Source organism: Trifolium pratense, linkage group LG2, assembly GCF_020283565.1.
Source record: "Trifolium pratense cultivar HEN17-A07 linkage group LG2, ARS_RC_1.1, whole genome shotgun sequence".
Classification (NCBI taxonomy): Eukaryota; Viridiplantae; Streptophyta; class Magnoliopsida; order Fabales; family Fabaceae; genus Trifolium; species Trifolium pratense.
Genome location: NC_060060.1, coordinates 32,584,454 through 32,708,796, shown reverse-complemented (window position 1 = coordinate 32,708,796; position 124,343 = coordinate 32,584,454). Strand labels below are relative to the sequence as shown.

At 33.1% G+C, this 124,343-nt stretch overlaps 14 protein-coding genes and 1 long non-coding RNA gene across 27 annotated transcripts; 6 read left to right on the top strand and 9 right to left on the bottom strand.

Annotated features, from left to right (window-relative positions):
- Positions 1 to 6,354: 6,354 nt before the first annotated feature.
- On the bottom strand, positions 6,355 to 6,964 carry LOC123910571 (protein PELPK1-like). The gene has a single exon (XM_045961730.1). It carries the CDS (start codon positions 6,887 to 6,889, stop codon positions 6,578 to 6,580), a length of 312 nt encoding a protein of 103 aa, XP_045817686.1. The 5' UTR covers positions 6,890 to 6,964; the 3' UTR covers positions 6,355 to 6,577.
- Positions 6,965 to 13,404: 6,440 nt separating this feature from the next.
- LOC123910569 (beta carbonic anhydrase 5, chloroplastic-like) lies at positions 13,405 to 16,944 on the bottom strand. Its single transcript, XM_045961729.1, has 9 exons — positions 16,436 to 16,944; positions 16,300 to 16,346; positions 15,213 to 15,377; positions 15,070 to 15,118; positions 14,816 to 14,929; positions 14,370 to 14,423; positions 14,151 to 14,233; positions 13,956 to 14,058; positions 13,405 to 13,787 (listed from the first exon to the last, which is right to left on the bottom strand). The coding sequence occupies exons 1-9, from the start codon at positions 16,529 to 16,531 to the stop codon at positions 13,587 to 13,589; spliced, it is 912 nt and encodes a 303-aa protein (XP_045817685.1). The 5' UTR covers positions 16,532 to 16,944; the 3' UTR covers positions 13,405 to 13,586.
- Positions 16,945 to 25,004: 8,060 nt separating this feature from the next.
- Positions 25,005 to 26,997, bottom strand: LOC123910568. Its single transcript, XM_045961728.1, has one exon. It carries the CDS (start codon positions 26,787 to 26,789, stop codon positions 25,188 to 25,190), a length of 1,602 nt encoding a protein of 533 aa, XP_045817684.1. The 5' UTR covers positions 26,790 to 26,997; the 3' UTR covers positions 25,005 to 25,187.
- A 3,042-nt stretch (positions 26,998 to 30,039) lies between these two features.
- Positions 30,040 to 40,310, top strand: LOC123910567 (probable ubiquitin-like-specific protease 2B). Of its 4 annotated transcripts, none has more exons than XM_045961724.1 (17): positions 30,040 to 30,342; positions 30,439 to 30,510; positions 30,618 to 30,820; positions 30,928 to 31,033; positions 31,166 to 31,215; positions 32,045 to 32,242; positions 32,312 to 32,387; positions 32,908 to 33,016; positions 34,348 to 34,425; positions 35,100 to 35,231; positions 35,544 to 35,744; positions 35,828 to 35,883; positions 35,959 to 36,052; positions 37,211 to 37,301; positions 37,381 to 37,500; positions 38,310 to 38,708; positions 39,531 to 40,310. In XM_045961724.1, exons 1-17 carry the CDS (start codon positions 30,177 to 30,179, stop codon positions 40,116 to 40,118), a joined length of 2,739 nt encoding a protein of 912 aa, XP_045817680.1. In that variant the 5' UTR covers positions 30,040 to 30,176; the 3' UTR covers positions 40,119 to 40,310. The 4 variants fall into 4 exon arrangements, with proteins under 4 accessions (XP_045817680.1, XP_045817682.1, XP_045817681.1 ...); XM_045961726.1 differs by having other exon boundaries at positions 30,077 to 30,342; positions 30,624 to 30,820; XM_045961725.1 differs by having other exon boundaries at positions 30,077 to 30,342; positions 30,934 to 31,033.
- A 3,853-nt stretch (positions 40,311 to 44,163) lies between these two features.
- LOC123910566 (magnesium-dependent phosphatase 1-like) lies at positions 44,164 to 45,943 on the top strand. The gene is made up of 3 exons (XM_045961723.1): positions 44,164 to 44,545; positions 44,639 to 44,755; positions 45,563 to 45,943. The coding sequence occupies exons 1-3, from the start codon at positions 44,255 to 44,257 to the stop codon at positions 45,749 to 45,751; spliced, it is 597 nt and encodes a 198-aa protein (XP_045817679.1). The 5' UTR covers positions 44,164 to 44,254; the 3' UTR covers positions 45,752 to 45,943.
- Positions 45,944 to 47,358: 1,415 nt separating this feature from the next.
- On the bottom strand, positions 47,359 to 51,547 carry LOC123910564 (uncharacterized protein At4g38062-like). 2 transcript variants are annotated; one of them, XM_045961719.1, is made up of 3 exons: positions 51,364 to 51,547; positions 48,172 to 50,983; positions 47,359 to 47,662 (listed from the first exon to the last, which is right to left on the bottom strand). In XM_045961719.1, exon 2 carries the CDS (start codon positions 50,967 to 50,969, stop codon positions 48,216 to 48,218), a length of 2,754 nt encoding a protein of 917 aa, XP_045817675.1. In that variant the 5' UTR covers positions 50,970 to 50,983; positions 51,364 to 51,547; the 3' UTR covers positions 47,359 to 47,662; positions 48,172 to 48,215. The 2 variants fall into 2 exon arrangements, 1 of the variants encoding a protein (XP_045817675.1); XR_006810234.1 differs by having other exon boundaries at positions 47,403 to 47,662; positions 48,164 to 50,983; positions 51,364 to 51,528.
- Positions 51,548 to 54,466: 2,919 nt separating this feature from the next.
- Positions 54,467 to 60,245, bottom strand: LOC123910565. The gene is made up of 6 exons (XM_045961722.1): positions 59,939 to 60,245; positions 59,727 to 59,822; positions 59,585 to 59,625; positions 55,780 to 55,897; positions 55,289 to 55,369; positions 54,467 to 54,758 (listed from the first exon to the last, which is right to left on the bottom strand). The coding sequence occupies exons 1-6, from the start codon at positions 60,146 to 60,148 to the stop codon at positions 54,702 to 54,704; spliced, it is 603 nt and encodes a 200-aa protein (XP_045817678.1). The 5' UTR covers positions 60,149 to 60,245; the 3' UTR covers positions 54,467 to 54,701.
- A 10,216-nt stretch (positions 60,246 to 70,461) lies between these two features.
- Positions 70,462 to 76,603, top strand: LOC123910562 (KH domain-containing protein HEN4-like). Of its 3 annotated transcripts, XM_045961717.1 has the most exons (8): positions 70,464 to 71,264; positions 72,507 to 73,049; positions 73,183 to 73,458; positions 74,194 to 74,548; positions 74,612 to 74,733; positions 74,828 to 74,910; positions 75,641 to 75,752; positions 76,250 to 76,603. In XM_045961717.1, exons 1-8 carry the CDS (start codon positions 70,644 to 70,646, stop codon positions 76,385 to 76,387), a joined length of 2,250 nt encoding a protein of 749 aa, XP_045817673.1. In that variant the 5' UTR covers positions 70,464 to 70,643; the 3' UTR covers positions 76,388 to 76,603. The 3 variants fall into 3 exon arrangements, with proteins under 3 accessions (XP_045817671.1, XP_045817672.1, XP_045817673.1); XM_045961715.1 differs by having other exon boundaries at positions 70,462 to 71,264; positions 74,194 to 74,733; XM_045961716.1 differs by having other exon boundaries at positions 70,463 to 71,264; positions 74,194 to 74,733; positions 76,257 to 76,603.
- A 903-nt stretch (positions 76,604 to 77,506) lies between these two features.
- On the bottom strand, positions 77,507 to 78,812 carry LOC123910563 (costars family protein-like). The gene is made up of 2 exons (XM_045961718.1): positions 78,623 to 78,812; positions 77,507 to 77,791 (listed from the first exon to the last, which is right to left on the bottom strand). Exons 1-2 carry the CDS (start codon positions 78,701 to 78,703, stop codon positions 77,606 to 77,608), a joined length of 267 nt encoding a protein of 88 aa, XP_045817674.1. The 5' UTR covers positions 78,704 to 78,812; the 3' UTR covers positions 77,507 to 77,605.
- Positions 78,813 to 79,525: 713 nt separating this feature from the next.
- On the top strand, positions 79,526 to 94,195 carry LOC123910561. Of its 3 annotated transcripts, XR_006810233.1 has the most exons (6): positions 79,526 to 79,707; positions 83,327 to 85,001; positions 88,137 to 88,940; positions 92,126 to 92,197; positions 92,285 to 92,344; positions 93,212 to 94,195. It is a non-coding gene; the product is annotated as an uncharacterized LOC123910561 (long non-coding RNA). The 3 variants fall into 3 exon arrangements; XR_006810232.1 differs by lacking the exon at positions 92,126 to 92,197; XR_006810231.1 differs by lacking the exons at positions 92,126 to 92,197; positions 92,285 to 92,344 and having other exon boundaries at positions 83,327 to 84,130; positions 84,929 to 88,940.
- Positions 80,214 to 84,166, bottom strand: LOC123910559 (wall-associated receptor kinase 3-like). Its single transcript, XM_045961712.1, has 3 exons — positions 83,217 to 84,166; positions 81,913 to 82,095; positions 80,214 to 81,611 (listed from the first exon to the last, which is right to left on the bottom strand). Exons 1-3 carry the CDS (start codon positions 84,109 to 84,111, stop codon positions 80,407 to 80,409), a joined length of 2,283 nt encoding a protein of 760 aa, XP_045817668.1. The 5' UTR covers positions 84,112 to 84,166; the 3' UTR covers positions 80,214 to 80,406.
- LOC123910560 (putative wall-associated receptor kinase-like 16) lies at positions 89,477 to 93,990 on the bottom strand. Its single transcript, XM_045961713.1, has 3 exons — positions 93,102 to 93,990; positions 91,283 to 91,465; positions 89,477 to 91,039 (listed from the first exon to the last, which is right to left on the bottom strand). Exons 1-3 carry the CDS (start codon positions 93,979 to 93,981, stop codon positions 89,889 to 89,891), a joined length of 2,214 nt encoding a protein of 737 aa, XP_045817669.1. The 5' UTR covers positions 93,982 to 93,990; the 3' UTR covers positions 89,477 to 89,888.
- Positions 94,196 to 97,510: 3,315 nt separating the features above from the next.
- LOC123910557 (dynamin-related protein 3A-like) lies at positions 97,511 to 107,635 on the top strand. Of its 5 annotated transcripts, XM_045961710.1 has the most exons (21): positions 97,606 to 98,156; positions 99,533 to 99,815; positions 99,903 to 99,931; positions 100,041 to 100,142; positions 100,364 to 100,432; positions 100,518 to 100,577; positions 101,344 to 101,457; positions 101,631 to 101,679; positions 101,818 to 101,927; positions 102,731 to 102,823; positions 102,983 to 103,075; positions 103,157 to 103,300; positions 104,323 to 104,436; positions 104,543 to 104,638; positions 104,762 to 104,804; positions 104,982 to 105,133; positions 105,210 to 105,362; positions 106,087 to 106,139; positions 106,241 to 106,340; positions 106,981 to 107,245; positions 107,442 to 107,635. In XM_045961710.1, exons 1-20 carry the CDS (start codon positions 97,794 to 97,796, stop codon positions 107,242 to 107,244), a joined length of 2,484 nt encoding a protein of 827 aa, XP_045817666.1. In that variant the 5' UTR covers positions 97,606 to 97,793; the 3' UTR covers position 107,245; positions 107,442 to 107,635. The 5 variants fall into 5 exon arrangements, with proteins under 5 accessions (XP_045817667.1, XP_045817666.1, XP_045817665.1 ...); XM_045961711.1 differs by having other exon boundaries at positions 97,511 to 98,156; positions 106,981 to 107,635; XM_045961709.1 differs by having other exon boundaries at positions 97,613 to 98,156; positions 102,983 to 103,300.
- Positions 107,636 to 110,066: 2,431 nt separating this feature from the next.
- Positions 110,067 to 113,659, bottom strand: LOC123910556 (gamma-glutamyl peptidase 5-like). Its single transcript, XM_045961706.1, has 4 exons — positions 113,064 to 113,659; positions 111,256 to 111,414; positions 110,976 to 111,143; positions 110,067 to 110,282 (listed from the first exon to the last, which is right to left on the bottom strand). The coding sequence occupies exons 1-4, from the start codon at positions 113,382 to 113,384 to the stop codon at positions 110,181 to 110,183; spliced, it is 750 nt and encodes a 249-aa protein (XP_045817662.1). The 5' UTR covers positions 113,385 to 113,659; the 3' UTR covers positions 110,067 to 110,180.
- A 2,210-nt stretch (positions 113,660 to 115,869) lies between these two features.
- On the top strand, positions 115,870 to 116,563 carry LOC123904574. Its single transcript, XM_045954221.1, has one exon. It carries the CDS (start codon positions 116,135 to 116,137, stop codon positions 116,561 to 116,563), a length of 429 nt encoding a protein of 142 aa, XP_045810177.1. The 5' UTR covers positions 115,870 to 116,134.
- Positions 116,564 to 124,343: the final 7,780 nt, after the last annotated feature.

Below are 124,343 nucleotides of genomic sequence, written 5' to 3'. Positions count from 1 at the left end.
AGCTCAGTTTGTATTTGCTATTTAGAAAGCATACTTTTTTTTTCATGATTTTTTTCATTGATGGGGGGCGCTGACGTTGAGTTTGGGTAATATTGTCACTCGCTATGTAGTGTGCGAACTGAAACTCATTTCGCTATTTTGAGTGCGAACTCAGTTTACACTTTTAGACTTTAACTAGTGTACCGTATAAAAAATGTGGCCACTATCTTATATCATATTTTAATTTGCCACTGGAGCAGTTGTGACATTATCGACCAATCACACACACCGTAAATATAGCTATACTAAATTGTTACTTTATTTGATATGATCAAGTTTACATTTATACTTGCAATAGACATGTATCAAAGCTACAAGAGTTGATAAGTTTGACAGAAAAATATTGAAAATTAGGTGAATGAATGATTCACACTTTAATTTGCGAATTGTATTTCAGTCAAGGTTATTTCATGGGAGATGAGAGAATGGTGAAGAGGACAAAATATTTTGATTTTTATAAGGTTCGCATCTTAAAATACGAATTCAGTTTGATGTTTGTTATCTAGAAAGCGAATTCAGTTTGCAGACTGTCTAGAAAGCAAACTATTTTTTTTTTCTCAATTTTTAATATTTACAAACTCGCTTTCAAAGTAACGAGAAAATAAATTCAAAATATCAGGAAGTACGCATGTAAACCAGGGATGCGAAAAGTAAAACTCCTAGTCTAATAATTCACCCTTCTAGCATGGGTTGTTTGGGTCCCAAGACTAGACAAGTCCAAAATCAACCTCTTGTTGATTTAAAATGGATTATTGAAGGAAATTATACTTTCTTATGCTGGATTTTCTTCGATAAAAAGGTTTTGATATAGTCCCGATAGAAATATCATATTATATATTATATACATAAAGAGTAATGAGTTTGAAACTAATATTTATTCATGAATTTTTTTATATAAAATAAGCGATGTTAATTCATTCAAATTGATAAAGTACATCGATGTAATACAAATTAAAAGTCGATAAAAACAAAAAGATAAATCTGCGAACAAACTCACAATATCAATGTTAATAGCATAAAACGGCAAATTGCATATGCTTACAAAATTAAATTTGACTAAGGTTTCGAGAAGGTGAGACGGCTAAGAAGGAAATGAAGAAAAGGACTTATTCATGAAATTTTAATCATTAAAAAATAATAGCATGGAGGAAATTACTGGGAAAAAAAGACTTTGATATAATTCATATTAAAATCATTTAACCAAACCACCGCCTTTCAATCCACAACTGATTAGGAATCTTATTGTCTACATGACAATATTTTAAGGGATCGAATATTTTCTAACAACAACTTGAAAATAATTCAAGTAAGAATTATAAAAAATAATAATGATTTCATTGATCAAATTATATTTAAAAATCCTTAAATTAGCTGGAATATTTTTTTGTCACAAAATATTTTCTTTTATGCCAATTATTTAATAAAAAATCATTAAGTTAAATAACGTGTAACTTTTTTTGTTCCTAAGTGAAAGGATCGCCGTTAATTTAGAGCTTGTCCGCGAGGTAAGTAAACTTTGGCCAAAAATCAAACTTAGTTCCTCTCGAACAATTTATCAGAGAAATTTATTAACCACTTGAGTCCAATATTTTTGCTTAATTATGTGTTTGGTTTCATGTTTTCGAGAGACAAAAATAATTTTGATTGTGTTCTTATGTATTTGAGAAGAATTGATTTTCTCTACAAAATATTCTAATTCAAAATTGATATTTGATTTTTTTTTCTTCAAACGTGATTTTAAGTTAATGTTTGTAATTCAACTCAGTTTTATATGGGTATAAGGATCAAATTAATAATCTAATGAATTCAAAAATCTAACTGTAATTATTCATTTAATTTTTTTTTCTTTTATTTTATAATACGTAATTGACAGTGTTTCGATTATAAAATAAAAAATTGATTGTGTTTCGTGCTTGGACTCTACAACAAAAGTGTATGGTAAAGTGCTGCACTCTTTTTTAAAGATCATTAAAATTAGTAATTGCTTGTAAATTAGTGTTAGTATTTTTTTTAATAAAGAGGGCAAAGCCCAAAAGAAAAAGAAAAACTACATGACTATTCTAATACTCCTAGGCATGCAAGCCTATGATATATCATTAAAGAAGAGTTGTTGGAGTTTCCTTGGAGGATCTCCAAAATTCTCACATCATATTATAAACTTTGATTGAGACTAAAACTAGTTAGCCAATCCGCACATCTATTTTCTTCACATCATGTGTGCTTAAAAATAACATGTCACTGTAGGTTTGAGAGGTCTTGGATATAATTAACCAAGATAGGAGTGTTTTCCATTGAGCTTACACACCTTCCTGTTAGCATATCAATCAGAAGCTTGAAGTCACTTTCCACGACAAGATGTGTATACCTTTGTCTTCTCGCATCTCCATTCCCGTATTCCTTACATTTCAGCATGAAGAGCATCACAATCTTCGATCCTTTGAGTATACCCTTTTAGCCACCGACAATCTAAGTCCCGAAAAAGACCGCCACAGCCTGCAATGTTCATTGAATCCTTGTATGACCCGTCACAGTTAAGCTTTGATCCAATCTCCATAGGATTTTTCCAGCCGATGTAAATTGTTTCATGTTGTGTCTATGTATTCCCGTCATGAGAGTATGCTCATAGTGCTCAATATCCTTGGTCATCCTAAATATCACTTGTGATGACTCATTAGGTCGTTAAAAGTCTTCTTCAAAAACAAGTGTTGGTTAGTATTTTTTAAACTTCCCTAAAACTTGAATCCGAAACTTTAATTCTTTAACTCATTTAATTTTTAGCTCAAATCAATTGAGCTATTCACCATCTCGAAACAAATCCGCTTAGCACATCATCTCCAAACGAAGATAAAAATATAAATAATTGATGTACATGTTACCCCAATAATCCTTCTTATTATGATTGATACAGTGAAATTAATATATAAGTTGGTGGTATGTCAAATGATACATTTCAATGAACCTGTTGTAAATAAAGACTAGTATCTTATATTCTTCTTATTATTCAAAAAGAGAAGGAGAGATTTGTATCTAGTGTTTGTCCAACTATAAAGGAACCAAGCCACGGACAGGTAACAAAAAATAGTCTATATACCAAAGTCGACACCAGACACCATGTTGAGTATATTTTAATTTTTATAGGATGTGACATCAGAGTTGTGTACAGAAATTTTGAATCTAGACTGAAAATCATGGAAAAATGAGTTCCTGTTGTTAGCAGTCTGCTATTTAAAAAATGAACTCTGTTTGTATTATGATATCTAGAAAGTGAACTTAGTTTACATTTGCTATTTAGAAAGCAATTTTTTTTTTATGATTTTTTTCAATGATGGGGTGCTGACATTGAGTTTGGGTATAAAATATTGTCACTCGTTATGTAGAGTGCGAATTGAAACTCATTTCGCTATTTTGAGTGCAAACTCCGTGGTGACATTATCGACCAATCACAGACACCGTAAATATAGCTATACTAAATTGTTACTTTATTTGATATGATCAAGTTTATATTTATACTTGCAACAGACATGTATCAAAGCTACAAGAGTTGATAAGTTTGACAGAAAAATATAGAAAATTAGGTGAATGAATGGTTCACACTTTAATTTGTGAATTGTAAGTCATTCAAAATTATTTCATGGGAGATGAGAGAAGGGCGAAGAGGAAAAAAGATTTTGATTTTTATAAGGTTCGCATCTTAGAAAGCGAACTCGGTTTGCTATCTAGAAAGCGAATTCAGTTTGTAGTTTATTGTCTAGAAAGCGAACTCTTTTTTTATTTTTCTTCTCAATTTCTAAAATTTACAAACTCGCTTTCAAATTAACAAGAGGATAAATTCGAAATATCAGGAAGTGTGCATGTAAGGCGAGGATATGAAAGGTAAAACTCCTAGTCTAATATTCACCCTTCTATAGCATGGTTGGTTTGGGTCCCAAGACTAGACAATACAACAAGCTACAACATGTTGGATATTTTCGAAAATATATTTGAAAGGTTGCAATGGTTAATTTGAAATTCAAATTTACATTTTTTAAATCCTTTCAAAGGTTGTGTCCCTTCATCATTTGACATAAGTTTCTCTATAAATAGAGACACTTAGGAGGCAGAAAACATACAGCAGAAATTATGTTTTCATGAGTCAGGATTCTGTCTAAAAAAATATTTCTAAATATTTCTTTATTTCTCTAGTGCACGAGAGGAATTGTAAGGAACTTTATTTTGTAAAATATCATTGATCGATATGCTTGATATGTGTATGCAATCCATGTCAAGGTTTCCAAAGTATCCTGAAGGGAATTCGCCAGTTAACCCTTTTGCATCCAGTTTATGGTGGGGGCGAATCGAACCTAAGGTTTAGTGTGTTCACACACGCTTTGGAATTTATGTACAATGTTCATCATGTTCTTCATCTTCATCTTCTTGTTCGAGTATTTGCAGCAATCCCCCAACACAAAATGTTTTAACACAACATAACCTCTTGTTGATTTAAAATGGATTATCGAAGAAAAATATACTTTCATAAAGCGACTATAATTATGGTGGATTGCCATCAATAAAAAGGTTTTGATATAGTCCCAACAAACTTAGTTCAATTGGTAGAAATATCGTATTATATATGTAAAGAATAATTAGTTTGAACCTAATATTTATTAATGATTTTTTTAAAATTTAAAATAAACGATATTCATTCATTTAAATTGATAGAGTGCATTAATGCATTACAAATTCAAAGTCATAAAAATAATAAAATAGGGTTTATAGAAGGGGGAGGCGGCTAAGAAGGAGTTGAAGAAAAGGACTTATATTTTTTTTTTCAAAGACTTATTCATGAAATTTTAATCATTAAATTACTTGGGAAAAAAAGACTTTGATATAATTCATATTAAAATCATTTAACCAAACCACCGCTTTCAATCTATGGACATTTTCCTTTTGTAGTAGCATGGAGCAAAGATGAATCCACAACTGATTAGGATTCTTATTGTCTACATGACAATATTTTAAGGGATCGAATATTTTCTAACAACAACTTGAAAATAATTCATGTAAGAATTATAAAAAATAATAATGATTTCATTGATCAAATTATATTTAAAAATCCATAAATTAGCTGGAATATTTTTTTGTCACAAAATATTTTCTTTTATGCCAATTATTTAATAAAAAATCATTAAGTTAAATAACGTGTAACTTTTTTTGTTCCTAAGTGAAAGGATCGCCGTTAATTTAGAGCTTGTCCGCGAGGTAAGTAAACTTTGGCCAAAAATCAAACTTAGTTCCTCTCGAACAATTTATCAGAGAAATTTATTAACCACTTGAGTCCAATATTTTTGCTTAATTATGTGTTTGGTTTCATGTTTTCGAGAGACAAAAAAAATTTTGATTGTGTTCTTATGTATTTGAGAAGAATTGATTTTCTCTAGAAAATATTCTAATTCTAATTCAAATTTGAAATTTGAATTTTTTTTTCTCTCCAAACGTGATTTTTTTGAGTTAATGTTTGTAATTCAACTCAGTTTTATAAGGACCAAATTAATAATCTAATTGTAATTTCGTAAAAAAAAATCTACAACAAAAGTGTATGGTAAAGTGCTACGTTCTTTTTTTAAAATCATTAAAATTAGTAATTGGTTGTAACCCCTACGGATTCTAATCATATATTGAATCATTCATTAAAAAAAAATCATATATTGAATCATTGATTGAAGTTTATGGGTCCAACTAGTTTTTTTTTTCTTCTCAAGCTGAATTAAGAGATAAAACATTTTGTCTCTTTTTTTTTTTGACTAAAAAACATTTTGTCTCTCATTGAAGATTGAATCTACATCCACAGAAAGATATTGGTATAGAATAATGTAATCACGTGAACATGAAAATATAATGTTGCCCTATGGACAATTACAAAATTTATGTGGCTTTTTGTAGGGGTTGGCCATGTGACTAATATTTTGTGGGCATGTAGGTTAAATACGTTAATCAGATAGATTTTCTCTAAATTACTTTTTCAATTATTTATTCAGTATTGTTACTGGTTATTAGATTGATCTATACAATATACATATGATAAAAAATTGAGTGAAGAAGCAATTTTATTGTTGAGAATACACTACAAGAAATTTGATTTTTGGCAACAACTTTTAACGAAAAAAAGATGCTGCCAAAATATTAAATTTCTTGTAGAAAGTCCTGAGATCGAGTTCTGCTAGTGTATTTGACGGGAGGTAAACGTAAATATTGATTGACAAATTAATACAAACCATGATGACAATCTCTAATATTACATAATTTCTGCATGGCTTTTAAATGATAAGAAAAATGATATATGAAATTAAATATATATAATATATAAACAATAGCTAAATAGGCCACATTAATCAGATGGTACAATCACAGTCAACAATATGTAGTAGTAATCAATAAAACATACCCAAATATATCATAAATTACAAATGAAACCCCAACAGAAACACCCTTAAATAACATAAACAAATTTTAACAAACACATAAATAGTACAAAGTACTAGAATTCATCAACATTAAGTACTTATGGTATAGGCACACCAGGGACACCAGGAATCTGAGGAATTTGAGGCACAGTTGGTATAATAGGAACAGTTGGAATTTGAGGAATTGTTGGCACAGTTGGTATACCAGGAACATTAGGGACTAATGGAACACCTAAGTTTGGAATAGTTGGTAATGTTGGCAATGTTGGTAGAGTAGGTAGTGTTGGCAAATCAACTTTGGAAACTTCATGTATTTTTTGAATGTTACGTGCCCCTTCAACATTTGTCATTGATGAAAATGCTATAAGTACAAGTGCTAAAATCAATGACCAAAAATTCATGGAAGCCATTTTTTTTAGCTTAATACTATTAGACTATGATAATAGTTTTGGTATGCTTGAGGTGATGATTATATTTATGTGTTTTGTGGGCTTTATATAGACAAAGTTGTGTACTATCATGCATGTGATTGTTTGTGAGGATTAGTTTTGTATGGTTTGAGAATTTTTTATGGTAAAATTAAACATATACCTTGAATATGAATATAGTTTAATTTTTTAGATATATACATCATGTGATTCATATCAATGTAGTAATAATTGATTTTTGTTCTCTTCTAGTTGAATGGCTGCAAATAAATTTTGAGGAATGTTATTCCAAAATTAAAGTCGACTGCATGTCGACTAGGGTCGTGGATTATGTAAGGCCAATATGATTATCGTCTTTATGCCTCCAATTCTTTTTAGTACGTATATATTACTCTCTCCGGTCTCATATATAAGAAATATTTCACTGGTTAGATACATTAATTTTATAATGAATCTAAAAAATCAACTTATTCTTATATATAGTACTGAAGGGAGTAGTATATTATTGTATAAAAAACAATTAAAGTTGACTAATTAGTAAATTGGTGCACAATTTTCATACTAATTAGGGGGAATTTGGCAAATATAAAAGTGAAGTCATATGGTTATCAACTTATGAGTTTGAAAATTTTGAATTTTTATTATGAATAAATATTTGGTATAATGTTTTATTTGCTGTCAATTCTATTAATTAAGATATGCATATGAATTTTACTATAGATAATCTAAGAGATTTTATCACTTATTTTTTCAAAAATGTTGTGACCTGACCGCAACTGCATGCCGATTTAAAGATTCCTTCTTTTCGTGTCCCTTAAGTCTCACACACGACCTCCGACCTTCCAATCCTACCCTCTTGCAACGTGTGTAAATAGTAATAAATGGAGAAAAAATAGTTTGCATCATAGAATGCGAACCATATAAAATAAAGGGCGAAGGAAGGGTGAGAGATACAAAGATATTAGATTTTATAAGGTTCGCATTCTATGATGCGATTTTTTTTTGTTTCAAATTTTGCGCCACTTGAATTTGCTACTTAAATAGCAAGAGAGATATTTTTAAAATTTCCGAAAGCGAACGAAGACTTCCAAGAAGCGCGAAAAGAAAAATTCCGACTTAAAACCTAGTATAACACACTTGGTCTAATTCACACTTTTAGCATGGTTGGCTTGGGTCCCAAAACTAGACAAGTCCAAAATCAACTACAGCTACAGGCCTACAACGTATGCACTTGTTGATAATTAAAATGGATCATTGAAGAAAAAAATACTTTCATAATAGCCTATAATTATTGTGGATTGTCATCAATAATTAAAAGGCTTTGATCCAGTAAATTAATTGAATCGGCAGGGACATCGCATTATATATCTAGAGAGCAAGAGTTCGAAATCAAACATTCTATTTATTCATAAAATTTTAGTTACTAACTTGACAACAACAACAAAAAAAATACTTTGACATAGTTCATACTTGATATTAAAATCAGCATGAATTTCACTTGAAGAAACCACAACTGATTAGGATTCTTTTTATTGTCTACGTGACAATATTTTAAGGGATCGAATATCTTCTTACAACAACTTGTAAATAATTCATGCAAGAATTATAAAAAATAATATTGATTTCAATGATCAAATTATATTTAAAATTCCTCAAATTAGCTGGAATATATATTTTTTGTTACAAAATATTTTCTTTCATACCATTTATTTATTTTCTAAAAAATCATCATTAAGTTAAATAACCGTGTATTTTATTTTTTTGGTTCCCAAGGGACCCTTTACATCCTACGATTTTATATAATGTACCTAAAAATAAATTAGTTTGCAATTATTCACTTTTAATTTAATGAAACTTAACATTTGTCGTGATGGAACCACATCCAACATTCCAACCTACCTAAGGATTTCATTCATGTGATTCATGCAAGTGGCCCCCATCTTACAATTATTATTATTTGTTTTTACTAAATAGTTTACATTGAAGTGTAAGCTTTTGAGTAGTGGAGAAGAACAATGCAATTTTAAGCCTTAAAATCTTAGGCCAGTAGGTAGCAATAAGCCAATAAAGATAAGAAGTAGTACCTCTTTTACATGTTCAGAACGTGAAATCTTTTGTCATATTAGAGGCAAGGATAACAGAATTATGCCAGTATGTAATAAACCACAAGATCAAGGTAAGATGAGTTGTCTTGTTTTGGACAAATTCACTATGTGACTTGTGTGTACAAATTATTATCATGATAATGATAATTATTGTAAACTCATGTAGAACCACATATAACCAGCCTATTAGGGCCTGTTTGGTGCACAGGATAGGATAACTGTATCATATCCTGCCGCAATCCAGTGTTTGGTGATACAGCAGGATATGATAAGTTAATCCTGAAGCTTATCCTATCCTGTCTCTCTAGTTATAATTCTTATCCTGAATTTGAGCTGGGTTACCAGCAGGATAGGAAAAGAAAAAAAATACTAATTTATTTTATAAAATATATTTTAAAATACATAAAATAAAATTACTAAAATATAAATAATAAAACAATTAATTTTTAAATATATATGTGATTTTCTCACAGGGGTAATTTTGTAATTTATATATTCTAAAAAATCAAAATTTTACTAAAATTACAATATTTTAAAGTAAAACGATTATTAAAAAATTGACAAATAGGGATATTAATTTAAATTTTATAAAAAATTAAATATAATTCTTTTGCAATAGTAGTTTTATTATTTACGTATGAGATATGTCATATATTTATTTGGCTTATCTAACATATATATATTATTGAGTTATTTATTTGATCATGATTCATATAAAAAATTAAACTTGATTATTTTCTCATGATTTTTATTTTAAATTATATAAAGTTATTTGTTTACTTATTTATATTTTTTATTTATAAAATTCAAAGTATTACAAAATAATTTTAAAAAAATAAAAAAAAAATTTACAAGAGTAATTTTGTCAATTAAATATGTTATATATGTTATCATATTATTATGAGCAAGTATGTATTAAAAACAAAATATAATAGTTATCATGTTTGTTATCTTGTGTGCACCAAACACAGAATATGATAACTGAGTATAACTGTTATCCTGCTGTTATCATATCCTATCTTTATCCTGTTTTATATCCTATCCTGTCACTATGCTATCCTGCGCACCAAACGAGCACTGTTCTTCTCTGCTGTACAAGAGCTTAGAGCTACATTTATTGACCAGATTCATATAGTTAATTAAGAAGTATCGGATTCACGAGATGGTATGACTATATATGTTTATAAGTGAGGGTAATTCTCAGTTTATAAGTCGGTTTTATAGGGTTGAGTTAGGTCAAACCGATTTGTAGAGTTGAGTTAGATCTAACTCTCAATTCTAAGATTGTATTAGAGTTTCTTCACAATCCGATAGGCCCCCTACTATTAGATTTATGGTCAGACCTTCTACCATTTATTTGCGCCTCAAGCCCAATAGTGTTGGACGCGAGGGAGTTTATTAAGAAGTTTCGCATCAGTTGCGAGATGACATGAATATATGTTTAAAGATAATTTTTACCTTATAAGCCGCTTGTATAGGATAGAGTTAGCCTCAACGTTCAATTTTAAGACATATTATATGAAACCTATTCAATTTAATTACTATGTGATAAAAAGATCTATTGGTAGGCCAATTCTAAAGAGTGAATGAAAGTGGTGCATGGCACAAGTCTCGAATATGTTTCCTTAAAATAATTGGTATTGATAGTTGAGTATATTTAAGAAACTTAATACTCTGTGAAAACATTTTTTGTTTTTATATTTGAAAATATTTCATTTTAAGTTACTATTATGAAGATGTGAAACTCTTGAAATCAATGGAGAGATGTGTTTCATTTCATTAATAGTATGATATCATATGATATTAGTTCAAACAAATGTCATTCCTACAAATTAATTATAATACTATTGCAATTTACCATGAGGCAAATATTTGGTTTAGTTTCCATCACCAACGGTTTTCGAGTGAATATAGCATTCCATTAATAGCCCTCAAAGACCTTGTGGTACTGTACTGGTGAAACTTTTTGGTGAAACGGCACACTTGTTTACGTATGGCTGGTTCTTAAACACCAACACAGACACCGACATCTGTAAAAATTTGAGAAAATGAATTAATTGAATATAATCACATGTGTCCGCGTTGTTTTGGTGTAGAACACTGACATGTGTCAGATACCAAACCCTTCTTTGATCAGAGGTGTCGATGCTACAAAGATCATGGTAAATAGGTGACCTCCAATTAGGATGATGAAATTACATGAAAGTTTTAATGGAAACACAATGTTTTTCAATGTACTTCAGATGGTGAAAAAAAAAAAATCATATTGATTCTAGCCAAACAGAAAGAAGGGTGAGATAGAGACAAATAGAAATTATTTATTTTCATTCAACTATTTGTGCAAGTCATCCACCACTCAGAGAAAATAAATAGTGATTACTATATAAACAGAAGTTATTGAAAATCGGAACCTATATCGAAATGCAAAAAATCAATCCATATGTAGAAGCATTATTGCTGCTAACAATGAATGACCATTTCCTTTTGTTGAGCAAAATAGAAAATGTCAAACTACAGAATTAGGAACAGGTGTATATATGAGTATTGAGTATTCAAGAGTCATGGAACTATGAGGAGATGTCCTTAACGTAGATGCCGCTTAGAATTAGGGCACGTGTCGGAGCTTCAGATGTATGCTGAGGTGTATGTATGATTGGTGAACTGCAAGATAGTACATGCATTAGCCAAACCAATCATCTGTAGGTGCCTCTGCTCCTAGATAGTATATAACAATCAGAACTAAAAATTAGCACGCAGTTTAACTTGTAATGTATCAATCCTCATTTTTGAAGTGAACCAAACCATGCAAGACATAATCAAGTGAGTTACCTGGTGGCCATTATCATGATTCCATGAAAGTAGAGTTGTGACTGTAAGGCTAGCTGTGTGAATTCACTGATGCATGATGAGTAGTGTTTTTAATTCTTCCCAGATGGTTTTGAACTCTTTAAATTATTCAATAACAGCGAATCACCTTGTTTGAACACACAAATCTTGCTGCAACTCAACCATGCAAATTAGATCTCTATAGGCAAACATCTTCTTTGAGATCATCCCGAATATCAGTTGCATTATCTCAATGTACACTTTGAGCCATAACCGAAAACACTCAGTAGAGAATCCATTAGCAGATTAGCTTGTTACAGCATTGCCACACAATCGTTCTTTCAACAAACTTGAGTTTGTTATTGGAGATCAACACTCTTCGCAATTTTCATTGTTCACACCTATATGTGACAATTCACTCCCACAAGTAGTAATGTCACAAGGATGGCAAAACAGGATAGCTGGTTTGCTTCGGGCTGGCCCATACAGGTCACAGGCTATATGATACGGGACCAAAAAGTCCGGATTTAATTTGGTCTCTCAAAATGTTGTCCAAGCCAACATTATGCAGGTTGCGGGCTTGTTGAACCGGGCAGGCATATAAAGTTTTAAATTTAAAAAATTAACTACTCAAAAACTGCCTTATTGTAATTTTTGTCATACAACATTTCTGCCATATTTAAATTGAGTACATGTTGCTGTCATAAAACTAACCAGGATGTTGCTATAATATTTTGAGAAGGTTTCTGTTCCTATAATTGAGGAAGTTGTTCTGAGAAAGGGGAGAATATGGTTACGACTTCCGAGTCTGTTATATAGAGAGGTGGAGGGTTGAGTCTGTTGCTTTGTGCAGACTACCTTAAACCCACCTGGACTAGCCTTATCGAGCTTCACCGGGCAGGAAAAGTCCGGGAGTAATTTGGACTCATTTTTTTTAGCCTAAACCCGACATTTTATCGAAGTTATTTCGGCTGGCCTATTTTGCCAGCTCGCAACAACTATAGCTGGACTGCGGACTCTCATTTGGATGCACTGTATGGGCTTGCAAGATTTAAGGTTAGATCCTTGCACTATTCTGAACTCAAAACTTCCACCAGAAATTTGAGTTTCTCACCAGAGATAAGACCGGTGCAAAGCAGAGCTCTAGTACCATCTAAGGAAACAAAGAATGAGCTCATAGAGATGAAAAGAAATTTCATTCATTCCTCTATCATGTGCAAGGTAAAGTCATGTATATATACAAGGTGATAAAAACACATAAATGGTGACATAACTGCTAACCGTTCCTTAACTAACATTGTTAAGCTAACCGGCACTGTTGAGATCCCTTGAGTGTGCAGCTGATTTCATGCTCTCATCTCCGCATGCAGTGTCATGTGTCAGAACGTTGAGCAAGCTCGAGCTCATGGTCACAAGTTGATAATGATGAGTGAAAAAAATTGCCAGAAAGGAATCATATAACAGATAGATATATAGCAAAATCCTACCTGTTGGAACCAATGGAATATGAACTAGAAAAATTTCATCACTGGTTAAAATACCCTGGTACATTATAACTTGAAATGATTCAGAAAGTACAAATAAACATACACATGAAATTGTTGTTGTTTGCTCAAACAACTTAAGTTACAAAAAATTTATGGATATTGTACAAAAGTACATTATTTAATCTATACTTTTAAAGTCCTAAAAGTAAGAATTTTAGACACGCAAATTGGCACATCAATCAGTAAAACAGAAATAAAAACTCAGTACCAAAATACTTTATTTTTTATAGCAATTCTTCCATTTTCCTCTAGTTTGGTTCCCCGGTAGTCCAATGTCCATTTCTCAAATGAACAATTAACAAAGTCATAGTAACCACCATGAATAGAGAGTTCTTCCTTCTCCACCTTTTCTTTGATCCAGGGATACGTAAGTAGGTTTACTAAGGAATGATTAATTGATACCTGTAAAATAAAAACAACTTAAAGCATTAAAACATGAAAGTATTATTCAACCTAATCAACTTCTTAGTGGATTAACATTTGCATGACTCCTACAAGTTCATGTTATTGAACTTTTTGAAACTTCAACAGAAAAATTACACATTCAAATCTGAAAACCGAATATATCACCTTCTCACAATGTGAGCATTGGCCATCAAAATCGAGGTTGGAAGCAGCAGCCTTGGTTTTTACTCTTGCATTCTTCGCATTAGTAACCCAACTTTTTATAAAGCTGCATGAAAAAAAAAAATATTCAAAGTGAGAAGTGTATAGAACAATTTTACCAAAGAAAGAAAAGGAAAACCATAAACTAGAATTAAGCACCTTGTATTGCCATCATCTTCCATACCCATAAGGGCGCGTATACCACCACAGCAGCTGTGGCCAATGACCAAGATGTTCTCAACCTACAAATATCATAGTTTTCTGATCACTATTAAGAAAGCTAGTAGAATATTTTACACTAAAATGTTCTACAAAATTCTTGCGAGCACTAACTATTAGTAGTTATGTTGTGACTTTGCAGGTAAAACAAATGCTTACCTGAAGAGTGTTTACGGAGAATTCTAATGCAGCGTTTACTTCCGAGGGTCCACTCTGTATCAGGAAAAGGGAATTAGAAGAAGCAAGTAGTGCGTCTTTTCACACCGTAGCAATGATAATAAATTAGTGAACATAAACAGCTAAGTAAATCAGTATAAATGAGATTTTGGACCTGTTTGGAACGACTTATTTAAGTTTATCTATTGGCATAAGCACTCGTGAAATTGTTTGTGCGAGCTTATGACATGTCCATAAGCTATTCTGAACTTATTTTGATAAGTTTCTCAGAATAGCTTATGAAAACAACATATAGCTTATATGAAAAAAGATTGACTTTATTTTATCTTTTGTTATACAAATAGCTTATAATATAAGCACTTATATATATGATATACGCTAATGATATAAGTATTTAATTAAGCTGTTTATTTAAATAGTGCCTATACCTCAAAGGTCGGAACCAAATTAGCAATATTGCGAATTGTGAATGCTTCTCCTGGTTGAAATCCCAAAATACTTGAAGGACATACCCTAGAATCTGCACAGGCAATAACCATGAACTGTTCTAGAAATAGTTAGCAAAGAATACTTATTTCCGTTATATTTTAGTATCAAATTGAAGAATGAACTTGGAATAAGCAACAAACAACCGAAGGATTAGCCGGAAGGTGGATAATAGAAAGAAAGACAAAACAATTACCTTTGGCACTTGAACCTTGGCAAGATTTTCAAACTGTTCAGGGTTTGCCCTGACAATAAAATAGAACCAACATTAATTAAGTTGCTTCTTTAATTTAGACATGAGAAGAGAACTTTTCTGACCATAGATTTTCTGAAGCTTACATGTATACATTCTTCTTAAAACTTAAGAATCTATCCTTTAGATCATTAAATATATCACCACGGTCGTCTTTAACATCGGCTAAAGTCTCTAACTTGTTGTTGTTAAGTTGCTGGGTGAATCCTGGAGACCCCATTGAAGCCTTTAAAGTAGAACAATGACTTCTCCTGCAAACAATAGAACTATGTATATAAGGAAGAAGCCGCAGAAGAAGAAAAAGAAGAAAAAAATAAAGATTTCAATGTATTATTTCCTTCAAAGAATAGCATCAAAAAATGGAAATTGATCAAATATTAAAATCAGTGCCAACATATTTAGATCACAATGAATGAAAGTCACAGCTGCAACCTCTATTTGATCACAAAAATATTCATCACTCTCATTTATAGAATAGTACTTAAAAGATTTGGAGTTATCAAAGTATAATTAAATTACAGGCTAATTTTATGGTAAACGAATAAGATAGTGTGTGTTTGGGACCGTACATAACAACTTCAGCTGTACTGTTCTGTCCGGTACTTACATTTTGTTGTAGTGTTATACCACGTGCAAATTTGTTTTCCACCATTGGATCAATAAATGTTATCATATCTCACTTGATTCAATAGTGACACTTATTGATCCATCGATGAAAATTTAAATTTGTGCATGCTACAAATTTATCGAAAAATGTTATTTAAACACAAATTTTTAACAAAAATACAACAAAACTACACTTTTTGCTTTTTTTTAATATTTGTTGCACGTCTCGATATTCCTGTTGTGAATAGAGAAAAGATATGTTGTATTTTTGTCCAACTTTTTTGTGTTTATATGACATACCTCAAATTTATCAATGTGCAATTACTCAAAATCTCATTTGTGCACCACAGAATTGGCCTAAATAAAAATACTAGTATGCAATTACTCAAAATCTCAAATGTTTCCTCAAGATTCAAACTTAATAACATAAAAACAAGATTAACATGAAACATAAAAACAAGTAAAAACTACTAATTGGAGTCCATCACTAAAAACACTTAAATTTTACATAAAGTAACCAAATTCAACACCATTGAAGCATAAAAGAACAACAAATTGAACACTCACCTTAATGTTGTCAATTGGGTTTGCTCAATTTTCACAGGAACAGAGATCTGTCACAACAGAGTCACTTTAATTAGCTCATTAACAAAATCAATAACAAAAAATTAACACATAAATAAGAAAACAGAAGAATGAATACCCTTGATGGTTGATAACTGGAAGCAAAGGGATCAGAGATTGAAGAAGGTAGAAACTTGGAAGCAAAGGGATCAGAGATTGAAGAAGGAATGGCCATTGAAGAGCTCAAAAAACTCAAATGAAAATGAGGAATTGAATGAAAGGGTTATAAACATAGTTGGTAATTGTAATCAATTGATGATTAATTAATTAATCAGATTCAAATAATAAAAATAATAATAATAAAACTAAAAAAGAGTGTGGTGGATAAAGTCTGTTATGTTGGTAAACAACATGTATTGAGGTTTCTCCAAGAAAGACGGAGAAACCAAGGTTTTATAAAAGTAAAAAACTTTTTTTTTTTTTTTGAGAAAAAATATACTATAATATTGTTTTGTTTTGTAGCAGAATTTTAAATTTTGAATAACATTATTCTGTCAAGGTTTTTTGACTTGATGAGTTGTCGTTTTTGTGATTGTTGGGTTTTGTTTTTCGAATTTGTTTATGCCTTTTCCTTTAGTGGAAATTTGTGGAATAGTGTGGTGAATGGTGAGAGTGGAAAGTACATAAAGGGAGTGAAAATAGTGGTTGATAAATAAAGGAATAAAGAAGAGGGATAGGTCATAGATGTTATCACATCAAGCAACCTTTTATGCTATTATTTGTTTTTTATTTTGAATGATAAGAGTTTGTTTTCATTTATCAGGGGATTTGATATAGTGGAAGATAGCAATGATTAACTAATTTAATTGGTAAGAGTTTTGAGTTGTTTAAGTATGCAGTTAGAATTTCAATTTTTGATTTGTGTGCATGAAAAAATTTGATTAGAATAGAAGAATTCATCTTGTGTGTTTCACAAATTTCTTGAAGAAAATTAATTATTGCTAACGACGATAAAAATTTAGTATCTATAATTTTATAACTCAAATATGTGTTTTAAGAGCATCCACAATGGAGCACTCTATTTTTTAGTACTTAAATGGTCCCACATAGACACATCATCAATTTATTATTTTTTTAATAATAGTACCTAATAGGTACTCAACCCCTCCAATGAAGCATTTCTTAAAAAGTTCTAAAATGGGTCTCATACATCATTAAAATTTGAAATTTAATTTAAAATAATATTGCCAAATTAAATTTTTTTGAATATATTAAATAAAGTGGGTCCCATAAAAAGAAGAGAGAGAGAGTTCTTATATTAGAAGTGGTACCTATTAGGTACTACAATGTGTTGTGCTCCAATGGTAGTACCTAATAAGTACCATGAGTACCTAATAGGTACTACACCATTGGAGATGGTCTAAGACCATCCACAATGGAGCACTCCAACTTTGAGTACTTAAATGGGTCCCACATTGACACATCACTAATTTATTTATTTTAATAATAGTACATAATAGGTACTCAACCCCTCCAATGGAGCACTTCTTAAAAAGTTCTAAAATGGGTCCTATCAATAATTCCACATCATTACAATAACTTATTATTTAATTATATATTTTATAATATAAATTGATTGAATGATAAAATTACAAAATTAGTATGTACTATTTTTTTTTATAATTCGAAAAATAATTTAAATTCAAAATTTAATTTAAAATAATATTGCCAAATTTTAAGAATTAGATAATTAAAAAATAATTTAAAATAACATTACATAATTTTAAAAACAATTAATTTTGTTGATCATCATGCCCAAAACGTTGCCAAATATGCTCGACAAGATCATGTTGAAGTTGAAGATGAGTTCGCCTATCTTGAATTTGTGCTCTTCTTGACAAGTGTAGCCCATTATGGATAAATATCATCGGCTAAATAATACCCCATATTATATTAGGTTCTATTTACCGAATATTGCACCAACGTCTATATGGTTGGCATTAAATTTTTTTAGAGGCATGCCAATTCAAAAATTATGCGCTTGTGATGTACAAAAATAAAATTGTATTTTTGTACCATTAATTCAAATTGAATATAGAAAATAAAGTGGGCTCATGAAAATAATATTTTAATGAAAAATAAGGTGGGTCCAAGAGGAGAGAGAGGGTTCTTATTTTAGAAGTAGTACCTAATAGGTACTCAAATGGGTGGTACTCCAATGGTAGTACCAAATAAGTACCATAAGTACCTAATAGGTACTATACCATTGGAGATGGTCTAAGTTTACTTTTTAACATGCTTAATATAAAATTACTTTAATAGATAAATCCACAGAGGAAAAAAAAAAAACTTGTTTAATCAACACAATTCATATCAACAAGGGGAGGTGTCTTGTAGATGTTGTTGAGCTCGATGAAGGGGGGAAATACTTTCTTTCATTCAACAAAGATCGTATCAGCAAAGGGAAGTGTGTTGCCTTCAAAAGAAAGATTTTTGCTCTTTATTTATTCTAAGTTGCTTCTAGCCCCCTCAAAATCTAATTTTGCCCTTAAACCTCCATATGGAAGTTATGTTCCAAACTTGATATTGTTTCGGAACGTAACTTCCAAAATAATTTCACATTGACATAATTTGAAATCTATTTTCTGAACTGATCTTAACTATTGATCAGAACAGGTAGATGGTCAGCTAGCAGTTCGTTGAGCAGGTGGTTGACGGCGAGTCGAGCAGCTGATCCACGGAGGGGGGTTGTACCTGCAGGTGCTCCGATGCCAAAGTCAGACAAGGAAAGAGAGTAATAGAGATACTAGAGAGAGAAAGTAATTGAGAGAATGAATAGTATTACCTAGCTCTCTTGTATAGGAGAGCTTATATAGCCCCCAGCTCTGGGTCAAAGGTCCTCTTATTGGGTTAGACCTGTCAAGGCCCAATAAGATGGATTGCCAAGATATCACCCTTAGATAGTGGGTAGAACAGTAATTTGCTCCTATCTTGGAGAGGTTCCACCATGTTCTGCTGACATGGATATGATGAGGCAAGCCATATGGACTTTAGAGGGTATGAAGTGGACTAGTTCTAGTCTAGTCCAGAACATGAACCATATGCTTTTATTAGGATAGTTTGAACTCAACTATTACACATATATGCTCTAATGGCCTCATAGGATTGTTATGTTCAATTTCATCGATGAATATCTCACATGCCTAATAATCTAGTTCTTCATTCCCTTTTTCTTCTTATGAACAGAGTTTTAGAATTGAATCTCATAAATGTGTTATTCATTCCCTTTTTTATAAAATTTGAAAAATAAAAAAGGAAACAAATTGATGAAGTGAAAAATTGAAGGTGGAGTTGGAGAAGATTTGATGAGATTGAATTTCAACCTCATTGGTTTGTAACACAGTTAAGATAGCAAATTGCAATAGTCTCACATTGTGTATTAATGACATGTACACTTTCACGTTCATTTTAATAACAAAACAACGGTTTAGAAGATAAAATTTGAATTAGATATGAATTTAAATGGTTCAGATTATAATTTCCGAACTAGGTTTAAGGACAAAATTGGACTTTAAGACGGCCTGAGAGCAACCTAGGGGCCTAAAGAGCAAAATTTTAAAAGTGAGGTGTCTTATAAACCTTGTTGGGCTCAACAAGAGAAAGGCCCAAAAACAAATGGGCTGTAAGATTCACTTATCTACTCACATGTACAAATATAAGAGGAGAACCCTAAGGTAATGCTCCACTATCAACCTCATGTAAGATCTAGGGCAAAATTGTGAGACATGCGCCGCCACCATCGATGGCGGATCGAACTCGTAGATCACATTCTTAAACATGTGATCTTAGTTAAACTTTATCTCGAGTTTTAGATCCATCGCCTCAATCATGTTAGCATCCTCAAAACCTAACATTTGTCATGTCGTTGGTCGTTGTTGTCTACCTTTGGTCGTCTCAAATCATCGCACCAAAGCCTTGTCTTTCTCCGCCAAAAATCAAAATGGTAACATCAACATTAATTTTGATAGAGGACGTCGCTTAACTTAAATGTCAATTAACACAGTTTCTCTCTTTTACAGATCTAATACTTTGATACATGTTAAAGATCTCGATCGATATGGAAACAATGCTTGTAAGAGGTATCTCAATCCTTTCAAAACATTTATTATGAGCATTGCTAGAAGCCATAAAATAATTTCATGTATCATTTTCTTCATTAATTGAATCTCTAAGATAGTTGAAAAGTCATTGATTAAGCGGCTCCTCATTTTGATCGACGAATTGAACTCGAAGATCACATTCTTAAACATGTGATCTTGATCAAACTTTATCTTGAGCTTCAGATCCGTCTCCTCAGTCATGTTAGCATCGTCAAATATTGGCATCTCTCATGCAGTTGGTCGCTACTATTCACCCTAAGTCATCTCGAATCATCGCACCAAAGTCCAATCTTCCTCCAACCAAAATCGAAATGGTAACGTCAGCATTAGTTTTGGTGGAGGACATCACTTGGTTTAAATATCAATTAACATTGTTTCTCTCTTTTGCAGATCTAATACTTCGGTACTTGTTGAGGATCTCGATCGACATGGAAGCAATTCTTGTAAGAGGTATTTCTGTCCTTTCCAAACATTTATTATGAGTATTATCAAAAGATATGAAATAATAGTTGTTCTCGTATCATTTTCTTCCTTACTTGCATCTATAAGATAGTTGAAAAGTCGTTGATTGAATGAATACTCATTTTGACGGTTGATATTAATTCCTTACTTGCATCTCTTAAATTACTAGAAAAATAAAAAATAAAAAATGTGAATAATTTTTAGATCTCTCTCTCCTTTTTTTTCATTAGCTATATGTCATGTTTAAATTATTATTTAATTAAACTTAAATCTAAAATACTTACGTTTATACTATCGGATACACAGACTGTGTTAAGTTGTGGAATAATGCTAAATCTCGCGACAAAAATGATAACGAACGTTTCACGAATGACGTGTCCACGTCTTAACCGTTCAATCATCTCTTGCAACTCGCCGCTATCTTACACCAAGGCATTCACCTCAAACAAGCACGCATGACAGCAACATGTTCTGGTGATCAATCAACTCTTCACAATTCATTGCAAAACTTTTGTCGACGCACACACCGTGCTTGACGGTCGACGGAAGAACCCGACGACGGAGGCTGCTATAGTAAATGAAGATGCCGCCATGGTTGAAGTTTGAAGGTACGGTGGTAGTGGTGGTGGGGCGGTGCAGGTACAAAATCAAGATATGCTGAGGCGGTGGAAAATAGAGGATATTTGGGTGAGTGAGTTCGGTCACCACATATATCGTTTTATATTCATTTTCCCTTTTACTTCCAATCTTCCATACTAGCAAACTGGACATGTGATTCACTCAATGAAGTTATAATTTTTAAAAACACCTATGAGATATTGATTTTTGGTAGAGAAGAGAGGTGAGGTCTAATTGTTATAAGAAAAGTGGTTCAAACAAAAAAACAAAAAATTCCAATCACTTCGTGAAATTTTGCGAAATATGTTTTCGCTGCATATAGCAGCACTCTAAGTTGTGATTGGAGAACAACAAAAACAACTCGCACAAAATCGTACATAAAGAAGAGAATAGGTCTAACAAATCTTTCTCTCCCTTTCATTTCTCTTTTTTCTTCCTCCTCCATTATACGTCGTGTAACAAGCTACGACACAAAATCTCAAAAAATAATGCAATTTTTTTTTAAGCAAAAATAATGCAAGGTTAAATTCTTGAACATTGCAACATTAACAAAAATTCCAACCAACCAACAGAGAAATGACAAGAAATCCCACCAAATATGCATTCACCTTTCATCCACATTCACAAATCTACTAAAGACTCTCAAAAAGCCTTCACTTAAATCCTTCCTCGCCTTAAATTTTAACTCATGATGGTGATGCCATGAAAATTAGACAGTGAATCAGAAGAGAAAATCACATAATAAAAAAGAAATAAGAGAAGGAAATCATAGGACCCTAACTAGCTCTTGTCACGTGGACTTGCTCACGAGTGGTGGTTCCGGTAACACAGACAGTTGAACACCCTTCACGATGGTTGCTGGTGGCATGAGACACAATAAGTGTGTCATCTGAAGTATGCATCTTCAAGGTTGTGGATAGCAGTCGTGCGACAACACAAGACTTTTGGGCCAAAGGTGGGGGAAGGAGTCATTGTTACTCTTTGTTTAAAACATATGGAGGGAAGAGAGCAGAGAATAGACAGGAAGAGCACATGGGGAGAGGAAAACAGGCAGAGGTGTGATCTAATGTATAAAATGTATCCCATGGTGACCCACCGGTGAGGGACTTCATAGAGCCTGCCACAGAAACAATGCTCATTTACAAAAATATCCAACTCCATTATTCATCTGTCACATTAGTAGTGAATGTGATAGTCACAGTTGAATAATTGATGATAACTATAGTAGGCTGCTTATATGAAACAATAATGCAACCTCATCTTAAAGGCATCCTGCCAAATCTTTATTCAAAACATAAATACCACCAACAACCCCTTTGAGAAGAAATAAATTATGTGCTTACAAAAAGCATCAAATTTGAAAGGGAAAAATGTAGAAAAGTCAACAAAATATAAGGGAAGGTCATTCTTTCAGATTTCAATAAGAAACCTGTCATAATCCTTGTCCATGACTAGTTTCTATTTTCATTATTATAGACTCCTTACCACAACTTAAATGTTGAAAGAAAGTATAACTTGTTCTTAAGATTCACACTTGAGATCAAGTTAAAAAGAATGCTTGAAGCACCTAGTAAATATGCCACATATGAACCAAGTGAAAAGAAGCTGGCAAAATAGTATGGTACTACTAATTGAGACCGTTAAAGACTTCAAGATGAAAGCTTCCTTAGAGAAATTTAGTTTCTTTCAACTTTTTCAGTAGACGTACTTGAACTTGATGAACAGCGGGGACAAACTAGCGAAGATACAACTTGCTTTTTAGAAAATCTTTACCCGCTAAAATTTACAAAGGAGACATCATAAAAGTGTATGTTTGGTGTATCACAGTGGATATGCCAGAATCATGGTGACTCACCAATCGCCATGATTTTCCAAAAGCTATACTCGGTAGCTTCTGTAAAATCACGGCGTGTCACCTATGATTCTGGCATACCCACTGTGATACCAAACACAGACTAACACAAAAAAATCACGTTGGAAGTATCTAAACGTGCGTCCAAGGGTCACAAATGTGTATCCACACTAAGCCTATTTCTAAGAGGGAAAAGAAGCACAAGCAGAGGGGACCCAAGTTATGTGCAGCTGGCAGCTTGGGCCAGCAGAAGCAGTGTTGTCAATCGCAGAAAATGGCGGTTTGATCCAATTTCGCTATGCTGCAGCTGAGGGGACCCAAGTTATGTGCAGCTGACTACATTGTATAAATTATACAAAATAGTGTATTACAGAACAATAGAAACTTTTTTAAATTTCGCTATATACCCGCTATTTAACAATAATTAGCAGAGGTCATACAATGTGAAGATGACAGTAAGCTAAGCAATGCCCGGTAAATATTAAAAGAAGCAGCAAAGAAAAAAGAAGCAGTTTGTTAGTGGTATAAGCTAGTTTGTTACAGAAACCAAACAGAAAAAAGAAGCAGCAAAGAAAAAAAAGGAAAAGAGGAACCAGTCTTTGACGGCGTAAGGAACAGTGGAAGCGATATTTTTTAGGTATTAGGTATCACTCAATCATCTCCTTCATTATTCATCTCTCATATCATAATATATATCATTCTCAATATTTATCACTAGTAGTAACAATCCAGTAGAACCCAACAATGAACCAAAACTTAAATAGTAATAAGAGTTGTAAAGTGATTTCAAAGTTGTTACTTCCTGAAGACTTGATGATTGATATTTTTACTTTGGTTCCTCTTAATTGCCTCATTAACTCTGCAAGATATGTATGCAAACTTTGGGCTGCTACTATTGACAGTTCCCATTTTACTGAAGCGTATGAGCGTCGTGCACGTTCTAAACATGGTCTATATGTCGAAAATACAACATATACCAAACACATATGCCATTGGACTCGTGAAAATACCAGTTAGTTGGCACTTTGATAAGCAGAGGAAAGTAAACAAACCATACACGGCCATTGCTTATTCAAACAATCACTAGTTCCAAGTTTAGGCCTGGAAGAGGAAGCCTAACAATTAACCAGGATTAAGTGAACGAAAAGAAGACACGTGCAAACCGACATTCTACTGAATTCAACTTTTTTCAGTTCATAACAATTGAACAAAGGGAAACAACTAGCAAGATACAACTTATTTATTTCTCAGAAAATATTTGCCTTTACAAAACAAGAAAGCGAAGTCACAAAAACACCAAAGAAAAACACTAGAAGAAACAACATTTAAGAAAGGAATCAAGCCTTGTGAGTTGTGATCTCTCGCTAGGATAAAACATGAACATCACAAAAACAAAACACACAAATGCATTCAGAGAATCACTAACAAGCATGGTTAGTGTGCCGATAGATAATGCCTGCACATAATAAGTAAGAATTAAATGACTGTTCTGCATACAGTCTATAGTCAAGGACCGCACCAAACTAACAACATGCATTTATTGGCACGGGTGCATGTGTGTGATGTGATAAAAAAAAACCTGAATGAATAATACAATACATCCTTCCTAATCTATATGAGATAAATTAACCGCCCTCGCATTTTTTCAAAAAGCAAAGTAACAAGGTTGTTATAAGACTAACAAAGATAACAATTCACAAAAGATCAGGTCAGTTCACCAGGAATTTGTGCAACAAGTAATAAAATACAAGTAGCACCTACATTGTACAACAACAAAAAGAAATCAGACACCTAAAAGACTAATGACACTTAACCTTATCATCTGCAACAACATTAAGAATTGGTAAGCTATTAAGGAACTCATCAAGCCCTTCAAAAAACCCAATTCCTTCAATATTATCCTCAGCATTTCCAGTCCCATTCACATGCCCTTCTTTCATTCCAGCAGCAGCAGCTTCTTCCACCTCATTGCTAAACTCCACATTCAAATCCAACTTACCCAAATTTCCAGCACCCCTCCTCCTAGAACCACTCAACACAGCTCTCTTACTAGCTTCAACATTCGACAGCATTCTAGGCGCAGAAGCAGCATCAACAGCCTCACCATCAACCACATTATCACTATCACCACCATTATCATTTCCAGCATTACCATTCTGAACCACCCTCCTTGGCCTATCAACCGGTCTCCTTTCATCACCAGCACCGCCACCAAAAGTCCTTCTTCTCCTCCTCCTCCTCCTACTCGTCTTCTTCCCTGAGGTACCATTCCCATTCCTCCAATCATCATCATCAGTATCATCCTCAGTTTCATCCGAAAGCTCCGCAAACGCCGCACATGTATCATGATCATAATAGCTAACAGGCCCCTTCCTAGCATTCTTCTTGGAATTACCAGGGCAAGGAAACAAAGGAGAAATAGGGTTCCATTCCGAAGTCGACCCACTGATATCCTTAAAATTTCCAGTAAATCCTAAAGGAAAATACCCAAAGCTGCAAAACGAACCGCCGTCTTTCCCCCCATCATCTTCACTAAGCTCTGGCGGTGCCCGCACGGCCAACCCATGAAACCCCCTCCTACAATTCTGACACCGGAGAGTACAATCCTCATAAACCTTAGGATACTCAAACATGCCAAAACAGTAAGGACACGCTGTCCAGAAACTTCCACCGTCAGTTCCACCCTGCCTATCCACAGCAGGCTCAGGCCTGGGCCTAGGCCCAGTAGGCTCATCAGCATTGTCATAACTCGGCCCATTGTTCTGCTCCTCATAAATTACCCTGTCTTCATTAGTTGACCTAGGGTTTTTCCTCTGATTGTGACTTTGATTGTGATTCACTTGAACCTGAGGATGAGGAGGTTGAATCTGTTGCGGCTGTTGCGGCTGTTGCGGCGGCGGTGGTGAAGGAGGTTGAAAAAACTGCTGTTGCTGTTGCGGCGGTGGTTGAATCGGTTGTTGTTGTTGTTGTTGCTGCTGTGGTGGTGGCGGTTGAGTAAGAAAATGAAGCTGTTCATCATAAATAGCTTTCTTATGCGGATTTGAGAAAATCGACCAAGCATCATGAACAAGTGAAAAAGCGTGAGCAGCATAAGCGAAAGGGTTCCGATTAGGGTCAAGGAGGATAGCAAGGCGGCGATATTGATCAGCGATATACTCAATGTTCTGAGTATAACGAATGATTTGAAGAACGGCGTAATAATCAAGATGTTCTTTGATCCTCGCTTCACCGGCTAACAGAGTATCGATAACGGCGATAAGAAGCTCCGTTGCTTCGAATCTCGGGTCGGATTCTCTTGCCCGAATAGCGAATGAACGGGCACCGTGTAGATCACGCGCGCTGAGAAGTTTGTTTGCTGTGTATAACCATCGTTCAGCTTCTCCTCTGTTTGTTCCATCCATTTTTATTTTTTTTACAGAGAAAACGCTTGTGGTTTGATATTGCTAAATCTGAATTGGTACTTCACTACATGCATTGAAATGGAAGACAGAGAGATTATATGAGACTTGGAAGGACAATAATGGACATGGATTGACTACATGCAAGGTGTGTAGGTGAGGGTAGTTTGGTCATTTAGATGCTAGTATACAAACGAGTATCACATGGGGTTTGGGAGTGAGAGTGTGGAGTGTGATGATAGTGTAGTACTACTTGACATTGACCTTGACCTTATGTTAACATGGAAAAAACAACATAACTTTGTGGGTTTTGTTGTGGGCTTGTGGGGATGTAAGAATAGACAAATTTAGAAAAAGTATGACGAGGGTAGCTTTGTTTCTAAATTTGACTTACCAACTCAAGGATTTATAGATATTACGGCTTATTTTGTCATTTTCAGTCTCTTATTTTATTTTTACCGAATAACGTAAATTTATGTGAGATCTATATAATTAGTTTAGATTCGTACAATACTAATTTGATATGGTGTTGAGAAGAGTGTGTTAAAAAGAGCAAATTCTAGTAATTTATGCAACTGTTGATAGATTCTGTGATCGAATGTCATTAGATAAAATAGCTCAATATGAAAGATTTCGCTTGTGTTCTGGAGATTTCTGATGTGAATTCGGCAGGAGCAAGATCTCTCTCTGCCCTTGAGTGGTTTTTCTCTTTTGGTTGTGGATTGCGTGAACTCGTACCGGTACTAATCATGATATACACAGCAAACAAACTTCTCAGCGCACGTGATCTACACGACGCCCGTTCTTTCGCTATTCGGGCAAGAGAATTCATCCCGAGATTTGAAGCAACGAATCTTCTTCTCACTATTATCGACACTTTGTTAGCCGGTGAAGCGAGGATCAAATAACATCTCGATTATTACGATGTTCTTCAAATCATTCGTTATACTCGAAACATTGAGTACACTGTTGATGAGTATCATTGTCTCACAATCCTCCTTGACCCTTGTCGTAACCCTTTAGCTTATGCAGCACATGCTTTTTCTCTTGTTCATGATACTTGGTCTATTTTCTCAAATCCACACAAGAAATCTAGTTATAACGAAAAACATCATTTTCCCATTCAATCGACACTGCCGCTTCAACCAATTCAACCTCCACAACTGCAATTATTTTAACCTCGTACAACTCCATTGCCACCACAACCACAACATATTCGACATCCTCATCCTCGGGTTCAAGTTAATCAAAGGGTTGTTGTCTCCTCACTAAGTCCCCGTGAATTATCCCCTCATCTTATTTTATTATTTTTTTAGATTCAGAAGAGTAGCAAACTTCTAATAGATTTAAGGCTTAATTAGTTTTTTGGTCCCTTAAAGATATTTTAGGTTTCACAATGGTCCTTTAAAGAAAAAAAGGTCCGGATTGGTCCCTTAAAGACACATTTGTTTCTCAATTGGTCATTTCCGTCAATTTTTTACAAAAAATATTAGTTTTAGTAGACTGAATTGTGGATGTCATTAAGTGTAAGTGGTCCACCAAAAACCTTATTAATTTTTAAAATTTTAACCATTGGAATTTTTTGTTATATTTTGAGTTAAAATTTAACGGAAATGACCAATATGACAAAAATATATGTCTTTAAGGGACCAATTCGGGCCTTTTTTTCTTTAAGGGACCAATCTGGACCTTTTTTTCTTTAAGGGACCATTGTAAAACCTAAAATGTCTTTAAGGGACCAATAAACTAATTAAGCCTAGATTTAAAGTTCCAATGTAGCTCTTTTGGCAAATTTCCTTTGGTGGGAGAGCATTACATACCTAAATCATCGTCCAAATCAATATGAATAAACTTTGGTTTAGGTTTCGAACTACTCACAATTGCGGATTATAATCAACGGATGAACGAACAATAAAAAAAAATCAAAATTGAAGAAAAAGTGAAAATGAATTGAAATAGATGAGCGACTTATATGCTTGAAGGAAGACATATCTATATATATAATTCCTAGATAGTTCTCCTACTATCCATCTTAACCCTAATCCACATCACCCACTTACATCCAATTAAATCACACAATAATGCCACATCACTTCCTTATATTATATCATTTTCATCTCTATTTTTTTTTTTATATTATATCAATCTCATAATAAATAATAAAGAATTATGTTTCTCCAATTATCCAAAAATTGATGTCACAAGATGTTACAATTTTCTACATTATTATTGAATTATACCTCTCCAATTATCCAAAAATTGATGTCACAATATGTTACACTTTTCTACATTATTATAACATTTCTTAGTGACAATGAAGATGAACATAGTTGGATTCTCTTTCAACATTTATCCCATTTAAATGTCAACCGTTTTCATAGAAACAACAAAGAGTTTATAATTTAGTCACACAAAAAAATACGAAGAGTGTATACATTATTGACTTAATTACATTATAATTTTAGAGAAGAGTGAAGGTTATGCAAAAAGTTAGGTTATGAGATTGAAATATATAATAACCATTATCATTATCATATTTCATTCCATTTTAGTGTGTCGCCTATGCGTTGCACTATTGCATTGGCTGGCGCACCCCACAAAAAAAAATTCATTCAATTTTGATGGTCCGTACTCATTCTCTATACATATAGGTATATATATTGGTTGGAGGAAGTGATAAGTACATCACTTTTATATTATTATTATTATTATTTTCATTTTATAATACTTATTGTTACAATTTATACGAATAATTTTTCAACATTATAATATAAAATACGACATAACACCTGTGCATCGCACGGGTGTGGGACTAGTATTTCGAAATGGGAGAACAAGACTTATTAGGGTTTATAGATTTGCGTTCATTTTGTGAAGAATTTTCACCACTTGATCAATGTCTTCTTCATTGAAGTCGAAGACTTGAATTTTGTGGATTGAGGTAGACGGTGGGCCTCGAATCATCGAGCATTGAGTCACGGCTATGAATAAAAATAAAAAGTTAAAAGTGGAAGGAAATAAAAAAAAGTGAATTATTTCATACACATATTATGTGAATATGTATTTATACATTTGTTGAGACATTTGTTGAGGTGAATAATTCTGATTGGTTTACAACTAGTATTTATTAATATTAATTTTTCTATATTAAATACTACAGTATTTGCGAACCGATCACAATCATTCATCTAAGCCGTGTACCGATAGATATTCATATAATATACTTAATGAATTGTTTACCGATAAAAAAAACAATAAATATTTGTCAAAAAGTAATAAGAAAAGGAAATTGAACAAACACATTTTCTTCTCCCACCCAAATCCCAAATTCACATAAAACTCGCATTTCAGTACTATTTATCGTTACCGAGTTTATCGCTCACTCGCTCAATGACTCAGCGCCCACCGTCTTCCTCAATCAACAAATTCTCAGTCTACGATTTCGACGAAGACGACGCTCATCAACCCGTGAAAAATCTTCACAAAATGAACGGGAAATTCATAAACCCTAAGAAGCCCCGTTCTCCCATTTCAAAATACGCGTTCCTCCAAGCATGTAAGTTACTCATCTCTTTCAATTCCTTTTCATTTTTCTTCAATTTTGATACCTTTTTTTCCGATTGTTCGTTCATTCGTTGATTCTAATCCGCAGTTGCGGGTGGTTCAAAACCTGAATCAAAGTCTATTCCCGTTGATCCAATTGAACTGGACGATGATGATTTAGGTATGTAACATGTAATTGTGTATATTCATGCAAAAATATTTCGTACATTTTCAATTGCTCGGTTTAGGTTTCGTTAACTTTCTGTAAATTTCTGTGTGATTTCGAAGATGTAGAAGAAGAAGCTAAGGGCTTGCCGGAGAAAGCTGCAAACAAACCGGTAGAGGTTGACGATGACGATGATGATGATGCTGGTGATGATGATCAAGGCATGAATGCCGATGCGTGTTCAATTGATTCGCCACTGCATTATTCTGCTTATAGAGAGATGTCTGGCTATGCTGACTCTGCAGATAGCGATTTTGACTTGAAAGTAATTATTCAGTTCTTATTTTTGTCTTATCTTTTTATTTTCATTTGATCACGTTTTCTTTACTTAGAGGGTTATTGTTTATTACCACTGATTTAATTTTGATTCAGCATCAGTCATTTGATATGGTTTCTGACGAAGACGATGATAGCAGTCATGATAGTAGTGAAGTGAGTTCGTCGTCAAATTCTACTTTTAATCCATCAAAATTTCAAGGTATTTTTGTTCATGCTTTAAGATTTTCTAACTGACATTGCAGTGTTCTTATTTATATAGTCAGTTATAAGTCTGGCTTATTTTAAATTGGTTTTCCATTCACGAATTGTTTTGTGTTTTTTGTGATTTCAGGCTGCTTTGAAGACGAGCTAGTGCAGGATGATTCTGCTGCATTTAAAATTGTAAGTGTATTTGTCATGTTTATATGATCAATTGCGTAGTAGTGTTTCATACCTGCTAATGGCTGTAATCTGCGGACGCAATATGTAAAATCTTTGGTTTTATTACGAAAAAATTTAACTTTGTTCTTCTGATATATCTCTTTTGCTTTAGGGGTAAATTAAAGAAAACATTAATACACATGTTAAACAATAGTGTTTTGACCGTGGAAGTGGTATAGACCAAGAGAGAACGAAAGAAATAATTGAGGTAGGTGGGGAGGGGAGAAGTAAGAGATGGAGAAGTAAGAGATGGAGAAGACAATAAGCATGAGTGTGTTGTAATAAAAAAAAAGATTTTTTTTCTTCCCCTTTCTAATGTTGTGGAACATGCGATAGAGTGATGTCCATAATTTCAAAATTTACATAAATTTGGAACATGTAACTCAAAAGAAGTGTAGATAGAAAATAATAAAATTAAATGAGCTGAAGGCAGGTGTGATGTTTAGCAATGGATCATTATTCTGCACTTCCTTGTTCTCCTGTTTCTCTTAAATATGTTGGTTTTTTAGCCTTATGGTTCCTGCAATTGGTTTGGTCAGCTTGTGTGATCTAATCTGGTATAACTCAGTCACTTTTAAAAATAAAGTTTCTGAACAACTAAATTTTAGTTGTATATGTAGGTTGTAGGTTTTCAATTGGAATTATTTTTATTTTGTACCGAAATATTTTGTACTCAATCTTGTTCTTTCATGCATTGAAAATATATAACTTTATAGCACAGGGACATCTTATTTTTTAAAATGTTAGATAGCTCTGGTTAACTGTCCTAGTTTCTCTTCTCAATGTGCAGGATGACATAGAAAAGGTGGTTGCTGTTTTCCCTGATTATATTCAATACGAGGAATTATATTCCACCAGTTCTCGGTTAATATTCTCGTGCGGCTCCCTGAGACTTGAAGGTCCAACAAACAATCAAACTGGGAAAACTTTTAAAATTGAATGGGAAACTGAAGATATTATAAAAATTGAGTCATGCTGGGTTGGAAAGGTAAATTGTTCATTTATTTACTTTTATATTAATCCCTCAGTGATAAATTTGATTGTCTTCTGTCTGTAGATTGAAACAGCATTGATCAACCTTTTCCTTAGATCAAAAGATTCTGAAGAAGTTGGCATTACAAATGAAAAACCAGGTGCGTCTGCTTTTGAAAATAATATCAGTGATCTTTTTATGTCAGTATAGGTCTAATATCCTTGATCTGCTTATACTAGTGACACTAGCAGGTATACAGTGTAATCAATTGGTTGGGTATTGTTTGCTAAGTTAATTTGAATAACAGAATGAGCAAAAGGAAGAATATTTCTTACTCCCCTGATAGTTAATCACAATATTTCCTGATTGTGTGTTTGGGAAATCTTGCAATAGTTGAAGGATTTGTATTATTGTGGATTTAGCCTCTGGTTCTTGGCTTTTGAAGGCTATAATGAATACAGATATTTTCTAGGCCTCTATAGTTTAGATCCAAGTTTGTTGTGTAGACGATGGATGGTGTTAATGTTCAATTGACAAAAATCAACCTATTTTTTGTTCCTTGTCCAATTTTTTTAAAATTTAGGAATGTTTATAGTTACTTCTTCAGTGTTTGACAAATTCCTATATGCGTACAGGATGCTTTGACTTATCCCTTTTCATCTGAATTATTGTTAATGCAGGCTTTAAGAAATTGAAATTTGCAGTTTATGATTTATATTGGCCCACGGCAGAAGAGGCTATCAAATTATTGGATATGAGATACACAGATCGCTGGAGTACTGTTTTCGAGTAAGAATTTTATTGTTTAAAACACCGGGGTGTAAATATCTTTTGTAAGTGTAGTGATGTTTGCCTTACTACCTAAATCAATGTTTTAAAAACCGGACCGGAGATCAAACTGGTGAGAGCTCCCGGTCACGGTTCAACCGCAGTCGATCCGGATTACTAATAATTAGCTAAATTAATAATATAAAAAATAAAATAAATATGTTCACAAAAAGCACTACTTTTTCACTAAGCCCAAGAATAAACTAACATAATGAAAAGGAGGCCCATTAAGGTACACACTTTCACTAGCCCTAAATTAAGAAACCCTATCATATAAGAGACAAAATGGTGGTAACACAAACAACCTTCATACATCACTTCTTCCTATTTCAGTTCCTGTTTTTTGTTTGTTTGTTTAATTTGTAAGAAATCAAGGTTACGAATAGTAGGATCATGATTTTGAGTTCATTGGACTGGTTTAGACAAGCTTCTACCAACGAATATATACAGATGTGGATCTATCTATCCTTTTATCTCCTCTGACTTTATCCCCTTATCTTCCATCTCTGCTTCACACTCTTCCATTGACAAGTTTTTTTGCGAAAATAGTTATGTGTCTTTTTTCTAAAACCGGTACCGGATCAGCGGTTTTTATCTGGTTTTGACCGGTTTTTAACGGGTTATCTGATCAGCGGTTTTTAGGGGCTGACCGGACCAGACTCGTTCCCGGTTCAACCTCACATTTACCCGTATGCTTGTGTTGTGTCGTATCCACATTCAGGGACGGATCCAGAAACTTACTATACGGGGGGCCGAAAATAAGAACAATTATTTTGACTCTTAAACATATATTTTTTTTTAGTTATTTTGATTCTCAAACCCTCAAATTTATCTTTTGTTTGTTAGTTTAGTCCTCAAATATGTTTTGTATTAGTCGATTTGTCCAAAACATTACTAATAATAGACAGATTTGAAAATATTTTTATTATTTCAATACACTGTATTGACAACATCTCATATATTTAAAGAAGAAATCATTGTTTGCTCTCCTCATATATATACTATTTTTTATGCGTGTATTTTTATCATATTATAATATTATTTTATGTATGTATAATACTCAACTAAAGTGTTATAAATAGATAGTTGAGTTGAGACTTGATAATATTTATTATTATATACATATATGAGGGGGAGGGGGGGGCCTTGGCCACTGCCTGCCCCCCTTTGAATCCGTCCCTGTCCACATTGTACTATGTATCTCAGCTTCTTAGATACTTAACAATAACAAAGGTTGTTGTGCAATATTGCTAGGTGTTGATTAATATCGTTATTATATTTCCTTCATGCAGCATTAATACAGATAACTATGGAAATAATTCTGTAATAGGACAGGGCAATTTGTTGTCTCAGAGGCGTTATTTTCCCATGTAAGTTGAACAAACACTTCTTCCTCCATTGTTTGATATCCGTTGAACTACAATCTGTGTTACATCGAATGTTATTTGATAATTAACTTTTTAATTTTGATTTCTTGTTATGTTAATTTTTATGTTTTTTGCAAAAGGTTATGTTAATCTGTCAGTGCTGCTTGTCTATGTTATTTGCTCCGAGTCTTTGACTGTTATATGAGCCAGAAATTCTTGAGCCCTTTGAATTTGATAGAACTCTTCAACGCATGACTGAAGAGTTTCTATATACTATGTCAAGAACCAGAAAAGAACAAGGAGTTCGAATTAGGTGCATTGAAGAGTTCGATCCTTGTTCTCGTTGCTCATTATCCCAAACACGTTAAGTTTCTGCTTAAAGCAAAGTGTGCTCGGGCCTCAGGTTCTCTGACTTTACGTCAATTTTTTTGGGCGGGTTAGATATATAAATGAAAACTATTTTGAGCTTGTATTTAATAACACAAACTTTTTCCATGGTTAACTAATGATTTCAAAATTACACTGTGTCCTTAAACCTTTAGCTCGCTTTTTCCTGCCACTCCACGAAACTGTTTTCACAGTTAAAACTGTATAACTTCGGTGTTTTTTAGGACAACCTATTTTTGGTAATAGGACATTTTATCAGTGTTTTTTAAGACAACCTATTTTTTATACAGTTTTGATGAATCATTTGAGGAGGTTATTTATCCAAAGGGGGAACCTGATGCTGTTTCCATTAGTAAGAGAGATGTTGCACTTTTACAGCCAGAGACATTCATCAATGACACTATCATTGACTTTTATATCAAGTAAGTATGATAGAAGAAATTGTAACTTTCCGATGGATTTCATTAATGATGCTCTGATTCACTCCTATTCTGAAAGTAGTGTTTACCCTCTTTTGTCTCTCATTCATGCACACAAGCACTTTGCAATCTCATCACTTGTACTCCTCTCCACCCTTTAGCTTGAAAGTTAAATTAGTTATTGTTGATAGTGTTGCTCAACTATTTGTTTTACCATTTTCTTTTCAAATGGAATAACTCCTCGATGGTTTAGATATGCCTCATTATTTAAGGCTTCATATGAATTGGCATTTGCTGAATCTGGTGTATCTGTAGGTATTTGAAAAATAAGCTCCCAACTGATGAACAGAAGAGGTTTCACTTTTTCAATAGCTTCTTCTTTCGAAAGCTAGCTGATTTAGATAAAGATCCATCAAATGCTAATGATGGCAGAGCAGCATTTCAACGTGTACGTAAATGGACAAGGAAAGTTAACCTTTTTGAAAAGGATTATATCTTGATTCCCATAAACTACAGGTAAGAGCCTATAAAAGTATTTTGCTAGCAAATATGGTTTATGCAGTATCTTAAGAATAATTATTTATGTATCTTCATGACAGTCTTCACTGGAGTTTGATTGTAATTTGTCATCCTGGGGAAGTGCCATGCTTCAAAGGCAAGATATCTTTCATATAAGTTGTTATTTTATGGTTTATTTGGAAGATCTTCATTTTATTCGATTGTCTTGTAGATGAAGAAATTAAAGAATCTTCCAAAGTACCTTGCATCTTGCACCTGGACTCCCTGAAAGGAAGTCATAAAGGTCTCAAGAATCTTTTCCAAAGGTAGCTTGCTGATAGCCATGTCTGATATATAATCAATGTCTGTTTTTATAGTTTATGATAATTCGGAGGTTCAATAACAAAGATCTATTGCCCTCTTTTTTTCTTTAGATATTCATTCAATGCAAAAATTGAAATGCTTTGGTGGCCCAAATTTTGGCTGTTTAACTTATGCATTAAGATGGCAAATAAGGCAGGATATATATATAACTAAATTATATCAACTGATGATAAAATAATTGGTAGATTTGTAGAGAAACAAACGTACCAACACCAGGTCATGAGTTTTTTTATTCTCTCTAGACTGGGCATTGCCTTTTAGTTGGAAAATTATTTTCACTCTTGAGAATATCTGCATGAGAATGTTCGGTTTTCATGTTTGGTACAACAGCTCAAAATATTTCTCATCCAACATTTTTGCTCAACATTCTCTCACTTTCATTCTTGTGGGGTAAGTGCATATGCTCCCATACTATGGGAAACGGCAACACTTTCTGTTGCCATGTTATCAAAACTGTTGCCATTTCTTTGCTTGTGGTGACCAACAGCCATTGTCCATCACTGCTGGTTTCCAATTTCCAACCGCCATTAAATGCTACTGTGGATTGACAATCAAATTCCGCCACCATCATTGATCACCACTGACCAGAATCCATCTACTTTTACTCTTCTCCAAAATCTAGTCGCACTTACAGCCACTTTCTGCCTCTGCTGTTGGTGATAGCAGAACTCAGCTATCCTCTGTTATTCCTAACTGTTGACTTTGGCCAATTCCATCAGACACTAAAATCTTGTCACCTACACCTAACAACAGTTAAGTGTGGTTGGTTACTTTGGCCATCATGCCAACCACTAATCAACAGAATCTGGCCAACAACCCGTCAATTATCAATGTCATTCCCAATTATGTTCTTGTAAGTTTCATAATCGGTGACCAAACAGCATAAAGCTTGTAGTGATATTTTATCCGAAGAAGAACCATGAGTTCAGATAGTTTGACAAGGCTGAGTCATTTCATTGAGCCACTGCACAAAATTATATTAACACAATGTAGTAAAAATGAAACTCAATAAAGTAAAAGCTTTTTTTGAGTGGATTTTATTTGCTTTCTGTTATCGCAGAGTCTGACAGTTCTTTTTTCCATATATTGTGAAATGACAGCTACCTGTGTGAAGAATGGAAAGAGAGACACTCCAATATGGTGGATGATTTTTCTTCTAAATTTTTACAGTTGCGGTTCATCTCACTAGAGGTAGTCTCTCTCCAAACAAATCTAACAAATTCAGTTCAAATTTTTATTGACTTCTGTTTTCCGACCCTATTTTTTTCAGCTGCCTCAGCAGGAGAACTTATATGATTGCGGTCTGTTTTTGCTTTACTATGTGGAACGATTTCTAGAGGAAGCTCCTATCAAATTTAACCCTTTCAAGACAACAAAGTTCTCCAACTTCGTGAGTGACTTAATATTGGATTAAAACTTGAATCAATGTGATATTCATTTTGAATTTTCAATGATATAATGGTGAATCTTCATTTTAATTTTACATTTCAAGCAGCATTGCTGTTAGTGGTATCTGGCATTGATGATTGTCTAATCTGGTTTTTTCCTGATTCCATTAAGTGCTATGTTAAATGAGAAAACTTTAGGACAATCACGACAACATGCTTGCTGCTATGGTCCTCTGATTTTCTAGGTTTTAGGAAGCAAACTGTAACTGAGGAATAGCAGTTTCTGAATGAGTTGTGGTCTCAGCCTTGTAAAAGTAGAAACCGCATAATCAATAAATACTTGTATTGTAAGCAATGATATATAATTGTTCCTTGGTGCATAATTTATTACATGAAATGCACGAGTTATACTTTTACTTGGTTACTTCATTCTTATTCCCTTCCTCTCCCCTTCTCCTGAAGATTGCAAGGCACTTCTATGCTTAAATTATTGGGAAATGCCGACAAGTGCCCTTATTCTGCACCTTGAAATTTTATCTCGGGAGTTGTGCATTCAACAGCTTGAAATTTTGAAAATTGACTTTTTCTATATAAAAACTTACCACTTATTTCCTCTTTTGACTTCTTAACAAGTACCCTTAGGGAACTTGCTGCCTTGACCCTAAAATGTTCTATACATTATTGTATTATATTTTTTTTCTTTTGAGCCTGTCATATCAGTTTATATCTGGTGCTACTGCTCAATCATATCTTTTATGGATGACGCTAGCTTGCAGTTGAGTCACATTTGAACTTTTCTTTTCATTCTCAGTTGACTGGTAGCTGGTTCCCTTCGGCTGAGGCTTCGCTGAAACGATCTCATATACAGAACTTAATTTTTGAAATATTTGAAAATAGTTCTTTGCGAGCACCCTCTATTGATTGTCATGGCAAAGGTCCTCTCTCTGAAGTGCCCGGTGTTATGGAGCACAATGTGGAAGCAGATTTCTCCGGGGCTAGCTGTTGTCCTGCTACGTGGCATGGGAATCCTTCAAATGGCTCTACTGAGATTGATTTTCATTTCCCAATTGTTTCACCAACAAGAGTTGTACCATATTTAAGAGAACCTGATAATGTTTTCAAGGACTTGCAAGTCGCAGATGTATCTCCAAATTTCAATTCTCGGAAGATGTTAGTGTGTCATCAAAATGGATTATTGTCACCAATAGAGGTATTTTAATCATTGCAGTGATTATTTAATTGCTATTTATCTGCAGTATATTCCAACTCTTTTGGAATGTGTTTTCAGGATGTCTACTTGATGTTGTTTAATCCACCTTGAGTGTTTTCAGATTGACTACTTGATGTTTAATCTACCTTGAGTGAGAATCTGGGGTTGCACAATTGAGATCTATTATGTCGTCCTGTCCCATTTTCCCTTTACACATTTTTACCAAAACATAAAAGGAAGAGATTGAATGCAAGAAATCAAAGTGCCTCCTATACAAAACTTTCTCTCTATGATTTGGAATATAATGAATAGGAACAGATTAAAAGAATTGATGTACAATCAACATAGTTTAGCTTAATAAGTTGTACACTCTTGGGTTGAATGGGATGGCTTGCCAAGAACCTACTCATTCAAGAACATTACAATATTTAATTTAAATAAATAAAAAATACAATGAAATGGTTGGGTATTTTCATTGGTTTATAATTAGGATATTGTAATATATTATATCACAGGGTAGAACCATTTGCAAAACAAAAATTCACAGGGTAGAATGTGAAGTTTAGAGTCCTATCAAATGCATAGGAATAGTTCTCAATTTCCTTGTCCCCTCTTTTTTTTTTTTTTTTTTTTTTCCAACAAGCAAATTGGTAAGAATAAAGAGAAAGTAAAATGGTTACCTGGTTATTTATCTGGTTAGAGTTTTGTTAAATTAATGGGGAACAATATGAAGCAACACACACTAATGTATATGTCTTTTGCACACACAAAAATGTTTCTAGTCCCACCTGCAGAACTTCACATTTCGTTACTCTGATGCAGGAAACTGAAGAGTTTGGTGACGATGTAGAGAGAGCAAATTCTCAGGCAGGCATTTTGGCATCTGGTTTACCATCCACATCATATATAGGTAAAGATCATAGAGCATCAGAAACAACACAGCAGGGATTCTCTATCAATTTTGCGGAACCTGTCGAGGGCCTTTCACATTCAAGAACAACTGCTATATCTTGGAACAAACTGGATTCAGGTACTCTTGAAGACCAGCTTCTGGAGAAAATGGAAGAGTCTAACATTCCAAACAAGATAGTTGTTAAAGATTCTCATGAGTCAAATGACGGGAATGAGATTCATGTTATTCAAGATTCTCAAGAGTCAAATGACGGGCACGAGATTGATACATGTGTGAAATCTCAAACCTCATTCCAAGATAATATAAATTCTGTGACCCATCAAATACTGGATTTGGCTGATAATACTAGTGTTGAAGATGATAGTCTAGTGGGCAAGAGAAAATCACTAGCATCCGAATCTCTAGAACAAGATGACAAAAGGCGGACGCTAATGAATGAAACAGGTGGTACAAGTCGGCGTTTCACAAGGAGGATGGTAAAAGAAACATGTGTTTAATCTAATGTGATGTGAATAGTGTTGTTAGCAGCAGCAGAAAATGTTAATAGGAAAATTAAATGTTAATATTTTGATTTGGAAGCATTAACCCGGAACTGAAGACTCAGGCAGAAGAGAAGTATGAGTAGATTTAAGAACCGTGTTGGTACCAATGCGTGCCCATTGATTAGTGAATCTTTTTATGCGTAGACATATGCTTGAGTTGCCTCACATCTACAGGATGACGTACAAAAATGTTGATACCTCTTTTTTTGTAGTTTTGGTGGGACTGGCAAACTATAGACACTGCCGCTCAAACTTTTAGTGTAGATATATCAAGTGTTCCATAGGAAATTGGATTATGTATCGCCAGAATGGGTGATTAATCGTAGGTCAGTCTTAAGGCTTATAACTTATTCATTGGATTGGACAAATTTATCAGCTTGTTTAACCAAAGGAAGTGTTTGGTAAACAAACTTATCTATATGTGGTCAATACGTATAATTATTTGAGATGCTACTTAAGCTAATGTTTGAATTTATTGATTTTAGTTTTTTTTTTTTTTTTTTTTTTTTTTTAAAAAAAAAAATTCCCTTCTTTTTACCGTTTTGTAAAAGTAGCTCGGTTGGTAGCTACTAGTGATATTATTAGAGGGGTGATTTTTCACTACTCTATATTTAATAGTATGTTAGGCTAGCCACAAGATTATTGAAAGAAAAAAAAAATGAAGGTGAAATCTTAACCACTCCCTCATTCTTAATGCGCATTAAATCACACTACGTTTTTTTATGATTATCAGAAGAAAAAAACACTACGTTTTTTTACGGGATTCTTTCAACAGTACATTGAGTTCTTTAGCATTATATTTTTTGTTAAGAGTGTTAAAAGTCTTGCATTTGATAAAGTATGGTATGGCAACATGTTATAAATGGTGTAGTTCTTACTTTATAATTCGATTTTGTAAAGATGCATTTGTCCTTGAGTTATTTGGTTGACCGCTCATAGTGTTACACTTGACAAATCCCCTTGTGGGCTTCTGCCATGTAATATCAATTGTTTCATATGTACCCTGCATGTATGGATAATCTTTATGCGCTTTGTGTATATCAGCCAATATATTATGTACTTGATCTACAATAGATTGTGCATTAAAATGAGAAGAACAAGCACAAATGGCTGTCCAACTATTCTCAGAAGAGGAGTGCTAGGGTCACATTTTGTGAGGACAAACCTGTATTTTCACTCCTTTTTAATTAACCCAATTTATTTTTTTAGGCTTAATTAATAAAATGGTCCCTTAAAATTGATCTTGAAAAAGCTTATGATCGTCTAAATTGGAAATTTGTGGAAAATTGTCTGAATGAATGTAAGTTTCCGCCTAACCTCATTAACATTATTCAACATTGTATTTCTTCCCCCTCTTTTAAAATTTTATGGAATGGTGAGAAAACAGATATGTTTACTCCTTCGAGAGGCATTAGACAAGGAGACCCTCTGTCTCCTTACCTTTTCGTCATTTGTATGGAACGACTGTCTCATATTATAGCTGATCAGGTGGATGCCCAGTATTGGAAACCAATGCGTGCAGGTAGGTATGGCCCTCAAATATCTCATCTTCTTTTTGCTGATGATCTTCTTTTGTTTGCAGAGGCTTCTATCGAGCAAGCACATTGTATTATGCATTGCCTCGATATTTTTTGTCAAGCTTCTGGACAAAAAATCAATAGTCAAAAAACAGAAATCTACTTCTCTAAAAATGTCGATCAACAGGTCAGGGAGGACATTTTACATCACACGGGTTATAAACAAATCAATAACATGGACAGGTATTTGGGGGCAAATATTAGTCCAGGCAGAGCTTCTAGGGGAAAGTTTAATAACATCATTGACAAAATACAAAACAAGTTGAGTGGATGGAAGCAACAATGTTTGAGCTTTGCGGGCAGACTTACTCTATCTAAATCAGTTTTGAGCTCTATACCATACTATCATATGCAGTATGCCAAGCTCCCAAAAAACCTCTGTAATGAGATGGAAAAAATTCAAAGGAGTTTTTTATGGGGAGATACTGACCAATCTCGTAAACCCCATCTAGTTGGATGGGACATTTGTTGTCTCCCAAAGAATGAGGGTGGTCTAGGCATTAAGAGACCTCAACATATAAATGACGCTTTTCTTATGAAAATGCTTTGGAATCTGATCAACAAACCAGATGACCTTTGGTGTAAGGTTCTTTATAATAAGTATGGAAGAAATAAGGACTTGAGAGTAACAATAAGCTCTCAACCCTATGACTCTCCTTTGTGGAAAGCTTTGACAGGTATTTGGGAAAAATTCCAGCAGAATATTGTGTGGCAGTTGGGAGATGGAAACAATATCAACTTTTGGCTGGATAAATGGACCCCGAGTGGAACTTCTTTGCTCTCTGTTACTAATCAAATTATTATTGACACGACTCTTTCTGTGAGGGATGTGCTTACACCCTCAGGAGAGTGAGATTTTGATTTCCTTACTTCTAATTTACCATCTAATTTTTCTTTTCAGGTTCTTGCTATCCCAGCACCTATGGACATAGACGGGAAAGACACAATTGGTTGGGGAGGGACCAACACTAGGAATTTCACAGTTAAAAGTGCTTATGAGAATCAAAACATTAGAGCTCAACCTATTGAGGGAGATTGGAAGGCCGTGTGGAGTTGGAAAGGACCTCATAGAATTCAAACTTTTATGTGGATGACGGCTCATGATCGGTTGCTCACTAACTTTCGTAGGAGCAAATGGGGTGTTGGAGCTTCTCCCACATGCTCTAGATGTGACAGAGTCAATGAAACACTTATTCATGTTTTGAGGGATTGCCCTGTTGCAACCCAAACCTGGATAAGGTTAGTCCCCTCAAATCAAATCATTAATTTTTTTTCTTCTTCTAATTGCAGTGAATGGATCTTCAAAAACATCAACCTTCAACTGCAAGATATCCAGAATAGGAAGTGGAAAACAATTTTTATGGTGGCGTGCTGGCACATGTGGAAGTGGAGAAACCAAACGATGTTTGAAGATGACTTTCAACGTCCGACTGACCCAACCTACATGATTATCAAGATGGCTGAAGACATAGACAAGTGCATCCACCATCCTCTGAATATTCGCCAATGTGACACTATTTTCATTGGATGGAAAAAACCCCGAGAAGGGTGGATTAAGCTTAACTGTGATGGAGCCTACAAGGATTCTTTGGGTTTAGCTGGTTGTGGTGGACTCTTTCGAAATTCAGATGGCAGATGGATTAAAGGATACTCGCGCAAAATAGGAACTTGTGACGCTTTCTCCGCTGAAATGTGGGGAATGTACTTGGGAATGCAACTTGGTTGGAGACAAGGTTTCTGCCATCTTCAGGTGGAAAGTGACTCAAAAAGTCTGGTTGATATGATCACGGGGAAAGTTAAATTCAATGGTAATCCGCCTACCTTGGTGCGTCGTATACAAGAGCTTTTAAAGTTGGATTGGCAGGTGCAATTCAATCATACTTGGCGAGAGGGAAATAGAAGTGCTGATTGGCTGGCTAATTTCAGCTTTTCTCTAAATTCTTTTAATATTCATGTTATGGAGACTCCTCCAAATGAGGTTTCGAGTCTTCTTTTTGATGACTTTTCTGGGGCTTGCATGCCTAGAAATTTTCATGTAACTCTATAGTTCTTTTCTTTTTGGGCGTTAGCCCTCTTTTACTACCAAAAAAAAAAAAATAAATAAAAAAAAATAAAATGGTCCCTTAAAGACATTTTTGGTTTCATATTGGTCCCTTAAAGAAAAAAAGGTCTAAATAGGTCCCTTAAAGAAAAAAAGGTCCGAATAGGTCCCTTAAAGACATATCCGTTAATCAGTTTGGTCCTATTTAGACCTCTTTTTAGGGACCAAACTGATTAACGGAGATGTCTTTAAGGGACCTATTCGGACTTTTTTTTCTTTAAGGACCTATTTGGACCTTTTTTTTCTTTAAGGGACCAATCTGAAACCAAAAATATCTTCAAGGGACCATTTTATTAATTAAGCCTATTTTTGAAATAGTTTCACCTTAGACCATAGAACCGATTTATGGCTTAAATAAAAAAAAATCATTCATTCTCAGTCAAAATAATCGTTGGGTGGCGAGAGAGAAAGAAATGGGAGATTCTTCTTCAGAGAAGACGAAGTCAGAAGCAGTTAAGATAATCGAATCATTCCAACTTCTTCCAAAACTCGTTGTATTCGATCTCGATTACACTCTCTGGCCATTCTACTGCGAATGTCGATCCAAACGCGAAACACCTTCTCTTTATCCCCATGCCATGGGAATCTTGTTAGCTCTCAAACACAAAGGAATTGATATTGCAATCGCTTCTCGATCTCCAACTTCAGATATTGCTAAGGCTTTTCTCAACAAATTAGGAATCACTTCATTCTTCGTTGCTCAGGTTTGTGTTCGTTAATTCATTCAACAAATTAGAGATTATGCAGTTATTGTTGATTTTTTTTTGACCTAATTTTTGTTGTTGTTGTTTGATCAGGAAATATATTCGAGTTGGAGTCATAAAACAGATCATTTTCAGAGAATTCATTCAACTACTGGAATTCCTTTCCACTCTATGCTCTTTTTTGATGATGAAAATAGGAATATTCAAGCGGTATTAAACTAATAATTATATAATTATAATTACATATATGTAATAATATGATAGTGTATGTTTGAATTGACGGTGAATTTGACAGAATCACAAGTGGTTTTGGACTTTTGGTAGAATTGACGGTGAATTAATAATATCAAAAAGTGTTTGTTTCACTTTTTGAAGAGTCAAAACTAATTTTAGTTTGAAACTATGATTTGGAGTTTTTGCATCTATGATTAATTTTTTGCCTTGAACTTGATGCTGAATTGATTTATTTGAACTTATATGCTAACATAAACATTGGTGATGTGAAACTGTTTGACAGAACTTTTTTTTTTTTTTGAAGGAATGTTTGACAGAACTTATGTGCTTATAATATTTGCATAAATTGATTTTAGCTTATTTTCATAAGCTTATAAAAAACATCTTATAACCTATATGAAAACAGATTGATTTTATAAACGCTTATGCTATAAGCTACAAAATAAGTTGTTTACTCAGACAGGACTGTATAACTCAATTATAGAGTCGATTCATTCAAAACCAATTTCTGTCATTGCATCATTAGGTATAGCACGTGATTGTGCGCAATGTGCGTGAGTGTTGTGAACTCCGAGTGCTGAGTTCAATTCCTATTGATAAAAAAATTGTCACTGCAGAACTAAACATAGTATCAGTGTATCACCGTGATTTTGCTAAATTCAATGTCAGTCAATTCAAACATGTATATAATAGTGATACTCGTATTAATGGAGTATTTTTATGTATTTTTCATTTTTCCAACTTAGTGACTGCCGCTTAATTTGTTCATACTATTTCATATAGGTCTCTAAAATGGGAGTGACTAGCATTTTGGTTGATAATGGGGTAAATCTTGGAGCTTTATCTCAAGGTCTTACACAGTTTTCTCGTAACTGGAATACATCACAGAAGAACAAGCAGAAATGGCTGTCCAACTATTCTCAGAAGCCAGATACTTCCAACTCTGCACCATCAAATTCAATGTCCAAGTAAAAAAATTCTCTGGATTTTATTCAGAACCTAATTGATTGATGAATTTGAATATATGTTGTATAATTGTCATGATAGTCCTACTTGAATTATACTAGCCTCAATCAAATTACTAACGGCCAAACATGTTACTTCTGTGGTGCATGCTGTTGTTGTACTTGGCATCGATGTTACTTTTGAACTTTTCTGTTCCTATTGTCATTTTCGTAACATTTTTTATTCATCAAAATTAAACTTTCTTTTTGGTATTATCAAATTTATTTAACATTGAAGGGTGTTATAGTAAATGAAAGAATGATCAAAACCCCTAAAAAACTAATAACAGTTAGGAACTAAAAACTACATGCTTTCGATTAATCATGATGTCTAAACATAGTGTTAGTTTTGGTGTTTATAGTGATTGCATTGAAGAACCCGAAAGTTGAAGTGTTTGTTGTATGGATCCCAATCTCATCCCCTTCATTTAAGCCTCTTCTTACTTCAACATCTTTGAACCACTTGCCCTTGAAAACATGGCTTTCTGAAGAAGGATATCTGTAGAAAACTAGAGAGTACATGGAGTAACTGACCACATCTCAAATGCTGACTTGAATTTCCTTGTCACTAACTTCATCATCAGCACCCAACACAGGCATGCAACACCAACTTCTCTGCAAATTCTCTACCCAACAAGAGTCTGTGCAAGTTGGCAACATCGTTCTTTCAAACACTTTTTTTTTTTTTTCAAAGTTGAGAAACCCCGCCTTTTGTCTACTTCACCGCATGCCTTATTTTTTGCACCATTTGTTGCTTTGTGACCAAGTTTCCTTGTACAATCATACTACTATTATTAGGAAACAAAATGAGTTTGTAAAATGAGTTTAATGAAGATGCATGTAAAATAGTTTTACACGTTTATCTAATAAAAAACTATTAATTTGTCATGTTATATAAAGAAAGTAGGACGATGTGGCGAAAAACATGATTTGGTTGAAAGTGTAAAATTATTTGACACTGTCAATGTATATTCATTTTTCTCTAAAGAAATAAGATTGCAACATATTCCTAATATTTTTTACTAAAATAAGAAACTCCTTTTGTACCAAAAATTAAACTCCTTTTTTTATAAAGCAGATAAAAATTTCTAACGGCTTTAATTTTTATGTGTCTCAAAAATATATTTCAACCATTTTTCATATATATATTTTATAAAACTTAAAAGTAGTTTATCATAAAATGATTTAATTGATATGCACCGACGATATTAAGCTAGTAAAAAAACACTGTCAACATGTGAGAAATAATTGTTAAAAAACAAGTTTATTTAAATCACGAGTTCATGAGTTATAAGCTCCAAAATTGACTTTACCATACAGATCGTAATTATATAGTTTTCTTAAGTGTAACATAACATGTTTGGCCTTTTTTCTATATATAAAAAAAGGTTAAACATGTTATCTCTGTCTTGTATGTTGTTATTGTACCATTAATTCACCTTGTATTCCTGTATGAAGAACCCTGCTTTCTCTAATCAATACTCGTTTCTATCTTTTCTTTTTTTGTTGTTCATTTTGACATAATTATTTTTACTTTATATTCACTAAAATTAAACAATCTTTATAATAGTATTATTATCAAATTTACGTAGAGCAATAATAATAATGATAATGCAACTACAGCTCAAAATATAAAAGAATTCAATCATTGACTAGACTTGGAGTACAAGAACCAAGAATCAGAAAAAATTTCCAACATTGTTCAACAGAGTTAACATTCAACTAATCCCAAACATCTCCGACGTGTGCGCCAGTGTCAATTAGTGAAACAACAAAATACATGAGTGATGTCACTATCTAATTATCCATATCCTAGAGCAGAAGTAAGGTGTTCAAAGTTCCTGGTATAGTTTCAGCTTGCTTGAGAAACAACCAAAACCTGCATGTTCATAGAATAAATTTTCAGATGACTTATCAAGGGAAACAATAGTTTAGCCCTGAGTGAAACTAGCTCAAAAATCAACCATTTGCAATCCTTAACAAAATAGCAACATTTTCACAAATCAACCATTTACACAACCATTTGGGTATTATATGGATGTGTGAAGAAACGGCAGTTTCTACTAATCTGTTTTGAAGTTAGCATACAGTTTCTTGTTGTCTAAGAAAGTGTCATTACAGGTTAGTAAATAGGTCGCAATTCTTGACAAGATTACAAGCAACAGGGTTTTTCTAAGAGAAAACAATGGCATATTGAGGCTTAGAAAAATCATTATTATGTGGTTCTTATAGCATGACTTATTCACTACCTCCATTCTAAAATTGTCTCGAGACATGTTCTTCCTTAAAAGAGTACTAGTTTTTTGGAAACAGTTTGCATATACAAACTAAGGCATAAACATTTAAACACAACAATAAGAAGAGGTGCTTATTTCTGAACCTGTATACCTTTTGGTGTTTGCTTCCGCAACAACACGAATTTCTTTTCTGATCTACATATGCAAACTGTTAACCTCTCTCAATGGCGATCGCTCATCAAAATTTTCTTCAATTTTTTTATTTGCGGGAGGAAAAAGAAGACCATTTGCACTATCTTGACCAAAACCATGTAGCTTATCACAAACTAATGAATCCATTGTTGTTTTATTTTCATCATCTATAGAAGTATCGAAGATATTTCCCAGTCTCTCCACCAACTGCATATCCTCGGATAAATATCCAAGTTTGTCATACATGTATTCTATATGTGCCAACATATCTTCTCTTTCTGTCGATAATTTCATAATGTCTTCAAGCAAATTTACTTTCTCAAACTTGATCTCTGTAATCATCTGTTCCATCTCATGCTTTTCATTCGTCAACTTTTTAGTTTCTAACTCCATCGCTTCCAATGATGTTTGAAACTGCTTAGCTTCATGTTTTAAATGGGAACATGATTCTTCAGTGTGTGTCAAATTCTCAAGCAAACTGTGAATTTCGAATTCCAATTTCATTATTCTTGTGTTCTTCTCTTCAATTTCTAGCTTTGTCAGGAGTTCTGCATTCTTCAAAGCCTCAGTAAGCATACTAACCTCAACCAACTTTTCCACTTGTTTTGAAAAAGAGAAACACAGTGCATCCGATAAATCTCGTTCTGATGCTTTAGCTAGCTCCTGAAACTGTTTTGTAGTTTGATCTTTCTCACCTTTAGTCTTCCAAAGAAGATCTTCTACCTGCTCTAGGGCTTTTTGTGCATCCAGTTGTGAAAGAACAGCATCTTCTAATTCTTTTTTCACGGACTCTTGCTTGAGGTTCGCAACGGCTATATCTTTCTGAAGACCTTTTATGCAACAATCCTTCTCCATTACTCCTTCAACAAGTTCATCTTTCTCTTGTTTAAACCTCTCTGCTTCCTTTGTTTTCTCTGCATTGCAGGATTCCAGTAAAGCTACCTGCAGTTGAAGGTCTTCAGTTTCCCTCTCCTGATCCTTGACAATGCAGAGAAGGTTTTTGTTCTCCTGCTTAAGGGATTGCTCATTCTCAATCCGTGACAGAAGAGAAGTTTCCATCTCTTTACAGGTTCCCTGAATTTCTTCATAGGAAACTTTAAGAGTTTCAGCAGTAGACTTCCATTTCTGCATTTCAGAATCTAATCGAGATAGTTCATCATTTTTACTGGTCATTTCATTTTTTAGCATTTCTAGAGCCTCAAATGCGACATTTCTTTCATGTTTGAGTGTGTTTTCCATCTTCAAGAGTTGCTCTTTCAATATGAGTTGACCTGCAGATGACTCCTCAAGCAATTTCTTCTGCTGTTCAAGCTCTTCCTCCAACAGAAATTGTTGTTGTGCCAGAGTTTTTAGAGATTTGTCTTTCACTCTCAATTGCTCAGTAAAATTTAGAATCATATCTTCATTATCTTTGACACAAACTTCTTTAACAGTTTCTGTACCGAACGATTTGTAGTAAGCCTCAGCAACTACTGATTTAAAGATCAACAGTTCAATATGATTTTCTACGATGGCACAAGAACAATTTTCCAATTCCATCTGAAGCTCCCTAATTTCTTGTTCTTTATTGGTCAGTGCATATTTGCAACCAATAATGTCTGCTTCCATCTTAGCTGTCTGATCACCCCATTGGGATTCTTTAGACTTGAGAATTGCAGAACAGTTTTTATGAACCTCCTCCAACTTTCTAAGCTTGTTGCGAATCTTTGATGTCATAGAATTTCCTCCGGCGTCACGAATTTGAGCTTCTCTAAATTCTTTAAGTGAATCTCCCAGTTCCTGGTTATCTTGCTCAAGGTAAACAATTTTCCTTTCCAATTCTTTTACAAGAGTCTCTTTCGCTCCCAGTGAGTTTCTTAGCTCAGCTATTTCCTCATTCCTCAGAACCGTCAATCGTTGTATCTCAGATTTCTTTTCTTCACACTGACCATACACATCCTCAAAGCTAGTCTTGAACTCGGACATTTCAGCCTCCAAGAGTTTCCTCTTGCTTTCTTCGCAAGCCAATGCATGGTTACACATCTCAAAACGAGATTGAAGACCCTCCAAAGTTCTTGTCTGAGAATCCAAACTGGTCTGCAAGGAAGATATTTCGCTGACCAGTGAAGATCTCTCTGTTTCCCACTCCTCCTTGCTCGATCGAAACTGAACTTTAAGCTGTTGGTAAGCTTCTTCGAGATGTTTAAACTGTTCATTTCTCCATTTAATTTTATCTTGCACTGTGGTATTTTCTTCCTCCAATTGCATTATCACATCCTCTTTCAACCTCAGCGTCTCCACTTGCCTAGCTCTCTCCTCGGCTTCTATACACTTCTTCTCGGTAACCAATAACAGTGACTTGAGGCGTGAAATTTCCTCGCTGCTAGCAGAAACATTCCGCTCCAAATAACCGTTTCTAGCAGTAATTTCATCCAAAGCCAAAACCAACTCACTATTACTTCCCTCCAATTTTGACACCTTCTCAGCAAACCTAGCTTGAATCTTGTTATTCTCTAAACTCAAATGCACAATGTGCTTTTCTTTTTCATTCAAACTCGACTTGAGATCCTCATTAAATCTCTTCAGTTCATAAATCTCCTCCAACTTCAAATCAAGCTCACACGCTCGTTTCTCAGCCAGATTCGTAATTTCTTGAAATTGCACACCGCGATCATTCCTCAAACTCTCGATGTGTTGTGTTTTGACTCGGCATTCTGCCCTAAGCTTCTCCAGCTCTGCTTTGACATCATCTAACTCTGCTTTCACCGTATCCTCCATTCTTTAATTTGTCCCTAAAACACACACAGATCAACCTAGTTCAAATCCAGCGAACGAGAAAATACTTAAAATACTAATTCCTAACATATTTCTATCCATACACAAAATAATTAATACAGATTTGAGATTTTATTACTTACAGATTCATTAATTAACCCTAATTAATTGAAGAATACAACGATTACAAAATTAAATTAGATTTGTGTAAACTATATAAGTTGAAAAAATAGATCTAATGAATGATAATAATGTAAGAGTGATAGTTGATACATAAATTCGAAACGATGAATGATGATAAATTGAAGAGTAACGGTAAGAAATGACAATAATGATGAAAAATAGTTGTTAATTAAAACGGATCTGAGAAGAGAGAGAAATGAGGAAGGAGTGTTACCTGTGTGGTGTTTGGTTGTTGCTCAAAATTGAAACTGAGATGGAAGATTGTGAATCTGAGTAGTGAGTGAGAGCGGCGGGACGCGGTCTTTAGTTTTCAAATTTGGGAATTTTTGTTTGGAGAGAGGGAAAGAAAGACTTTTTTTTTTTTGGTAGATGGTTGAGTGAGAGGGAAAAACACGTATGAAGCCTAGATATGTGACACATATCTGATATAAAAATTTTCAAAATTTATGATACGATATGATCGGATACGTTATTTAAAAATTAAATATATAAATGCACAATATATAAACATAATTAAAATTGACAATAATAATAAATTCACATTTAAATTATTCAAAATGAGCAAGTGACAATTACATATTTTTAAAATAAATGAAAAATTGTTTTGTTAAACAATTTGTTTCATTTAGTTTATGAACTATTTTTTTTTTAAAAAAAAAAGAAGTTATAAACTATTATTTTTTCAAAAAAAGAAAAACATTTATTTTTTTTTTATAGAAAAACACAGTCTACACATTTTTTATTTATTTTAAAATTATTTTTTTAATTTTAAAATGTCGCATAAATAATTTTTAGTCAACGAATGTCTAGCAAATGCAAAAATGGTTAAACTTTGGGTAAAAATCGAACAATTCAAACTTGGGGATCAAAATTCAGCAATTGTAAAACTTATGAGTTAAAGTTGCATTAAAGCCTATTATTTATTGGCTTAAATATGTTAACAATTCCTACGATTATATATAACAAGTTTTGGTTATGGTCCCTGGCCATTGGCCCTGAGGCCTATGCCCATAGTTGTCTTGTCTCCACTTATAAATTTATGTTCAGACCTTATCTCATCTGGTGTGAGATTCTTAACATGAAGATATGGAGCACGCCATAAGTGGCTCGATAACAAACTAATAATATCATGTGGTCCAAGTTCTCATCCTCATCATCACCTAAACTCTCTAAAATGTGACATTCTGCCCAATTCTTCAACTTCATCCATAACATGATCTAGTTTTGCCATCATCTCCACAAGCAAAGAAGTGAAAGCAGCAAAGGGCAGTGCTTCTAAAAACTCAACGCTAGTAATCAGACTCCTAGTCTTACTCAGTTGTGGCCTCAAAACCTTCTTGTGTCCATGTCCTTCTAATGTTTGTTCTCGCGTGTGCTTTTTGATTTACTTCCAACCGGAGAACAATAATCACTTTTAATACCTGATAATGTGATTCTAGTGTCTTCAACAAAGCTTGTAAAATTCGGGAGTTTTGAGGGTTACGGGGATTCCATTAATTTCGACCATTCCTCAAGCCTAGTAAAAGTTACGGTTGCAATTTCAATGCATTGTCATGGTCTTGCAAAGATTCATTGAGATTGGAGCTCAATGATGAAACCATATAGAAGCAAGTTGAAGCAAATTTTATGAAAAATATGAGTTGAAATAATAACTAGATATAGTGGTAACTTGTTTTAATTTGTAAAAAAAGATATCACAGCTATAAGCTTGCATCATGAAACTCAATTAAGATCTGTTTTTTCTGTTACGTGCTTCTAGAACTCTCATTGCACGCTTGACTACACTATACGCTACGCACAAGGTTCACCAAGACCAAATTTCAACGAATAAACCACTTTGCCAACTTTATAGAATGCAACGTAGGAAGACAAAACCGACGAATACTCGAAATAACAAATAAATGAAAAATAACATAGTAATTTCTCAAGCCGCATATTCCAGACGTCATAAATTAACAATAATCCATCAAGTCATAGGTAACCAGAACAAGCATGCATGAAATAAATAACAAGACCATAAATTAACATATATTTTGCGGTGAATCTCTAGCAAAGTTACATAACACAACATCTCCATCCTATTACCGACGAAAAGGTGATATCAAACTCTCAACATAATTTAATTGAAACTCATAAACCGTTAATCTTGATGGGTAAATAACATATCAAATGATTTTCAATTTTTTTAAAATTTGGCATGGATGATCTATATAATATAAACTTTCAATCCAACAGTAAATTTTATAAAATTCGTATGTGTTATAGCGATATTAGTAACTTGTGTACTATGCACCACCACTTAATGGTGGTGCATGTTAGAATTGGCCTTTTATAATGGTATTTGTTTTAGGTTTAAACAAGTTATTTAGTAATTTTTAACGGTTGAAATAAAATTTGTGGATTTTTTTTATATAGTCTTTTATTAAATGTATCTTACAATTTTTTTGCCCCAAAATATGAATCCAATATTATTTAGGTTTAAATGCAGTTTTTAAGTCTAAGTTTCATAATTTTGTCAAAAAAGAAGTCCAAGTTTCATAATTGATTGATTTTGAAACCTTGATCTGCTAAAAAATAGGGGACTTAACAACTTTTGTCGTACCTTATTTGATTTAAAACTGGTTATGGGACTGAACAAATTAGGTAGCAAGGGACAAGACAAAAACAAGAATTTTTGTCCCTCATTGGACCACAATACAACTTTTTGTCCACAGTACAACTATAACAGATACAAAAATATTCATTTTATTTTCGAATATAAAAATATTATCGCGTTATATCTCTCCGGTAGAGTTTTGTCCTGTCCCGAATTATCTTGTTATGTCAGCCCTTGCTGTTTTACGAATCAAACACACCATTAAGTTTCAATCGCTCAATTTTAACCTCATAAGTTTTACAATTGCTCGATTTTGACGCTCTAAGTATTAATTGTTCGATTTTTTTTTTTTTTTGCTTTTACCACCAGTTTAATCTGGTTCGGAGTCAGATCTGGCATCAAGTGGTTTCAGCCACCTACCAAGGGTATTACATTTATTTTACGTGGACAAAAAATGAAAAAAGTCGATCACTTTGAAGTGACGAAAATGCTATCAGAGGTCGCTTCCGTCTAATACTTACTCAAATACCTATTATATTTTATTTTTTTTGTTTACAATGAGCTGTAGATCAAACCCATAACCTATAACTTACTACTCAAACCCCTAACACTAGACCAAACTCAATGGCTTAGATACCTATTATATTTAACGACATGTAGTGAGGTACTAACTAAGGATTATAATAAAAATAATAAAAAATGGTAACAACTAACAAGGATATAGGCAATGGAGATTTTCACATTAATCTAAATTTGAAAGAAACACATTTCAAATATTAGCTTTACATATTTACACAAAATATTTGTGCACTTTAATGGATGTAATTCAATCGTTTCATATAAAAACAAACAATATAGAACCAAAACTAACATAAAGACATTCATAAGTAAGTTTTAGTGCTCTCTTATGCCCTTTACTATGTAATTAGACAATTACAACCCTACTTTCAAAAGCTTTAAACATGTTCTGTCACAAGCAGCTGCTCAAGTTCTTCTCTACGTCGTTCCAACTCCTGTCAAGTTTCAAGGAGCAACTAAACTATCAGTATAACTTTTTCTAATAAAAATGTATTCGATTAACCAAGATAAAAGTTACCGAGATAAAATAAAAATAGTATGAACTTTGTCACTTAAGAATGAATACATAAACAAGCATAGTGATGTTGCAATCTCATTACATGTCTAAACTTTAACCATGCTAAAAGAAGTGAACCTTCTATATTCAAAGTTTATTTGAATAACTGGTAGGTGTTCTATTCATATGCTAATGTTTTCAAATACAGATAACAATAATCATAATTCAATCCCCAAAATCTGTAATTCATTTTAAAACTTTGATTTCAAACAATAAAAAAAATGGGCTAGAGTCAGATTGATTTCAGGTTTATAAATTATAGGTCAAGGAAAATGTTGCAACAATTAATAAAGTTTGCAATCGGTGCAATGTTATGGTCATTGGAACCAAGGGAGACAGAGAACTACACACATGCACACATGGAATGCAATCAGAATAAATAGTAACATCTTAATATAAGCATTTCACCTGAAGATCCTTGGCTGCTTGCTCTCTAGTGATCTCCTTCTTCTGTAGATGACGTTTTAGAAATCCGAAGCAAAGGATTCCCTTCAACGTAAAAAATAAAAGAATAATTTAATAGAAGATGGTATAAACTCTGACTAAAGGTATATCATACAAGAGACATGAAATATAATAGTACAAATCACACAATATGCAAATTAAAAGTTAACACAATTCAGAATATCTCAAAGCAATAATGGAAGTATTAAAATAACTGCAAGGACAACATTCAAAGCACAATAATGTAAAAAAATCAATGGAAAAAGTTTAGATTATAAAATGAATATAATTTGCACACAAAAATACAAACATCATATTGTTTTGAAGCTGCTATTTAGATCATCATTGGACTAACAGTTTGTCAGGTAGTATTAACAAACCAAGATTTTGAGAAAAAGGCGTAATAGAAAAGCTTTTGAATTGGGACTATAGTTTGGGCTGTTCAATAATCTTACCGAGAAAATGTAAACTACGCCACAAGAAAGAAGCAAATAGCAGGCAATGTTTTGAAGAAGAACAAGATCTTGTCGATTCCCACTATAGTCAGGGAAAGCCCTGGTCATCACTGCCACGCTGTAGAAAAGAAAAACCACAGTTCAGATAGAAACCAAACTACAAACAAAAGTTCTGTCAAAAAAAAAAAAAAACTACAAACAAAAGTGTTATGCAATTCTTCACCTCACACCCAAACATTATAGGCGTGTGTTTGATCTTACCATGTAAACTGTCAGGATTTTTTTGCAACTATCATATATGATTTTTGTAAAGACAAATGTGCGGTTTATTGTTAGCCAACTCCAAACCTCAGTCTTCATTTGAAAAACTGACACTAACTTTTAGACTAAACCGTCAATTTAGAATATAAACTATCATTTCTCTCCAATTAAGTCTCCAAAGTATATAAAATAATAAATAGTCCTTGAATATATAACATATGTCACGTTAGTCTCTCCTAATGTGCTAGGTACTAATGGGACAGATTTTCATATACTTTAAAGACTATTTGTTAATTTTCTATATAGTTTTAGACACTGAATTGGGAAGAAAGTGATATTTCGGGGACTAAATTGAGAGTTTATGCCTTAACTTTTATATGATATCAGATAACAGGCTTGCTTTAAGAACTATGAAGCGCAGACTCAAATGCAGACACGGACACCGCAACACGACTAATATCTATAGTATACAGGATACCAAAACACCGCATAGATATGTGTGTGTGTGTGTGTGTGTAATGAACTTGATGTTAAGAATATAGATAGTTAGTTAATCAACTAGAGTTAGTTGATATGTTACCAAGTTGGTTAAGAGGTTAGAAAGTTAGTTAGGGAGTTAGTTACTCCAAATAGTCCTATAAATAAGCTACTTCATTGTACATTTTACTCATTCTTTTATCAATCTATATTCATTCAATATGAATTTCTATGAGTATCTTCCTCATGAATACTCTTATGCACTCTATCTTGCCGACATCTATGATCTTTATCCCTTCGATTCCATGATTCATAACATGGTATCAGAGCGATACCCGAGGGATGAAGATGAAGATTGCGCTTCCGCTCACGGTTCTGAAAATTGTGAAGAAGATCAAGTTCAAGAAGCTGGTTCAAGCTCTGCTGTTTCAATCCATATTCAAGATTCTTCAAGTGATTCAATTTCAGAGGCAGCAGGGGAGATTTCACAATCATCTACCTCTGTTCTTGAATCAATTACAGCAAATGATTCCTGCAATTTCAGTTTTGGTAATTTTCATTCTGAAAATGTTCAGATCAGATTGATTGAGATTGTGAAACCAGATATCAAAGGCTGCACTGTCAAGATTGGGCAAATTGAATGTTTCTTGAACAAATTCACACTAGCAGAACATCATGATTCTGTTATTTCACAATCCACCGTTCACGCGTTTTCTTCTCCGATCAAGGTCGAGCGTCAACACGACGGCAACGTCCGATTCTCGCGAGATCAAGATCAAAACAGCAAGAAAGGTGAGACGCTTTCCGATTTGCTACTGCCTTTGTCGGCGAGCATCGTTTTCATTTCTCATCATCGTGGTTTATGCATCACTGTTTTTGATCCCGGTGGAACTATGAGAATGATTTACAGTTTTGCTATTATGCTCCATATTCTGTCATTTTTCAATTCGGTTTCAATCTTTCCCTTCGATCCCGGTGGAATTTTCCTATGTCAGTGATTTACAGTGTTTTCCTATTGCAATATCGAAGTCAGATCTGCATAATTGTTTGAAGTTACAATCACTACTGTCCTTGTCATTTTCTTTTTGGTATTTTGTTTTCCAAACTCATACTAAGAATTCTCTTACTATGAGTTTGAGGGAGGCTATTACACATCTAGTTCGTTATGTTCTCTGAATTTTGATCTCAAAGAAGTGTAATTCCAATGAATTCAGTATTGATTTCTGCAATTGATATAATGGAGTTGATTTACTTACTGCAAGTTCTTTCGCAATGGATATGAGTTGATTTCCCTCTTGAGGTTTGATTGATACCACACGATGCTAGATATATTTTTTGTGCTACATATGAAAAAGCATGTGTATGGTATAGAAGTGAAGCATCACTCCTTATTCCTGGATTTGCTGGCCAAAACCAGTTTCTTATTACACAGTAAAAAAAAAAAAATTGTTTGGAGCTTATGGTTATATACATTGATCTGACATCATTGGCAAAGGATATGGCCATATGGGACCATGAAGATTCCTTAAAACCAAAATAAGAGTTGGGCTGGTAGCATAGCAATGGTTTGAGAACTTGTAAATTTTGGTTGATGCAGTGGCAAAAGTTGATTCAAATTTCTTTCAAATTTGGTGTGCTTGAGCACTGTTGGATTACTTCTAGCCTCTATAAATGATAGTTAAGCATGTTGGTTCAAGCAATTTGTTTTTACTATAATCTTGTTGTGCTAGTGAATGTCTTGGATTTGCTTGTTTCGAATTCTCCCTTTGGACCTTCTCATCATGGTTGCTGTTGAACTTTTGGAGGTTCAGAATGGGATACATGTTTCAAGCAAATTGGAAGGTCATATGCTGCAGAATATGGAAGGTGATATGAAGCTAGTTTAGATTTTATGTTGCTTAATTGCTTGGAGTCTATGGTTTGAAGGAATGTATTACAAGGCAAAAATTAATTGTTTTGTTCCGTTGTTTGGTTTTAGCTTTGTAATTCAAACTCAAATTGGTAAATTTCCCAATGTTGAGTTTGAGGGAGGCTGTTAAGAATATAGATAGTTAGTTAATCAACTAGAGTTAGTTGATATGTTACCAAGTTGGTTAAGAGGTTAGAAAGTTAGTTAGGGAGTTAGTTACTCCAAATAGTCCTATAAATAAGCTACTTCATTGTACATTTTACTCGTTCTTTTATCAATCTATATTCATTCAATATGAATTTCTATGAGTATCTTCCTCATGAATACTCTTATGCACTCTATCTTGCCGACATCTATGATCTTTATCCCTTCGATTCCATGATTCATAACACTTGACAAAATTATAAATTCACGGTTAAGATTAATATATATTAACCTTTTAAAAATAAAGTTGGGACAATTATAATGACCCTAAAAAGAATACCAGCAGGAATCATTTACAATACAATTCTGTCATAAATAATCATAAGATAAGAAAAATAGATCATGTGTATAAGTGTATTATAACAAGGTATGACAATGAATCTGACAAAAAATTATATGTCATAGATTGGCCTAACTCAACCTTACAAAACAGGCTTGTAAGGTGAGGATTGCCTCTGGCTTATAAACACACACATTCAGACCATCTCGCAACCGATGTGAAACTTCTTAACAATATGAGACATCATTTTGCTATTTGACTCCAAAATAGGAAGAACTAATCTAGGGTTGAGCCAAAAGTAGAAGTCGGTTCAGCCTCTCAATGCGTGTCCAAGACATGTATAACATTAACAGGTGTCTGAGTAAAAAATAAATATAAAGTTTTAATTTGACACTTTTAAGAGGTGTCTGAAATGTTCGGCATGTCCGAGAAATGTTGTCAGACACACGATCAGAAGTGACTGTGATTCATAGTTTCAAAATATATGACTCCTCTTAAAACACAATTTCAAACAAATCAATTCCATTAAAAACCATGATTATCAAACTCTAATCCAAACACACAATAATAATTACATAAAAATGTAATCAATTAAGAACTCAGTTAACATAGCAGAGTAAATAAATAAATAAATAAATAAATAGAAAACATTTAAGAAAGCGAAAAAAACATACAATATCTGTAGCATACCCCTCGCTGCCCAATACTCCAAAACCTGAAAATGCAATGCAATCGAATCAAATAAAAATATTAAAAAGAAAATCAAAACAATAATAAAATCGATCATTGATTCAACAATGAAGGAACATAATTAACCTGCCAGAACTTAATAATGAAGCTCCATTCAGTTTCAGCCAATACCACAAAAACCGCAATCACAACAGCGTAACAACGAAATATTCCATCGAAAATCTAAGAAAAAAAATAAAAAAAATAAAATCATAAATTAATTCGTAAATTAGAAAAAGATGAAAAGAAATGAAGATAGATAGATAGATAGATAGATAGATAGATAGATAGATAGATACGGTGGTTTGATTTCGGAAAGAGCGAACGGCGGATAGGACATTGACGGCGATACAGAGAATTGCAGCTAAAGATGTGATTAAACTGAAACATCTACAGACTATGAGGAAAGGATCTGTTCTTCGTCCGACTCGTCTTGTGGTGGTGTTGGAAGAACTCGTCGGAGGGAGTAAAACTACTGCCCCGTTCTCTTCATCACCTTCTCTAGGCATCTTGGAAAAACTAACTAACTAACGGAATGGAAGGAAGAAGAAATAAACTGATATTTTCTATGTTGCTAATAATGCTGATTTTCTTAGTTGGGTTATTATGAAGAGAAGAAAAAAAATTAATTAAAAACAAAAACAGTTGGGTATGTGTCATTGTTTCGGAATTAATTAATTCGTTAATAACATTTTATTTTATTTGCTGTCTGCAATTTTAATTAAGAAATTTTAAAAAAATTGTCATCGTGAACTTAATTTGATTAACAGAATTATCATACTATATGTATAAGAGTCGAGATTCAAAGTCTGGACACTCCATAAAGTTTTTTTTTTATGAGTTTAATTTAATAGATGGTATATACTTTTATCGTCCTGTGAGTTTAATTCAGTTGGTATTTTGTAGACATATCAAATTTTATATATAGAGTTAGATTCGAATCATAGATACTCTACTTATCTACCTTAAACGTAAAATTTAAATCAAATTAGATTTTCATGTTAGATAGATAGTTAAAGTCGTGTATTGCAAGTCAATTTCTTTTCTTTTTTTTTATGTCTTAAAAAGTTTAAAACAATAATTATAAGATAAAGTTAATTTTTTGTAACTAAAATTAAAATTCATTTATCATATACTTTTTGATAAATTCTAATATGGACCACTTCATCAAGTGGTCCATGGTGGATCAATCATGAATAACATTATAACGAATATGAATTTTACAAAATCCATCGTTGGATTGAAAGTTTATATCATATAGATCATATATAGAAAAATTTAGAAAAATTGAAAATCATTTAATATGTTATTGAGACAAATCAAGATTAACGGTTTATTATTTAATGTAAATCTTGATGGGTCTCAATAACATATCAAATGATTTTCAAAAAAATTTATAGATGATCTATACGATATAAACTTTCAATTCAACAGTAAATTTCGTAAAATTCATAGGTGGTCCACCGTAGCATTAACAATATTTTTAACTGAATTTAAATTCAAAATCAAACAATTGTGTATTCATTTATCCCTTGCTATGTAGATATTCAAAAGAATAAAACTTTAGCTTATTTTTTTAAGTTCCATGTCGGTAGACACACACACTTTGCTTTGATCCTACAAAGTACTAGGATTCTTTCTTCACCTACCATTCAATCGAAGCTGGCATGGCAAGTGGCAGTTGGAGAATGGAATCTAAATCCAGGAGAAAGAAAATGACACATGTATCTAAAAAAATAAAAAAAATGACACATGTATCTCAATAAATGGCTCCAATTGCCACGTAGTATTATTTTTGTGACTATTTCTTCACCGTAGCATTTTAACTTTTTTGACACATTGGCATTTACGGGGAATAAAAGACACCTCAAGGCTTAAATTAATCTATGATTTCTTACAAACTAAATAAAAATCTTATTTTAAATTATATGGTTTTTGTGTTAATCTTCTTGTTTATAGGAAATGGTTATGATAGTGTGTGTTAGCCCTCTTGGTTTTTGCGTTAATCTTCTTGTTTAAAAATTGAAAATTCTGGTGTGGCTATAGTCACACTTGTACTCGTTCATATATAAATTATAGTTTAATTTAATCGATCAATTATATGGTATTTTCTCTTTTTTTGTTCCTGTCTCCTTAGAAATCAAGGGCACAGTAATACAATCCTATAGAACATACCCTGTTCAAGTAAGATCGTATATGGTATTTTCTCTTTATATGTGAATGTATGGTATTTTTCGTTACTTTATTTCTATAGGAAACTCAATTTTTCAACATGATTAATATGCATTTCACTTATAACATGTAAAATGTCCATGGTGTTCAAATTTTTGTAGTGGTTAGTTTAAAGGTACAAAAGTTTTTTTTTTTGGTACTTGATTTAAATACTTGATTAAAGAGGATTACATTTGAAAGAAAAACGCCCCACTTTAATAAAATAAGACATATATTTACGAGAACAATGTATTATATCTAAGTATATATGTGTAAAAAAATTGTATATTGACAACACAAATTTCTTGCTAAGGTCAAGTTTATCAATTATATATATTTATGAATAAGATATGGACTTCCAAACTTTCTTGCATATTGTAACCCGATTAAGCGTCTGTTTGGTTGAGCGTTTGGCTCTCCAAATGTGCGTTTCTGCTTCCAAAAGCGATTCTGTCACTTTTTGTGATGTTTGGGCACAGGCAAAATCAATTTTGGAAACGTACTTTTGCTGTCGAAACGTGCGTTCACTTGAAGCCACAAAACGTAGCTTTTGCGTCAACTAAAAGTAATTTGGAAATTTGGCTTTTGTTATTTTACCTAATTACCCATGCTTCAACTCAAGCTCCAATTTTTCTTCTCCTATAGCTTCAATTTTTTTAACTCTCTGGAATACTTTCTCCTTAGTTTTGCAATTTGGTGAAAAACGTAAGTGGGGGAGGAAGAATGGTGAACACCCAATCCCCATGAAAGCTTCAACCGAAACAACAGTGAGAACACAATTGAAAAATTAGAAATTTTAGCAACCTAAAAACTGAGTTAAAGGAAAAAAAAGATGGATTTGATGAATAAAATTTGGAAATTGTGTTCTCAACAACACCGATTAGTCTGAGCACTGTAGCAATGTTGATGATGTGAGAAAAGAGACATTCCATGAGAGAAGAATATTGAGAGATGGGGAAGGAGAAATGAAAAAAAAAATGGTATTTTAAGATTAAGAGATGTGAAGGAGAAAAGGTAGAAGCTTATTGAAGATTCTGAAAAAATTCTAGAAAAATGGATAATGGTGGTATTTTAATTTTGACAAAAAAGCGGTGGTGGAAGGAGAAAAATAGATAATGGTTTGATTTTTTTAATTAAAAAATCATAACTATAATACAATATGCATTTTAATAAAGAACAAATAAATAATTAAATTTAATAATACAAAAATTAAATTAAACATGATTTTAAATACACATGTGTAAGTTTGTGTAAAAAAAAAAACACATATGTAAGTCATTTTGGTAATTATACATTCAAAATTAATTTTCGTTCAAATTATCCAAACAACATAAAAAGTTGAAAATTACTTTTAAATTTCTGTATCCAAACATAAATCAATTCTGTTCAACTCATTTTTAACCAAACTCAATTCTCTCAAACTCAATTCTGGCAAACTCAATTCTCTTTGCCGCCAAACCAAACATACACTAAATTGATCTTGACAAAAGAACCCAATACAAGATTAAATTGATCTTTACAAAAGAAAAACATAGATTAAATTGATTAATTTATATATTTATGACCTTTTTTTTTCTACATGTGACTATTTTTATTTTTTTTTTAAAAATAGCGTGAAATATTATTATTTTTTATAGACATTTAATATTATTAATATTAGTGATTGAGTTTCAAATGTCGACCTAATAATTTCGACACTTTCAAATCATTTGAGATAAATTAAAAAGTATAGATAGTTTTATAGTGTTGTTGTTTTAATTGTTGGGGTGTCTGCCACAACCAACTCAACTTATGTTTACTATGATGTTGTGGTGTATTTGCAAGAGAAGGAACAAAAAATCCATGGAACGACAAGGAATTAAGTCCTGCTATATATTTCACTTCGAATTGCATGTGCACTAGAGAAGGTATGGTGCAGGTCCTAGTTCAGGCAACACGGATGTAGAAGCTCAGAGCGACAATAAGACATTTAGGTGGATGAAACCAAGGCGTGGGGGATGAAATGAAATGCAACGCCGACGCAACCATTTTTAAGGAAAAAGGGGTGCTACAACGTTGGGATGTGTCTTAGCGGCATATATTGCAACTAAAACATCTTGGTTTTTAGGGCTACCCCAAACTCAAGAAGTAGAATCGTGTGGCTTAAAAGAAGCGATAATTTGGCTTGACAACATGAATTTAGCGACGGTGTCAATAGAATTTGACTGTAAGCAAATGGTTAACGTCACTGTTAGTAAATTTAGTACCAATTCCAAATTTGGAACTATTTTAAATAATCGTAAATCTTCACTTATATTATACCCAAACTTTAAGATATGTCAAACAATGTGGCTCATTTGTTAGCAAGAGCGTCATTGTCCTATACTAATTTCTTTTGTCATAATCATATGTCATCTTGTATTAAAAACAATATTATGAATAATACAAGTTAATTTAACTAGTATAACTTACCCGTGCTATCGCCCGGGTTAATGTTCTATGAAAAATATAGATCATTTTTTTTCACACATGAAAAATATGGATTATTAAAATTTTAATATTGTGATTTTTTTAATTATTTATAAAATTAATTTTATATGTAATGTAATAGTTTATTTAAATATGATAAAAGATCCAAATTTTAGAGATTTTAAGGAGAAATGGCATAATGGAGAGTGATACTTCACTCCCCGTTCCAAACTCACATGTTCATATATTTGTTCTTTTATTTTCATAAAAAAAAGGTCATTATGCAAAAACTAATCTAACGGTTAATATACTTGTTCTTAATCGTCATCTCTCTCCTTTAGACATTTGTTTTCTTCAGGAGTATTTTATCTCATGTCCCCGTGTGAAAAAATTTCACATTTGAGAAGCAAAATGGGCCGATTTTAATATTATTTATTTAAAAGTAATGAACAGTGGAATTGTTTATCATAAATATTTTTTTAATTGAATTTGAAGACCATAAAAATTATTATATCCAGCTGACAATTATACCTAATTAGTATATGCAGTTGGCAATCTTCCTTTCATAAAAAAAAATTTAAAAACAATTGCTTTGGTACAAAAATAATTTATTTTTGACGAAATTGGTACAAAAATAATTATTAGAGTAAATTTATGATTTTCGGTCAACAAAAATAATGACTATATAATTGCTTGCTATATATAGCACTTAAAAAACAATTCCTTTTGTAATAATGCAAAAAAAAAAAAAAATCATATAAAGCATTTAATTCATTTATGGCCAAAAATATGGGAGAAAAATGCATTTGGGAACGCCATGTGTACAGAATCCTTCTATCAAACCCTCCCAAATAATAATAATAATAATAGATAGATAGATAATAGATAATGGAGAATGATTTGAATTTATTTTTTGGTAACAAATGATTTGAAATTTTGAATTCACATTAATTGAGAGATCGTGTATTAATGATTTTGAATTACTACTTGATTTGATTTAGTTGAAATCATTTGATTGATTTGTGGAATTGAATTTTTTTTTAATGTTTATTTATTTTACGGCGAAAGCAACCTGTATGCATGTATTAATAATAATAATAATATGTTAACATTATTTCTCTAAAAAATATATATTTGAAGTTTATATTGACGGTTGTTATTTTTTTTATTTTATTTTGTGTCTTTCAAGTGTGCTTAATAATATGAAATGAGTTTTTTTTCTAAAGAAATAAAATGGATTGGTAAAAAAAATAAATAATAAGAATTCATAATGATTGTAAAGAGAATTGGTAATGTTGTTAAAAAAAATTAAAACGTATTCGATTGTTTCATTTTGAATGATTATTTGTAAATTAGCATTAAATTTTGATTCAGAAAAACACTAAAGAAAAAATATTCCTTATATGTGTACCGCACATAAATTCTATTGAAGATGCTCTCTAAATTGCCATATAGAAAAGATGTTCTCAATTGTTGCCACATAGATTATGATGAATGAGAGGATGCCACATTGGATTAATAAAAATTAAAATTCATAAGAAAGTGACACGCAGATTTGTTTCCTTGAGAAAAAACTCTTAAACATATAAATAATAGATAGATTCACAAAAATAAAGATCTCCTTTTTTTTAAAAAAAGAAGTATAAAATAAAAATTGCAATAGAAAAATATACAATAATGATGAACTTAATACTATTGAAAAAATATATCATTTGATTAATTTGTTAATAGATTCATCAAGTAAATACATCATTGATATTCCAACTTGTATCCAAGACATCATTGATATTGATAAAGTGCTATAAGCAAGATTTTATAAAAAAAATAAAACAACAGTTGTTAAAACAGACTCCGAGCTCTCAATTCAATCCATTTTGTGAGAATGTGATGCATTTCGTCTTGCCTCTCAATTATTTCCCTGTCACGAAAATAAATAGGATTAATAAATAAAAAGATGACAAAAAGAAAATAATCTAAAAGGTAAAACAAACAATATATTAAAAATATAAGAAATATCGAACAAAGAAGAAAAAATAAAGAAATTTAGAAAGGTGACAATATACAGAAAAAATAGTGATTATCGAGAGAGATGAATAAGAGATAATGAAGATTGAAAAATTGTGAGTTTTAGAGTTCAGACAAATGTTATATATATAGTAAAAAAAAATGGACAAAGGAGTAATTTTGTCTTTAATATGAAATTAAATTCATTAAAGTCAAATATATTGATTCCATTTTTAATTTTAAAAATATATTAGTAAATTAGTAAATAAGACATATTCCATTATATTATAAATAAATTAAATAAATTAATGCACATGAATATAACACACATATTCCAATTTTTTTAAATAATAATAAAATATTAATTATATTATGTGACTCTATATAATTATAAAATTATGAAAATATATAATTTTTTTTTTACCGTAATACATTATTATATATATATATATATATATATATATATATATATATATATATATATATATATATATATATATATATATATATATATATATGTGTTTTTTAATTGAATTTGAAGACCATAAAAATTATTATATTCAGCTGACAATTATACCTAATTATTATATGCAGTTGACAATCTTCCTTTCATAAAAAAAAAATTTAAAAACAATTGCTTTGGTACAAAAATAAATTTTTTTTTTTGACGAAATTGGTACAAAAATAATTATTAGAGTAAATTTATGATTTTCGGTCAACAAAAATAATGACTATATAACTGCTTGCTATATATAGCACTTCAAAAACAATATTTATTTAAATGGATTGTCCAACCAAGAATCAGAAAGTAAAATGTTAATATGATTTTGATTCAGAAAAACACTAAAGATTCTAAGTAAAATTATTTCCTTTTAAAATTATTTTTAATAGGTGCATTAAATTCGATTTATAAACAATAATTAAAAAATGATTGAATTTCCAAATTAGCCAAAGATTCTAAGTAAAATGATATCATCATGTATTAGAGAAATTGCTATGGCCTTCATAGTTAGCCACATAGGAATTGGAGAAATATTAGAATGCCACATAAGACATGGATTAAGGAAATGGTGCCACATAGGAATAAGACCATGAGTGAGAAACTCCTAAATACATAAATAATAGATTAGTGTTTACAATGTAAGTAATATTTATTCTGAAACAGATATAATATATTTTAAAATATTTAAGTCATAAAATACAATGTAAAATTTTGTTTAAAATAATCATATAAACGTTTTTATGCCAATTATTAAAAATTTATTTATTTTTGACTAAATAAAAAAAAACTTAGTCTATAGTATCTAGTCCACCGTACATATCAATTTGGTTTGGGGGTCTATTTGCAATAATGTAAATTAACTGACAATAAAACTTAAGAAAATTCCAATTTTTTTTTTTACTATAAGAAAATTCCAAATTGAAAATACTGATTATTGTCAAATAAGTAGAGGAACTTCAACTTGAAAATTTGATTTAATGATAATTGTCATATTGTCAAATAAAATTTCAATTGACTTTATATGAATTAATATGGCACACGAATTAATGCTCATTGAAAATGTGTGAGAGAATGATATGTGAGCAAATACTTGCAGTAAAACATGGATTTATATATTTTCTTGAGAAGAAACACTTAAACGTATAATATATAGATATAGATAGGGATAAAAACACTTACATAAGAAATGAGGATTACTGTTTTTCTCGTGAGTTTTTGAGATTGAATCTCAAACTATAAAAATTGGCTTATAATTAAGATCCATACCATAATTTTATTGCTCAAAAACATATTCTATATATTTTCTTTTACTAAGAAACCAACTTTATTATAGTATAAAAAAAGATCAACTTTAAAATAATTTATTTTTGGTTGGTTCAAATAAATCCTCGTATAACATTATAATATTTTCGTCAAAAATATTTTCTAATATTGCATTCAAATGATATAAATTACAAAATACAATTTGTATAAACAAAAAAAATTATAAACTACAATCATTGAACCTAAAACTACAAATCGACTATATAGTAGACATAATGAAATCAAATACTGAAATCTGGCGTTGAAGTTGTTATTGCATGAAAAATTATCCTTGTAATTGTTCCATCTAAAATCACGATTATGCCCCCAGGATAATGAATCAATATGGATTTAACGCTTAAAAGATCACCTGCGGAATCACATGAAAAAGAAAATTAGAGATCATGAGATCAAATATAAAAGAAAATTCAAAAGAAAAAAAAAAAAAGAAAAGAAAGAATCAATGATCGATGATAAGACATTGTCAACTTTGTAATCAGTTGTAGACCGTTACGCGAAAGAAATCATTTCTAGTACTATTATTCTCAAGATAACAAAGTATCAAAGAGAAAGAAGAAGAAAAAAAAAATAGAAGGCAAGGAAGAATTTTGAAAATTAACCATGATTCAAAAAATTGTGCGTAAAGTGTGAAACTCAAAAGTACTATTTATAGACAAAAATATTAAATAATCAAAATAATTATAAATATTCCCTTAAATTATGCATGTAGCAACTGAACAAAATTTGTGCATTAATTCTTGAATTTATACTTTTGAATTTGGAATTTTGAATTAGAAACAAAATCATACAAATTTAAAGCCACGATTTGTGTGTTAATGACCATATATTTGACTTTTTGTATACACACACATTAATGACAGTAAACAATTTTATTAAAAAATTCGTTTGTCAATTATCATGATTTGTTTGTTAATTATTTCCTTAAAAAATCTTATATTTTTTTTGTTGAATAATAAAAAAATTCTACACAACAACTTTATTTAAAATAAAAAACTGTATAAATATATTTAATTTTTCGAAATATAATTTATTTTTGTGTATATGGAGAGCATGCATTACTTCTTAACATGTATTATATAATAACATTTAGAATAAAATATCTTTATATTATTTTAGCGTATATGGAGCATGTATTATATTTTAACATGTATCATATAATAACATTGAGAATAAAATATCTTTATATTATTGTACATAGATTATATAATAATATTGATGATAAAGTATATTTTTCAAAATTGGGATTTGGGTTTTAAAACAATTCTATATTAAAAAAATAAAAAATAACACAATAAGCCTTGAAAGGTAATATAAATATAAAATTGTATTATAAAGTTGTATTGTTATAATATATTTCTATTTAATTGTATTATAAAATATTTATATTTTTCAACTAAATATTTTGATAGTCAATCATAATTAATTATGATTTTTCAATTTATAATTTATTTCTATTTTGCATTTCCTTTTTGAATTTCTATGAAAATTGAGTAGAATAACCATGAAAGGTTAAGAGCATGACAAATCATCCTTCAAAGAATAAGAGAATGCCACGCGTGTATTGAGGAACTGTGAGCTTGACATCTAAGAATTTCATATGGAGAGAGAAACTCGCAAACTAATAAATAATAGATTTCTGTCAAAAAAAACAAAACTTGGAGTATTCGAGTTCAAACTCATAAAACATAATACATATAATGTCCCTACAGATTAAGCTTGTACTTGAGCCTTACACCTCCATCTCCTTTAACCCTCATCTAAACTATTTCAAACCGGTTGAAGACTTGAAGTACATGTTTTTTTTTGGTACATGTTGAAGTACATTTTTTTTTTATACAAATATCATTTATACACCTAAAAATATTTAAAAACTTTGGTAATGGAAGAAATGGAAACAATAAAAAATGGAGAGGACCCCAACTCAGTACAAGTTAAGATCCTCACCATTTCCAATTATTTTCATTTCTTCCATTATTATATAGTTTTGGGAATATAAATGTAAAAATGTGACATTAAGTGTGTTCAAATATCATTTATACACCCAAAAACATTTAAAAACTTTGGTAATGGAAGAAATGAAAACAATAGAAAATGGAGAAGTTCTCAACTCAGTACAAGTTAAGATCCTCACCATTTCCAATTATTTCCATTTCCTCCATTATTATATAGTTTTGGAAATATAAATGTAAAAGTGTGACATTAAGTGGATTCAAATATCATTTATACACCCAAAAATATTTAAAAACTTTAGTAATGGAAGAAATAAAAACAATAAAATACGGAGATAACCCCAACTCTTTTACTACTACTACATGATGATGTCAAAAATAATTTACCATTACATCACACAGTAAGCAATAGTCCACGACACGAGTGCGCGGGTTCTGAAACCCTAAGCGTAGTACGCACCCGCGTCATTCCCTTCAGCGCATCGTAGCAATCTCAGCTCCATCGTCTTCTTCCCAAACTCTAATTTCATTTCAATTCCTTTCATCAATTTTCAAATTTCATAAATTATGAGTACCAGTAGCAACTTCCTCTCACCATCAACCAAACGCTCCATATCCGGTTTACCCGACCCGAATCCATCTCATCCAAATGGATCTTCCAAGCGCCCAAAACCTTCCAAGCCTCAACAACAACCACTCCCCATCCCTCCCGGACACGTGGCATTCCGTCTCCTCTGTAACTCCTCCCGTATCGGCGGCGTCATCGGTAAATCCGGCGCCGTAATCAAAACCCTCCAGCAGTCAACCGGCGCTAAGATCCGAATCGAGGATTCTCCAAATGAGTCACCGGATAGAGTAATTATGGTCATCGCCTCCAGTAATCTCGAACGGAAAGTTGTTCTGAGAAGCAACGGCGGTGATGGTGAGGCAATCGAGGTGTCGAATGCGCAGGAGGCACTTTTGAAAGTGTTTGATAGGATTTTGGAAGTTGCTGCAGAGATGGAAGGCATTGTACTTGGGGATAGGACAGTGTCGTGTCGGCTTGTGGCGGATTCGGCGCAAGCTGGTTCTGTCATTGGGAAAGGAGGGAAAATGGTGGAGAAGATTAAAAAAGACACGGGGTGTAAAATTAGGGTTTGTAAGGATAATTTGCCAGCTTGTATATCATCTCCTGATGAAGTGATTGAGGTATGGTGATTCTTACTGTTCAGTTTGTGACTTGTCACGGAAGTTTTCAGCTCAATTACTTGTAATGACATTATTCCATTTCATTTCATTATTGCTGCAGTGTAGTTCTAGCTGATTGGTTTGTGAGTTTAGTTTAGTTTAGTTGAATTGGTTTTCTGATTTCTTAGAATATTGTTATGGATTTGTAATGTTAGTAAATTGAATCAATATGTATGTACTATAGAGAGCCTACAAGTCAATGCAATTTGTATCTCTTTCGGCATTTTCAATAAGTACACTGATATCATAAAGTATACTTGAGAAGCAATGAATCACATACATGGCTTTATCGATAAGTACACTGATATCATAAAGTGTTTCAATTTCACTTTCTTATGTTCTATATTTATGTCTGTCATTTCCCTTAGACGGGCTTGCTTACCGCACGGTGGGATTGGGATATGTTTGTGGTTTTTTGGTTCAAACAATTAACCCTGAAACAACCAAAAGTTATATGTTAATACATTAATTGCCGTTCTAGATATAATTGAGCGAGTGATTCATTGTGGTCAAAGTATGCAACAACTCTTCAGACAATATGCTTGTTTAATCCTTATTTGGGGTATTTTCTTGTGATGTTTGACCTATCAGGCATAGTGAGTTGGTGACTGAGCATTTATAATTTTATAAGCTTATTGCATGTCATGTTGTTAAGTGAGATGGAAGAGAGATTCTTTTGGTTAAATTGTTTAAGTAGTATAATTCATTGCGAGTTTTCTTTTTTGCTTTACTACCTACATGATGGTTATAAAGTTCTCATAGTATTTTTGGACTCTTAATATCTAGACCCACTTTATTGGAAAAGAGAGAGGTCTCCCTTCTGCTTATAGCCTTATACATTTTTGGTTCTCAGATTAGATTTTGTTAATGGCGAAACTTGTAGTTGAGACTTTTCTTTTTAATACCTGTCCTGATTCTTGATTGTTTGGTTAGAACTCAATGGTGAGACCTTGGTTGCTACTGCTAGTGTTATAATGTATTAAGGGGCCTAAACAGGTAGTCTAGTGTTTTAATCTAGGCACCTTTCACTTTGACTACCTTTGATTTATAAAGGCAGGATCATAATTCGTGGGTTAGGCTTGGTAACTTTTTTCCACTGACCAATCAAAGAACATGTGAATAAACAAATGTGCTTTAATTTATTTATTCTTGAAAATTTTCTCTCTATTTACACTTAGAAAACATCTTTTGGATTTGTGGTAGATAGAAGGCAGTGTGTCATCCGTAAAGAAGGCACTTGTTGCTGTCTCTCGTAATCTTCAAGATCGTCATCATGCTGATAGAACAAAGATGATGGGACAAAATCCTCCTCGTGAAGTGGTTCATCACGAAGTTTTAGTTGGACTACCTCGCGAGACTTTAACTTCAGTTCCACGTGAGACTTTTATTGGAGCTCCACGTGAGACTTTAAATGCAGTTCAACGCGAGACATTCACTGATCTGCATATGGATAATTTTCTGCAAAGGGGCTCTGCACTCTCTACTTTACCTAGTAGCTCTAGCAGCTACACAACAGGAGTTCATTCGTTGTCGGCAGAAGTTAATAGAGTCTCATCGCTGGAACCAAAAGCGCATCAGCAAGAAATCACCTTCAAAATGATTTGTTCCAATGATAGAATCGGAGGTGTCATTGGAAAGGGTGGTAACATAGTTAGAGCTCTTCAAAGTGAAACAGGGGCCACTATAAATGTTGGTCCTTCAGTAGCTGAGTGTGAGGATCGATTAATTACTATTACCGCATCAGAGGTTTGTTAAATACAAATTTTCATTTATTAGGTTGTGTCAGATGTGTCATTTGCATATTTGTTGTATGTGTGTCTTTATTATTAATTACTGTTATATTAACTTTTTCTTTTGGTGGTGGCCTCATTTTTTATAGAGTCCTGAGTCTAGATATTCCTCAGCACAAAAGGCTACTGTGCTTGTTTTCTCCAGATCTGTTGAGGCTGGTATTGATAAAGGGATAAATCCTGGATTAAATACGGGGTCATCTGTGACTGCACGACTTGTAGTCTCATCAAGCCAAGTCGGTTGTTTGTTAGGAAAAGGTGGAGCAATAGTGTCAGAAATGAGGAAGGCAACAGGGGCTAGCATAAAAATAATTGGAGCTGATCAGGTTTCAAAATGTGCATCGGATAATGATCAAGTTGTACAGGTCTGTATTTGGAGACGACACTTTGTTATGTTTTATTTTACAATTAAGCATGCTGAGAAATGCATTTTTTTTTCAAAGAATTTTTTGTGTTTGTATCTAGCAATTCAAATGAATCTCTCCCCACTGAACTAAACTATGTTTTCTCATCCTCCATCATGCTAAACTCACGGGGCTAGTCACGCTTCTTTACTTTTCTGCAAAACTCTTCAATCTTTATTACATGGCATTTAAACATTTTATGGTATGTGAAATTCTAAATCATTTCTCTGAAACATAACTAGCAGGCTTTGTATTGGAGAATGTCGTGGGCCTAAAATACTATGAAACCCAAATACTTGATACGATATGGATACATAGATACGGGAAAATTTTAAAATTCAATATACCATAGGCCAATATACTTTAATAAAAAATTAAATTTAAAGGACAATAAAGTCTTTGAAAGAGCTCTAGCTGTTTATGACAAATTCAGGAGCAGCATTTATCCTCCATCTTTTTCTACTGTTTTCTTTCTTATGTCAATGCAACTTCTTTTATTAAGAGAAACAGACCCCTGTGCAGTGTGCACTTATTTTTTATCTACTAGAGATTAATATTATTTTCTAGAGCATTTCTATGTTACACACAAAGATCTAATATGTATAGTTCATATTTGTTTAAGTCACCATTATAGTTCTTGCCATGCTTTTAAAATACGTATTAGTTATTCTATCTATATCCTTTTTCCCCCTTCAGATATCAGGAGAGTTTTCAAACGTGCAAGATGCATTATATAATGTAACTGGCAGACTGCGAGATAATCTTTTGGGTGGCACACAGAATAGTGCTGGAACAAGCAGCCTTTCTTCTGTACGAGCTGATACCAGTCCCTATGGAAGACTGAGAGATGTTCCTCTTGGAGGCCAATCGACTTTAAGAGCTGATACCAGTCCATATGTAAGACTGAGAGATGTTCCTCTTGTAGGTCAATCCTCTTTACAAGCTGATACTAGTCCTTATGTAAGACTGAGAGATGTTCCTCATGGAGGCCAATCCTCTTTACAAGCTGATATCAGTCCCTATGGGAGACTGAGAGATGTTCCTCTTGGAGGCCAAGCCTCTTTACAAGCTGATATCAGTCCCTATGGGAGACTGAGAGATGTTCCTCTTGGAGGCCAATCATCTGTTGGTATTTCTCATAGTCTGAACAGGCACACTTTTTCCCAAGGAATTGATAACTTCGCTCTTAGTAGAAATTACGACCGTCCTTCTTCCCCAGGCTTATGGACACCGCCGGTATTTCTCTCTCTCTCTCTCTCTCTCAGTGATTGTTGTTGCTATTATTATTATTATTATTATTATTATTCATTGATTGATTGATTGATCGCAGGAGGTTGCTGGGATCAATTCAAGAAACATTAATGAAGCTAGTTGGGGATTAACATCTCGAAAAGGTGGCCTAAAACTTGTCAGGTTGTTGATATGCAAAACAAATTAGACTTGTTTAATGCAAATTTATTATTTAAGTTGAAACAAAGTAAAAATTATTTTGGCATCTGAAAATCTAAGGGCTTGTTTGGTTTCAGGAAACATTTTTTGTTTCTCTTTTAATTACAAAACTGTCATCTTGTTTTACTGTCTTTCCTATTTTCAGTTTCAATGTTTCCCAAATCATTGAAAACAGGAAACAAAACCTAAATAAGGTGGCAATTTTGTCATTAAAAGTGAAAATAGGAAATGTTTCTGAAACCAAACAAGCCTTATATTGTGATAATATAAAGGGCTATTTATGGTGAGTTAATTAATGTAGATGTCTGTGGCATATACTGAAATTGCTTTTGATAGACCTATAATTCTGCAACACTATTATAGTTATTGTGTGTGTTTTTAAACTTCACCTGTAATACTAAATGTGAGTTTCTTTATGAAATTCAAGAATATTACGTGATATTGTACCATGCATTATACTCTCTGTACTCAACATCATACCCGATTTGCAACTACCGTTTAATTTGACATTACTTTTCTTGGGTCATTGCCCATTTGTACTTATTTGAGATCCTTCTTTGGAGTGATCTTGTAGCCACTAGCCAATTCAAACATTGATTTCTGATAGTGGTGGAAATAGTATGTTGAATGTATAAAATAAAATAGGATGTTACAAACCGTCGATTGCTTATTATTTTTCTTGTTTGGTCTGCAGTGGAAGTAAATCTGCTATTGTGACTAATACAACAATAGAAATCGTGGTTCCGGAGGATACTCTATACCTTGTGTATGGGGAAAATGGTAGCAATCTGGCTCGTCTGAGACAGGTATTCAACATGGATAAATTTATGAATGTATTTCTTATTTAGTTGTTCACCAGCTCACCATTTTATCCTATCTCGTCTGATCACAATTTTGATTTCAAATTGCTATATACTTAGTTCGTTTCTAATTATGTTTTCTGCTAAGGATTTTTTTTGTAGTTTATGTTATTTTCAAAACCTACTTCACTGGACTATATATTGATTTGTTCACTAAATGCAATGACAAGGAGCATTAATCAAATATACTATTTTTAGTATTTTAGTTGTATATGATAAAAGTGGTCCAGTGCAGTTAACATTTCCATTAATTGAGTCTATTCAGTAACTACTTTTTATATCCTTTTGTCCATCAGACCATCACCTTAAACATCATTTTTGACTTAAAATGCACGGAGTATTTTTTTATAATAATATTTAATTTGAAAATGTAGCAGTAACAAAGATTTTGTGAAGGCCTTTATCTTCCATGTAATTTATACTTACTTTTTTGTCCTTATTAGATTTCAGGTGCTAAGGTTGTTATCCATGAACCTCGTCCTGGAACAAGTGACAGGACTATTGTCTTATCTGGTTCACCTGATGAAACCCAAGCAGCACAGAGCCTCCTCCAAGCATATATTCTGAATGGATCATCATGACATTTCCTCTCAAGGATTGTCAATTAGATCATATGTAACTTATTGATTGTATTGTTTTATCTTTTCCTTTTAGTCCCCGCCTGAAATCATGTAAAATCCAACCTTCCTGTAATCTTGGCTTGATCGATGCAGACACGGCTCTCTACTGGACGTTATTGTAGACATCAATTACTTGATTATTCATTACACACCTCAGTAAGATTTTGAGTTTTTTTAGCATGTCTTCATCAACTACTGACCCTGTTTTAGTGTGGATGATTTAAAAGCAGTCTCCATGATGAGCATATGTGAGATCCCTTTAAATACTTTCAATTATTTATATGCATCTTGGCACATTATCTTTGCAGTTGAAGAATTGATTGTCAAATTTAAGAGGCTTAAGACTACATTCTTGATTTTCAGGGTTATTTTTTAAGGAGAGTATATAGCTGATGCAGCTTAGCTTCTGTTATGTAATCTCTTTTTGGATCTCTCAATTATGTAACCATATGTAATGTAGTGTTTTTTTTACTACAATTTTGTAATGTAGTTTAGCTTTATATTATGTGGAATTGTGTCAATTAGAGCATTTGTGTAACTGTAGATTTGTTGAGTTTGTATAACAAGCTTAGGGTGTACACCATAAATAAGAGCTTCAAGTCTCTCAGCAAGTGTATCATCTTTTAAATAAGAGATTTAAGGCTTTCTGATAAGTAGTGGATCAGAATGTGCACTTTTACTTATATTTCAGTTAATCATGCTATTGAAGCTGCTTCAGCTATATACTCTATCAGTTACAAGGATTAAAAAAGATTCTCATTTTTTGTTGCTTATGCCACAGGTATGTTTGGTGGACAAGATTTTGAAGGAAACAATTAAGAAGGATATAATATAATTTATGTAAATATTCTCTAATTTGAGAAATTGTGATTACATGATAAACTATTAAGAAATGGTATTTTTTATTAATTTTAAAATGAAGGTTTTCATTCGGAAAACACCATTAAAAAATATATTAAAACTGTTGGTTGCGAAATCTGAAACTTTTGTAACATAATTCTTTCTTTCTTTTTATTAATTTTGTAACATAATTCTTGATAAGATTCACGGATCATAATTTTAATGCTGTAACAAATGACGTTGATTGAATAGAAGTAACTAGTATGCATAAAAAACCAGAACCCACATAAGTTATTTTTGTTCTTTCACCCTTCTTTTATAGTTTTGGGTAATGGTGTTTCAGTTGGCAGCAGCTGCAGCAGGGGTGGGATTAAGAGTGATTTCGACATTGTCGTGGACTCCTTGCAGCAGCAGCTCACCTTCGTATGTAACAACTTTTCGCTTTTTCGCTGCTCTTAGTGTCCCAACAAGTGCTTCAAATATATTTGCGCATTGGTCATCATGAAATAGTGTTCCAAATGTAACCTTCATAATACAATCCAACTCACATTTTGTTCATTCATCTCAAGAAACCATTAATCAGCAAAACAAATCCACATGATGATTAAAGAAAACTACAAAGTGCACATAGACAATGTTCACATCTAAACAGAAGAATGAATGCATTACCTAATCAAAACTTTCAAACCATAGTCAAATACATCAGTTATTCAATGAATTTGAAAAATGAACTTTTGTTTATAATTAAGACTGGAGGGTATACAGACGGAAAATCTATCTAAGTTCAGGTCTATTTTACTGCATGCATGATGCATCTACCAATGATCAAGCAGTCATGTATAAACATGCTGGCTCATCAAAACATCTCAAACCATAGCCAATTATTATGACTTACTTATATGAAGGAGGCTTGTAGATAAGCCTTATCTTTGTATCACTAAAAAAGATAGGCTTTTCTATAGTGAAAAGAACAATTTTTTTGTTGTTGTTGCTAACCATATTAGAATTCTGAAACATGACTCGAGCGGCTCGATAGAAAGTAGGTTTAATATCATCTTAAGATTTTTATGTGGCTTAATTCAACCCTAAAAAACTGATTTTTAATGCGGGTATATTTCTCACTTATAAACACATTTTTAAGTCATCTATAATCAAAATTAAGATTTTCAATAAACATCTCCAGAGGATCTAATGTTCCCTTTGCATATACATAAGACAGATCCATAGATTGATGCAAGATTTAGATGAACTCAAGATACACAGATCCACAGGCACAGAAAAGTAGACAATTATAACATCAAGAATTCCCTATAGAGATCTAAATGAAAATTGAAATGAGAATGATTTTGATATTACCTTGTAAGAACCATCTGATTGAAGATTGCCAAGCCTCTTGATTTCTTCCCTTAAACGTCCAACCTCTTCTTCCACATTCATTCTTCTGCTTCCAACTTGTTATTATATCTCTGTCTTCTAACAGATCACAACAACCTTAATTATATAAAACACACACACACACACACACAATATCTTCCACCTGATGTATGCACCACATATATATTTGTGCTATCTTGTGTGTCAACCTTTTTACATTTTAGGTAGATACGTAAAATAAAAACAAAACTTTCACTCTATTTTACGGTAACAAATTAATCAATTTTTTAATTAAAAATTTAATTTTTTTGAAGAAGACTAAAATTTAAATTATTGAACAAATATTTAGTCCATAAATCTTAATTTAACCAATAAATATCCATGTTTTTATATCAAACACTTCCGCCTGAGTTAGAATTCAAACCTATAGTTCGTAGGAACTTAGCTCAATTGGCAAGGGTGATCATATGTAGGGGTTGAGATTCGAACCCAGACACCTCACTTATCACTTTATTAAGGGTATAATTTTCTAGCCACTAGGCTATTTAAAAAAAATTCAAACCTCATGGTTGTATGTGTGAATTTTAGTAGTTCCTTTTTTGGTTTTCATATCCGGCCACTGGACCGGTTAATCTGGTTCCAAAGTCAGGTTTGACATCAAGTGTTACAACTCCCTCCTGATCGTAGTTGTGAGGGATCAAACCGTGCTCCTTCCTATCAAGCCAGTGTCAATCACCACCTCTGGACCAACTAACCATATGTTTAATTTCAGTATTTTAAGTTGACTTAATCATGTTTTATTTTATTTTTTTAATTATTTTTCATCTAACTGCTGAATATTTATTTTTGACAAATCTAACGGCCGAAATTTTAGAGTGAGAAATTGAGGTAAAAGTTTTTTCTGCTGCACTCATAATCATCCCAGTCTCAAACGTCTCCGTTCCTTCGCTTTCAGATTCATCTTCTCTCTTTTCTATTATTGGTTCACTTTATCATGCATATTGCAGAAGACAACAGTGGTTAATTTTGAAGAGGGATCATCTTCATCTTCCATGAACCTTACTATGGTTAGTTGATTCTCTTTTCTCTGTGCCTTCAATTCAATATGAGTTTATCTGTTTAGGATAATAATAATCATAGTTTTGTTTGAATGTGAAGTGCTGATATGTAACTGAGATTGTGGAAATTTTTGCATTGTTTTTTGGATTCATATTCATGTTTGCATCACATATAAACTCTAAGGAAAGTGATTACTTAGTAAAAGAAGTATATTTATAGTAGTCCGAAGAGCTTAGCTCAGTTGGTAGGAGCACCGTATTATATATATGTAGGGAGCCGAGTTTCGAAACCCAGACATTCTACTTATTCACCTTAAGAGTGGAATTCCTAGCCACTAGGCTACTTAACCAAAAAAATAAAATCCTTATGAAAATTTAATATATCTGACTCAGATGTCTTGTACTTGTATTAGCTTCATAGCACCAGAAATCTGAATTGTAAGAACCTTTAATGCTAAGCAAAACTAAACTTATATGTCAGATCATTGAATATATAAATATCATTAGATTAAGATAAGAAATCTGCCGCAAAGGCTTTTTCGCAATATTAAGTTGGAGGAAGATTGGAAGAGAACAAATAATAGAAACAATAAGAAAAAGTTGAACTGATAGTCATGTCCAATTCAGGAGAGGATATACAACATACACTGCAACGCTGTTATACTGAAGATAGATTAACATCTAATAATGAGTATGAATATCAATCAATTATCTTCCACCAAACGTTGACATTGACATCTGGTTTATGCTATATGAGTCAGAACAATTAGTGCCACTTCCATAAACGCCGTTTTCAACATTGATAAATGACGACGCTGCTCTTAGCAAGTTATCAGTCTCTTCTGAAAACAAATTGCCACTGCCCCAACGGTGCTCTTCAAAAACTAATATTCCCTCTAATTCCATTGCCACTTCTTTCATTGTGGGTCTTTCCTCACCCTTCAACCTTAAACATCTTTCTGCAATAAAGGCAACTTCCTTTAGTTGCTCAATATTCGCCTCATCTATATTTGTGTCCAAAATATGATGTAACCGACCCTCTTTCATTGAAGAAACAAAGTACAATGCAAGGTTCCTATCTTCCTCTGGCCTGCTAAAAGACAGTGCCTTCTTTCCCGTCAGTAGCTCTGCTAGGACAACCCCAAAGCTATAGACGTCACTCTTCTCTGTTAACTGGCTTGTGTGGAAATATTCTGGGTCAAGATACCCCAATGTACCCTGCACTAGGGTGGTTATCTGACTATGGTCAAGAGGAAGAATCCTAGAAGCTCCAAAGTCAGAAACCTTTGCAGTGAGATTGTGATCTAGGAGAATATTGGTAGATTTCACATCTCTATGTATGATTGGAGTAGATGCAGCAGAATGCAAGTATGCGAGGACTCCAGCAGTTTCTTTTGCTATTCTCAATCTTGTTTTCCATGTAAGCTTTAAAGTTTGGTTTTGATCATGAAGATGCTCATAAACAGTACCGTTTGAAATGAATTCATAAACAAGTAAGGGAACTTCTGTCTCTAAACAACAACCTAAAAGCTTTACTACATTTCTATGGTTGATTTGAGAAAGCACGATCACTTCATTGATGAACGGCTCAATCTGTTTTGGGTCACCGATTTTGGACTTCTTTATTGCTACAATTCTTTTATCTTGTAAAACTCCTTTGTAAACTGTTCCTTGACCACCTTGGCCTAGGATTTTGCCTTCGTCAAAATTGTTGGTTGCTTCATTTAGCTCCTCAACAGTGAAGACTTTAGCTGTTTCAGTTGACCCTCCATGCCTCACAATCTTTTGTTGTAACAGTAAGCCACCATTTCGTTGAAAATATTGTTCTTTAAGTTTAATGAGCTTTCTTTTCTTCAATGCCAAATATGCATAAAAGCTTCCTACCACTAGTGCTACAAGGCTTGCACTGACACCTGGTCATAAACAAATGGAAACATAATCATTTTTTTTCTGCTCTCCTAGCTTGTCGATGTTTCAAGTCAATTTATGTTATCAACAACATTATTCAAAATCTTAAAATACCACATGTTCTGGTCTTGAAGGAATACCTTGGGTAAAACGAGTTTAAATTCGGAACAACAATTTATAACATGGATTAATAATTTGATTTCCAATGTAACACATTTCAAGGCTTAACAATTTTCTCTGTGATAATAAAATTGGATGGCATTTTCATGTTATGATTGAATCAATAATAGAATGTTTTGTACTTACTCAATCCAATTATCAATATGATCTCTTTCCTTGATTTGGTGTTTGATTTTGGGCTGCATCTTGTTCCATTCATCTTCCCGTTGCCCTCATATTCCGCTGGACATAAACAATGGTAGCTTCCAGGAAGATTGATGCATGTTGCCCCCTCAACACAGTCATTGGACTCCTTGCATTCATTAATATCTAAAAGATAATTTGTCAGTTTCAATTTCTGTTTTCACAATGGACAGTGGAGTTTTATATGAACAACAGTTACTGCTATGGATTACCAATAATCTGCAATCAAATGAAAACAACAAAACCAACACACAAATATAATAAACCAAACAATACCAAAAAAAAAAAAAGAAAAAGCAAAATCTAAAGCGATTAAAGAAGAGAGAATGATGAAGAATAACGCCAAGAAATATGTGGCTCAGTCATAAGACTTAATCCACGGGAGAGGGAGCATAAATGAATCCTCTATGAGGAGAAGAACAAGATCAAAGCCGATAGAATTTCTTTGGTCCTTTGATTCACCAATGTGGAGAAACAACAACAACCATCAAGCCCATTCACACTCTCTTTTTCACACTTTCCATTGAACTCTAAATCTCTCTAATTTTCCCTTTCACAATGTAGAGAGTTACTTGAATATGTCTGACATCTATATTCCTTAGATTGTTAGATTTTTCACATAGAAATACCTTATGCTATTTATATTCCAATTGAATTAGTTCAATAAGTAATGTCCAGTAAAAGATGTAACAGAAAGTAACAAAATTGTATCAGACTGTAAATCTAAATACACTATAGCATATATGCTTGTAATTTTTTTTTGAGACACTTGAATAGTTTAATTTATTATGTAGAATTATAAATAAATCCCATTTAGCCAGGAATTGAAAATTTGTACACGACAATATAGAAAAATTAAAATGATGATAGCTATAAGTAATTTTGATTCTGCCATATCTATGTTCAGAGATGAACATATGATCATAAGATTCACCCATGTTTTTGGCCAACTAATTTAAAAGTCACATAATTGTTTCTATCTTTCTACAGGATACAATTTCCCGTTTGACACCCCAAAATTGTCATTTTTGTATACTAAACCCATCCTTATTTCTTAAAACCGTTGACGATAGCACTGCATATAGATAATATAATGTATGGATCAATGAAGTCACTTTTTTTTTTCTTTCTTTCTTTCTGTTCACCAATAAAATCATATTATGTCCCTTGAAAAGAATCATGCAAATTTCTCAAAATATGATCCAAATAAGAGATAAGAAATATAGTATATATTATATATATAATACCTTGGCAACCATGAATGAGGTAAGGATTTCCCCGATATCCATGAAAGCATCTGCAAAGGTAACCAGATCTCTCAGTTGAGTTGTAACATGTACTTTTATTGTCCTTACAGGCATAATTTGAAAGATTCTTCCGAGCTTCCTGGCACGTTTGGTTCCCTACTGCCCAGTCGAACATCACAGGAAACTCCTCCTTCTCCAACTTGAGGAGGTCTGTGGATTTGAACTTGTAGGCTCCATTTTCAACCAAAAAAGCATAACCACATGGATTGAAGTCATGCACTGCCGAGTGATTGTTGAATACGCCTAAAGAAAGATATATTACTTTCATTAACACATGACCTTGGGGTATTGGAATCTCGCAACAACCAGTGCCAGAGCAAGATTCATGGGCCACAATATCATTAAGCCTGTTGCACAGAGCCACACATGCTGCGGTGTAGTTGTTTCCCCCAGAATCATATGCTACGAGTCCTCCAGACGTGTCACAGCCAACTGCGATGAATTTGTTTCGAGTTGACGAGATGTGGAAATGTGCTGTGTTGACAGTCCCATATGTTTGGTTCACAAGTTTGCTGTTTTCAGCGTAGCAATCTCTGGCTACTGGCCATGCAACATGCAGTTCGCCGTCGAGTGAGATGTTTAAGACAATTCTCTTACTATGTGGCAAGTAGGGTACATGTGTTGAGGTTGAAGATGTAGATGTTTTGTTGCAATTGATGAGAAAGGTGTTGTCCAAGGAACAACCCTTGGTGGTTCCAAATGGGAATGGAATGGTGACAGAGCCACACTTTGTTGGGCAGTTAGGCAGAGATAGTGACTGAGATGCTACTTTTGATAAAAAGACCGTAACAACCACCAGAAACAGCAGGTGTTTTGAGTGCAAATCCATGAGCATGGATTTGCTAGTTTTTCAGGTTCATCATTGTACAAATCCTTTGATTGTTTTTTAGATTTTATTTGTTCTCCTTGTAATACTATTTAAAAAGAAAAAAGGTCAAAATGACTGAATCTTCTTGCAATGGTGTTAATTATGTTTTTGTTAAGAAGTCCCACTTCGGATGTGAGATTGCCTGAATATAGGTTTATAAAGTAGAGACAATCTTCAGCTTACAAGCCGGTTTTGTAAGGTTGAGTTAGGTCCAACTCCCAATTCTAAAAGATGTAACCAAAAAAAGAATATGTCAAAAGAAACCCTATGTTATGAAAATGAAATTAATTAAACATGGTCAGAAGCTAGCAGATTAAATAAAACCGTGTCTTCTTTACTGACCCATTCTACCTTTAAAACTTAAACAATATTGTTAAAGATATTTTGAAACAAAAAAATTGGGGATTAGGAAATTTATCATTAACTAAAGTGTCACGAATTACAAATTTACAACTATAGGGAATTTGAACACTATCCTTTAGGTTACAAAGTCAAGCTCTAATTACTAAAGCATACATCTCATGGAGATTGCAATCGCTTTATTATTAAAAATTAAAAAAATATGTCTCTAATATGATATATAGTATTAGTATGTCTCTGTTGTTGATAAAGTCATTGTTTTTGCTGACATGTATGTGCATATTTTATTTTGTTGATAAAGTCTTCTAAACTATTTTTTATTTATTTAAACATGATAACTAAACTTAGTTTTTTTAATAATTTATATAAACTCCTAGGGTAAATCCTAAAATCGTGCACACATATTGTTTTTTTATTTATAAAGGTTCATGCAGAGGACAACAGTGGATGTTTATGAATGTAGGAGATCATTTTCATCTCACAGGAAGCTTGCTTTGGTTAGTTGGTTCTCTTTTATCTGTGCCTTCAATTCGATCTATGTTTTGTTATTCAAGTTTTGTTTGAAATTGAAGTGCTGATATGTAAGTGAGATTTGTGAATTCAATGCAGTAATGCCATATATAGCATCTCTGTGTGTTTACTTCTAAGTGCATAATTTATGTTAATCAATGGTTATGTCTAGGAAATTAAACATGTACTGATATGTGTGTCTTACTTTTATTTTGCTCTTTTCTTATTTACGTTTCTATTATATTATGCCAAAGATTCATTCTAACTTGTGGCAGGATAAATTTGAACACATTGGTTAACTCAATTTATCGTGTACAATTCTGTGTTTTAATGGAAGTATTGGTATTGTAAAAAGTTTTGCATTGTTTCTGGGGTTCATATTCATGTGTGCATCACATATAAATCCTAACAAAAGTGAATTAAGTAGTAAAATAAGTGTATTTTATAGTAGTCATAACATAAATTCTTATGAAAATTTAATACATGTAACTCAGATGTCTTGTGCTTGGATTAGGTTCACAGCTCTAGAAATCTGAATTGTAAGAACTTTCAATCCTAAGAAAAACTAAACTCATATGTCAGATCATTGGATTTATAAATATTATTAGATTAAGATAAGAAATCAGCCGCAAAGTCTTTTTCGCAATATTAAGTTGGAGGAAGACTGTAAGAGAAACAATAAGAAAATTTTGAACCGATAGTGATAGAGATATGAATGTCATGTCCAATACAGTAGAGGAAATACAACATACACTGTATTTACACCGTTACAATGAAGATAGATTAAAATCAAATCCTGAGTATTAATATCAATTCTAATCATCTTCCACCAATCGTTGACATCGACATCTGGTTCGTGCTATATGAGTCAGAACAATTACTGCCACTTCCATAGACTCCGTCTTCACCGTTGATGGACGGCACTGTTCTTAGCAAGTTATCAGTCTCTTCTGAAGATAAATTGCCACTTCCCCAACTGTGCTCTTCAATCACTAATATTCCCTCTAGTTCCATTGCCACTTCTTTCATGGTAGGTCTTTCGTCACTATTCACCCTTAAACACCTTTCTGCAATATGGGCTACTTCCTTTAGTTGCTCAATATTCGCCTCATCTATATTTGTGTCCAAAATATGATGTAACCAACCCTCTTTCATTGAAGAAACAAAGTACACTGCAAGGTTTCTATCTTCCTCTGGCCTGTTAAAAGACAGTGCCTGCTTTCCCGTAAGTAGCTCTGCGAGGACAACCCCAAAGCTATAGACGTCACTCTTCTCTGTTAAGTGGCTTGTGTGGAAATATTCTGGGTCAAGATACCCCAATGTTCCCTGCACTAGAGTGGTTATCTGACTGTGATCAAGAGGAACAATCCTAGAAGCTCCAAAGTCAGAAACCTTTGCGGTGAGATTGCGATCTAGAAGTATATTTGTAGATTTCACATCTCTATGTATGATTGGTGTAGAAGCAGTAGAATGCAAGTATGCTAGGACTCCAGCAGTTTCTTTTGCTATTCTTAGTCTTGTTTTCCATGTAAGCTTTAAAGTTTGGTTTTGACCATGAAGATGATCATGAACTGTTCCATTGGGAATGAATTCATAAACAAGCAAGGGAACTTCTGTTTCTAAACAACAACCCAAGAGCTTTACCACATTTCTATGGTTGATTTGGGAAAGCACTATCACTTCATTGATGAACGGCTCAATTTGGTTTGGGTCACTGATTTTGGACTTCTTTATTGCTACAATTCTTTTATCTTGTAAAACTCCTTTGTAAACTGTTCCCTGACCACCTTGGCCTAGGATCTTTCTTTCGTCGAAGTAGTTGGTTGCTTTGTTTAGCTCCTCAACAGTGAAGACTCTAGCTGTTTCAGTTGACCCTCCATGCCTCACTAGTTGTTGTTGCAAGTGTAAGCCACCATTTTGTTGAAAAAATTGTTCTTTAAGTTTAATGAGCTTCCTTTTCTTCATTACCAAATAAGCATAAAAGCTTCCAACCAGTAGTGCAACGAGGCTTATGCTGAGACCTGGTCATAAATGGAAACATGATAATTTTCTTTCTGCTCTGCTTAGTTTGTTGATGTTTCAAGTTATCAATGAAATTAGTCAAAATGCCACCGTTCTAGTCTCGTAGGAATACCTTGGGCATATCAGTGTAAATTCAGAACAATTTATAACATGTTTTAATATTGTTGGTTGCCAATGAAACTGGTGTTTTGTACTTACTCAATGCAATGATCAATATGATCTCTTTCCTTGATTTGGTGTTCGATTTTGGACTGCATCTTGTTCCATTCATCTTCCCGTTTCCCTCATATTCCGCTGGACATAAACAATGGTAGCTTCCAGGAAGATTGATGCACGTTGCCCCCTCAACACAGTCATTGTACTCAATGCATTCATTAATATCTAAAGGATAATTTGTTAGTTTTGGTTTCTGTTTTCGTAATGGATGATTGAGTTTGATAAGAACGATAGTTACTGTTATGGATTGTCAATAACCTGCATTCAAATGAAAACAACAAAACCGACACACAAAATACAACAATCCAAACAAAACTATAAATATAAACTAGCAAACACGAGTCGGCTAAAAAAGGGAAAACGAAGAAGAATAACGCCAAGAAATATGTGGTTGGGTCATAAGACTTAATTCACGAGAAAGAAAGCAATAATGAATCCACTATGAGGAGAAGAACAAGATTAAAGCCAATATACCATAGAATTTATGTGGTCCTTTGCTTCACTGATGTTGAGAAACAACAAGAATCCTCAATCCCTTTCACACTCTATCAACTGTAAGTAATTTTTACCCAGTCATATCTAAGTGCAGAGATGAACTTATGATCACAAGACTCATCCATGTCTTTAGCTAACAAATTTACATAATTGTTTCTATTTGTCATTTCTCATCAAAGTCATTGACGACACCCTATATATATCCACGTTGAGAAGATTCATACAAATATCTCAAAAATATAATCTAATTAACAGATAAGAAATATACACACACATTACCTTGGCAACCATGAATGAGGTAAGGATTTCCCTGATATCCATGAAAGCATCTGCAAAGGTAACCAGGTCTCTCGGTTGCATCGTAACATGTACTTGTGTTGTCCTTACAGGCATAATTTGAAAGATCCTTCTGAGCTTGCTGGCATGTTAGGTTCCCTACTGCCCAGTTCAACAACACTGGAAACTCCTCCTTCTCCAACTTGAGAAGGTCTGTGGATTCGAAGCTGTAGGCTCCATTTTCAACCAAAAAAGCATAACCACATGGATTGAAGTCATGTACAGCTGAGTGATTGTTGAATAAACCACCAGAAGAATAGGATAATTTTGTGAACACATGACCTTTGGGTATTGAAATCTCACAACAACCAGTGCCGGTGCAAGATTCATTGGCCATTATATCACTAAGCCTGCTACACAAAGCCACACATCCTGTGCTGTAGTTGTTTCCCCCAGAATCAAATGTTGCGAGGAATGCAACCGTGTCACAACCAACTGCAATTAACTTGTTTCGAGTCGATGAGATGGGAAAATGCGTCATGTTGATACCCCAATATGTTTGGTTCACAGGTTCGCTCTTTTCAGCATAGCAATCACTGGCTACTGGCCATGCAACGTGCAGTTCACCGTCCAGTGAGATGTTTAATACACTTTGATTATTCTGTGGCAAGGAAGGTACATGTGTGGAGGTTGAAGTTGAAGATGTTTTGTTGCAATTGATGAGAAAAGTGTTGTCCAAGGAACAATCCTTGGTGGTTCCAAATGGGAAGGGAATCGTGACAGAGCCACACTTTGTTGGACAGTTTGGCAGAGATAGTAGCTGCTGAGTTGCTGCTTTTACCAAAAAGACTGTAATAACCACCATCAGCAGCTGTTTTGAGTACACAACCATGGGCATGACTTCCCTAATTTTTCAGGTACATGATAATACTTATACAAATATTTGGATTTTTTAGTATTTATTTCTTCTCCTTGTAATGCTATTTAAAAGAAGAAAAGTCAAAATGATTGATTCTTCTTATATGCAATGGATTGACAAAATCAAAAACAGTTTTGTCTAATATTTGTTATAATTTATAAAAAGAAACTGTTGACTTGTCATGATTTCAAATGTGAATACATAATAATATATTGTATTTTAAATGATCTTATGGTCCTTATGGTCATGATAATAATATAGTAACCTTTCTGTTGTTGATAAAGTCTTTGTTTTAGCTTACATATATGTGTACACATTTCTTTTTTACAATTACAGTATATTTCTTGTATACATGTGTCTAATAGGCTGTACAACATTGTCTAATTTATTTATTATTTATTTAAACATATAACTATTCTTACAGATGTATCTGTTGAATGGTTTATTAAAATAATAATAATAATAATAATAATAATAATAATAATAATAATAATATATTCACGGTTGGCTTTAATTTTGACTCATCTTTATGCTATACAGATTAATTTCAAAATTTCAACAGTAATGAGAACAAATAAAAAGAAGTTTCAATTCGACGGTTTCGGATTACATTGGTGTAACATTTTAGTTGGCATTTATATTTTGAAATGGAACGTTTAGTTAGTATTACACTACTCAACAATTTATATATTTAAGAAGTATAAGTATTATAATTAATTAATAAAACACTTAAAGAAGTTAATTTTGACGTATTTCAATGACATATGAAAAATATTCATATATTTATAAGAACTTATATAGAGAAGAAAATGTTAAGTCAGTGCAATTTTATCCCTACACATGAAAAGAAAGTTTTGAAGAGTAAAAAATCAAATTGTGACACATCTAAATATAAAGGCATTTTAGTAACATGTGGTATCAGAGTGAAGTCTATGCAAGGTTTATGCTATGAGTTTGGAGAATTATTGCCACCATTTTCAACACTGATAACCGATGTTGCTGCTCTGAACAAGTTATCAGTCTCTTCTGAACACAAATTGCCACTTCCCCAAGGATGCTCTTCAAAAACTAATATTGCCTCTAATTCCATTGCCACTTCTTTCATGGTTGGTCTTTTCTCACCCTTCACTCTTAAACATCTTTCTGCAATATGGGCAACTTCCTTTAGTTGCTCATTATTCGCCTCATCTATATTTCTGTCCAAAATATGATGTAATCGACCCTCTTTCATCGAAGAAACAAAATACACTGCAAGGTTTCTATCTAGCTCCGGCCTGCTAAAAGATAGTGCTTTCTTTCCTGTCAGTAGCTCTGCTAGTACAACCCCAAAGCTATAAACGTCACTCTTTTCTGTTAATTTGCTTGTATGGAAATATTCCGGGTCAAGGTACCCCCATGTCCCCTGCACTAGGGTTTTTATTTGACTATGATCAAGAGGAACAATCCTAGAAGCTCCGAAATCAGAAACCTTTGCGGTGAGATTGTCATCTAGGAGTATATTTGTAGATTTCACATCTCTGTGTATGATTGGTGAAGATGCTGCGGAATGCAAGTATGCCAAGACTCCAGCAGTTTCTTTTGCTATTCTCAATCTTGTTTTCCATGTGAGCTTTAAAGATTGATTTTGATCATGAAGATGCTCATGAACAGTTCCATTGGAAATGAATTCATACACAAGCAAGGGAACTTCTGTCTCTAAACAACAACCCAAGAGCTTTACCACATTTCTATGGTTGATTTGGGAAAGCACGATCACTTCATTGATGAACGGCTCAATCTGTTTTGGATCACTGATTTTGGACTTCTTTATTGCTACAATTCTTTTATCTTGTAAAACTCCTTTGTAAACTGTTCCCTGACCACCTTGGCCTAGGATCTTGCCTTCATCGAAGTTGTCGGTTGCTTCATTTAGTTCCTCAACAGTGAAGACTTTAGCTGTTTCATTTGACCCTCCATGTCTCACTAGTTGTTGTTGTAACAGTAAGCCGCCGTTTTGTTGAAAGAATTGTTCTTTAAGTTTAATGTGCTTTCTTTTCTTCATTGCCAAATATGCATAAAAGCTTCCAACCAGTAGTGTTACGAGGCTTATGCTGACACCTGAACATAAATAAATGGAAACATTATATTTTTGTTTCTGCCCTGCCTATCTTATTGATGTTTCAAGTCAATTTATGGTATAATGACATTAGTCAAAATCTCAAAATGCCACTGTTCTGGTCTTGAATGAATACCTTGGGTATGTGAACTTCAATTTATAACATGGATTAATAATGTTGATTTCAATAGAAACACCTTTCAGGTTTTAACAATTTTCCGTGATAATAAATTTGTTGTACTTACTCAATGCAATAATCAATATGATCTCTTTCCTTGATTTGGTACTTGATTTTGAGCTGCATTTTGTTCCATTCATCTTCCCATTTCCCTCGTATCCAACCGGACATAAACACTGGTAGCTTCCTGGAAGATTGATGCATGTTGCCCCCTCAACACAGTCATTGGACTCCGTGCATTCATTAATATCTAAAAGATAATATGTCAGTTTCAATTTCTGTTTTCACAATGGACAATTTTGTTACATAATATATAAATAATATATTATATTAAGGGTAGTTTAGTCTTTTATACTCTAGTATTTATACCTTTCTATTGTTTTGTACTCTAAGACTTTTTGGTTGTTCCTAATGAAACCCTAGCCACTTTATGCTTTCTCTTTCTATGGATCCTCAACATTAACATGGTATCAGAGCCGGGTTAAGGATTGCAATGTGGGCATTTGACCCAAGACCACGCTAGGCATGAGGGTGGGTGTTGAATGTGTTGTTGGAGATTGTTTGAAGTCCCACATTGCTTAGGTTCCCGGGATGTGAAGTGTATAAATATGTGAGGGCAACCTCACCCTTTGAGCTAGCTTTTGGGGATGAGATCCAAGCATATTTAACAAATTTCACGAGAAATAAAGCAAAAATGAATCCACAGTGAGTAAAAGAACAAGATCAAAGCCAATACCATAGCGTTCCGTTATCCTTTGCATATATCCTATTAGATATTTAGTTGAATTTTTTTCCATGTTCATGCAATATGGAAGGACACATTGCAAATAAAGACACATATGCTAATTGCTTGAATAGCGTGCAGGTCAATGTGTTATACTGAAATATGGTTTCTCTTGTTTCATAATAGTAGGATATTCTAATGAACCGGAGTATAAAGGATGCTCTTGTTGCCGAAAAAAATAATTTTTGCGGTTGTCCTGTAAGAAAAATCCTGTGCACAGTTGTATTCAATCTTTTGACTTATACGTACTCGATACATATATTTATCCATTTGTTATTCATATAGGTATACAGCAGTCTAGCAGATAGTTGTGGTATGCCTCAACTTGTAAAGAAGTTAAACAAGGTTAAAATTTTATGTCATTTAACCGTATCGTTAGAATTTTACCTACTCTTTATGTCATATGCTTAAAGTAGACGTGGAAAAAGTCTAAACAATAATTAAGATATTAGCTCATTTGTAATTGATTAGAAGAAATCAGCTAGCCTATTTTCTTCGTTAGAAGTAGGCGTCTAACTTGCCAACATGTATTTGTTCAATAAAAATACAAACTTCCCATTATCGCATTTCAGGGATGGAAATGGGTGGTTTCTTTTCAAATAACTTTATTAAAGAAGTTACAGAAAACAAAAATTAAAGAGAGAAAATTAAATTCCCATCCCAAACAGACCCTAAAATGACAAAAATACAAAACCAAATTCAACTTGTGATCATAAGACTCACAATTTAAAAGTCACATAATTGTTTCTATCTTTCTACATGACACATATAGTTGTCCATTTGAGTTTGACACGGACTTGGGATCCTCTACGGCTGCAGTTGTAGAGACTGTTAGATATAGAGTTTTCTCTCTAAATCTAACAGTCCCTACAACTGCAGTACTATATTGCAGCTGTATAGCATCCAAACACGTTTGACCCCCAAAAATTGTCCTTTTCGTATACTAAACCAATCGATATTTCATTAAAACCTTTGACAGTAATACTATATATGGATAATATAATGTATGGATCATGTAAGCATACTATGTATGTCCCTCTAGAAGCATCATAAAAATGTCTTAAAAATCTAATCCAAACAAGAGATAAGAAATATAGAATACCTTGGCAACCATGAATCAGGTAAGGATTTCCCCAATATCCATTGAAGCATCTGCAAAGGTAACCAGATCTCTCGGTTGCATCGTAACATGTACTTTTGTTGTCCTTACAGGCATAATTTGAAAGATCCTTTTGAGCTTGCTGGCACGTTTGGTTCCCTACTGCCCAATCCAACAACACCGGAAACTCCTCCTTCTCCAACTTGAGGAGGTCTGTGGATGTGAAACTGTAGGCTCCATTTTCAACCAAAAAAGCATAACCACATGGATTGAAATCATGTACTGCTGAGTGATTGTTGAATACACCTAGAGTACCATAGGTTACATTTGTCAACACATGATCTTGGGGTATTGAAACCTTGCAACAACCAGTGCCGGAGCAAGATTCATTGGCCACAATATCATTTAGCCTATTGCACAAAGCCATACATCCTGTGCTGTAGTTTTTCCCTTCAGAATCATATGTTGCTAGTAATGCAAGCGTGTCACATCCAACTGCGACAAACTTGTTTCGAGTTGACGAGACAGAAAAATGTGTCATGTTGATATCCCAATATGTCTCGTTCACCTGTTCGCTCTTTTCAGCATAACAATCACTTGCTACTGGCCATGCAACGCGCAGTTCACCATCGAGTGAGATGTTTAGGACACTTTGATTACTCTGCGGCAAGAAAGGTACATGCGTTGAAGATGTTTTGTTGCAATTGATGAGAAAGGTGCTGTCCAAGGAACAGTCCTTGGTGGTTCCAAATGGGAAGGGAATGGTGACAGAGCCACACTTTGTTGGGCAGTTTGGCAGAGATAATAGCTGCTGAGTTCCTGCTCTTGCAAAAAAGACTGTAATAACAACCGTCAGCAGCAGCTGCTTTGCGTGCACAACCATGAGCACGACTTTGCTAATTTTTTAGGTTCATTGTTATTGTTATACTTATATAAATTCTTGGTTTTTTTAGTATTTATTTATTTATTTATTCTCCTTGTAATGCTATTTAAAAAGAGAAAGTCAAACTGATTGATTCTTGTTGTATGCAATGGATTGACAAAATCAAACATGGTTTTGTCTCATATTTGTTATAATGTAATTCTAGTTTGGTAAAGTCTTTTGTTTTTGCTACATACTATGCATTTTTATATTTTATGCATATTATTGTGTAACAGGCGTTGTACAACATTTACATTTACTTTTCTTCCCTATAAAAGCATTAACTTTCTAAAATATTTTATTTATTTATTTATTTATTTATTTTAACCTTAACAACGGTCCTGCAACTGCAAGCTTAGCTTAGTTGGATCTCAAATCCTGTGAGATTTTTAATTTAGCTACATTTAAAGTGTGTGAGAGTTTTTTTTTTTATAAGCTTAAAGTGTGTGAGTCTAATCACATGTCTAAATAACAAAAAAAAAAATCACTATGTATCTTAAATTTATAAAAGGAGATGAACTAAATTACACTGGTGTAACATTATTTAAATGTTACACCGTTCAATAATATTTTAATAAATACAAATTTTATAAAATTCACCGTTTAGATTAAAAACTTATATATACATCATTCATGTTAAATTTTACAAAAACTCTGTACTAAAAAAAACTCTAAAATTGATGCCATATCTTGATGCCATATAGATTAATGTCAAAATTTATAAATATAAATATGATAGTAAGTTTCGATAATCGGTGAAAGTGCTACCTAAGTGTTACATCAATGAATTTTTTATCCCTACATGAAAAGAAACTTTTTTCTGTTTGAGGTAATAAAAAGAAAGTCTTTACCAAAAAAAAAAAAAGAAAAAAGAAGAAAGTTTTAAAGAATTAAAAATGAAAGGTTGACACATCTATACACAGTAGGGCATTTTAGTATAAGGTATCAAAGACAAGTTTATTTAAGAATTATTAGAAGTATGTTATTAGAAACTCTAATTTTATTTCAACAACTTGTATTGTATTAGTAGTTGTGGTTTTGATTACGTTAACTCAAATTCACTTAGGGGGTGTATTGGATTGAGATTTCATGGGATTTTAAAAGACTTTTTTATGACAAAAAAATCTTGAGGTATTCGATCAAGACTTTTAAAAAAGTTAAATAAATCTTGTGGTATTCAATCAAGACAAATAAGATTTTTTTGTCAGGGCAATAAAATCCGTTGGTATTCAATTGAGATTTGTTCATACTTTTAAAATGTCCATTGGTATTCAAAAGTCTACCGATTTTGATGGATTCTTGTTTGGAATGGATTTTGAGAGACATTTTAGGGGGGTGTATTGGATTAGGATTTTGACGGACAATTTTAACAAAAAAAATCTTGAAGATTTTAAAAGATTTTATAGGATTGTATAGACTTTTAAGACTTTTTAAAATACTTTTTTACAATCAGGATTTTCCAATTTGGATTTTAAAAGACTTTAATGGATTTTATAATACAGATTTTTAAGATTTCAACTGACTTTATGAATTTTTAATATTGAAAAAAACTTTCATTCTTGGTGAAAAAGAAAAAGAAGTGAATGAAAAAAAAAAATTAAGGTTGCCACACCAATGACTAAACCAGTTGAATGATAATTAACGTGAAAAAAAAACAAGTACATCCCTTCCTTTGATTTGGAGATACAGGGAAAAAAATTATGAATGGATCATAGATTCATAATATATAAGAAAGAAAGAAAGAAAGAAAAACAACAATAAATTGAAAAAATTAAAATCGATCATAGATTCATAATGTATAAGAAAGAAAGAAAACAACAATGAATTGAAAAAATTAAAATCGATGGGCAATAATATATATAAACAATATTGAGTACACTTGTATGCATGTCCATTGTCATTCAAAAGAAATCACCATGAAGAAATTTGAAAGAGATTGAACGGGAGTTGATGGTGAAAAGAAAATCAGAATATTGATAATGTTCTATTCTGTAGATAGAAAAAAAAAAGTCTTTGAAATATTATAAAAAGTCTCATGGGTTTTGGTGAGATTGTTGGAGGAGTGTTTTGTGTGTATTTTCAACTAAAAAGTCCATCAAAATCCATTGCAAAGAAGAATCCATCAAAATTCATAGACTTTTGAATACCAATAGACATTTTAAAAGTGGTAAGAAATCTCAATTGAATACCAACAGATTTTGTTGCCTTGAAAAAAAAATCTTAATTGTCTTAATTAAATACCACAAGATTTATTTGACTTTTCTAAAAGTCTTGATTGAATACCACAAGATTTTTTTATCATAAAAAAGTCTTTTAAAATCCTATGAAATCCTAATCCAATACACGTTGAAAATACACTTGACAGACTTTTTCAACAATCTCATCAAAAGCCTTGAGACTTTTTTGAACTCTCCAAGACTTTTTACTTTCATCTGTATAAAATTTCTTCTTCTTCTTTATTACTTTCACATTTCATCATCATTGCACCCGATTTTTTCTTCTTTTCTTTGTTCACTTTTTCAACAATCTCCCCAAAAGCCTTTAGAATTTTTCACACTCTTCAAGACTTTTTACTTTCATCATCATTATACCGGTTTTCTTCTTCTTCTTTACCTATCAAATATATTTTTTTGCAAAAAAATATTTTAACAAATTCTACATTTTTTTACAAAGTTTTGATTAATTACAACGGCAAACAATTTTTTTCGTCACCCATTCATCTGCTTCTATTTTCCATCAATGGTGGTGGTGGTGATAACGTTTTTATTGGTGATTAGAAACATATACGTAAAAATGTACAAAAAAAAAAGAAACATATACGTAAAAAAAATGTCAGGTTTTTTTTTAAACATGTGAACTTTGTTTTCATTTAGTCACATCACCTACTTACATTCGCATTATACAAGGTCACATTACTTTCATATTTTATAGCATTTATATGACTACGAATATAATGTGACATCTCTTATTAAAATTTTGTCATATTTCTTTTCATCGAATCTTTGTGTGTTTTGAAATGGATCCACATGTTGTGCATATGCATATTGCTATTGAAAGGTTCATTGATTCTTAATGTTAATTAAGAAGAGAACATGCATTTTTTTTTTTGGGTTTATAACCCTCTGGTTCCTAGGGGAAGGGGGTCCTAGTAGTCCAGAGTTCGGCCGCGAGGTAAGTAAAGCCTGACCAAGAAATTGTTCCACCCAGGAATCGAACCCGGGTTCTCCCGAAATCCGTCCTTTTTGGTGAAACTCATTAACCACTTGAGCTCAATGACTTGGTTAGAAGAGAACATGCATTTCAATGCAATGAAAAATAACCATAAGACATACTATATCAAATTCAATATAAGTTTTTATTTTTTATTATTTATTATTTTGTGTATTTTATTGTAATTTAAATAATTTTTTTAAAAAAATTAATAAACAATTCACTTTCCCATTAAAAAACAGTGGTGTATTATAGTTACCAAAACCTTTTTTCAATGGGTGAAGAAAAAATAATACTTTTTGTATAGCAAAAAATAATAAATTTAAATTTTACAAAACATAAAATGCTAAAACTTAGTTACCTCTTCCTCACTCTATTTCCCTTCTGTTGGAGTAAGAAAAACGCGATTATACATATCTTCATTTCAAAAATCAAAATTCTCCACGCAACACAAAGCACAAAAAGTGTGACTGAGTCACACCGAGTTAGAGTCTCCATTCAAATCCGTTACATTTCTAAACCCTAACTAGGGTTCTTCTATTTCCATCATCACCGATCCAATCATGGCAGACGAAACCGTCACATCTCCTCCTCCTCCACCTTCCTCCGCTCCTCCTGTTCCTCTTGGTTCCGGCGTGATCTCTTTGGTTAACCGTCTTCAAGACATTTTCTCTCGCGTCGGAAGCCAAACTGCTATTAATCTACCACAAGTGGCGGTTGTTGGTAGTCAGAGTAGTGGTAAGTCTAGCGTACTTGAAGCTCTCGTCGGCCGTGACTTTCTCCCCCGTGGTAACGAAATCTGTACTCGCCGACCACTAGTTCTTCAGCTTGTTCGGAGTTCGGAACAGGCCGATGAATTCGGCGAGTTTCTTCATTTGGCTGGCAAGAGATTTTATGATTTTTCTGATATTCGTAGGGAAATTCAGGTAATATTTCATTATTTTAAACTAAGAATTTGTAAAATCTGTAGTAGTGTTGTTTTGGTTGCTGTATTATGTTTCGCTCTAGTTTAGTATTCTAATTAGCAAGAATTTCATGATTAGTTTTTAGAAATAGTAATCATGGAGAATACATGAGTATTATTTTTTGAAGAAGTCAGTAGGGGACAACAACGCCCCAAATAGCTGAATGTCCTAGAAAAGAGAATTGTTTTGTTCCAATCACTAGTCTTAGAATTTGGGCTTTAGGCTGAATTCATGAGAGGAGATTGCAAGAGTTGTGACCACAAGGAGAAGAGCAAGTGGGACGATGGAAGTTGATGGAATCACAAATTGAACTGCAGAAGCAATGGTGCAAGAGATATTGCACAAATAGGAGGAGGACTTGACAAATCACATCTCATCTCAAGCATAAATGTTGGAGCATGCAACGATTTCATTTCTCTTTTTGCAAGGGATGATGCATGCGTGAGAGTGAGCAAGATGGGTCGACAGTTTCAGTCGAGGGGTTCTAAAAGGATGGAGGCTATTGGCCACCATGGTAGCCATGAAAGGATGTGATTTGTTTTGGTTTCAATAGTGGATTTTTTGCAATCCAAACCAGTCCTGGGTGACATTTCGCAGTAGGACTACTGCAGCCGTTGCACGCATTCTATGATTATCTTTCAAGCCAGATTAGAGTTTGCTGTATATTTTAATAAGCTGTTGGACACTAATGTTCTTACTGTAACGCTTAGTTGGCTTTTCTCCATCTTAGTTGAATGAACCTTGACGTCACTTTTGTCACTAATTAAGGGTGACCCTTACCTTTCAACCATCATGATAATTTTCTCTATCTAGAGAAGAAAGCTACTTAATTTCCCCATTCATCCATGAGACACTCATGCACACAGGAGGTTTAATCACCATGGAACCAAGGTGAAACCAAGGTGAACTCAAGTGCAATCCATGTCCATATATTTGAAGTTCATTATATACAAGCAAGGCATTCAATGGTCCAACGTAGAGTGGAACAAATTGATATTGTAGAGACTCCATCCTCTGGCATTAGTGAATTGGAGTACAATTGAATATATATAGTTGAATGAGCTTTGTGGTATACTGTTTTCTCATTTGTCACTGTAGCTTTCAATGTACCATTAACATTATTACAATAGTCACTGGTAGTTACTGACTTGGTTAACGATTCATAATCAGTTTGAAATCATTTTCATCTTTTTTATCTCGAAAAGTAATTGAATTTCAGATTTTCTTAGTGATTATATTATACTCTTGATAATGATGTTCCGACAAGTTATGCAGTGTATTAGTTTAATTCTTTATATCGCAATATTGACTTGTATGTCATTATTATCTTTTTATAGGCTGAAACTGATAGGGAAGCGGGAGACAATAAGGGTGTCTCAGACAGGCAGATTCGTTTGAAGATTGTTTCACCTAATGTTCTGGACATGACACTTGTAGATCTCCCAGGAATTACAAAGGTTCCTGTTGGTGACCAGCCTTCTGATATTGAAGCCCGGATCAGAACAATGATCATGTCATATATAAAAGAGCCGTCCTGTCTTATTCTAGCTGTCACACCGGCAAATTCAGATTTGGCTAATTCAGATGCTCTTCAGATGGCAGGGGTGGCTGATCCTGATGGTATACTTTTGCTTCCATATACCAAAAGCTTTGAATTTTTTTCGATATCTCTTTAAATGGTTTTAAATGATCATATATATGATGCAGGTAATAGAACGATCGGTGTAATCACAAAGGTTCAGTATACTCTTCTAACATTTTAATTTATGCCTATTTTTGTGGATTTTGTTATATGCTTAAGTCAGTCATTCTGACAGTGTTTGGCACATATTTTTTGCTATGTAGTTGGATATCATGGACAGAGGTACTGATGCCCGGAATCTATTACTAGGAAAAGTTATTCCCCTCCGACTTGGCTATGTTGGCGTTGTAAATCGTAGTCAGGAGGTAATGATATTATCCTACTTTGATGAAGACGTTGTTTGGCTAAATAATTTAACTATTGCATATAATCTATTAGATATGATATTTAGTTAGATTTGTTTTCTTTCTATATACATGCAATATGGAAGGACACTTTGCAAATAAAGACACATGCTAATTGCTTGAATAGCGTGCAGGTCAATGTGTTATACTGAAATTTGTTTTCTATTGTTTCCTAAAATTAGGATATTCAAATGAACAGGAGTATAAAGGATGCTCTTGTTGCCGAAGAGAAATTTTTCCGCAGTCGTCCTGTAAGGAAACTCCTATGCATAGTTGTATTCAAGCCTTTGACCTATATATAATTTATACATATGTTTATCCATTTGCTATTCATAGGTATACAGCGGTCTAGCAGATAGTTGTGGCATACCTCAACTAGCAAAGAAGTTAAACCAGGTAGAGCCTTTATGTCATTGAAACCACATTTTTTTTAATATATTTTACTGTTCAAAATGCTGGAGTTTATTAGGATTTTCAGCGATCCCGTTTCCATACAGAGCAAAGCATCCATTTCTCTTCCCATTTTTTCTCTTCTATATTTGGCGCACTAATATCTAGGTTTTTCCTTTATACAAAGGCATTCAAAAGCTTCCCCCTTAGTATGATTTAGTTATATCCCTTAACTATAGAAGCGGACTTCCAATTCAAGGAAATAAATTAATTGCTTCATCTTTAATGCAGATTTTTAAAGGCATTGTAGTTTGAGATTAATTAGCATATACTGTAAGTGTAAAACTTTTTTAATGATGAAACCCAATCTCAACCCATCATTTGTATGATTTTAAGTTATATATGATGAAAGTAAAACTTTCTAATGATCGAATGGTTATGATTAACCAACAGTGTGACAAATATTTACATTATCAGTGCTTATGAATTAAGTCCTTGTAATTTTGCTTTCAATAATTTGTATCATCCTTTGAAATTGGAGAGTAATGAGGTTTTTTATTTTGGTGTCATAAAAGAATGAACTTTATTGGAGTAATATGGCCATATCAACATTGGAGAGAGAAAATTGTTAAAATGATTCTTGGAAATACACAGTAAAAAGAACTAAATTCATGCAAATTTTGTAAAAGAGAAAACCATTATGAATTCAGTTTAGATTGTGGTTTCTGAACGGATGCATGCCATGCATAATTGCATTTCCATCACTTTGCAGATTCTAGCACAGCATATCAAAGCTTTGCTACCTGGGCTGAGAGCACATATAAGCACTAATTTAGTTACTGTTGCAAAGGAGCATCAAAGCTATGGAGAAATCACTGAGTCCAAGGCATGTGTTAATACTATAATCTGTTTTGCATATTTCCCTATGACTTTTTAACTAATCATCAGTTAAATTTACTGTATAATCATTCTCCTTATTTAATTAAATATCATATTTTATACTTTGGCTGGATTTTTGTTTCATTTTGTCTATAACTTTTAATTGTTAATCCTCAATAGGCTGGTCAGGGTGTTCTTCTCCTGAATATTCTTTCAAAATATTGTGAAGGTATCTATCCCTACATTCTGGTTTCATTTCTCTTACCCAGCTTTTCCATTTGTGAACTCATTTTTATTTTCTTTTCCCTACAATCTGGTACCTTTCCTAATTCAGTAACTGCTATCTCTATTTTCTTTCTGAAAACAGCATTCTCCTCCCTGGTTGAGGGAAAGAATAAGGAGATGTCTACATCCGAGTTATCTGGTGGGGCACGAATTCATTATATTTTTCAATCCATCTTTGTCAGGAGTTTAGAGGTATATAATGCTTTATTTACTTATGATATTAACAGTATTGTGAAAATTTTACCTACTCTTATGTCATGCTTAAAGTAGAAATGGAAAAAGACTAAACTATAATCAAGGGATTAGCGCATTTGTAATTGATTAGAAAAAAATCAACCAGCCTATTTGTTATACTAAGTGGATGTCCAACCTGCCAACTTTTATTTGTTTGATAAAAATCCAAACATCCCTTTATTGCATTTCAGGAATCGAAAAGGGTTATTTCTTTTCAAATAACTTTACTAAAGAAGTTTTAGAAAGATAATACTAAATTGAATAATTGAATCTTTACTAGTTCATTGATTGATATCTTTTACAAATGATTAGATATTTATACACATTATAGTATTTTCTTAAACGTGTCATAATATGTACGTACTCGCACTAAAGTGACCAACCATAAACAGAATGCAAACATAGGAATATTTAGAATAATAGGAGGCAGATCAGATGTTTTTCATATCAATATACCATTCATCCTTCAAAGCATGGGTTAGTGAAAACTTAGAGAGAGCATCCGTAAACTTGGCAATAAACTGTTCTGTGATAAAATAAAGACCGTGTTCCATGTGTTTTGTTCTGAAATGAAGCACTCTATTGTGACTCAGAATCTGCACTCCGATTATATCACATTAAAGAAGTATATGCTGTGGAATTTTTAGGCCATAGGCAAGAAGAGTATTCAATGCTATTCAACCTAGGAGTTGTGTTGCTTCTGTTCTTTTTCTTCTGATTTATCTACTTTGAGACTTGTGTAACTTGACTCTATCTTGAAGGAGGTAGATCCATGTGAAGGCTTGACTGATGACGATATTCGGACTGCCATACAAAATGCAACTGGGCCAAGATCAGCATTGTTTATACCAGAAGTGAGTCTCACAACTCTTTTTCAAATAGAAATTTAAATCTTGAAAATTTCTCAGTTAGTATTTGTAAATGCTTTTCTAATTTTGTGGATTAATTCATATATAGTATCAAACATGTAAAAACAATTCCTACTGTTGAACATATTTCTCTATTTGTATTAGGTACCATTTGAAGTCCTTGTGCGAAGGCAAATATCTCGCCTATTGGATCCAAGTCTTCAGTGTGCCAGGTTTATACATGATGAATTAATAAAGGTAGGGCACAACTTTAAATTTTTCCATTTCTACTGTCTCACCTCACCAAGTATGCTCCTAATTGAATTTCCTTATCTTCAGATGAGCCGTTATTGTATGAAACTGGTGACTGAACTGCAGCGGTTCCCTCTCTTACGAAAGCGCATGGATGAAGTTATAGGAATCTTTTTACTGGAAGGCCTTAAACCATCAACAAACGTGATTGGTCACATCATAGATATGGAGGTATGCTCATAAATTGCTTGAGGTATAAATGTATAATTGGTCCTATTTTGTTTTAAATCGGACCTAACTGATCCTCACAAAACTGACTTGTAACACTCTTTATAAACTCATGTTAGGCCTTTATCTCTATTTAATGTTTTGTGAGACTTGGGTTTTTCCCAATACACCCCCTCACGTCCAACACTATTTGGCTTGATGCGTGTATATAAATGGCGGGTAGCCTGATTCATAATCTCTGATACCATATTAGATTTTTATACTAGGCCTAACATTGTGTTGTTAAAAGTGGCTTGATGTGTCGCAGCACGGTGGGTGGCCGCACCCACGCGTGATGTTGCTTTACAAAAGCAAGTAGCGTTTGCAAATAGATTTCACATCTAACTTTGCATGTTTCTTGGCACAACTGGAGTGCAATGTACTTCTACGAAAAATCGTAAACCGAGCCCTCCCTGTCGTTTGCTGGTTGTCTTGTGCTACCTTTTTTTGCTCCCTCTGGTAAGATTGTATGTTCGAAGAAAGCGGGAAATATGCGAAAGGAGTTGTGGACTAATATCTGTTGGTGGATATGTCAAGTTTTTATTTCTTAGAATTTATCTCCCTTTTAACTGATGCATATGGGGTTTCAGAAATTTTAACAAACATGAAATATTTTTTACTTTATTATTATCTGACTGTTTGTTTTGGTATTCTGCCACCCTCCAACTGGCCATTTGGTCAAAGGTTTTATTTCTTTTGTAAAGTGCATTTGTTGTTGCTAATTTTTTTAAAACAAACAGGTTGGTTGAGCATTAATTGGGTTGCTATTTTGAAACTTAGAACATTAGTGACTAGTATTCTCTCCTTTGTAATAAAAATGGAAAGACCGTCAATTGACAATACTCATAAGCCAAGTTGAAACCAACATACTATGAGTTAGTCAGTCTGCTTCTTGGTTTCAATTCTGATGGCCAGTTTATTAGATTGAATCTTCATTTCCATCTCCATAATTTCTTATTTAAAGTATGAACCACTCAATTCTGCAGATGGACTACATAAATACTTCACACCCAAATTTTATTGGTGGAAGTAAGGCATTAGATATTGCAATGCAACAGTCAAGATCTTCTAGGGCTGCCTTGTCAGTTTCTAGGCCAAAGGTATACCTGGCTCTAATTCCAAATATGCCCTATCTTTTGAGACATCAAAACTAACTCATGCTTGCCTTTCTTTCATTTTTAAAATTTTTAAATTGATCTCAAATAGGATGTTCTGGAATCTGATAAGGGATCTGCCTCCGAAAGAAGTGTGAAGTCTCGGGCTATTCTTGGAAGACAAGCTAATGGAGTAGTTGCTGATCCGGTTTGTGATTATATACTGTTTAGTGAACTTAAAGTTTTATTCATATTTTGGAATCAAAGTATGTGCTACTAGATTAGTATGCCATTCTTATCTCTTTTATTATGGTATTAATAAAAAAAACAGGGTGTCCGCGCTGTATCAGACGCTGAAAAAGTTGCAGCTTCTGGTAATTATTTCTTCTATTTGATGTTTCATTTCATGGCCATTTGTTTTAGCATATATTTGCTATTGATCTTGTTTTTTTGGTTGTCTACCTTCAGTCAAGTGATTTTTATGTATCAGCAAATATCATTATCGTTTTTATTAAGATATTCACATTTTTCAATGCTTGATGGTATTTTAGGAAACACTGGTGGATCAAGTTGGGGTATCTCTTCCATTTTTGGTGGAGGTGATAAGTCTGCGAAGGAGAATGTAGCTAGTAAACAATATGCTGAACCATTTCATAGCGTGGATTCTGTGGAGCAATCATTCTCTATGATCCATTTGACAGAGGTTTATATCTTGCGACACATCATATTCATCATTATATTTTTAGGTATAAGTTTTCATATACACTTTGTTTTTGTAGCCACCTCCTATCTTGAGGCCATCTGATTGTAATTCAGACTCAGAGACGGAAGCTGTTGAAATTATGGTAACAAAGCTGCTTTTAAAATCATACTATGACATCGTCAGGAAGAACATTGAGGATATTGTCCCCAAAACAATTATGCACTTCTTGGTACTTAATACTCTTCTTTTAATTTAATTCCTACAAAATTACAAATGATTGCCATTATAGATCTAAAGTAATCTGTGTCATGCTGTAACTTCCCTCCCAAGGAAACTTGTAGGAGTGTCTCAATAAGTTTATATCCATCGTGTTTGTGTTGATAACTTGTAGGAGCTTTATTCATTTGCATAGTATAAAACGATTAACTTGCAATTTCTATCATGCTTAAATTTAAATGTATGTACTCTATCCTTGACTGTTAGAATGCCAAAAGAGAAGGAAGTCAGGAACACGAAATTTAAAAAGGAACTCAGTAGCAGACCCAATTGAAATAGCAAGGCTAACCGAGTTGCTTAATAAATTGTGTTCCTGTAAATTATGCGTATTTACATGTAGCTGCATATAAAAAATAGACATACATGTAAATATGCAGCTATTACTACTTCACTTATTTTTTATATTTTATTCAATTGAATCGCTATTATGAACTCCAAATCCTGGGTTTTTGTCGCTGCTGATACAACACCATCTCATTCCCTAAATGTCGTGCCCCATCATTGACGGTTTGGAATTGCTTTTTTTGGGTAGACGGGGTAGGGTGGGAGGGATGTTAGTGCTTTTATTATATTTCATAATATATTCTTTGTGCTATTTATTTTGAAATGGTTGAGAATGCTTGAATTTTCATGCATTCCATAAATCCTTACAACCGTTTTTTACTGAACCATACCAGGTAAACAACACCAAGAGAGGGCTACACAACAATGTAATCAAAAAGCTATATAGGTAAATATTGTGGTTATGGCTTGTCAATTCATTCTGATGTACATTATAAGTTTCTCTAATGTTTATTCCTAATTGTACTTTTTATGTTACCCTCAAACCAGAGATAACCTGCTTGAAGAAATGTTCCAAGAACCTGATGAGATTGCCTTGAAAAGAAAGCGTTGTATAGAACTTCTCGAAGCTTATCGGCAAGCATCTAAGGTGGACAGTCATAATACTTTAGTTTAAGACATCTCATCCAAATTTGACTCATTTTACATGGTGTCTGGTTATCCCGTAATTAAATTTGTTTGCTCTGACATTGTGGAAATGTTTGCTTTTTGGTGCTCATGATCTCCCTGTTCTGTCAACTGTGTATCGATATGTATGCATTATATTTGGATTTCATATGGCGCATTCACCTATATTACTGGTAATTGGTTAGTTTGGTGTTCATGGTCTCTTTGTTCACATGTATTTGTATGCGTGTGTATGTATGTATGTATGTATGTATGTATGTATGTATGTATGTATGTATGTAAATGTAGGCTTTTGTTATATTTGGTTCTCATATGATATGGTCCACTTACTTGTGTTGCTGGTAATTAGTTTGTTGGTCTGTGTATTCAAACCATTAGCTTTCTGCAAGTCATTAGTCAATGGGAAGGGTTGTGTCGTAATGTGTCATTTCTTTGGTCATGCATGCTTTTGACTTGCAAACAACTCGGTGTTGTTGAGTCAGATTTCTTTTCACTACTTCCAAATGTATAATCAAAGTTTTTTTTTTCCTTTTAGCTTTTCTACCTAAACAAACTGGTAGTGGAAACAAAGTTTAGCTAATGACTGTATTTTGTCCTCGTAGGATTTGGAGGAGCTGCCAATGGAAGCTGAAACACTTGAAAGAGGATACAATTTACCTGAAAGAAGTGGTCTGCCTAAAATTCATGGACTACCAACATTGTCGATGTATTCAACAAGCAGTTCTGGAGAATATTATGGAGCTTCTCCTAAGCACCCTAAGTCAAAAAGGTCTTCTCATTCGGGGGAACTTCAATCGCCATTTTATGCTAATGCAAATTCCAATGGAAATGGAAAACAAAGTTTTTATCCCACGCTCGATACATAAGGTATAGCTAAACAAGTTCGTTGGACCAAGTAGTTTAATTTGAGTCATATTATTCATTTGATTACCTTGCAATATTTGGGATTTGGTGTTCTGCTTTCTGGAGTTGGAATGCATGAACCTACTGTTTTCTGACTATGATGATCTTGAATGTTGGTCAAGGCTTTCGTAACACAAGTTCACCTTTTATTCTCTTATAGTATTGACATGATTTACAAAGCTCCAGAACAAATAATAGGAGCAGGCGGTCTTTCACATTTTTGAGAATCGACTTTCTGTATATGACCTTTTTTCTTTCGTTATTAGTCAGGTATTTTATCTTAGCATGTATGCAGTTCCAGAGTTTGTTTGCAGTGACATTATTTTGCTATATGAAATGTCTAAACGTGTAGAATTGATTCTGGCTTGTTTGATTTCTCAAAAGTAGAATTGATTCTGCCTCCAGAATTGATTCTACTTGAAGTTAGAAATCGTAGCTTCTGATTCTAGAATTGATTTTTACACTCAAATTCTTTGTTCAATTCACTTTTAAAAGAATATATCCAAACATAAATCAATTCTATCAAACTCAATTATGTCAAAATTAATTGTCCACCGCAAAACTAAACACATACATAAAAAAAAGATATGTGAATAGTGTATATAATAAAAAAAAGTGATACCACGTAAAACAATTTCTCACTCATTATCTATCTATCAAACTAATTCTAATAATTATAACTTTAAAATTCCTTTTATAGTGTACACTCACTCCACTTAATTTGTTTGGGAGGATAGTTACATATCAAGGTGGATCAGCTGGATTGATGATGTCCAATTTTTGTCGTGACATGTTTCCTCTCACACTAATAATAATGTTTCAATCATGAAATAAAAAAGGAAAATGCTAAACAGTGCCTGTCACTGTTTAAGGAACCAAAAAGGAAAATACTAAACAGTGTCTAAAAAATGTTATTTTTAATTTTAAAATTTCCTTTTTGGTTTTCTTAACCAGTGCCCCGGGGGCACCGGTTAGCATGACCCAATAAAAAAATAATTATAATAATAATGAAAAGAAATTAAAAATAATTAGATAATATCACTTGTTTACGACTGTGTCCACTTGTTGTGTGTTTATATAGTCACGTGTTGGTTCTATGTGCATAATAAATTAATAATTTCCTCTCGTTTTGGACATTAATTTTGTTAGGGATATATATATATATATATATAAAGTAGAAATGCAATGTAGGACCTCAAAATATTTGAATATAAAAATCACTAAGCAACAACCGTGTTTTCTTTTCATTATTATGTGAATAATTATTGTGGAAAGATATATATGGGTCCTTTTATCTCCAAATTATTGATAGTTACACCCACTTTTTTTCTCAAAAATTATTGCCAAGATATATTTTTGATATAATTCTCAACTTCTTTCACATATTATGTCTTTGTGGAGAAAAATTATCATTTTTGCTTTTCAAATAAGCGAAATTGTTGTATGTCAAATTAATAGTAATGACTTTGCTCTTTTTTATTTAAGATATCCTCAGCTCAACATTACCATTAGTACCTCTCTAACCATTTGAAGATCTTATATCAAATGAAGCTTGTAAAATTGATTTCGCAAGATGATCTTATGATTTTCTAACCTCCGGACATCATAAACATTTTGGTTCACTCCCCACCTCAAATAGGCCATGCCTATACGCGCGCCTTCTTGTTGACAAACGATTTAAGAGCAATTGTCAAGAGAACAAAACCACATTTGCTGGAGCGTATAGCTATTCTATAATTTTCTGGTCTAATATCGCCTCTCCAATTCGAGAGAAGAAAGAGGAGAAAATTTGTTCAATGCATCCACCTTAAAGTATATATTATTTTCTCCATCACAAATTATATGTAATTCTAATTTAAAAATTTGTCTCATTTTATATGTTGTTATACAATCCAATGAAGCATTAATGCTTCTTTACATAATACACCCTTTACTCTCTTTCTTTTTCTCAAATTATTTTTCCATGCTACTAATAAAGAATATTTTTGTAAAGTAATTGATAATTTTTTATCATACAATTATTAACTATATTTTTTAATTTGTGTGAAATTACTAAAATGACATATATAATATAAGACGGAAGTAGATACTAATATATGACATTTTCCAAGGATAAGATAATTTCGTATTTTTTTCCATGCAAGTAATTGTGCCCTAAACTAAACTATAACTTTCCTTTCATTCATCAGATCTCTTTATGTATTTGACACTTTTATCACCTTCTAATTTGTGGTTTTTTTTTTTCCTGTAAAAAATAATACTAATAATTTGGGGTCCTTTTCTTTTCAATGTATAGTGTGAATATATGTTTGTGACCGTGTTATGTTTTTTTACTATAATTGTGTCTCTGTTAGTGTTATGTTTGATGTGTGTTTCTTTCCAGTTTCTGTCATAATTGATTCCCCTCAAGTTATATGCCATGATCATGTTATCTGCTATTTTATGGGGTAATGCATACAATAACAACTTTTTGTACAAATTGACACTCATTATAAAATATGATTTTTTCTACGTTATCCTCTTGATAATTTCAGTGTATTTATCGAACAACTAATAAGAACAAATCATTTGAATGTGAGGCAATAAAATATGTTAAAAGTTAATTGTGAATACCACATGTAAATTTGTTTATGTGGCTTGTTCTTATTAATTGTTAGATAAATAGTCTTAAATTATCAAGAGTCGGTGCCTCCGGGGCCCAGGAGCACTGGTTATGGATATCAAAATGTATACACTACCTTTCACGCTTCTATGTTTGTCAATTGCTATTTTGAAAACTAATTAATGAGACAAAATAATATTTATTACCAATTACCAAATTATTACAACTAGATTGTAACAAAACAATCATAATAATAATAATATTAGTACAATTAAAGCAGAATTTTGGGTGAGTGGGTCATGATTGACCTTTAAGAAATGTGAGACAAAGTGTTTTCCATGCCTCTGTGTCTGGCTCCCTTGATGCTGCCTTTACCTTTACATCCGAAGCAAAACCTTCCTGCAATTCCATCCACACATAAACTTAATGACATAATGTATTGGTATATTCGAAATTATCAAATGTATAATAGAATTTTCCAAAAAATATGTATCTAGTTATTCGAATTGGGACTTTATAGAGACACAATTTATTCACAAATGAAACTTATACATAAAGACATTACAAGATAATATTCTATTTCTATCTCTTGCAACAAACACCACATCACAGAGCAAGATAGGCATGCATAAATTAAGTAAATGAAAATGAAAGAGATTTTTGTCATAAAAGAAGAAAAATTAAATGAAGTGTGTAGTATATTTTATATCAATATTGTGACGTATTGCACTGCATGTGGTGCTATTTAAATGTGAACTGCACCAAATTTTGATCCCATACCAAGGATCAAATCTTCTACGGATTTTAAAATATTGCAAAAGATCTTTACCCTTAAATTAATTAATTGTAGATATAATAATAATAATAATAATATAATACTAATAATATAATAAAAAATAAAAAGGATTAATGTAGTTTAACCCTAAATATGGAGATATTGTAATAAAAAAAACCCTAAATATGGAGATTAAGATTACTATATCACTATATATTCATAGAAATATGTATTGAACCTAACTCATTCTCACAAAACTAACTTGTAAGGTACGTATAATGATTGTGGAACTTTTTAACAAATATATGTTCACATACCTGAATTAAATTACGACGTGTGAGGCGGTCAATAAAATGCAAAAGAATGTCAATGGTAAATTCAGGGTGACCTTGTATGCCCAAAATGTGATCTTCATATCTAAACATCTCAATTCCAGTCTTTTCTGAGCAACCAATTACCTCAACTTCAGCAGGCAGATCAACAACCTAATCAATTTTATTTTTAAAAACAATTGCATTAATCACTTTATTTTATTATCATTAATCACTTTTTTTTTTAACAAAGTACACATTAATTTAGAAATACAAACACACACACCTCATCACGGTGGCATTTGAAAACTGAAAGCTTTGATGGCAAATTGAATGATGAATTATTAGAAGATGATGATGGTAACATGAAGTTGATGGTTGTGACACCAATGTCCCAACTAGCAGTTGAACGAACCACCTTACCTCCCAATGCACGCCCAATTATCTATCAATATCAATATTAATATTAATTATAGTAACAAAGTCAGTGCATGCATGATCCCAATATATTATAGGATCGTAAGCTTTAAATGAAGCATGTGGAATTATCTCATGATTTGGCCAAAGTCATTTTATGGTCGCATAAGTGGTCAATTAAAATTGATCACGTGACACACTTTTGATTGGCGTTGAAGATTTTACCACCAAGTAGTCTCCTACTTAAATTTATTTATTAATTAAATAGCAGAAGGATAAAATAGAAAATTATGATGACGCGCGAGAAATACAAGATGTGACCCGTAACAAAAGACCACATGTGTAAAAGGAATTTAAACATTAATACACACAAATAACTCCAACAACAGAGTGGTACCAACTATTTGACTGGACCACACAAAATGCTTTCAAACTTTTGTGGTTCAGATGACGGCAATTCATTATCCATCCATCCTTTTGATGCAGTAGACACTCGCATACGTACGGTTAGCAAGATGAAACAATTTAATTGAAATTAGACAGATTAGATCACAAGAAAAATATTTATATTTTAAAAAATAAAATCAAAACCATATTAAAATATTTGATTTTAATCAAACAGATATTAGTAACTGCACATAAGTTGACTACACTGAATCAATTTTCATCCTTTATATATACTAGTATTTTCATGAGACAAAGAAATTCATGAAATGAAATAAGAGAATACATAATTCTGTTAAAAAAGTCATATATATTTAGTTAAAACAAAAACATATGTTTTCACATTATCAGAAAAAGAAAAGAAACAAATGTTTTCCCCATCTGACTACTTTACAAAAAGCTTCCTTACTGCAAGCATAAACTTTTTTATCATTAAGAGGAGTGTTAAGGACTTTTTTTTCCTTCAAATTTTTAATGGGTTGAAATTAATATAGGTCTCTTATTTTAAAAATAGATTCCAAATAAAAGGTGAAACTCATATGAATTTATCAATTAGCGAGTAACCAATTGTTAGTTGGTTCAGTGGTGATTCACGCTGAACTTGATAGGGAGGACCGCAGTTCGATACCCGCAACTACGATCGGGAGGAGTCTAAAATTACTTGATGCCAGAACTGGCCTCTGAACCAAATTCAATTGGTGGTGAAAGAAAAAAAAAAAAATAGACAGTAAGTATTAAAATAGTATTCAAAAGAGAGTGTTTCTATGATTAAAGATACTCATTTGTTTTCTTCAATAAAAAGATTCATTTTAGTCGCTTGCATTTTTTTACCATCCAACTCATTTTTAGACAAAAATAAAATATTAATCGATCTTTGATATTTTTATAGTTGGGACAAATTTGTCAAATATCAATGATTAATTGGAATTTTTGTCAGGATATGAATTGAGACATCAGAAAATTGTAAAAATTAAAATGAATCTTCACTTTAACCTCATTGTGAAGTGAAAATTATAAAAATGTCAATGTTTTTTTTTATAATTACCTGATGGCGCGCGATCAAATCTTGGAGCTCAAACAACAAACGGACTTTAAATACATACAAATTATTTAAAAGAAATAGACTTTAATTAGTCTTGACCAAAAAAAAAATCTCACTCAGATTTTATTTATCTTTCGATTAAATTTTAAATTATCACACGAGAACCAAAGAGTTAAAGAAAAAACAAGTACCTGATGGCCAAAGCAAATGCCAAGGATTTTTTTGTTTAGAGAATTTAATGTGTTCACAAGAGTGAGGAGTTGATGGATCCAAGGGTCATTAGCATGTGCATCATGGCAGCTTCCAGTGATAACAAAACCATCATAGAAAGGAACATCATCGTCCTTAGGAAACTCATTCTTAACAACTTTGTAAAGGTCCCATGTTTCCCCTTTCTCAGCCAACATTTTTGTGAAAAAACCATAGCAACCTCCATGTCTCTTCAACAAGTATTCTGAATCCTCTCCACACATTAAAATTGCATATCTCTTCTTCCTCTCCCTTTCTAACATCTCTTAAATCCTTTATAGAGAGAGAGAGAGAGAGAGAGAGAGAGATTAATTTAGAGAGGTAGAGAAGAAAAAGAGAACACAAATTGCTAAATGGCAATGGAGTGGAACTTGTGCATATTTTATTATATATACATCTTCAAAAGATTGTACCTATTAAAATGGTCCACATTTTATGAGATTTTTTACCATACTATCCTCATCTCCTTGTTATTAAAGATATTGAATTATTAGATTTTTTTATATTGATAAAAAAATTTAGACAAGTATTCAATCATAATTCATCATATAATAACATAATCTTATTTTAAATATGTTTTTAAAATTTAATTTTTAAATATTTAATTCTTATTTGTTGTTAATAAAAAACTAGTTTATATTGATAGTGCATATTTTTTTCGCTTATCAAAATAAATGGTTAGGTGAAGTGCGTCACACTTTTGTAAATTGTCGGATTACATGTAATGAACTCATTTTTGTTATTACTATTGCTAAAAATCTAAATGGTACGTTTGTTTTGTTTGATGAAAAATGTTAGGGCTCTTGTGGTGTATTTATAGGGAATTTTATACATGAAATTGAAATTTGGTAATTAACTTATTATACACGTAAGAAATTTTCCAAATGAATTTTCCAAATGAAATTTCTTCCACATGACCAAACAAATTTGGCTCGTCTCCATTTGTAACGTAATTCTCATGGTTGGAATAAATTACAGGGCACAGTGACTGTAGTTTAACTTCTAGTGTTGATTGATTAAGAAATTGTAATTTTTTTCTTGTTCATTGTTTAAGACTATTCAACAAAAAGATAGTGTTGGAATAAAATTTACAATAGATCATTCATTTAAATAAGACTATTCAATGGAAAGAAAGTAGTGATTCATATATAGTTTTACAATTGTTACTATAAAATTTTATCAAAGATCAATCATTGTTAATTCGTATAGTTTTTAAATTTGGGAATAATTAACCAACTAATTGGACTCAAGTGGTTAATAAGTTTGCTTAGAAATGAATCGTTTGGTCGGGAGAATTCGAATTTGATTTTTGATAGAAAATAATTTTGATTCCCTAGCACTTTCCTCTAAATTTATTTAATTTTTATCATATAAATCATTGAAAATAATATTTATATTCTTAAAAATTATAAAATTATTTAAATTATATTTATTTTATAATTTAAACTATATGGAAAAATTAAAAATTGAAATTACAAATATTATTGTTGTTATTATTTTGACTACAAAGTATTTCCAATTTTAACAACAAAATATATTATTGTTTTTTTTTAATGGCAAATAATATTATATATGAAATATAAAAAGAATAAGAGAAAATTCAAATACAAAGGGATATTATACACCCTGCCAATATTTAATAACCTCTAAAAAACACACAGTCTTACAAGAAGACACACACCAAAAGCTAAACATTTCTAAGTTCTAACTCACCATCACAAGAAGTTCCAAGGACTTTAAGAGTGGCAATGATCAACCACCAAGAAGGATAGACACAAAATGCCTCCAATCAACCATACCTCATAAAAATCTAACTCAACAACCAGACAAACTCTACCGATTTCAGAAAAAATAGGGTACGTACTTTATTAAGGAACATTTCATTTTAAAATTTGAGGCATTTGTTGGACTTTTCTATTTCCAAGGAAGTCATTTGGTTTAATATGGTTTTTTTTTCCAACTTTGTTTTTATTTGGCATGTGCTCCCACAATAGCCTTTATCGATCAATATATGTTTGACTTATATAACAAAAATTAAAGTGGTTTTTATTTGTAAATAGGAAAATCCAGCTAATTTCATTCGCTATATGATTAATACAAGATGATGAATCAATAAAAGAAAAAACACTAGTTAAAGTTGTGTTCATTTTTTAGTAAAGCATGAGCTACGTACTCCATTTTTTAGTTTCATCGTAAACTCAACAACTAGAGATGGCGATGGCAATATTACCCCTGAGTATCTACGGATAAATTTTGCCACAGACGAGATAGATGATTATTTAATGGATATTTGTTGTGGATTTAATAGTACTCACCTCCATGAAGATCTCTATCTGTTAATAATATAGTAAAATTACTTAAATATCGTTAGTTATTAATATAACAGAGTCTTTTATGTTGGTAATTTTAGTATCAACAATGTATTTTGGTAGTAATGTGATTTACTATAGGCCAATGCAATTATGCGTTAAGTTTGAAACGAGTCAGGGTAGTGCGGAGTGCACGCTCGTCAAGCCAAACATGTAATTGAATACGAATAATTGAAATGGGGTTCCAAGGGGTGTAGCCCCTGGCGGGGTGCGGGGCAGCGCACTGTCGGGGTCCAAGGGACATGAATAGTCGTACTCTTTCCCAACAGACATGATTGTTTGAATAGTCGTACCCTTTCCAACAGACATGACCGTTTGAATAGTCGTACCCTTTTCCAACAGACATGACCGTTTTTTCCGAAAAGGTGTGCCTGTTCGTTTTCTGTTATTGGTCTCCTATATAAGGAGTCATTTGGCCTCGGTTTTAAGAACGAAAAATACTTCCTCTCTACATTCTGATTTGTTCTCTATTGTCAGAAACAGATTGCTCTTCGAGAATTATCCCCGCAAAGATTTCGTGAACCCAGACAAGAATAGGGTCGAAATACTTTGTTCGGAAAGTGAACGAACATGATTCTTCGAAGATATCCAGGATTATCATACCGTATTTCTAACAAACGAACAAAGTATTTTTTCTGATAATCATGGCTGGAGGAGGAAACACCGTCAAGGAGATGACTAAAAGTTTCGGAAAATTGGACAAGTTTCAAGGACAAGACTTCAGGCGTTGGCAGAAGAAGATGCATTTCATGTTGACAACGTTGAAGGTGGTGCACATCCTGTCTACACCGATTCCAGAAATTGGGGAGGATGACACGGTTGAAAATCTGAGACGCCGATCAAAGTGGGAGAACGACGATTACATATGCAGAGGGCACATTCTTAACGGTATGTCTGATCCCTTATTTGATATTTACCAAAATGTGGAATCTACAAAGGAATTGTGGGATTGTCTCGAAGCCAAGTACATGGCAGAGGACTCATCCAGTAAAAAGTTCCTGGTGACCGATTTCAACAATTACAAAATGGTTGAATCGAGGTCTGTCATGGAACAATTCCATGAACTCCTCTGAATCCTTGGACAGTTCACACAACATGGATTGAAGATGGATGAAACAATATTTGTCTCAAGCATCATAGATAAGTTGCCTCCTTCATGGAAGGATTTCAAACACAATCTGAAACATGGAAAAGACGAACTGTCTTTAATCCAACTTGGAAGTCACTTGCGCATAGAGGAATCTCTACGAGCGCATGAGGATAACAAAGGAAAAGGCAAAGAAATTGCTGGACCCTCGGTTAATATGATCGAAGAGGGTGGTAAGAACGATAACAACAAAAACAAAGGAAAGAAGCGTGCTTTCAATAACAAAAAGGGCAATTTCAGTTCTGGAAAGACTATCACTTTGTTTAATGTATTGTATGTTCATAAGTTACGTAAGAATTTAATTTCTGGTCCTGTATTGAATAAGCTTGGATACAAGCAAGTGTGTGAATCCGATAAATATGTTTTATCGAAGTCTGGTGTGTTTGTAGGATTTGGATATTATAATAATGGAATGTTTATGATGAATTTGAATGGAGTTCCTAAAGATTCTGGTTCGATATTTATGTCTTCTTCGAATGTTATCAATTTTTCGTTATGGCATGCTCGTTTAGGACATGTAAATTATAAAAGAATGCATGAAATGTCTAAAGACGATTTAATTCCTGTTTTTAATGAAAATAATGAAAAGTGTAAAACTTGCATGTTAACAAAGATCACTAGGCAACCTTTTAAAAATATAACAAGAAAATCTGTTATACTTGAATTGATACATAGTGATTTATGTGATTTGCATGCTACTCCATCACTAGGGCATAAAAAGTATCTTATCACTTTCATAGATGATGCATCTAGATTCTGCTATGTTTATTTATTGCATGCTAAGGACGAAGCTTTAGATAAATTTAGAATTTATAAAACTGAAGTTGAACTGCAACAGAATGTGATGATTAAAACATTACGTACGGATAGAGGTGGTGAATATTATGATCCTGTATTTTTCCAATCCGTCGAAATCATTCATGAGACTACGACACCTTATACACCTCAACAAAATGGTGTGGCTGAAAGGAAAAATAGAGCTCTTAAAGAAATGGTGAATGCCATGTTATCTTACTCTGGTTTAAGTGAAGGGTTTTGGGGAGAAGCCATGTTAACGGCTTGCTATTTGTTAAATAGGGTTCCTAATAAAAGGAATAAGACTACCCCATATGAACTTTGGTATAAGAAACGACCCAACTTAAACTTTCTACGTGTTTGGGGTTGCAGGGCCGTGGTTAGACTCCCGGATCCTAAAAGGAAAACTTTGGGTGAAAAGGGTGTAGCTTGCATCTTTGTTGGATATGCTGAGCATTCCAATGCTTATAGGTTTTATGTTATAGAACCTAATGACTCGATCTCTATTAACACAATTATAGAATCGAGATATGCGATATTTGATGAGAATTGTTTCTCTTCTACACCTAGACCAAAGGACCTTATACCAAAGTTGGATGAATCTCTAAAGGATGATCATTCAAATGAAGTAGCAAGTGAGACATTCGAACCTCGTAAAAGCAAAAGAGCTAGAAAAGCTAAATCTTATGGTTCTGATTTTCAACTATATTTAGTTGAGGGATCAAAGGACCAGATTGATACACAATACTATTATTGTTATAGTATAGAAGAGGATCCAAGAACGTATGATGAAGCTATGAAATCTCGAGATTCTGTGTTTTGGAAAGAAGCAATTGATGAAGAGATTGGTTCTATCATGGAAAATAATACTTGGGTATTATCTGATTTACCACCTGGTTGCAAACCATTGGGTTGCAAATGGATCTTCAAAAGGAAGATGAAAGTCGATGGTACAATTGACAAGTTTAAGGCTAGATTGGTTATCCAAGGCTTTAGACAAAAAGAAGGGATTGATTACTTCGATACCTATGCTCCAGTTGCTCGTATCACTACTATTAGATTGTTGATTGCCTTGGCGGCTATTCATAATCTAGTAATTCATCAAATGGATGTCAAAACAGCATTTCTGAATGGTGATTTGGAAGAAGAAGTGTATATGAAGCAACCTGAAGGATTTGTAATGCCTGGTAATGAGCATAAAGTGTGTAAGCTAGTTAAGTCGTTGTATGGGCTGAAACAAGCTCCGAAGCAGTGGCATCAAAAGTTTGATGAGGTTGTTTTGTCTAATGGTTTCATTCTAAACCAAGCTGACAAATGTGTATATAGCAAATTTGATACATCCGGTAAAAGAGTTTTCATTTGTCTATATGTTGATGACATGTTGATTTTTGGCACCGACCAAAATCAAGTTGATAAAACAAAGAATTTCTTGTCATCAAAGTTCTCCATGAAAGATATGGGAGAAGCGGACGTTATTCTTGGTATTAAGATTAAACGGGAGAATAAGGGGATTGTAATTACACAATCTCATTACATTGAGAAAATACTCAAGAAGTTCAATTATGAAAATTGTTCTCCAGTAAGTACTCCCATGGATCCGGGAGAAAAGCTTATGTCAAATACAGGTAAACCTGTGGATCAACTCGAATACTCAAGAGCTATAGGCTCCTTGATGTATGCTATGATTAGCACTAGACCAGATATTGCTTATGCGGTTGGAAAGTTGAGCAGATTTACTAGTAATCCTAGTAGACATCATTGGCATGCGATAACCAGGGTATTTAAGTACTTGAAGGGTACTATGAATTATGGATTGTCATATATGGGATTTCCTTCGGTATTAGAGGGTTATTCGGATGCTCGTTGGATAAATAATGTTGAAGATTCATCCTCTACAAGTGGATGGGTGTTCTTGCTTGAGGGAGGTGTCATCTCATGGGCTTCCAAGAAGCAAACATGTATAACTAGTTCCACAATGGAATCTGAGTTTGTAGCATTAGCTGCTGCTGGTAAAGAAGCAGAATGGCTAAGGAACTTGGTATATGAGATTCCAATATGGCCTAAACCGATATCACCAATTTCTATCCGTTGTGATAGTAGTGCCACACTGGCTAAAGCATATAGTCAAATATACAATGGAAAGTCTAGACATTTGGGTATTAGACATAGTATGATTAGGGAATTAATCATGAATGGGGTGATATCTATTGAGTTTGTTCGGTCGCAACAAAACTTAGCTGACCACTTGACGAAGGAGTTAGCTAGAGACTTAGTGAAGAAGTCGGTAATTGGGATGGGATTAAAGTCCATTTAAATCTATTAGCTATGGTATACCCAATTCCCTTCTAATACAACGTTAGAAGTAGAATTCAATGTGGAAAGATCATAATTAAAGATTGGAGCAATTGTGTTAATCTTCCCAAGGTATGTGCTCAGACCTGCAAGTGATGGTTAGGTTAAAGTATATCTTTTTAATGGTTCTTTTGAAAAATTGCAAATGCAGGTGCAAGATTAAAAAGGATCACCTATGTAAGCATGAAGTTTTGCCGCTTCAAGAAGCTTGGACTTGGCTTCCTATATGCTTATTAATGGATAAGGACACATGGCTTGTAAAGTGTCAAGTATGAATAGTAGAGTATTGTAAGAAACATATGTGTACTATATCTTCAGATATTCAAATGGATTGACGGGTTCAATCATTGTGACACCCCGATTTTCGAGTATTTGGAATGTGTATTTGTACTAAGATGAAAATTCAATCGCAAGACATTTTCGTTTATGCATCTGTTTGATCGTTATATCTGTAAGTAAATCAAGGATTATACTAAAATGGGGGGAGTTTGTTGGTAATTTTAGTATCAACAATGTATTTTGGTAGTAATGTGATTTACTATAGGCCAATGCAATTATGCGTTAAGTTTGAAACGAGTCAGGGTAGTGCGGAGTGCACGCTCGTCAAGCCAAACATGTAATTGAATACGAATAATTGAAACGGGGTTCCAAGGGGTGTAGCCCCTGGCGGGGTGCGGGGCAGCGCACTGCCGGGGTCCAAGGAACATGAATAGTCGTACCCTTTCCCAACAGACATGACTGTTTGAATAGTCGTACCCTTTCCAACAGACATGACCGTTTGAATAGTCGTACCCTTTCCTAACAGACATGACCGTTTTTTTCCGAAAAGGTGTGCCTGTTCGTTTTCTGTTATTGGTCTCCTATATAAGGAGTCATTTGGCCTCGGTTTTAAGAACGAAAAATACTTCCTCTCTACATTCTGATCTGTTCTCTATTGTCAGAAACAGATTGCTCTTCGAGAATTATCCCCGCAAAGATTTCGTGAACCCAGACAAGAATAGGGTCGAAATACTTTGTTCGGAAAGTGAACGAACACGATTCTTCGAAGATATCCAGGATTATCATACCGTATTTCTAACAAAACTCAAATTAACTCTCCATATTTATAATAACTTTCTACCTCTTTTTTCTTCCAACTACTCGATGTGGAACTTGGATGAGTAACCCCTTTCACGCAACACACCTGCAGCTGGAGGCCACAAATAACACCCACCTTCAGAAAATAGAAACCATCACAACCAAAATAATCCTTGCAAAAGCTATGACTGGTTAAGGGGGAGACCCGCAGGAATCAGATACAAATCTAAAACACAACAAACCACATCATCGAAATTCGTTGAATCCAAACCATCCCAAACAAACATCCTAGAAATGTGAAGAAGAACCCGAAAAAAAATGGCGGAGGAGTGTATTTAGGGCGATGAGGTTTTTGGAGAATGAAGAGCTTATGTCCCTTAAGTTTTCAATAACAATGAGTTTTTTTTTTTCTTTTTCCACTAGTTCTTCATTATTTACTCTATCAAGACGAGTGTTATTTATTTATTTTTGAAGACATCCAATATTAACATTATTAATAATAACTAATGGTCAAGTTTATGCTACATAAGTAAAATTAGTATTTCACTATGGACAAGTTTGTTTTCACTAATGAATCAGTAAATCTCATCATTGATCAAATGAGATATGTTATTTTGATCCAATAGTAAGACTAATTAATCAAATAGTAAAAATAAAATTGTGCAAATGAAAATTTTATTTTATTTGTGTATAATAGACAAAGCCATAATTTATAGTAAAAGTGAAGATTGAATCATTAATCTCCTTATCACCTTTTTTACTCCTCCATCTCACTCACTGACACCGTAGTACTTCTTTTAAGTGGTTTATGTCTTTACTACTTTAATTAATAAATTTTGGCACCCCAGGTTTCTTTGAAGGTTTCTATCTTCGCGTGACGTTTATTGCGTGACAGGTTACCCACGAAAGTAAATCTGGTTACTCAAGGTGTTTTATCTTCTACAGTTCACTCTTGCGTTTTTGGATGTGGAGAGGCCGAGTCAGCCCATTACTTATTTATTTCCTGCAGTACCGTTGGTTCTCTTTGGGATTTAGTGCGCTTGTGGATTGGTATTCCTTTGGTGGATTTCACTACTCTGCGTGACCATTTTGTTCAGTTTTCATCTTTAGCAGGTGGCTCGCGCGCGCCGATCATTTTTACAGCTTATTTGGCTTGCTTGCGTTTGGGTTGTATGGACGGAGCGAAACCATCGATTGTTCACAGGATCAGAAGACACGCCCCATATTTTGTTGGACAAGATCAAACTTTTCTCTTTTAGGTGGTTGAAGTCGACGAGTGTTACGTTAGCTTATAACTACCATATAGCTGGTGGTCTAGTCCTATGCTTTGTTTGGGCTTTGTATGATTTGTTTATGAATTTGTTTCTATGAGACTTTGTAAACTTCTGTAACCTATTTTGGTACGTCTTGTGTTGGGGAGGCTATTGTGGTAATATATCTCATTTTAGCTTTTTCAAAAAAAAAAAAAACAAAAATAATTAAATCAATTAAACATACCAGTTAACATAAAGGATCTTCTCACTAGAAACTGGAGGGTTAGGTTGTTGCATACTCTTCGGGAGGGGAACACTTGTGCAGATTTCTTGGCCAAGTTTGGAGCTCGCAACCCTGAAGCTTATTCTCCTATAGTTGTTTCGCCGGATGGAATGAATCTTCTCCTGCTAGCTGATGCTAGTGAGACTATTTTTTTTAGATAATTTTCTTTTTGTCTTTTCCTTTTTTCTTCATCTTGTACAAAAAAAAATCTTGTTAGATTTGTATAAAACGTGGATTTAGGTGTCTTCAAAGGCAACCAACTACGAATAAGTATAATTAAGGACACTATAGTAATTAATTATTACAAAACTAATATTGTTGATTGCCATGAAAAACATACATAAAATATGTTACCACTCACTAGTCGTAGATACTTAGATTATATCTTTTGACATTTTGATTGGCATTGAAAAAGATTTTGCTAAAGAAAAAATACTACTATGTGTCACCTGATTCATATTGTCCCAGAGTGCCCAACTAATATTGTTTTATTATTACTTTATTTTTTTTGTTTTACAAGATTATGCCATGGTAAGGGTAGTATCGTATTTCAATTTTGTATTTCAATATATTATTATGTTTAATTTCTGGATGGGATATAAATGAGTTTCACGTGCTTAACAAGCTGGAATTTGCTGGCCATCTTATTGGAGCTTTGTGTTTTTATATTCTTAAGTTTACTAAAAAAAAAAATCCCTCAGGCACAAATTAAATGATGGAGAATGTTAACTTGTGCCCTTAAGGCACATGTTAAGGAAGCAAAAATAGAAATTATTAAATGCTAATTTGTGCATTTTGACTTTTAAAGCATTAAATTTCTTGTATAATTAAATGTTGAATTTCTATTTTGGTATATCTTAACATGTGCCATAAGGGTTAGGGCACATGTTAACAAGACCCTTAAATGATTTACGATTTGATTATTCGTACAAATTAAAAAAATGTATAATTAAAGATATAATGTCTTACATCAACATAGTGTGTCATAAGTAGTAGATACTTGAGTCCATTAGGGTGTGTTTGGTAAGTCCAATAAGCTAGCTTATAGCTTATTGGACTAGCTTATAAGCTTGTTTGAAAAAAATAAAAGTGTTTGGTAAAAAGCTTTTCTCACGAGCTTATAGCTTTTTTTGAGATGTTATTTCAAGTAGCGTTTGAGCTTATAGCTTATAGCTTTTTACAGTTTTTTCCATTTTTAACCTTTAATTTAATTTTATTATTTTTTATAAAATAAAAAACTACCCACTAAAACAAAAACTACCCACTACATATAAATATCCTTTTATGTCTTTTTATACTTATCAATCATTTAAAAAGCTAATTTTACCAAACACTTTAATTTCAATCAGCTAGCTTTTCAGCTATCAGCTATAAGCTAGCTTTTCAGCTATCAGCTAGCTTATCAGCTATAAGCTAGCTTATAGCTTAATTTTACCAAACAGAGCCTTAATCATTTGGTCTTGAGTTCGATCTCTGATGGTTGCGTTGCGTATGGAAAAACATTTGTTAAAAGAGGTCAACCCCTTAAATGAATCTCAGTTACCTCGAATGGATTAATCTTCACAAGTGCGCGCGGAGGATACTACAATAGGTTAACAGAGGGGGGCAAAGGACATCTGAAAGTGGAGTGATTCAAATTATACCGTAAGAGAAGCTTGTCATATTTTATCTCAATCTGTATGTTCTGTTTTGAATTTTGCATGTTCTGATTGGTGCTAGTGTCCCCTGTGCTGGTGCATTTGTGATCATCTCCATTAATCTATGCAATTGCCTTTTGTTTGTGTATTACTTGCACTGTATCTTTTCTGTACAGGTCTGGAGCGTGTATCGCTATTGTGCCGAGGAAGAAGCAATTGATACTAATCATCTTAGAGTTGCAAGCCCCTAAAACTTGCTGTGGAAATCCAAATTAATTACCACCGAAAGTCAAGAATCTCAGTCATATT

What these genes read in the sequence shown, in the direction of transcription:
- LOC123910571 (XM_045961730.1), bottom strand. Translation starts at nt 6,889, where the DNA reads ATGGCTTCCATGAATTTTTGGTCATTGATTTTAGCACTTGTACTTATA.
- LOC123910569 (XM_045961729.1), bottom strand. Translation starts at nt 16,531, where the DNA reads ATGGCCATTCCTTCTTCAATCTCTGATCCCTTTGCTTCCAAGTTTCTA. An exon ending in ACCCAATTGACAACATTAAG is followed by an intron (nt 15,378 to 16,299) that starts GTGAGTGTTCAA and finishes TATTGTTTGCAG; the next exon opens with GAGAAGTCATTGTTCTACTT. An exon ending in CCAAGGTTCAAGTGCCAAAG is followed by an intron (nt 14,930 to 15,069) that starts GTAATTGTTTTG and finishes TTTCTAGAACAG; the next exon opens with TTCATGGTTATTGCCTGTGC.
- LOC123910568 (XM_045961728.1), bottom strand. Translation starts at nt 26,789, where the DNA reads ATGGATGGAACAAACAGAGGAGAAGCTGAACGATGGTTATACACAGCA.
- LOC123910567 (XM_045961724.1), top strand. Translation starts at nt 30,177, where the DNA reads ATGACTCAGCGCCCACCGTCTTCCTCAATCAACAAATTCTCAGTCTAC. An exon ending in CGCTGGAGTACTGTTTTCGA is followed by an intron (nt 33,017 to 34,347) that starts GTAAGAATTTTA and finishes TCCTTCATGCAG; the next exon opens with CATTAATACAGATAACTATG. An exon ending in TGCGGTTCATCTCACTAGAG is followed by an intron (nt 37,302 to 37,380) that starts GTAGTCTCTCTC and finishes TATTTTTTTCAG; the next exon opens with CTGCCTCAGCAGGAGAACTT.
- LOC123910566 (XM_045961723.1), top strand. Translation starts at nt 44,255, where the DNA reads ATGGGAGATTCTTCTTCAGAGAAGACGAAGTCAGAAGCAGTTAAGATA. An exon ending in CTTCATTCTTCGTTGCTCAG is followed by an intron (nt 44,546 to 44,638) that starts GTTTGTGTTCGT and finishes TTGTTTGATCAG; the next exon opens with GAAATATATTCGAGTTGGAG. An exon ending in AAAATAGGAATATTCAAGCG is followed by an intron (nt 44,756 to 45,562) that starts GTATTAAACTAA and finishes TATTTCATATAG; the next exon opens with GTCTCTAAAATGGGAGTGAC.
- LOC123910564 (XM_045961719.1), bottom strand. Translation starts at nt 50,969, where the DNA reads ATGGAGGATACGGTGAAAGCAGAGTTAGATGATGTCAAAGCAGAGCTG.
- LOC123910565 (XM_045961722.1), bottom strand. Translation starts at nt 60,148, where the DNA reads ATGCCTAGAGAAGGTGATGAAGAGAACGGGGCAGTAGTTTTACTCCCT. An exon ending in CTTTCCGAAATCAAACCACC is followed by an intron (nt 59,823 to 59,938) that starts GTATCTATCTAT and finishes TTTTTTTCTTAG; the next exon opens with ATTTTCGATGGAATATTTCG. An exon ending in TCATTATTAAGTTCTGGCAG is followed by an intron (nt 59,626 to 59,726) that starts GTTAATTATGTT and finishes TTGCATTTTCAG; the next exon opens with GTTTTGGAGTATTGGGCAGC.
- LOC123910562 (XM_045961715.1), top strand. Translation starts at nt 70,644, where the DNA reads ATGAGTACCAGTAGCAACTTCCTCTCACCATCAACCAAACGCTCCATA. An exon ending in CTCCTGATGAAGTGATTGAG is followed by an intron (nt 71,265 to 72,506) that starts GTATGGTGATTC and finishes GATTTGTGGTAG; the next exon opens with ATAGAAGGCAGTGTGTCATC. An exon ending in ATAATGATCAAGTTGTACAG is followed by an intron (nt 73,459 to 74,193) that starts GTCTGTATTTGG and finishes TTCCCCCTTCAG; the next exon opens with ATATCAGGAGAGTTTTCAAA.
- LOC123910563 (XM_045961718.1), bottom strand. Translation starts at nt 78,703, where the DNA reads ATGAATGTGGAAGAAGAGGTTGGACGTTTAAGGGAAGAAATCAAGAGG. An exon ending in AATCAGATGGTTCTTACAAG is followed by an intron (nt 77,792 to 78,622) that starts GTAATATCAAAA and finishes TGTATTATGAAG; the next exon opens with GTTACATTTGGAACACTATT.
- LOC123910559 (XM_045961712.1), bottom strand. Translation starts at nt 84,111, where the DNA reads ATGCTCATGGATTTGCACTCAAAACACCTGCTGTTTCTGGTGGTTGTT. An exon ending in CCTCATTCATGGTTGCCAAG is followed by an intron (nt 82,096 to 83,216) that starts GTATTATATATA and finishes ATTATCTTTTAG; the next exon opens with ATATTAATGAATGCAAGGAG. An exon ending in CATATTGATAATTGGATTGA is followed by an intron (nt 81,612 to 81,912) that starts GTAAGTACAAAA and finishes GTTTATGACCAG; the next exon opens with GTGTCAGTGCAAGCCTTGTA.
- LOC123910560 (XM_045961713.1), bottom strand. Translation starts at nt 93,981, where the DNA reads ATGGTTGTGCACGCAAAGCAGCTGCTGCTGACGGTTGTTATTACAGTC. An exon ending in CCTGATTCATGGTTGCCAAG is followed by an intron (nt 91,466 to 93,101) that starts GTATTCTATATT and finishes ATTATCTTTTAG; the next exon opens with ATATTAATGAATGCACGGAG. An exon ending in CATATTGATTATTGCATTGA is followed by an intron (nt 91,040 to 91,282) that starts GTAAGTACAACA and finishes ATTTATGTTCAG; the next exon opens with GTGTCAGCATAAGCCTCGTA.
- LOC123910557 (XM_045961707.1), top strand. Translation starts at nt 97,794, where the DNA reads ATGGCAGACGAAACCGTCACATCTCCTCCTCCTCCACCTTCCTCCGCT. An exon ending in TGTCAGTTTCTAGGCCAAAG is followed by an intron (nt 104,437 to 104,542) that starts GTATACCTGGCT and finishes GATCTCAAATAG; the next exon opens with GATGTTCTGGAATCTGATAA. An exon ending in TGAAAAAGTTGCAGCTTCTG is followed by an intron (nt 104,805 to 104,981) that starts GTAATTATTTCT and finishes ATGGTATTTTAG; the next exon opens with GAAACACTGGTGGATCAAGT.
- LOC123910556 (XM_045961706.1), bottom strand. Translation starts at nt 113,384, where the DNA reads ATGTTAGAAAGGGAGAGGAAGAAGAGATATGCAATTTTAATGTGTGGA. An exon ending in GCATTTGCTTTGGCCATCAG is followed by an intron (nt 111,415 to 113,063) that starts GTACTTGTTTTT and finishes TGATATTGATAG; the next exon opens with ATAATTGGGCGTGCATTGGG. An exon ending in CACGTCGTAATTTAATTCAG is followed by an intron (nt 110,283 to 110,975) that starts GTATGTGAACAT and finishes ATGGAATTGCAG; the next exon opens with GAAGGTTTTGCTTCGGATGT.
- LOC123904574 (XM_045954221.1), top strand. Translation starts at nt 116,135, where the DNA reads ATGGCTGGAGGAGGAAACACCGTCAAGGAGATGACTAAAAGTTTCGGA.